The sequence below is a fragment of the Phocoena phocoena genome, chromosome 11, assembly GCF_963924675.1.
Source record: "Phocoena phocoena chromosome 11, mPhoPho1.1, whole genome shotgun sequence".
NCBI classification, from domain to species: Eukaryota; Metazoa; Chordata; class Mammalia; order Artiodactyla; family Phocoenidae; genus Phocoena; species Phocoena phocoena.
Window position 1 is genome coordinate 18,901,650 of NC_089229.1, and position 144,179 is coordinate 19,045,828.

Consider the following 144,179-nt stretch of genomic DNA (forward strand, 5'->3'; position numbering starts at 1 on the left):
AAAAATGATTATTCTGTGCCACTAAATGGTATAGATGTACCAACACAGACTAGATTTTTAACTCTGGAAGACGTGCTGGCTCCCTGCTCTTTGTTGGGTTTTGTAAGATGCATTTTGCGCTCGGCTTTCCGCTTGGCTGGAGACACGCTCACTGAATCTGCAAGCAACGCAAGCGGCGAGCGCGGAGCCGGCGAGGGGCGGCGTAGGATTCTGATCACGTCCTTGCTAACTGACAAGAAGCAAGCCAGCCAAAAACCCACCAATTTCTTTTTGAATCTTGGTAATTGGGTACTTTTACACGCAGCTCACGCCATTCGGATAGAGTCACAAGCTTAGATAGGCCAGTGTCTCAAAGCGACCACACATTTCTAAGGCTTTTATTTAAATCTAACTCCGGTAAGAAATTTACATCATACGTGCCCTTTACTTAAAACCAATCTGGAAAGTGTGTGCTGTAGGGAAGAGGAGTGGAAAATGCATGCCTGGCAGTGAAGGAAGAACACACCTACCACTGGGAGCGTGGACAGGGCTACCTCCCCCAAGCCTAGCCTCAGACACCACCATCCTTTCTCTCACCCCTAGTGTTCGTTATCTCATCCAGCCCTTCCACAGTTTCACGATGAGAAACTCGGAATGGGGGTAAGGGTTAGAAACTGGGCTGAGGACCTTCTCTTTCCAGTTCACTTTTGGAGGTATTTTTTCAGTGTAAAGTCATGTTATCAAAAGGTGATGTAGCCATTAATCACCACCCATTCTCTAGGTGTCTGTGTACATTTGCAACATGAACGTGGAGAAAAACCATATACGTGTGTGTGTATATATATATATATATATATATATATGTACATTCATCATAGAATCATCTTGAATAGGACTGGTCATTGCACTTATCTTTGTCATTTCTGCCACTTAGCATGTTTCTTACCACCTTCTTCTCCCCCGGTCTTTCCCTTTGGCATTTTCATAATAACTTGGGCAGGGCAGTAGCATCAAAGAAGACTCAGAGGCAGCTGATTATTTTCATTTGTAAAAAAAGAAAAAGTTTTATTATGAAACTAGTTTGTATAAAACAGGGTTATACATGGGGTTTTTTTTGTAAGTTTGTAATAAAACAGTAAGAAAAAAAAAAAGGCAGTGATAGAAATTTCCCAAAAGGCAACCCATCAAAACCAACTGGCTGCCACTTTGCGTTTGGACAGTAGCTGCATAAACTTTGTTCTTCTTCAACAGTATTTAATAACATCATTAATACATTAACAAAGTTTCTATAAAGTAAGACACATTGGTGCTGAAGTACATCTGGTGGCCTTTTGATCTCACCTATGAGGACAGTTCTTTACAAAACCACATAGGGAAAATGGCAGTTGTAAGGTGAACTACACATCTAAAATATGCAGAGGTAATAGCATTACATGTTAAAGTATCAAGATATACACATTTTAAACCATTTGTACAAAACTCTATAAATTTTTTCTCTCTCTCTTATGTACAAAAATATCTTAATATATCCCCAAACTGGTTAGGATAGATACAAATAGATTTTTCTTATAATAAAAAAAATTCACAAAAGATTGGAAGCATTCTATGATGAAAAAAGTAGAAAAGACGGTGTGAGGGAGTGGAGCTTGGGGAGGGAGCCCCCCCTCCTGCAGAGGATTGGGGTTTCAAAGAGCATACTTTCACTGCAGACAAATGTCCACAGCTTATCGGGATGGAGGATACAGAGACGAAAGACACCAACCCATTTCTAGAGGGCTAAGAACTGCGCTTTCAGAGGGGGCGGGGAGGTCAGCTCTGCCTGTTAGTGGTGGGTGGGAGTTTCTACAGGGCGTGTGCTGCTCCCTTCCACCAGGAGCCCGCTGTTTTTGCGCACAAGCTGCATTTTGTGCATTGACTCGGGTCCTAGTCACTCTTTCTATCTCCGTGAATGACTGGAGTGCACAGATACTGTTCTGAGCGCATTCCTGTTTTGCGAGAGCCTTGCTTCTCAGGCACGCGGCGCTCAGTTGGCGTAGGGGTTGGTTGCCTGGATTTGTTTGTTTTCTTCTTCTCTTCTTCTTTTCTCTCCCTTTCAACATCGCTGACAAGAAAGCACTAAAGATGCAGGTTGCGCGGCGGCCCTGTAACATAAAAACGGGAGAGGTTAGTGTGCACTTGGAGGCCAGTAGTGGGAGCAAAAGGAGGTTTGGGGAGAGATCTGTCAGGTAGAGCGCCTCTTTTGACAGGTCTTAGTACTCTGTTCCCCGCCTCGGCTCTACCCTCCAGTTTTGGAGACCTGGACAAAGCCACTCTCAGAAGCCAAGGCTGAAACTAACATACCAGGATTTGAAATCGACGAACTTTAACAAATCATTTAAATCAACCCCCCTCCCTCATCTCCGTGGAGACAGTCCCCCTCCTACAGAAGAAAAAGGATGAATGCAAGAAAATCTCCCCCCATTCCCTCCATAGTGCAACCTACCTGCTTCCGAAGTCCATTCGCACCAGGGCCTGAGCAGGCCGAGCCCCTCAGAACCAGTTGGTGAAGTCGAGCAGTTCTTGCTCCTCGGGGCTGAGAGGGTCGTAGGAGCCCTCGTCCGACGAGTAGGATGAGACCGGCGACCCGGCCATGGAGTTCATGTCGTTGGAGTAGTTGGGGGAGATGGTGGGCGACAGGACGCCCGCCTGGAAGGCGGCGCTCACCGCGTCGTGCTCGTCCAGCAGCTGCTGCAGCGCGCGGATGTACTCGACGGCGGAGCGCAGCGTCTCCACCTTGCTCATCTTCTTGTTGGCCGCGCCGTTGGGGACGTGCTCCCGAAGGGTGGCGAAGCCCAGGTTGACCAGCTTGACGCGGTTGCGCTCGCGCTCGTTGCGGCGCGCCACGGCGGCCGGCTGCTGCTGCGGCAGGCTGTAGCCGAAGCCGCTGAAGTTCAGCCGGCGTTTGCAGCGCATCAGTTCGGGCGAGGACGAGCGCTGTCGCTTGACTTGCTTGGGCGCTGACTTGTGACCGCCCCCTGAGGGCTGGCCGTCGGCCGCGGGGCTCAGCTGAGGCGCCTGCGGCGGCGGCGGCGGCGGCTGCTGCTGCGCGCCCTGCGCCGCCGCTGCCGCCGCAGCCGCCGCCGCGGCCGTGGCAAAGAAGCAGGCTGCGGGCGGCAGGAAGGGCTGCGGGCCTGCGCCGCCGCTCTCCATCTTGGCAGAGCTCTCCATGCGCAGCGGCCGGCGAGGAGTCGCGGGATCGGAGCGATCCGGGGACGCGAGGTGCGGGGCGCGCGCTGGGGGGACACAGACAGGACCGGAGGGCCACGAACAGAGAGGGAGAGAAGGGGAGAGATGAAGAGGGAGCCCGGGGAGAAGTTACAAAAATACAAAATCCCCGGGAGACTTCTTAGGGTGGGGAGCAAGGAAGGTGTAACTGCTTCTCCTCCTCCCCCCTCCCCTCCTCCCTTCGCAGGTTGGCTTCGGGAGCCTCGCGTGGCGCTCGCGTGTGAGGCTGCCGCTAGCGCCTTCTTGTTTAAAAAAAAAAAAAAAAAAAAACAGCAGAAGAAGCAAAAGTCGGTGGTGAGCGCGCTCTGCTGAGTCTTCTGTTTCTCTCCCCTTAGGGCTGCGCTCACTTGCGCCGGGTCTCGGTCTCTCCAGCCGCGGCTCGGGCTGTTTGTATTATTTTGTTAACCCCCTTTCTTTCTTATTTCCTTCTTTCACTCGCCCTCCTTGGCCGGCTCCCCGTCGCTGCGCCTTCCACGTTCCCTGGCCAGAAGTGAGAGAGTGCTGGGCGGCTGGAGTGCGGCCGCCTTTTCAATGGGACACCCAGCCCCACGCGCAGCCCTGGCCCCGCCTTGCCCCCCACTCCCCGCTGCTGCAGCGAGCGGCTGCAGCCCCCCCGCCCCCCTCCTCTTACCTCCTCCTCCCACCCGCTCCCTAAACTCCCCCGCCTCCCCTCCCCTCCCCCCGCCCGTCCCCCGAGCCCGTTCCTTGCAAACTCTCCATTCAGCCGGGTTTGTTGTTGCAGTGCGTGCGCCTGGCGCGTGCCGGACTCCCGGCTGAATAAACAGGCGGCGCGCTCAGGGCGGGCGGCAGCCGGGGGTGGTTCTAGAAGGGGGGGTGGGGAGGGGGAGGGCAACGTCGCCGACGGGCCAATATCTCTGGAAATTGGGGGTGTATGGGTGGAAAGGTTTGGGGTGAAGTGTCCCGGGATTCTCCTGAGAACTTGGGGAAAATCACAAGGAAGGGTTTGGGCAGAAAATGTGACACGGGGCGGTGTGGAAGTTGGGGGCAGTGAGGCTCCATTTTTTCCTGTTTTCTTCTCCTACCCCACTGTCACTCTCTCGGGGGTTTTCGATGCTCTTGGGAGCGGAAGGAAATTTGCTACTGAAGTTCAGAGAGATGGGGAGGACTCCGTGGGACTGTTAAAGTACTGTTAAGACTTAGGTTCTGGTCCCAATGCATCCTCTCACTAGCTCCGTGACCCTTAGTAAGTGACATCCACTCTGAGCCTCAGTTTGCTCGTCTGTAACAACAGAAGGTTGGATTAGATGGTCTCTAACGTCCCATCCAGTTGTGAAATCTAGGATATGCCCCCTACAACTGAACAAGTGTGGAGGAGGCCAAGAAGAAGGGAGGTGATCGCTTTGAGGGGTGGTGGTAACCAGAGCTGTAGGGAGACAGGTGTGTATGTACCCGGGATACTCTTCCAGGATGACGTAGCTGCCTGTAGCATCACCGCCGCGCCCCGTTCCCCCCCCAAAAAAAGGATTATTTCCGGACCGGCTAAGGGGGTGTATACAGAGAGGAGCTCTTTGGGGTATTCCCAGGGTGGATCTGAGAAAGGAGATGGGGGGAGGTGATGGAGCTTGGGGGTGGGGGCGGAGCAGCTTCGCTGGTTGTTCGGCGCTGCTGCAGGCATCTCGGCGGCCTTGGCTCAGCCTCCATCCCGCCCCAGGCGTGTGCCCGGCGGGCCGGTGGCAGGCGACTGGGAGCGGAGCCCGGCCGGGCCGCGTGCTGGCGCCGCGAGGGAGGAGGAGGCGCTTGCAGCCGCCGCTCGGCCGCTTGGACGGCGCCCACCCAGGCGCCCTTCCTGGGCCCTCGGCCCTGGCCCTGTCTGGCCAGAGCCTGGTCCAGCTTCGGGGCTCCTTGGGACGCGGCGCTGCGGAGAAAGCGGACGGAGCAAACTGTACCGCTCTGGTGGACGGAGAAGGAGGAGACTGGGGCGCGTCTCAGGTGGCGTCTACACAGCCGGGAAAAAGCAGAGTGTCACCATCCGGTTGATTTGTCCACTAGAAATAGGCAGTTTGGGTTAGAGACCTGGGTACAGGGATGCTCGTTTTGACTTATCCCAATAATTGCTTCTCATTGAACTTCCCTTTGTGGAGATGGGTCTCTCTCTAAAACATCGTGTGGGTGACCGGGGAACCTCCTCTGGTATGGGCGAGTGGCTATGAGTGCTGTCGGAACAATAGTGGTGGTGAGGGCAGTGGTGTCGGGGTCCCGAGGTGAATCACATCTCAGCCTCAGTTTCTTCTTGTAAAACAGATGTGTTTAGGAAGCACAGGACTGAATGGGGCCAACAGAGATCAGTCCTGTAAACTTCCCACCCACACAGCCCCCTCCCCTACAGTAGCCTATGGCCTGCTGACCATAGGACCGGGGTGAACTCCGTGGGATTTACACCTCTGGCCTCTCCCCCCGCCACTCCCCCACCCCAGGAAAGGAGATGAGAGGGCTCCAGATTACATGTGTCTCCTCTTCCAGGAAGTATAGGAGGCCATGAAACCTAAAGCAGAGTCGCATTACCCGCTTTCCAACAGGAGGAAGCCTCAGACCACCTGGCAGGATACCGCTATCAGGCACATTCCGCAACCCGTTTGCCCCAGCTGTGCGCCCCGGGTGCGGGCCGCTAGGTGGCATCCACCCTCCTGAGCAGAATAGGGGCTGGGGGGGCGGGGCGTGCGTGGCGTACGGGGCGGGTCGTCAATATCAACGCATCTAAAGGGCACTTTCCTTCACATTAAGCTGTATTCCTTCCAATTCAGACTCTATCCTTCCACACTTTACAAAGGCCCATAATCCTGGCTCTACCACCATTTCGCGTTGTAACCTTAAACAACCGCTAAGGCCCTCGGTTTCCCCATCTGTGCCAGGGCGGCGTCCGCCAGCTCATTTCGAACCGTATCTGCGAGCGGGGGAAATTTGCTGATGGTCAGAACGTGTTCTCGGTATCCTTATAGGGTGCGGGCTCCACGGGTGCACAGAGATGCTCCTTATCAGGGACTTCAAGGCCAGAGCCTACTCCCAACCACACACACACACACACACACACACACACACACACACACACACAGACGCGCGCCATGTAATGGGCGTTCAAAGAGAAGGGCCAACTAGTGAAGCCGCGCATTGTAGCGGCCCTACGCTTTGGCCTCCGCCCAGGAGAAAAGACAGCGGGCGCTGGGATCCTTCCGGCCAAAGCCACGGAACATTTGTCCTTATTCTTCCCGCCCCAGCCCCGAGCCAAAATCCCGTCCTCACCCTCCCCACTCCCACATCCTCAGCCTATTTCCTTACATGCTTTGCAGAACCTCCAGGAACCCAGGCTTTCTCTTCCTCCCACTCAACACAAAGAGTGCTCCCAGCCGGACGCTGTCCTCTCCACCTTCTCCAACCCTAAGGTAGAGCAGTCTAGAATCTTTTCTTAGGGGCTTAGCCTCGGCCCTTGGGGACTGTGCACTATCAAGGGTAGTTTTTTTTTTGTTTTGTTTGTTTGTTTTGTGGTACGCGGGCCTCTCACTGCTGTGGCCTCTCCCGTTGCGGAGCACAGGCTCCGGACGTGCAGGCTCAGCGGCCATGGCTCACGGGCCCAGCCGCTCCGCGGCACGTGGGATCCTCCCGGACCGGGGCACGAACCCGCGTCCCCAGCATCGGCAGGCGGACTCTCAACCACTGCGCCACCAGGGAGGCCCTCAGGGGTAGTTTAACATGTTCTTCCACTGAAATTGGCCTTCTGGTGGCTTCACCAGTTTGGAGCAAAGGACTGAGGCTCAAGGGCCAATCAGAATCCTGCCTCTGATTCTGTGACCTACATTTGACCTCCCCAACACACACACTCACACACCTAAGAGAGCTGCCACATACTCTCCCAGGCCCAGGGAACTCCGGACCTTATACTGGGGGATAAAGCAGAGGCTAATTTGGTATCCAGGCTCTGTTCCTTCAGAGCTGGGAGTTTGAGCAAAGAGCTGACACTCTGAGTTTCGGTTTCCTCATCCTTACGTGCCCGTGGTTATAGCACCTACCTCCAATAGCTGTGAGATTTCAACGAGAGGTACGTGGAGCTCTCAGAACTAGGTCAAATGGAAAGGGATTAACAGGAATGGCCTTTTCCAAAACGAGGAGGAAGGCCCTGCTCACACAACCCACCCAGGAAGGGTTTTGTGGGAAGAGGACACCTGGCTGTCAGCTTCCTGGAACCACACTGTGCTAATTGCTCCAGCCATTGGAGGTCAAACGCCACCCTGTCCCACTGTCCCAGAACCTGGGAATGGGTCATTCCTGTCCTTTTTGAGGAATGGTGGTGATGCTTGCTGGCAAACCGGGGTGATAGAGATAGAAACCAAGTGTGTGTTTGTTTTAAATACAAACAGTAACAAGTCAGATGGAATACAGACAAGCTTCATGGCTGGCAGAGGGAAAGGGCTTCAGCAGAGCCAGTGGCCCTGCCCTCCAGCTGTCTGTGGCTCCTTTGACACCCAGTGGACCTGACTGAGCAAATTTCCAGGCTTTTCTTGACCAGGACACTCAAGGTCCCATTTATCTAGAAGTGGAGGGAGAAGAAAACAACTCACAAAAGGAGGGTTCCATGCTTTCATTCATAAATGGAGTAGTGGCACTCCCTTTGCTTATCTGTCAAGGCCTGCAGGAGAATTAAATCTGTTGTTTTTTGTGAATTCATTTTGCAAATTCTTCCACGCATATCAGGGGTTACCATTCTTGTGATGGGGAGGCAGGACACTCACCCTCTTTGGTGTGTATTACCCATAATATAGATATCCCAGAAAAATGGGGAGGTTCCTCTTTCTCCTCCAGTACAATAAAGGCCTCAGTTTCTGCACCTTCAGACCCCTCTTCTATGTTAGGGAACCCTGAAGCTGGACCATACCTTAGATTAAAACTGCATTCAACACCAGGATCTATATGGGGAGATGACTTTCCTAGCGATGCATAGCAATCGGCTGCCCGGGAGACCTGAGGTGCTGAGGCCCCAAATCTCCCGCCACTTTCTTTCCACCCGCAGCTGAAGGCCAGGCCACCTTTGCTCACAGGCTACCCTCAGGCTCCGTAATTGTGCACCTTCTCTCTGTGGAAAGGAGACAGGCCTCCTTTCTAAAAGTGCCTTTGGTGCTTTTCCTCTGGAGGGAGGGGAGTTCATATTGAAAGTGAAACTAGGTTTCCCATTGAATGAATCATTTAATACAATTATATTTATAGTGGATCCTGAATAAAAGGCAAAGGGAGTCCAAAGATGAACGCAGGCCTCAGAGCCTTGATTTGAACGGGAGATTTTTGGTGCAGCCTTCAATGTTGGTGAGTGTTAAGCCCCATAAACCCGGGGTTCTTTGAGAAAAGTGCACGTGCAAGGAATTCAGAGCAGACACCCACCTCCAGTAGCTGTAACACAGGGCCTCTGTCCTGGGATGTATACGGCTCCAAGCTTGTGCTTGACACTGTCTTACCCAGGGGAAATGAGAAGTTCATTACTGTGAAGTCTGCTGTCTCCAATACCCCCTTCCCAAGGTAAGTTCGGAAGCGGCGCTGCCCAGCCTGGGTTGAGTCTGACCAGCCTGGGATGGGCTGTTGCAGTCGGGGGCAGAAGTACACAAACCAGAGACCTGGCTGAGCTTCTTGGTCACAGCAGCCAGGCCTGCACCTGCATTAAGGAATCCATGCTCCAAACCAATCTATTTGCTTTTTCCATATGCCTTACAAAGGGGCGGGGGGAAAAACCTGGAAAAACAAAACAAAAAAAGCACAAACTATTATTTTCTCGTGGCTTTTTGGTGAAGGAGGGGAGGTCGGGAGGGGGAGGGGTAATTTGCAGCCAACCTCACAAATCCTTTTGAAGTTCTTCAAATAAGGAGAAATAACGCTGCTAAGTCTTTATTTTTTCTAAAGCCCCATTTACATTATGATTAAATACCTTCCTCGGATAAGCATAAAGAAAGTCGTTAATCTATATGGCTCTCCAAAGAACCAATACATTCGAAACTTTTGTAGGATTTGTTCCACCCTATTTCGTTACAGTAGACCAGCTCCTCTCTGTCTAGGCACATGGCTCTCCTCCCCTCCCCCCTGCTTCCCCACCTCCTCCAAGAAAGGAAATAAAGTAAAGGTCTTTCACGGTAAACAAAACCAGCTGATTCTTCACAGAGAACCCATGAATAGCTGGAGAAGAAAAAAAAAAAAACTTACAATAAATGGTGCATTTTTTCTCTGCTGGGTATAGTATTCAAGGATCAGGGCAGTATTCAAACAGAGGTCCATTTTTTGCTCAGCAAGAGAGTTTAGAAAAGGAGCGTGGGGTCCATTCAGCGCTTTCCCCCCTTCACAATCGCCGGGTTCTATGAAACCTATCTTCCATGCCTTGTCGGAGTGTTTCTGGGGACCAATTAGTGCTTTGTTGCACGGCTTCTTTGCTGAATCTTTGAGCAGCAAGAAAAAGCGCTCTCGACTCTCCCCTTATTTTGACCATTTCAGTCATTACTCAGTGTAATAATTAATATGACAACTGGACGCTCCAGTTTGTATAGAAACACCTCAGCTACAGGAGTGAGCGTGCAGTGGGTGGTAACGAGCCCTCACATCAGCCGGGGAAGCCACACACACAAAAAAGGAATGAATGGCCAGAGAGAAAGAGAAGGAATAAAGATAAAATAGTTGGCAGAGCGCAGAGGAACATAAAACAGATGAGAACGGAGAGACGGAGGGGGAAGGGGGGACAATTAGAAAGGGAGGGGGGAAAAAACACCCGATGGAGGTTAACTTATTTTGAAACTGTTTTCTGAATAGGACCCTGGACGTGAGTGGGCCGGCTGTCAGCCCAGCGCATTCCCCACCCCCCACCCCCGCCCACCCGCGACTTCCTGAACTCTCTTGGAACTCGGTGGGGAGGAGGGTTGGAAGGAGGACTCCTAAAGCCTTTGGGCTCTCCCCGAGGTCCTTCTAAAGAGTGCACCCAACACACCACCCAGCTCCTAGTTTGCCTTCCAGTTTTGCAAAAATCCTGTTCCCCGTCGCTCCAGCTTCGGGTGGCAATAGAGAAGATCGGGCGCGAGTGTAGACGAGAGTTGAGTGCCGCATCAGCTCCCCGCGGGTGAGTTTTGGGGAGAGGGCACTTCTGATACACCCCAACAACTCTGCAAAGCTGTCTCGTGGGGCAGCGCCCCGCGGGGCCCTGGCGGGGAGGTCTTTCCCGGTAGCGCACAGCCAGACTGAGCGCTGCGCCCCGGGTCCCCGCAAGTGCGCCCCGGGGTGGCGATGCGCCCCGGGCTGACGACCCGCTCCGTGACGGCATGATAAATAATTAGAGGGTTTAAGCGCGTTAGCCACAGCTCATGCTAATGAGCCAGATAAAGGCTCAGTCTAACCCGAAGTGACAGTTTGCATATAGCAGGGAAGAAAAAAAAATCCGTTTATTTTTTCCGTATCTCGATTGCTTCTTCTCAAATGCAGGCGTCCCCAACCCCCTATTCACTCCCCTGATTCCCTCTCCTCACAGCCCCCTACCTCCTGCCACACACACAACACGCCCACTCCACCCCCTTTTGACCCTTCCTCTGTCACCCAGGCCCTGCCCGGCCGCCTGGTGACATCGCAAAATACCCGGGTTGTCCCTATCTGACCAGCCGGGAAAGTTCAGTCCCAGCGCGCCCTGGCCAGTCTCAGCCCCCAAGCGGAGATGGTTCGTGTGCCTTTCTTTACAAAATATGGAACGCACCAAGGCTCGCATGCTGAGGGAAGGACTTTGGGGCTGAGGGTCAGAGGCCTCTGAGAGCTCCGGGGGCCCAGCAGGCCCTTGGGCGCCCTCTGCGCTCACCGGGGCGGGCGAGGGGCGCTGCCTGCTGGGGAGAGGAGCGCAGGCGCCGCCCGGGGCCCTAGAGCTGGAGCTCCTGAAACGCTCCTGCCGCCTCCTGAAAACAGGGGCAGTTTGCCGAAGTGACTGAGGTCAGTCGTGTGTCCCCATTGTGTGGCCACGTGTCCTGTGTCCATCATCACCTCCCCAAAGTCCGAGCTCAGCCCGACTCCTTGCGGCGCGGCCGGGGAATGCTCTGGCCTATAAATCAGCCAGCGGCTGCGAGCTGTCTGCACCTCGGTGCAGACCTGGACGCTGGCCCCAGCCGGCCAAGGGGAAAGTTTGCCCGTACCAGGTTAGCAAGAAAGAGGCCGCTGCCAGGGCCCGGGGTCTACTTGGGTAACTGTGGGCCCCCAAAGTGGGGCAGTTGAACTCTTTCCTCCCCGCTCCCCCTTCCCTAGACCTAGCATTTGCAGAGTCTTTTGGGGTAGGAGGTGGAGGGAGAGGAAGAGGGTAATTTCTGATACATGGTTATTCGTTGTCGTGGAACCTTAAATAAACAGCAACAAAAACAAAATTAAATGAGTTAATATTTGTAAAATGCTGAGAACCGTGCTGGGCACCGAGTGAACACTGTATATGCATTTCTCAAGTAAACATAAGCATACTGAAATACATCACAGGAGGTATGTGCTATTCATCTCAGATGTTAGAAAATATTGCTTTGATCCCCAAATGATCAAGGTTGACATGCTCACCGATTCGTCAAATAACTATTGAATGTAATCAGAGATAAATAAGACAATCTGCCTTCAGTCAGCTTCTAGTTTAGTAGACAGAAAAGGAGGAGTATAAGACAAGAAGGTCCATTAAAACACAGTTTAAAAACAATGGAGAGCCCTCTGCCCTCTCCCCTCATGCTGTTAGTGTGTACTCTCACCCTCCCTCATCCTCCAGGTTACCCCCCCAAGTAAATACACGATCTAAGTAAAAAGTGGACTTGTTGATGCAAACGCATCCAACCCCTCTTCCCCAACCAGATGGTCACCCCCAGCTTCTCCTGTATGGCAATAATTCATGAGCAGACACGAATGAAGTAAACACACACACGCACACACCCGTTAACACCTGTAGTATCAAGTGCAGTGAAAAGGCAAGCCACTTGAAGTCAGACAGACTCCAGGTTCTGGAACTTTCTATCTCTATGCCCTTGGGCAAATGGCTTACTCTCTCCTAGACAATTCTCCATCTAAAAAATAAGGGGACTGAGTAAAATGCTTCCCCTTCAGCTCTGACTACACAGACAATACAGGCACGACCGCATGACCCTCTATTGGCAACAGCTTCCCTCTTTGAGCAGACAAACATCTTTTGCTGATCTTTACTGCAAGGACCTTCAGAAGGCACATGACCTCATACCACTTCATGACGGAGACCAGTCCTTGCTCGTGCCAGGATTATGGCTCCTAGGGGCCAGAGGCTGCATTATGGGGTCAGCATAACTTCAGCCCTGGGGGCCAGAGTAAGAGATGGGCCATTGGCTCATCAGGATTCACATGCAAAGAGAAGAAACTCACCACTCTGGCTAAAGGCGGCTTTGCTTGGGTCACAGGATTCCCTTTGACTGCCTGGGCAGTTTTTGGTTTGGGATTTGGCGGCCATGGAAGCTCCAAGTCCTCCTAGGTGGGTTGTGTGAGTCTCTCGCCACCTGCCGGTTATTTCTTGAACTGCAGCGAGGACTGCGTGAAAATCTTGTAATTCCATTCATTGCAAGTTGATTTTACTAGTTCTCTCCCATACAATTCAGTTCAAGCACAGAGCACCGTGCTGTGTGTATCACGTCCACACAATACCTACATTAGAAATGCATGACGTGCTGTTAATGTTCAGATTATGAAGCTTCAGCCCAGACCCACCAAGTCATAATCTGGCCAGTTGGCCTTTTTAACAAGCTATGGAGTAGTCCTTTCGTACACTGAAGATGGAGAACTAGTACTCTAGAGGCATTTCAGGTGATAAGACACAGTCTCCATTATTCAGAGCTATGAAGAATTAATCTCTTCTGATAAAGAAGTTACACTAGTCCCATGAATATACTTTCTTTGGGTTAAGTGGTGTCCTGCTGACTTCTGAAGGGGGTAGAGAGGACTGGTAAGTTATTAAGGGATGGTCTTTGATGCTGGCCCTGAAGAATTGGCAAAAATTTTCAGTGGGAAGAAAAGGGCCGTTGGAACAACATACCGAGCACAGAGCCTCTCGTTTCCTCGACTTTTGAGACTCCAACAAACTTAACCTCCACTCCTCTTTGGCTATGCTCTTTTGAGGCTATATCTTGGGTGTTGTCTGCACTCAGAGAAGCTCCACCTTGGAAATCTTAACTTTCCATCGATTCCTTCTCATCCTCATGCTTTATTATCAAGTATATTCCTAACAAGGAAAGAAATTCGATTTTTTTTTTAAATTGGGGGGTTAGGGGGAGTTGCCCAAGCATATGATATTTCTCCCAACTTTATTGAGGTATAACCAATTGACAAATTAAAATTGCATATATTTAAGGTGTACAACTTGATGTTTTGCTGTTCATATCGCCACAATCAAGTTAATTAACATACTTATCACCTCACATAATTACCATTTTCTTTTTCTTCTTTCCTCTGTGTGTGTGTGTGTGCGTGCACACGTGCGTGTGGTGAGCACACATAAGATCCACCTGCTTAGTAAATTCCACGTATACGATACAGTATCGTTAACTATAGTCACTTTGTTGTGCATTAGATCTCCGGAAAGGAAACTGTTTTGACCAGGGGCTGAAGAAAACTGGACACTTAGACCACACTCTCAAGGCTTCTGGCCTCGAACCTTAAGACTCAGTGACCCAGGGCAGTGAACAGTAGGCGTGTTCCTGAAACACTTCTTACAGGTAGACAAGCAGCGAGAGCTATCCATGAAAATGACCGCAGATGACATAAATGCATCCACTAAATGCAAACTATTCAATAAATGTAACTTCATCTTAACTTCTCCTTAGCTTGATCTCAATGATGTCTGGGCCACTGGGCATGAAAAGTGTGATGAAGAGGACATCAGAGTGGAAAGAGACAGCAGTCTTACCTGATTGTGGTTTAACTCTCTTTGGAAAATTTTACAGAAATATATGTCTATATATGAACCATTGCTAGAGTCCCTCCAGGAGCCATGAAGGAGTCTATGTACGTGCAGGACCCTAATGCTTTAGCTTCATAAGCTCCATAATAAATCTGCCTCCAGTGCCTGTGAGTAAATGGTAGACACATATTGAATGAATGAATGAATGAATGAATGATTGAATGGCTGAAGTTAAGGAACAAGAGCATGGAATTTGGACTCAAGATAGCCTGTGTGACTTTGGACAAATCACTTAATTTTTTCCTCATTTTCAAAATGGAAAGAATAATTTGTATCTTACAGATAATGTATGTGAAAATACTCTCTAAATCAAAAAATAAAATACAAAATAGAAAACTTGTTTTTAGAAACACCACACCTAAAGGGAGGTCTAGGTTCTCCACCTTTAACTTAATATCCCAATGAGTTTCAGTTCCACAGGCATCTTCTCAATGGTTAGCCTGGAGAGCCCAACTCAATGGATCTCTCTGGTCTGTCAAGAGCAAACATGGAGCCATCTCTGCGAATGGCACCCTCCCTATGGACTCAGCAGCCTAGGAATCATCTTTGACTTGTTTTTCACCCTCACCCACCATATCTAAATGGATACCTTCTAAGTCTTTCTCAAATGCATCCTGCTTTCTTCGTCTCTACCATCAGTACCGTTCTAGTCCAAGGAATCATGGCCATTTCTCACCAGGACAAATGTAATCACGTCTTAACTGCTCTTGCCCTGCCCCCAACCCCACCTCCACTCTCCACACTTCAGCCAGAGTGATCTCGTGATAATGCAAATCTCAGAAGAACACCCTCTCATTACATACTTCAATGGCTTTGCAACTCTTTCGGCCTAAAGATTAAAAAAAAAAAAAATCTTAAAATGGTCTACAAAGCTCTGCATGGTCTGGCTTTCTCTAGCTCTCCAGCTGCATCTTCAACCATGTTCTCCACTGTTTCCACCACATACTTTTGCATATGCTGCTCCTTCTGCGTGGAAATTTCCAGACAGTTCCAGGTTCCTCCCTTCCTCTTTCATCTAGGTATGTTCTACTTCATATTCTGAGATCAAGAAAACCCCCTGGGGAAAGGCTCTTTCAGTATCACGTACATCTCCTTCATGTCCTCTGTTACAGCTGTAAATTTGAATTTATTCCTGTAATTTTATTAAGGTCCACATCCTAAAAAGAACAGAAACTCAGGGAGGCAGTTACATCCTTGAATCTAAAACAGTGCCAGTACTGCAGCAAGAGCTTAACATATATTTTTAGGTTGTATGGATGAATCTCACTCACTTCTAGTCCCCCAAGTGTCTCCTCAACCCTAGAGTTCAGCCAGCTTCCCCCTGGTGAGACAGATGCAGAAGAATTAGAAAAAGAATCTATGTCTAAGATCATGCATGTGTTTTACCAAGAAACTGAGCATCCCATTGGTCTGGTAGGCTGTGGGCCTCAGTAGATGTGTTTCCCAAATTTATCACTCAATGAATAATGACAGCAGTCACCAAGACCCTAGCTTTCAAATGGTCAAACCTACCAAGGCTCTACAGGGAAGAGGGGTCTCTGAGTGGACAGGGGTGTTTATACCACCCTCACCTTCCACAGAGAGCTCTTCTGTCACTCAAGAGTAAACAGGAAAGGATGACGAGTATTTTTCTCAAGACTAACATCACCACCCCAGGTCTTTTGCCTCCTCTCCTACAAGACCACAATATCTCAGATTCCTCATCCATACAACGGGAATATTCAAAATCTCTCTCACTGGCTTATACAATAGAATGAATTAAGTAAGACAACCTTTGCAATATGCCTGATACTGAATAAATATTTAAATGCAGAATAAATATTTGTCCCTTTCTCTTTCTGGAGAGGATGAGATGGAAAGAATAAAGCTGAAGGATAGCTCATTTACGTCTAATTAGAAATCCAACATGGCTTTGGGCAAGTTTTCTAGGCAAGCTACCTTCTTTCTTTGCAAATTTCCTTCCTCATAGACATTTTTTTTTTTTTTAATTAATTAATTTATTTATGGCTGTGTTGGGTCTTTGTTTCTGTGCGAGGGCTTTCTCTAGTTGTGGCAAGCAGGGGCCACTCTTCATCGCGGTGCGCGGACCTCTCACTATCGCAGCCTCTCTTGTTGCGGAGCACAGGCTCCAGACGCGCAGGCTCAGTAATTGTGGCTCACGGGCCCAGTTGCTCCGCGGCATGTGGGATCTTCCCAGACCAGGGCTCGAACCCACATCCCCTGCATTGGCAGGCAGATTCCCAACCACTGCGCCACCAGGGAAGCCCCCCTCATAGACATTTAAATGGAAGAGATAACAACAAAGACAACAACAAAAAAAAACCTCTCTCCCAATCCCACAGTCTAAAGAAAACGCCTCTTTCTCATTCTTTTTTGTTGTTTTTGTATTCTTCCTGGCATATTTACACAATGGGGAATACAAAACTTTATATTTTACTTTTATTTGTCATGGGTTGAATTGTGTGCATTTTAAGTATGATAAATGTTTATGATTTAAAAAATAATTTGTATGGCTACTATGTGAATGAAATGTAATTTGATTATTTCCCCTGTTGATGAAGTTTTCACTAACCCCCCCCCCCGCAAAGTTTTCTGACCTGAACATTTTTGTACATATTTTTCTATGTTTCTGATTAAACTAATATGAATTGAGTACTCAGTATTATGCACCAGACACCGTGCTTAGTCCTGGAATTTAGAAAGACTAAGATTTGGTCTCTAGTCTGAAAGTTCTTAATCTAGAAGGAGGAGACAGAATAGTGAAAACAAGACAACGAGAGAATTTATGTGTTTAGTTACAGAAGAAAAGTCAAGATGCTAGCTGAGTCAAGGAGGGGTGATGGCTCCCACCTGGAGGAAGTGCTTTTTGGAAGAGGCAGTACTTGTGTTGACCAGCTGAGCACCAGCCCTTGCCAAGCCCCACTATTGCGGCAGCTTCCCCTGGCTTTGACCTTGGATTATTCTTAAACCGAATCTTACCCTTATCTGCTTGGATTTGATGCCATAGCTCTACTGACCAGTAGCTGAGCCCACTCTGCCCCAACGTGTCTTCAACCCCTGACTGACATTGCTGTCCTGCCTCTGAGGCATCTGACTTCGGTCCAGTCCTACTTGTGGCTTTGCTGCTGTCACTATTGTTGGTGGGATGGTGGTAAATGTTTAACAACCCACTGACTTCACCCCTGACTTGTAGTGTTTGCTGATTTCCATGAGTAAACATTCCCACTTTGGCAGATTTCAAGCTATCAATGTACGTATGATGTTGAGAAGAGAGGTGTGGTAGCATATTATTATGTAGTATTTCTACCACCCAGATAAAATGGGCGTAAATAACCTTAAGAGCATGGAGGATAAAATTGAGTAAAGTAATTATGAAATAATTAAATCTTGAGGATTTATAACCTTTGTCTTAAATGTAATTTATTTAATTTTAAGTTGATATGATTTAGTTTATAATCAGGGATGTGTTTAGCAACAGGCTCACAGAACTGAAGAATCAGCTCTCTCACAACTGGCTTTAGTGCACCACTGGTTATAAATACAGGAACTGGTCCTGCCCACCTCTCCAGACTCAGCTCTTCCCTCTCTCCCCTTCCCTCTCTACTTCAGCCACAACTGGCCTCTGTCTGTTCCTCAAAATATTCCCCTGTTCATTGTATTAGAGATTTTGTGCAGATGTTTCCTCCAGTGGGACCCTTCTCCCCTCATATCTTTGCATCTGGAGTGGTGCCGTCTCATAATTCGGTTCTCATTTCAAATATTACCTTGTTGAATAGGTCTTCCTTGTGCATCCGACTTAAATCAGCCTCTTCAAAACAGTTTATCTCTTTTATAATACCTCTTTTTAAGACTTGATCTCTTCTTGGCCATATCAGTAGTGAGTGTATCTTGGTTTTTTTTGTTGTTGTTGTTCTTTTCCTGTTTACTGGTCATGTCCCCTAATAGAATGTGAAATCAATGAGAGAGTGTATCTTGGTTTTTTTGTTGTTGTTGTTCTTTTCCTGTTTACTGGTCATGTCCCCTAATAGAATGTGAAATCAATGAGAGAGTGTATCTTGGTTTTTTTTTTGTTGTTGTTCTTTTCCTGTTTACTGGTCATGTCCCCTAATGGAATGTGAAATCAATGAGAGCATGGAATGTCCTGCTCATCACTGTCTAGAACAGTGACCATCATATAGAATATACTCAGCAAATATTTATTTAATGAATGTGTATGAATGACAACACAGTGACTTCAATCTGATCGCCAAGAAGGATGCTAAAGTAATGGCTCCAGAGTCTTAAGATTTTATATATGTACATTTAATAAATTTGATCAAGTGCATTTGGTTTACCAACTGATTTTATTATACCCCAAGGAAATGTCTAAGTTCTGCTGAGAATTCCTAGAATAGCCTGCCTTCATTTTTATTTTGATGAAAACTTCTTCATACATTAGTTGTTAGTTTGTGTGGGCATTGACTGATAGCAATCTTCAGATTTCTGGGTTGTCTGTGTGGGAAAAGTTAGACTAAAAAGAAGCAGACCATAGAAGTGAGGTTCTGAGGAAGCTCACAGCCAGCTGCCTGTGCAGGGTGCGGGGTGGAAGGGTGGGATTCCTACATTTTTCCAGTGAGACATTGCATTGTTCTTTAAATTCTGATAAGGAAGGAGTAGTGCTTGGACAGATAAATCCATCTTAAAGAACATCCCCACAACTCTTCTATTGCTGGAAGTAGATTCGGTTGTGAGTGGCAGAAATTTCAAAATTATACATGGGTATAAACAAAATAGAAATAGAAGTTAATTTTTCTCTTATGTCAATGTCTAAGTCAGCAGTCCAAGGCTGCTGGAGTGATGGTCCATGGCTTCAAGAACCAGGCTCCTTCTATCTTGATCCTTCTCTATTTTTGCTCTGAAACGCATGGCTCCTATTCCTACTTTTACCTCATAATCCAATATGGCTCCTCGAACTCCAGTCAGCATTTCTACATTCTGACCCACAAAAAGGAGGAAATAGAAGGAGAAGGGCAGCTTCCTTTAGGAACAATTCTTAGATGTGGCACAGACCACTTCTCTTTGCATTTCCTTGGTCAAATGTTAGACCTGTAATTACATCTAGCTGCAAGGAAGCCTGGGAAATGCTTTTGGTCTGGGAGGACTTGGGCCTGGCTAGCTAACATTCAGAGCTTCTATTTCCTGAGAGAGAAGGAAAGAAAATGGGGCAGCTCGCCACATATGCCACGTCTTTGTTTCTTCTGCATCAAGTGGGTTGAGCAGTTCCCAAATATCAGTGTAACTACTAGACCATGCCAAACTTCCAGAAATTGGCCAGTAAGGAAACAACAAGCCCAAATGAATTTAGGCAGTAAATTGCTCGGAGCAAAATAGGCAACATGTTTCAGGCTTACATTGGCTCCCCTTGTCCCTCAAGTCCATGGGCGTCAAAGCAGAGTGAATCTGGGTGGGTGCTGAGCACACACTGGATCTGTGTCACAGCTGAGGAATACTGAGCTTAGGAAACTCTGGTCTTATTTAAGGGTTGATGGCAACTTTCCCATCCTCCTCTCCAAAGAGAGGCATTCTCTTTACCCTGGAACAACAGAAATCTTCTCTGGGGAGAGGAGAAAGATTTTATTATGATAGAATTTATTCAGGGATGGAGAGGTTCTCTATCTATTATGCTGATCGGGAAACAAATCTGCCCTTTGACCCAGAGGGAGATACTATCTCCCACTTCCAAGTCTGTTTGTTGTGCAAATACCCTTGGAAAGGTAGTCCAAGACATGTAGAAATGCCGGGGAAATTACCTCCCAACGTTCCACTTTTCAAAATTCTACATAAATGCATGGCCCTAGTTACACACTTGAAGGAACATCTGAATTTGTTTGAGACCCATAGGCTCTGCTGCTACTCTAATGGTATGTTAAATGTCATTGTTTTGTGGTTGTTGCTTTGGAGTCTGAGACTCTTACGGGAAACTCTAAGAGATGGTGAGGCCCATTTTGTAACCTTCAACTCATCACTCACTTTAAGGATTTGTAAGAGGAGTCTAAGAGACCAACACAAACGATCGGAATAGAGAATTTCATTAGAGAGAGATTTGTTAGTGTGCTGTGAAACTTCTTCTTTCCATTGGTAAGTGTGCTGTCACATTTCTCCTTTCTTTCCAGACATCTTTCCTCTTCACCTTATACCAAGTTAGGGTGATTAAAAAGAACCTAACAGAGAGCTTGGCCTTTGTTCTCTGGAATTTGGGGCATGTAGGGACTATGCCTAACTCATGTATAAAGGCAAGAAACTCTGTAGCTTATTTGAATATTGAACATGGATGGATGGCCACAGTGAGAGCAAGCTAGACTCCACCATTGGCAGGACAAGGGTATGTTTTACTTGAACTTGACTGCGTGGTGAGATGACCCCAAAGAGACAATTTATTGTGGGCTGAACCTCTCTAAGTCAGAAGCTATCACCCAGACCACAGAACCATGTTTAAAATCCCCCAACTGGAAATCTTCATGCTAAATACAAAACTCCCCATTAAAGAAATAATCATAATTTGGACATCTTTTGTGTGTGTGTGCCAGAGAACAACAGTACCAGATTATAACTATAGATGCTTCCGTGGAGAACAGGTTTTGGGATAAAGCCCAAGCCTCTGTGCTGCCTGATGATTTAAAATGTAAAGCGCAGGGGTATAACTCAAGGTATAAATAGTTCACAGAAAAGTAAATAGAAACCTTGCTCAAAATAAAAGATATTCTAATTAAACCATAATGAGTTTCTTTTTCCTCCAGATTGTCAAGGAGTTTAAAATTTGTTAAGTGCAGAAGAGGCCTCATGGCTGGGTATCTAACATTTGTTCTGCTCCCACAGCAATAAATTCATAAATATTCTTGGCTTAAGCGGTTTATATTAGCATGAAGAGATTGATAAGTGGGAAGTTGGTTCTAGGTTTTGTGCTGTAGCGTTTTCATAAGCTTATGCAATGTATGGATGAGGTTAATGAGTTCTGTTTTTTTTCTCTTTTTAAAAGTTTTTATTATGGAAATTGACAAAAAATACAATAAAAGTGAGATAATAAAATAATTACCTATCACCTAGCTTCAGTAATTATCAATATTTTGTCATTCAATGAGTTCTGTTTGATCCAGGCAAGGCTCTGTCCAGACGTGTTTTAGTCTCATGGTCATCAGGTTGGTGTGAAGGCGAGTGCCAAGCTTCCAGGAAGTCTGATATGTCTCTCATTCACTCAGATATTACCATCCATGTGTGTGTACTCACTTGTGAGGGCTATAGTCCTGCTTCTCCCTAGATAATGTTAATAATCTTTTTGCTGTGAATCCTGACTCAGCTGATTTATTTGATTTACTCAAGTGACGTCTGGTCTTTCTGTGTATCTGAACCTACTTGTCAAGATTTGTCAATACTGAGGTAAGCAACCTCATATTAGGTTGGAAAATTATAGGAAATAGACACTCTCACATTTTTCTGGTAGTGTATAAATTGGTAGAACCCATATGGATTGGGAAACTACACATAATGATTTGCCTGGGATAGTTCCAATTTATATCTGCTGTGTCAGTGTAATTATCACTAGCACTCCTTTCACTATCAAAAAATTCCAGTTTGGATGATAAATTATATGGTCACCCTCTGGAGGATAATTAATAATTTTTAATATCTATTGAAATGATAAATGTCCCACTCCTTTGACCCAGAAATTCTACCTAGGGTCTTTTTTTCATACAGACATATTCTAACTTATGTGTAAAATGATGCATATACAAAGTTATTCACCACAGCATTATTTGTAATGGCAAAAGATTGGAAACTACAATAATGTTAAATAACAGAGTACCAATTAAATTATGATAATTTATAGAAAGAAGTACAATGGAGCTATTAAAAAAGAATGAGGAAGGTATACATAGTAAACAGGGTAATTTCAAGACATATTATTAAGTTAAAATTTCAAAATAACAAGATACCATGTATATTGTGCTACTATTTGAAAGGAGGAGAAAGAATACATGTACACACACAAATACAAACACATATTTGCTTAAAAGTCTCTGGAAGAAAATAATAACATTGGCTGTCTTTGGGGAAGAGAATCAGGTGCCTGAAGGATATGGGAGTGTGACAGAATTTTCACTATTTATGCTTTTACTTTTGGATTTTTGATCCACATGAGTGTTTAACTCTTCAAACACAAAAAATGAAATTAAAAATCATATCCCAATGGAAAAAATAAATAACAGAGATAAGTATCTCTGTTAAGATAAGTATCTCTAAGACCAGTATCTTAGTCAGTTTTGGTCTGCTATAATAAATATACCATACATAGACTGGGTGGATAAAACAGCAAATTTTTTTTTTCCTTACTGTTTTGGAGGCTGGGAAGTCCAAGATCAAGCTGTCGGCAGATCTACTGTTTGGTGAGAGCCCCCTTCCTGGTTTTCAGATAGCCATCTTCTCATTATATTACACATAGTGAAGAACAGAGAGAGAAGAAACAAACTCTCTCATGTCTTTTCTTATAAGGGCACTAATCCCACTCATGAGGGCTCTACCTTTATGACCTAATTATCTCCCAAAGTCTTCAGTTCCAAATACCATCACATTGAGGATTAAGCTTCAACATATAAATTTTGGGGGGACACAAATGTTTCAGGTCATAACAATCAGCAAAGAAAAACAAATAGAAAGGATAACTTCTTAATCATAAGAAGAAAATTTGATCTATTCTTCTATAGAAAGGTTAGAAAGGTTTAAAAGGAGGAAATGAAATAAAAAGTGCAGGAAATAGAAAATATGAAATAAAATAGCAGAAGTAGGTCTTACCATAAAAGTTGTTATAATAAATGTAAATGGGTTAAACTTTCTAATAAAAAGATGAAATTATCAGATTAGATTAAAACACAAGATATGTATGTATACATACATACTTATAAACTATGTGTAAACGTTTGAATGTATTGTTTGTGTTCTACATCATTTTTGTCTGATTTATTAACTTCTGAAATGAGTATGTTAAAATATCTATATCTATCTATCTACCTATATCCGAGAAATAAAGAATACCTATTCTTTGCTAGCATGCCCGAACATTTACAAAAATTGACCACATGTGCTTGGCCACCAAGAAAGCTTCAATAAACTCCAAAAAATCATAATCATAAAGACTGGGCTCTTTAACCATGATGTAATTCAATTAAAAATTAAAAAATGAAAGTTAAAAATATGTCAAGTACCTTGAATAAAATAGTAGATTACTAATAACCCTTGGATTATTGAGAAAATTATATTCAAAATTTAGAACCAAACAATAGTAAAAAACACTGACTGTATCAAATTAATGAGACACAGCCAAAGCAGTACTTAGAAACATTTCATTTTAAATGCATTTATCAGGAAAAAAAGAAGATTGAAAACAAATAAGTGTTCAACTCAAGAAGTTGGGAAAAGAACAACAAAACAAGCTCAAACAAAGGCATAATAAAGAAAAGTGGGGAGAAACAATGAAATAAATGACAACACAAAAAATAAAGAGGAGCAGTCTTATGTAATGCTGACTCACACTGGACAAACATCTGGCAGGATAAGAGAAGATTCAAATAAACAAAATACAAAATGAAACAGGAAAAATAAATGTAGACACAATAGAACTTCACCAAATAAGAAAAGAATGTTTTGAACAATAATATGTTAGTTTTGTTGAGACCTTGCAGACTGAATTAATTTCTGAAAAAAATATAAAATGAGAAGAAACAGAAAACATAAATATGCCAATAATAGTTAAATAAGTTGAACTATAATCTATTACTTTTCCTGCCTCCCAAACTTTCAGGTCCAGTATATTTACAAGAGGTCCTACCCTACCAAATCTTCACGAAACAAATAATTTCTATCTTATAGGTTGTTCCAGAAATTATAAAAACAGGGAAAGTTTACAAGTCCTCCTGTAGGGCTACTGTAATCTTGATGTCAAAATAGGATGATGATGGTACAAGTAATAAAACTGCAGTTCCATTTCACTAATAAACAGAGATGGGAAAATCTTACATAAAACATAAGATAACCATATCTAATAGTGTAATAAAAATTAATATATCATAATTAAGGAAGGTTTATCCTAGTTTGTAAGAAGAGTTTAACATCTAAAAAAGTCTACCAATGTGATTCATCACATTAATAGACTAAAAGGAATACGTCACATAATTTTCTCAGTAGATGCAGAAAAAACATTTGCTAAATTCATTGCTTTATGATAAAAATAAGCCTCAGCACACAGGGGGAAGAGAGGGTTTCATAAATCTGATGATAGTTACAACATCAAAAACATACATTTAGCATAATATTGACGGAGAAACTTTGGTTGCATTCATAACAAATTGGGACCTAGCATGTATGTCTACTCTTGACTACTCCTGTTTAACACAAGTGTCCCTAGATTAGCCAATACATTCAGAGTTAAAGCAATTAATGTCTCAGCTGAAATATGGAAGAATAAGTGTGCATTAATAGACAAATAAACTTTGGGAAAAAATACAGTCAAGAAGGGAGAATTGACAACCAGATATTAAGATATACTACCAAACCATATTGTAATAATAAATGCAGTATGATATGGACGCAAGAGGAGACATAATGCGATAAACCAATGGAATAAAATTAAGCTTTAGAGAAAGACTCAGGTATAAATGGCAATTTCATCTCAACTCAGAAAATTCTGACCTAAAAATTGGGGAAAAGTCTTTGCCCATGTTATTGAAAAACTGGCTCATGATATGGAGGGAGAAGAAAAAACAACTGGGTGATTACCATATCCCATATACAAGAGATACAGAAAGATTAAAGATCTGAATGTGAAAGAGAAAACTCTAAGGATGACAGAAGGAAGAAGAGAATATCTTAGCAATTTAGGAATGAGGAAGGACTTCTTCAAAAAGACCCCAATAGCACAAACCACAGCATTATTTTAAGATGGATTTTTATTACATCTGAATTATATTTTTTCTCAAGGAAAGACATCAGCTGACAGTTAACTGAGAGTGATAGATTGGGAGATGGTATCTTTGTGACTTGAGAAAGGCACGAGGGTAATATCTAGACCATACAAATTATTCCTCCAAATCAAGACAAAAACCAGGAAACCCAGCAGAAAAATAGGCAAAGTATTTGATAATGAACTATTGAAAGTATGGGAAATCTTATGTAGCATGGTGTAGAAAGAGGTACTCAAACTCATTCGTTAGAGGAGGGATGCAAATTAAAAACAGCAAGAACATACCTTTTCACACTGAGTAGACTGGCAAAGAATCAGACACTTGGAAAAAGCCAAATACTGAGGATACCCAGCAACAGGAACTCTTTTGCCCTACTTGTGGGAGTGTGGACTGAGTACAAGCTGTTCAAAGGGGCAGTCTGGCAGCACTTTGTGAAATTACGAACGCACGTTCCCCATGATTCAGGAACCTACCCTTCTATCCCAGAAAAATTCTCACACAGGTATATAAGTGGACAAGGATGAGGATGCTTCCTGCAGTATTGTTTGGGGTGGTGGAAAATTAGAGATAGCCTAGGTGTCCATCACTGCGGAATGGAGAAATCAAATGTGGTGGATACACACGGTGGAATGCTCTACTCCAGTTAAAAGTACAGAGAACCAGTACATTCAGCAGCATGGCTACATCCTAAGAACATAGCTGAAAGAAAAAGTTAGAAACCATGAAATCTATAGTACATGTATATACCATAGTAAATCTATACTACGACATCACTCATATCCATGAAAAATACATACACACTCCAATATTTCCCTGCATTTAACAAATCCATGGCTAAATATTAAAACATGTTAAGGATGTGGCCTCTGGGGTAAGGGAATGGGAGTGGGGAATGAAGATAAAAGAGAATGAATAAATAAAAAAAGAGAGGAGCCTTGGAAGCTTTGATTTTTGGCCATGAACTCAGAGGTTATGATTAACTTACTTCTCTACCTGTGAGGTTAAATGAAAAGCGATTGATAACATGCAGTGATTGGGAAATCTTCAACTTCCAAATCAATGAAGGTCAGCCCTAAGTTTACCAGGTACACAACTGCACATCTTGCGACATGGTGCCCACCCCTTTCTGGCCATTCGCAATATCTCAGTGGTCTATAGGCTGAATTCTTGAATGTTCCCTTCTACATCAATTTTCTTAGGACTCAGCACTGCCCTTGTTCATAACAGCAACACATTATATTCCATCCCAATTAAAATGATAGTTTGAAAATCATCTACAAAATTCATGTCACCATCAATCTCATCCCAAGTGAGTTTTTATCTTATTTCATGGATACATTTTCCCTTTTTGCCAGAATAATTTTAAAAGAAGCTGTTAAGTGATTTTCTGTGAAGTAGCAGACAACTAGTTGCGCTCTCCTCCCAACACAGATCCGGGGCATTTTTATGTGAGAGGAAATTAAGAATTCCATTTTTAGTAGGTGTGAAAAGAAAAGAGAAGTGTGCTATTATTTTGTTGTCCTAAAAGTCAGTGTTGGTCTTATTTTAAAAAGGGAAGGAAGAGTATTTATGAGCCAGTGTCTTGGAATTGGGTGAAATGTAGTTTGACTTTGAACTACTTATCTAAACTTTGTGTCTCAGTTTCCTTATTTATAAAGTAGGGGTGCACATTTCAAGTTTATGAGGGAAGAAATGAAATCATGCATGGGGAGAGCTTGGCAGTGTCTAACATACAATGTGCATGTAAGTAAGTAGCTGTTACTGCTGTTTTCATTCATTGCATGCCTGTTATATGGCAATACAACAGGCGCCGTCACATTCATTGCTCTCCTTAGTATGCCAGCAACATCAAGGGTTGACGTGATGTTTGCAAGGCAATCCTAGGGTGCAGTAAAACTCTTCATTTCATGTCTACCACACTAGAAAACCACTGGAGTCAGATAAAGGATACCGATTCTCCTGAGGGTGGAAGTCAAGGTCTTGCCCTTCCATGTTCAAAAACACTGATCTTCCAACTTACCACAGAGAATATTAATCACACACCCAAGGACTTCTTTTGGACAGAAATTACACTTAATGTATATCTGTCTTCTTAGCAGCCAGTAGAAAGCCTGGCACATCATACAGGCTCAAAGAATCCTAAACAGCAACCCTTAAAGCCCCATTTTAAAGACAAAGAAACTGAGGCATGGACTTGACCAAAGTTAATCAGTGGTGGAATCAGGAGTTCATCTGTTTGTTTTGAATCCTGAGTCTGAGATTTTTTTTTCTCTTTTGGAAGGTGCTTGGTCATTCCGTCAAAGGATTATGGGAGGGGAGGGGGCGGATTTCTAGCAACCTCTATTATTGGCTTGTTTTCTCTTAGCCCATTGCCCTCTCCTGGCTAAATATTAGGCAGGCACTCAAGGTCTTGATGCCCTTGATTTTTTCACATCCTTTCAGAACTTCTGACTCCGCAGTGCTCTTCTATATTTTGTTTTGCCTGGTGGCAATGAATGCCTCGTCTCGGTTCCTGGGTCTGAAAAAACTGAGGTGAATGACATTTTCCTGCCTACTAGCCCATCTCCCTATTTTATTTTCTTCAGAAGGCTTAGCTCTGCCTAAACTTATTTGTTTGTTTTCTGTCTCCCTCCCAGAATGGCAGCACGGGTGTGAGCAGGAGGCAGGGTCCTCCACTTAATTCACTGCTGTATCGCCAGGACCACCTGGCATGCAACAGAGGGGTCCGCAGTAAGCATTTGCTGTTGCATACTTTTAAGCAATACCTTCTAGTTATGGAGTGTTTAACTATATGGCATGAACTGTATTAAGTGCTAAATGCATCACCTCATTCTTTCTCTTATCCACATTCTTAAAACATCCTGGCAAGACTGAGCTTGCGTCCTCTTCTGGGTGCTCCCAGCAGTGATGTAAACAGCTCCGGGACACATGGCTGCATTTCAACCCAGGTCGTTTATCTTATTATTCTCTTTGCTCCTTAGCCACTGTGCCCAGCGTTCACAACATCACCTATATGTAATGTTCTGAAGTCAGAGCACAAAAAAAGGCAGTTTCCTTAGTGGTAACATAGAAAGGAATCCCCCCTCCCCCATCTCGGTTAAGATCTTGGCTCTGTTTCTTATAAAGGTTATCATCCGGCTGTCACAGGTTTTCACCAATCGCAGAGAACCCGTGCCCAGGCTTCTGAGAGTCCCAGAAGTGCCAAACCTGTCTAATCGCCACGGCACGTGTGGCCCTGCGTTCTCTCGTTGGCCTTCCTCCATCCAAGGCGGGCAAGCCAAGTCCGTACTCCCGTCACCAGCCACACCCTCCCCGGCCCGCTCCCCCTGCCCCTCCCCTCCGAGCGGTCCAGGCGGGGGTGACCCGGAGCTCGCCGCGTCAGGACAACGCCCACCGGGGGCGTGACTGTGGCGGGTAAGCGCGGCAGGAGACACCTTGGAATCTCTCCTCCCTAACGCCAGGTTAAAAACCTCAGCACCACGTGCTATTTGCACTGTTTGCAAACCCGCCTGCGACTGACGCCCCAGAGCTCCGGAGACCGCACGCGCCGGGAGCTAGCATGTCAGCCGTGGTCCTGGAGAACGGAGGCTCGGTCAGGAAACTCAGCGACTTTGGACAGGTGAGCCAGGGCGGGCCTTAGCTGCGCAGGGAGGGGAGTTTGGCCCCCGGTGGAAAGAGGTCTGAGGAGTGTTGGGTTTTCCTACTCCCGTGAGCTCACCAGGAAGGCTGAATTCGCTTGAAGATGATGAAAATGTCTAGGAAGTTGACAGATAACACGTGCTCAACAAATGTTTCCCAGTGAGAGGACATCTGTCCCGTGTGGCTTTCAGGGAAAGAGCACGGCTTGAGGAGTCAGGGAGCTGGCTTCCAGAGCTGCCACCAACTAGTTGCCTGTCTTTGGACAAATCACTGCCTGTATCTTCTGTAAACTGGTCCTTGACATTCTGGAGTGGCAGTTGGGGTCCACGCAGATCTGCTCTTCTTTGATGTTTATAAGTGTTCTCAGCCAGGTATCAAAATGGCAAAATTATGAGAAATTGTAGCTTTTTTTCACCTTTGGGAGAAAATGGGGTATGAAGACGTCTCACACTTACTCAGACCTGAGGAAGAAGAAAATTAAAAAGAGAGGAAAATGCACAAGAGTTAGCCTTGGACTTGGAATGTAAGAGAGCCCTAAACGTGGCAGGGATAATGTCCAGGGTGTATTCCGTTCGCTAGAACTTTTGCCTTTCCCTTGAGGTGAACGACTGCAGAATATACTCTTTAATCGACTGATCACACTCTCGGATTCTGGGGTTCAGACTTAAAGCCCAGCCCTGGGAGATAACGTGGGTCTAAGGCATCTGTCAACTGTAGGATTAGTGAGAACAATCTAGAGAACAGGGAGCCTGGACAGGAGAGGATGATTGATGTTTTAGTATAACTAGAGACTGCAGAACTTTGGACTAACTTTTTTTGAGTCCTGAAAGAAAGACTTCCTTTGAAAATGGTACGTAGGGCTTGGGAGACAGAACTTGGTGTTGAAGAGGGACGTCATGGGCGTCAGATCCCAGAACAGATGCCAGCTTTGCCATCATTTAGCTTCTGTGCTGCTGGCCGTGGGGCCCCCGTGACTATGGCGGGAGGTTAGGGGCAGCGATCTGGTTAGGGAGCTCTGGGGACTAAAGTTTTATTTGTAGAGCACTTAGAAGATGGAGAACCACAAATTGTCACTGTCGGTGACTGGGGGTAAAGAGGAGGGTTTAGAGAGTGCTCTGTAACACCCGTGTGTTGAAAGGGATTTAACTTTGCAGATCCTCAGGTCTATTCATATGAAACATTGGAATAAAAAAATGCACATTCTAGAGTTAGTATGAGAATCAAGTGAAATAATGTCTATAAAGGTCTTAGCACACTTCCTGGAGCACAGGAAAGTGCCAGGGGTGTCTAGCCAGAAATGATTTGTTTGTTCAACAAAATGCATCAGAACATTGACAGAAGGAACACACACTGGGTCAAGCACAGTGGCTGGTGGAGCCTTGCAGTGGAAAGATGCCGGACCCGGAATTAGGAGTTGTGGGCTCTCGTGTTTGGTTTACTGAAGCTATGTACTGGAAAGTCACCTAATCGGGCTGGAGAGGCTCAGTCTGGTATCTGTAAAATTGGGGGTGGTGGTGCGGATTTTGAACCAGAATAGTCTTCAGGACTCCTTCCAGCTCTGACGATCTGCAAAAAAGACACATTTATGAACAGAACACACTAGATGTAATCCTGACATAAGGCTGGTCTCCACCTGCGAGCCAACAGTCCTGCGAAAGATGTTCAGCTCATTCATCCACTCAGCAAAGACTTACTGAGCACCTACTCTGAGCCAGGCACAGCAGAACCTCTGCCCTGATGAAAATTACATTCTTGTGGAGGAGACAGACAGTAAAATAAATTCACCAAATGAACATATACTTTCATGTAGAGGTAAGTGCTGTAAAGAACATAGAACAGGGTGATGGATTAAAAGATTAAGGGAACTCAGCAATCACAGCTCTGAATGGCACAAAGCCAGGTTTCAAACCCAGATGTGACTCCCAACACCCTGTGTACTCCTCCACCACACTGCTTCCTCCTGTAGATAAATTCTGGAATACAGAGGCAGAGTATGTCCAAGGCAGGATGTCTGCATCTTGTTTTTGGGTGTCTTACACTGTAGATGTGCGTATGTATAATCACACATGTGAATACACACCTCCTCCCATGACCCCAAAAAGCACTGCAATTGAAAGTCAGTGCCGCTGGAATATCCTTGCTACAGATAAATTGCTGGTAATTGTGAAAACTGCTCTTTTCCAAAGAGAACAGAATGTATTTATTAGACACAACCAAAGAGAATGTATTTCTATTGTTAAGGGCATTGCTCAGTGATCAAAATCCTTTCCTTCTTGGTTGCTAGTAAAGTTTTTGCTCCCTGCTCTTCCTTCTTTTCTAGTTTCGGAGCTACTTTTCTCTACCTTTGTGCGTCCTGAGTGTACATGTCTTTCTAAGTCAACTCATATGTCTATTGGAAACAAATAAAGTAGAGATTATGAGCCATTATAAACATGTTCTGGAAGAGGTTTGTCCAAGATCTCAGGCTGATCCGCATAACAATGCTGGAATCAGAATCCACTCAAGGCCACACCATTTCACAAAATTCCATGGGCTTCCTTTCATTTCAAGTCCCTCAAGCTTTGAAAAGGGAAGCTCTTGTCCCAGTTGGGTCACTGGGGGGTGGATTAAGGATTTTGGAGTTGTTGGACCTGGGTTCACATGCAGACTCTGCCACTCGTTAGCTGAGTGTCCTTGGACAAGCCACTTAGTCTCGCTGAGTCTATTCCTTCATTTTCAAAATAACAGCACCCATCTCATGGGGCAATCGTGAGGACTGAATAAGCTATTATATGTAAACTCTTCTCTTCTGCCAGTGCTAGTTTCTACCAATGGTGATGTTTATTAACTGTAAAAAGTACCAGATATGGCTCCGGGCACATGGTGGGTACTCAGTCATGGCCGGCTCTACTTTCAATATTAATAACAATAAAGAGTAGTGCCTTATGGTAAATGTGAATTTGCAGACACAGATGAGAAAAGTCATAATTAAAAAAAATAGGCTATATATTTATCAGTGGTTTCAAAATCTTCCATGGTTAAGAGACCTCTGCGATGCTTTTGAAAATGCAGATTCTAAGATCCTACACCAAATATTCTGATTTGGTAGGTTTGGGTGGGGCCCAAGAATCTGCATTCAAACAAGGAATCACGAGGTAATTTTGGAGTGGAGACCCAAGGAACACCCACTTAGAAACCCTGATCTAGAAAGTATATGGGGAGAATGACGAAAGTGAAAGGGGACAGACGTGGGAAGGTATAGGCTGTTAGGAGTGGTATTGAGTAACCTTCTGGTGATTGGACCAGAGTACAGCCCTTACTATGCAAGAAACAGAGCCTTTAATGTGGACATTGTGTCCATAGCAGAGGGAATTGTATAGAATGAATGACATTTAGGAGCCTGAGTTCTTTTTTTGTTAATTAATTAATTTTATTGAAGTATAGTTGATTCAGAACGCTGTGCTAGTTCCTGCTGTACAGCCAGGTGATTCAGCCAGACATATACAGACATATTCTTTTCCGTTATGGTTTATCGCAGGATACTGAGTATAGTTCCCTGTGCTGTACAGTGAGACATTGTTTATCCGTTCCATATATAATAGTCTGCATCTGCCGATCCCAAACTCTCAATCCGTCCCTCCCCCACCCCCTCTCCCCCTTGGCAACCACAGGTCTGTTCTCTACGTCTGTGAGTCTATTTCTTGGAAGTCCATTTATGTCATATTTTAGATTCCACATATAAGTGATATCATATGGTATTTGTCTTTTTCTGTCTGGCTTACTTCACTTAGTATGATAATCTCTAGATCCATCCATGTTGCTGCAAATGGCATTATTTCATTCTTTTCATGGCTGAGTAGTATTCCATTTTATATATATATATATATATATATATATATATATATATATATATACCACATCTTCTTTTTTTTTTCTCCGTCATAACACTTCTTTTTTATTTCACTTTTTATCTTACATGGGAATATAGTTGATTTACAGTGTTGTGTTAGTTTCAGCAAAGTGATTCAGTTATACATATACAAGTATCTATTCTTTTTCAAATTCTTTTCCTAATTAGGTTGTTACAGAGTATTGAGCAGAGTTCCCTGTGCTATACTGTAGGTCCTTGCTGGTTATCCATTTTAAATACAGCAGTGTGTACACGTCAATCCCAAACTCCCTAACTATCCCTTCCCCTCACCCTTCCCCCACTGGCAACCATAAGTTCATTCTCTAAGTCTGTGAGTCTGAAATAAGTTCATTTTTTTTTAGATTCCACATATAAGCGATATCATACAATATTTCTCTTTCTCTGTCTGAATTTCTTCACTTAATATGACACTCTCTAGCTCCCATCCATGTTGCTGCAAATGGCATTATTTCATTCTTTTTAATGGCTGAGTAATATTCCATTGTATATATGTACCACATCTTCATTATCCATTCATCTGTTGATACACATTTAGGTTGCTTCCATGTCTTGGCTGTTGTAAATAGTGCTGCTATGAACATTGGGGTGCGTGTATCTTTTCGAATTAGAGTTTTGTCTGGATGTATGCCCAGGAGTGGGATTGCTGGATCATATGGCAATTCTATTTTCAGTTCTTTGAGGAAACTCCATACTGTTTTCCATAGCAGGAGCCTGAGTTCTTAATCTGCCACCCACTGCCTGTGTGATGATCTCAGGTGGCCCATAGTCTCCCCATATGAAAAATGAGAGTGTGGAACTAGACGAACTCTTAAGACAAGTCCACCTCTTTGAGTCAGTTATCAAGTCCCACGTGGGTATCAGAGGCCAAATGGAACAAACAGATCAAGGAGGGATTGTTCACCTTGGCTGAGGAGTACATAGGTTTTCTGAGAGAAGTGAGACCCAAGAGGGCTTTTGAGGAAAGATGATGTATTTGAAAGGGGGAGAGGGAGGGGTGCAGTGCATTTACTCTAATGAGGAGTTGAAAGGGCAAGGAGGAACCAGTTTTCTGGAGGGGAGGTTCCTGTGGGTGAAGCTCAGGAGGTGGGGTACTAAGGGGACTTTTGAATATCACAAAGAGGTCTCGTATCCTGTTGGCCATGGGGAGCCCCTAAAGAATACTGAGTAGAACAAGGATGTGAGCAAAGTTCTGCTAGCAGGGCTCAATCACTACAGATCACTAAGAGCTGGATCACTGTGGTGGCAGTGGGAACCAAAGAACGACCTAACCCCGAGAATCATTTCTGGAGAAGGTCAGACCGGACTTGGTGATTGGCTGGACACACACAGGACTGGGAAAGTGGTGGATGACAGAGTTTCGAGCACGGTGCGTTCACATCGGAATTGCCCCAGTCATAGGTGACATCCATTGAGGTGTGTCAGAAATATGCTCCCTTTCTTGGAGGCCAACAGGAGAGGAGAATGTTGCCAAGTGAACTAGAAATGGAAATCTTTTGTCATTTCAAGGAAACTGGAAAGAACTGAGGGCTCAGTGTCCTCTCCTAGGAAGAAGACTGACATCAGAGACTGCTCTGCGTGTCTCTGGCAGAGTTTACTAGAAACAGAAGGTAGAGCAGAGCCTGCAGGAAGCTGTGATTCATGGACAGCATGCTGGGATCCAGTGGCATGGGTTCCACTGCTAACCATGCAACTCTGGACAAGTTACTTAACTTCTCTAAACCTTCATTTTGTCATCAATAAAAGGGGCACTTGAAAAGTAGTAAAACCTACTTTCTAGATTGTTATCAAAATTAAATGAGATAGGGCTTCCCTGGTGGCGCAGTGGTTGAGAGTCCGCCTGCCGATGCAGGGGACGTGGGTTCGTGCCCCGGTCCGGGAAGATCCCACGTGCCGCAGAGCGGCTGGGCCCGTGAGCCATGGCCGCTGAGCCTGCGCGTCCGGAGCCTGTGCTCCACAACGGGAGAGGCCACAACAGTGAGAGGCCCGCGTACCGCAAAAAAAAAATAATAATAAATGAGATAATCCAAATCAAGTGCTTATTATAATATCTGGGACATTATAGGGGCTTTTAATGTACGGTAGATTAAAAAAATTTTTAGAAAGATAATATCATGGTCCATATAAGGATATATAGCAGTTCAGTTTTGCAATTCATTTAAGGCTTCCTCTAATCACACTTGCTGATAATTCTGGTTCTTCCTCTGCACCTCTGTTTCAGGTAAGGTTCTGGGAAAATCTGAATTAAAAGAATTTCATCCTGAGGGTCATCCATGTTCATACAGGGCTTATGATGCTAAGTCACTGAGACCCTGCCCAGCACAGCCTTCTCATGGAGATGATGTAACAGCCATTCCACTAATTTCGTTAACTTGCTTACAAGGGAGTAATTGTTCTGCATGGGGTTTTTTCCCCCCCAGTTTTAGGTATATGCTGTTTATTTGAAAGCACACATGGAACTCTATGTATTATTGTAAAACTTAATTTAACACTTAACTTTAAAATTTTAAAAGATTTTGGCAAACCCTTTCTGGAATGGCAACCCTAGTCCCACCTTAATCTGCTGTCACATGCATGTAGAAAGTTGCTAGATCCTTGACATTCTTTGCTGTTTTAAGGCATCCATCTTCCAATAAGTTATATATGTGCTCTTATGTACTTAGTGACTCTTTTTCAACAATTGGTGTCTCAGACCCCAGCATCTGGGAACAAGTTTAATGTTCCCATGACATCTTTGCCGAAGACCAAGAAATCATTCGTGGGTATTCTTAGTATTTCCATCATTTTTACATATTTCTCTTAATATTATATTTAAACTATTTTATCTTTTTCATCATCTGAATACTGTTTTGACAGGGCTTGTCATGATTACAGATCAGCCTGCTTTCACACACGAGGAAGTTAAGAAGCCTAAGCTATCCCAAAGTGTTCTGGTTGGTAAATGGAAGAGAGAGGATTCCAAACCATGTCTTTGGACTCAAAAGCCTGTGTGTGTTCTGTTTTTAGTATTTTCCACCCTGTATTTCTCAATGTTTTCTTGGGACAATTATTGTACCATATTATACCACCTCTAAGATCTTTTTTAATTTATCTCATTTGCTGTGTATGTGTCTACTAAGTCAGAATTTGAACTTCTGATGAATGGGGCATCCTCTCATTCATCTTTGTTTCTCTCAGAGCCCTAATTGTACCTAGCACTTGGTAGGTGCTCATTAAAAAGGCAGTGAATCTGTAGTGTAACTGGTGACATTTGTGAACAATTAGAGCTTTCTAAAGTTGAAGTCTGATCTAAGAGCACCACTGAACATTTTACTTCCCTTGATTTCTTATTTTCCACCACACATATACTTCTGTAGGGAATATATGTAGCTCATTGTATTCCAAGACTTAACCAGAAGAGGAAGTTCATGCTCGCCTCTTCCTTGGAGGCTTCACAGGGATGAATTGTTGAACTGTGAAAAACATTTTACCCAAATGCATTTAATCCTGTAGGAAACAAGCTATATTGAAGACAACTCCAATCAAAATGGTGCCATATCCCTGATCTTCTCACTCAAAGAAGAAGTTGGTGCGCTGGCCAAAGTCTTACGTTTATTTGAGGTAAGTGCTTTATTCATTTCCGCCTTGAATAATGGCATAGCGGACTTCTGTGTTATCTTCTAGTTTGATGTAGCTAAAAGGACGTAGGATCTGGAATTGGAAGACTTGATTTTCAGCTTAGGCTCATACATGACCCAACTGTGTGAACTTAGTTAAGTCTTTCATTCTCTCTGAGCCAAGGCTTCTCCATTTCATAATTAGGATCATTCGCAATCACTGGCTGCACACCAGGAAGCCAGTGTTGGACTCACTCTTCTTTCATCAACATTTCCGTGAATTAATTACAGTCAAGCCTTCATGTTTGCGAGTCCTACATCCCTCGGATTCAACCAAAATTTCGATCTGGGTTTGGCTGAATCCGCAGGTATGCAGCCCATTGGTAGGGAGGGCAGACTGCATTCATTGTACCACTATCACCATCTTCTATAAGGGTCTTGAGCATCTGAGGATTTTGGTAGCCATGGGGTCCTGGAACTGTTTCTGTGTGGATACAGAAGGACACCTGTGCTATCCTCTCAGTGTTCCCGAGGCACTCTTTAACTTTTAACTGCAGCACTTATTTGCCTTGTGAAATGTATACATTTCTGTTTGACCCCGAGGGTAGTTTCTTCAGGCAAGGAGCCTTGTGTGAGTCATCTTTGTGTCAGACTCAGTTTTTTGTTTGTTTGTTTTTCTTTTAACATCTTTATTAGAGTATAATTGCTTTACAGTGTTGTGTTAGTTTCTGCTGTATAACAAAGTGAATCAGATATATGCATACGTATATCCCCATATCCCCTCCCTCTTGAGCCTCCCTCCCACCCTCTTTATCCCACCCACCAGGTGGTCTCAAAGCACTGAGCTGATCTCTCTGTGCCATGCGGCTGCTTCCCACTAGCTATCTGTTTTACATTTGGTAGTGCATATGTGTCCATGCCACTCTCTCACTTCATCCCAGCTTACCCTTCCCCCTCCCTGTGTCCCCAAGTCCATTCTCTACATCTGCATCTTTATTCCTGTCCTGCCCCTAGGTTCATCAGAACCTTTTCTTTTTTTTTTTTAGATTCCATATATATGTGTTAGCATACGGTATTTGTTTTTCTCTTTCTGACTTACTTCACTCTGTATGACAGACTCTAGGTCCATCCACCTCACTACAAATAACTCAGTTTCGTTTCTTTGTACGGCTGAGTAACATTCCGTTGTATATATGTGCCACATCTTCTTTATCCATTCATCTGTTGATGGACACTTAGGTTGCTTCCACGCCCTGACTATTGTAAATAGTGCTGAAATGAACATTGTGGTACATGACTCTTTTTGAATTATGGTTTTCTCAGGGTATATGCCCAGTAGTGGGATTGCTGGCAGACTCAGTTTCAATATATATATTAAATGTTCAACTAAGAGTGAAATTTAATTTAAATATGAGCAAAGGAAATTAGACTTTTCAAAAACACTTTCGGGGGCTTCCATGGTGGCGCAGTGGTTAAGAATTCGTCCGCCAATGCAGGGGACATGGGTTCGAGCCCTGGTCCGGGAAGTTCCCACATGCCGCAGAGCAACTAAACCCATGTGCCACAACTGCTGAGCCTGCGCTCTAGAGCCCACGAGCCACAACTACTGAAGCCCGCACACCTAGAGCCCGTGCTCCGCAGCAAGAGAAGCCACCGCAATGAGAAGTCCGTGCACCGCAACGAAGAGTAGCCCCTGCTCGCCGCAACTAGAGAAAGCCTGCGTGCAGCAATAAAGATCCAATGCAGCCAAAATTAATTTTAACAAGAAGGTCTTTAAAAACAAACAAACAAAAAACAACACTTTTGCCCTGGATTTTAAGAAGGAATATTTTTGAAGCAAGTAATTTTTTACCCCTAGTACTTTAATTAAATTCTACCTGGTGACTGCAATACATAAATAGATGGAGAAGAGACCAATCTCCCAGGCAGAGGAATGCCAAATAATTTAAGTAGATCCTCTGGAGTCAGAGACGGAGAGCATAGCTCCCTACTCCTTAGGTCTGGGCCATGGAGAGTGACTTGATGAAATGGCCTTTTACCTCTGTGGCCTTCCTCCCCCAAACCCATAACCCCAGTCTAACCATGAGGAAAACATCAGGCAAACTCCAGTTAAGGGACAGACTACAAAATACTTGACCAGTACTCTTCAAAACTGTCAAGGTCATCAAAAACAAGAAGTGTCTGAGAAGATGTCACAGTGAAAAGGAACCTAAAGGAATATGACAGCTAAACATAATATAGTGTCCTGAGTGGGATTGTAGAGCAGAAAAAGGACATGAGATATAAACTGAAGAAATTCAAATAAAGTATGGTCTTTAGTTTGTGATAAGGTATCAACATTGGTTCATTAATTGTAACATTTGTTCCATACTAATGCAAGACATTAATATTAGGGGAAACCGGATATAGAGTATATGGGACTTCTCTGTACTATCCTCTCAATTTTTTCTGTAAATATAAAATTGATCTAAAAAATAGTCTATTTTAAAGAAATTAAACTTGGATATCCATAAGGAGGAAGAAAATGTCTGCCTGAATGAGAGCAAGAAATGAGTAGATGAGTAGAAAAGAGAGACAGAGTGCTGTCTGAATGACAAGCTGGTTGTAAGAAAGAATATATCCGTAAAATATAGGAATGTCACATTCTAGTCTTCGTGTTATACGGTTCATTAGCATTTTCCTCTTAAGAGGTCAGGCCTTAGTCAGGGTTAATAAATTAAATAATGGTAAATTAACAAGATGTTTTCAACCTAATAAATAAGCCACAAGTAGCTAAATTACTAGGGTGAATGCACCCAAGGAGCATGGACTGTATGTGGGAGGGTTGAATCCCAGAGTTCATTGACCTTGACAGGTTGTTTAACATGTGCGCCTTTGTTTACTCATCTATAAAATAGGGCTAATGATCCACACCTCCCTGGGGCCGTGAGATTTTATGTGCTATGTGAAATGCATGGTATGACTGAGGCCACATATGACGCTCATACGATATCTATTCCTTTCCTCTTTTCACATGTGTTCTATGAAACCTACCAGAAATCTTTGAGAACATGTGAAGAGGAGAAAGATGACTAGAGACAGTCAAAAGCCTTGATTAAAATTTTTTTTTTCCCAAAAAAGTAAAAAAAAAAAACCCCAAACTTAGAATGAATTACTTAGTATATTTATAGCAAATGGCAACGGCCAAGAGTCAGGGCAGCGCCATTAAAGAAAAGCAGAGTAGCTTAGTAGAACCGAGGGATTATGGTGGCCACAGTGTATTTGTGTACTTCATGTCTTTCGTGGTACCTGAACGAGATGGAGATGTAAGTGTTAGATAAAATTACAGACAAACCCTTTAAACTGTGTAGTTGACACTAAACTTCTAGACCATATAAAATGAAATCAAAGGTAATAAATGGCAAAAAAAGAAAGAAAAAGAAACAGGAAAAATCTAAACTACACTTTTGGGCAGTGTTTTCTAAGCAATATTCTGTTGAATGCCACAAGTTAGTAGATGTTTTCTAGAGAGTTACAAGGGTAAATATGGCTGGAAAATTCTGTGTCTAGATTTTGGAGAGCCATCATGCCTGTGAAAAAATTAAAGACCATGGAAAGCCCTGCAGAGTGGAAACCTATTCAATGCTATCTTACTCAGAATTTCCCAAACATTTTTGGTCATGGAACCTTGTTCAAGAAAGACCTTTTACCATTTTGCGGGCACTAGTGTTCCACTGAACTTATGCTATTTTAGAGTTAGGAGCTCCAGACTATCAGTTATAACCTAAGTTTGGGACCCTGAGGAGTAGAACAGCATTAGGATTAAGACTATATTGTCTGGAACAAAACTGTTTCAGTTGAAAAACCAGTTGTGCCACCTGTGAGCTGGGTCACCTTAGGAAAGTTATTTATCCTCTTGGTGGCTTAGTTTCCTCATTTTTCAAATGAAGGTAATAATAAGCTTGCTTTATAGGGCTGTTGTGAAAATTAAATGAATTAATACATGCAAAGTACTTATTAAAGTATCTGGCACATAGTAAGAGCTAAATAAATGTCTGCTCTCATTATTTCTATGCACCATAATTTTGGAGAGTCATGGAGCATCAGAGACTCTTAAATTCTTAGCTCTATGAGAAATAGTTAAAGGATTAACGGGGGCTTCCCTGGTGGTGCAGTGGTTGAGAGTCCGCCTGCCGATGCAGGGGACACGGGTTCGTGCCCCGGTCTGGGAAGATCCCACATGCCGCGGAGCGGCTGGGCCTGTGAGCCATGGCCGCTGAGCCTGCATGTCCGGAGCCTGTGCTCCGCAACGGGAGAGGCCACAACAGTGAGAGGCCCGCGTACCACAAAAAAAAAAAAAAAAAGGATTAACAGGACTTCCCTGGTTGTCCGGTGGGTAAGACGCCGCACTCCCAATGCAGGGGGCCCAAGTTTGATCCCTGGTCAGGGAACGAGATCCTGCATGCATGCCGCAACTAAGAAGCCCACATGTCTCAAGTAAGACCTGGCGCAGACAAAATAAATAAATAATAAATAAATTATTTAATTAACAATTTTTTTTTTAAAAAAAGGATTAAGTTTAATTGGCTTGAAGAGGGAAGATGGAGTGAGGAAACAATAGGTTCATTCAAATATTTGAAGGGCCATTGTGGAAGAAGAATATTAGTTATTTTTTATTACTTCAGTGGCAAAAGGGCAAAGCATAGAAATTATAGGAAGCATATTTCAAATCACTTGAAGGAAACGTCTCTACTGTAGAAGGGTGCTGGAAGCCATTGATTTCAAGCATTATTACTATCAAAACAGCTGATAAAAGGCAGGGCAGAATCAAAGCAAAAATTATGGTATAAGTAAACTTACCTTTCCTTAATAAAGACAGAAGATAAAAATCTATTCCAAGGATGGATTCCCTGGTTGTCTAGTGGTTAGGATTTTGGGCTTTCACTGCCTTGGCCCAGGTTCAATCCCTGGTGGGGGAACTGAGATCCCGCAAGCTACACAGCATGGCCAAGATTAAAAAAAAATACATTCCAGCTCCTCCAAGATTGGCAATGGAGGAGCAACATTCCATGTGGGAGAATCACCTGCTCCCTGTGAGTCCCTTGCTAAGTACTCCTGCAGTCACCTCCATGCTTAATGAGCACTGCCGTCTTTTCCCTAGATGATTAACACCAAAGTCGTCATCCCATTAAGGGATGATGTTGCCTGCCAATGGGCTTGTAGTCTACTAGACTTCAGCTAGTAACAACATCAGAATGCAACACAATAGGCTCGATTATTATAATGAAAATACAGATGTATAGTGTTTACATGTATTGGGTGGGTGGTAGGGACAGTGAAGCAGATGGTTTAGTGAATTGGGGCCAAATGATGAGAAACATACCCAGCCCTCTATCTGCCAACCCACAAACATCCCACTGTCCTCAGCAGATTCATCTCTCAATTCTCTGCATTTTCCATACCTCTCTATATTTTTAGCCTCTACGTGCTCACATCCCGCGCCTTCTTAGTCTCCTGAGAGCCTTTACTGCGAGTGGCTTAGTAATGGGCTATAAAATTAGAAGCAGGCTCCTGGGGGAAGCTGCAAAGAAGAGGTCTCCCTTCCTCTGCCAGCACTCTGCTAATCGTTTTACCGTGAATTCGCCAGGGGAAGGAACAAGCAAACAGGCAGATATACAGAGACCTAAAGTATCAATACATGGGTGTGTTCAGTTGTCATCATTTAATTGATGGAGACACACAGGTTCAGACTAAGCAAGCTGCCCAAGACTGGACACTTAGAGGTAAAAACTGCTTCCAAGTTCACCTTCCATTTTCATGGCAGATTGGTCTTTTGAAAACAAATCTATGTATTTGTTTATAGTCTAAATGTGATATATACAGTCTATGTTTGTCGCATTCACTTTCTACGTGTGACCTCTGCCCAGATGACCCACGCCTTCCCCTCATCGGATAGTCAATGAGCTCTTATTTTCTCATTTATGCATTCAATTAATGTACTTTGAGTATCGGCGGGGTTTTGTTTGTTTGTTTATTTGTTTTTATTGGAGTAGAGCTGCTTTACAGTGTTGTGTTTCCACTGTACAGCAGTGAATCAGCTATGCATATACATATAATCCCCTCTTTTTTGGATTTCCTTCCCACTTAGGTCAGCACAGAGCATCGAGTAGAGTTCCCTGTGCTATACAGTAGGTTCTCGTTAGTTATCTCTTTTATACATAGTATCAATAGTGTATATATGTCAGTCCCAATCTCCCAATTCATCCCACCCCTGTTTCCCCCCGGGTGGCCATACATTTGTTCTCTACTCTGTGTCTCTATCTCTGCCTTGCAAATAAGACCATCTATACCGTTTTTCTAGGTTCCACATATATGCGTTAATATACAGTATTTGTCTTCCTCTTTCTGACTTACTTCACTCTGTATGACAGTCTCTAGGTATCGGCTGTTGTCAGACCGTATATAAGTGCTGAGGAGACTGCGAAGAGCCAGGCAGTCAGTCTCTGCCCCTTTAGAACGTGGAAGAGCTCAAGTTTCCATGAGCTTTCTTAACCCAGGCTTAGGGAAAAATTGGCCAGGGGAGGTTTCTTGCAGATACAATGTTTAAGCTGAAACCTAGAGGGTTGGCTACGGGAGAGGAAGGGGGGACGTACATTCCGGAATGAAGAAACAGATGACTTGAGTTGAGAGAATAAACAAGTGTCTAGGTCACAGAATCCTCAAATCCCCTCACCATCTACCAACCTCAGTGTTCCTGGAGATAGAGGTGGGATCGCAGAGGGGACATTCGGTCAGATACGAGATGTTTATTACTTTAAAGTTTGGACTTTAAGGTCCTGCCTATGACCCCTGGGTCTTGTGAGCAGGACAGAATCAAGAGTGAATCACAAGGGTTGCTTTTGCCCCTTTGGCCTTAGGTCCAGAGCAGTTATGGCAGTAAAATGTTTACAGGGAATGTTCCATCTTTAATCAAAGTAAGAAGAGCCTTGAGTTCCACTGGAGGGAAGAAAGTTCTGACAACCCAGATGACTTTTTCATCTTATTTGACCCCCCCTAATATAGATAATGATATAAAGAACGCCCATGTAACTCACTCCCTGCTTAAGAAATACATCATTACAGAAATGACTACAGTCCCTGCGTATCTCTTCCCCATGCACGTCCCTCCTCAGAGGTAGCTGTTAATCTGAATTTGATACATACTATTCCCATGCATCTTTTTTTTTTTTGCGTTACGCGGGCCTCTCACTGTTGTGGCCTCTCCCGTTGTGGAGCACAGGCTCCGGACGTGCTGGCTCAGCGGCCATGGCTCACGGGCCCAGCCGCTCCGCGGCACGTGGGATCTTCCCGGACCAGGGCACGAACCCATGTCCCCTGCATCGGCAGGTGGACCCTCAACCACTGCGCCACCAGGGAAGCCCCCCATGCATCTTTTTAGACTTTTGTTATACAGACATATCCATTAAGATATATGGCATGGTTTGGCAAGTTTTGTTTTATTTTTTTGAGGTATAGTTGATTTACAATGTGTTAATTTCTGGTGTACAGCAAAGTGATTCATTTATATATATAAAAGAATATACAAATGAATAAATATATAAAAAATATATATATTTCTTATTCTTTTCCATTATGGTTTATCACAGGATATTGTATATAGTTCCCTGTGCTATACGGTAGGACCTTGTTGTTTATCCTGCAAGCTTTTAATCTTCATAAAATTGGAATCATATTGTAACCATCCCTCTGCAGTTTTCTTTTTGGGGAGAAGGTGGGGAACATTATTTTGATATTTGCACATATATTCTTGCTCATTTTCCCATATCTTCCATCGTGTGACCGTATTTCCTGTTGGTGGACGTTTAGCTTGCTCCCATTATTTGTCCATGCAAATCATGCTACCCTAAACATTTTGTGTAGGTTTGATGATCTAGCTATTGAATAGAAGAACCTCAGATGGAAAACTGGCACTGTTTTCAGCTGCTGACCTGTTCAAAGCTGGGCATATTTGAGAAACAGCAACACGGAGCTGACTTTCTAAACTTTCATCATGAAGTTAGATCCCACGCTGTGAAAATGTAGACAGAGTGCCGTGGTCCATTGATGGCACATGACTTGTGATTGTGCATCAGTAGCCTGGACTGAAACAGGCCCCAGGGCCATTTTGATTTTCTCTCTCCAGTGGCAAGAAAAGGGAGAAAGGGGAACTTGGGACAAGAAATCTCTTTTCTCTAAAGCCTTGAAAAGAGCCTGGATTAAGCTGCTAGCCCGGCTCTTCTCCAGGAAGGGGTTCCCTCCGAGTTGGACACAATCCCGACCACATGGAAGGGAGGGTGGGGGAAGAAATAACCTAACAAAGAGGGACAAGACTGAGGGAAGAAAAGACCAAGAGATTACAACAGAGACCCTTCCAGGAGAAGCAAGAGTGGGATCCCAAAAGATGGTCTCCAGGGCGTGAATCCTTCTGAAAGTTCAGCTGGAACCTGCCCAAGAACTCTCCCCCACAGTAGAGTGGGAGATGATCTTGAGCTCCCTCTAGAATTTAATTGTGCTTCTTCTGCTTTCCTGTTCAGCCCAGTGGGTTTAATTTTCAGACTCCTGGTCAGCTAGGGCTGTTGCTGGCCCTCTCGTGAGCAGAGATCAGTAAAAAATATACAGGAAGTCCTGCCTGTACTTCTGTGAGACTTATCTTTGTAGTTACCATTTCTCACCCCAAATGTTGACGTAGTCCCCACACTGTTTCTGCCTTTGTCCCACAACAGTCCGTTCTTCTTCTTCTTCTTTTTTTTTTTTGACTGCGCCATGCGGCTTCTGGGATCTTAGTTCTCCGACCAGGGATCGAACCCATGACCCCTGCAGTGGAAGCGCAGAGTCCTAACCACTGGACCGCCAGGGAAGTCCCCAGTCTATTCTTAAAATAGCTGCCAGACTGCTCCTTTGAAAACATGAGTCAAAGGATGTCTCTCTCTCTCTCTGCCCTATTACCCCTCATAGTTTCTTAATATCACTCCAAGTGAAAATTAAAGTTAAGATAACGGCCGATAGGTCATTCTTGGTTACTTCTCTGCCTCGTGTCCTATTGCCTCCTGCCCCGTGCTCACTCTGCCCCTGTCATGCTGGCCTCGTTGATGGTCCTCAGTCATATTGCACAATGTCTGACCCCAGGACCGTTGCACTTGCTGTTCCCTCATGTCCTACTCCCTCACTGACCTCAGGTCTATGCTTACATGTCACCTGTTTATTGTTTGAGGACTTCCTGACCCCATTGTTTAAATGGCACTTGCATTGAACCCCTGGAATATTCTGTCCCTCTTTCCTGCCTATTTCTGTCTGTTCCATCTGAAGGCAGTATATTTTATTTATTTATCATAGTCATTGTTTGTCTCTTCCTTCAAGAATGTAAGCTCCAGGAGGGCGGGGATTTTTCCTGCTTTTCTGTTTTTGTTTTGTTTGTTCTTCTTTTTCTTTGTTTTTGCCATGCCATGCATCATGTGGGATCTTAGTTCCCCGACCAGGGATCGAACTCTCACCCCCTGCATTGGGAGCATGGAGTCTTAACCACTGGGCCACCAGGGAAGTCCCCAGGTTTTTCCGGGTTTGTTTGCTGTTGTAGCCCAGCACCTAGGACAGTGTTTGGCAAAAGGAAGGTGTTGGATCGGCTGAGTTATGAAAGCCTCCTGTCCGTTTGCTCGAGACCAATGACGTGGGACACCGTTTGTGACTGTCTTTGATGTTGCCCCCAGAAAGCTCTGAAACAGGCCAGGACATAACTTCATTTGCACTTATGCCAAGGCAACAGCACGTAGGGGGTCCAAGAAGCTCCCCCTTTCCAGTCTAGTCTCATCTAACAATATGATCAGCACTTCCTTCTCCTTTCTAAAACATGCTCTCAGGGAAAAAGCTGAGAAAAGTTTAAGGTAAAGCAAATATGAAAGGGTAAAATGACTCATTAGCTTAATGTGTTTCAATTCCCCGGGAAATGTGTCTCTATACCAGGTTGAGAAAGGTAGTGTATAATGAGTTCTTACTGAGTATCTGTGAGTGAAGCCACAATTGTGCTAGGTACTTTCCCTCTTTTTAATTCTTATTAAGCTGCCAGGTAATGTTATGATTTTTATTTTAAACACAGACAAACAAAAGTTGAGAATGGCCAACTAAAGTATCCAAAGGTAGTGAGGAGCAGAACAGAATCTGAACTCAGACTAGTTCCAAAGCTCACATGCTTTTCGCTGTACCATTCTTCTTTCCTCGAGGAATGAAACGGAGGAGGAGAGGAAGGGGCCCTAAGCTGGAGGTCAAGAAAAGGTCCAGAAGCATGAACCTGTTTCCCACAATTCATCATATTCATTCTGTGTATCTATAGCTTTATCCACTTGTGACGAATCCCCTTTTAGGAAGATTTCCTCATGGATGGGAGCAAAAACGGGTTTCTGGTCAATCCTTGTTCAAATAGACTGTTCATTCCACTTTGCTTTTCTCTGGTCCCCACACCGTCTGTTCAAGAGTCCTGAGTAATCAAGTTGTTACTCAGCCATCTTGTATGCAGAAATTAAGTACTGGACAAATTGTGAAATTGTCTTTGGAATGTCTAACTCTAAACCTTTCTTGCCTCTGCTAAGATGTCCACGTGTATTAACACAAAGAATTCTTTCATTATCCCTCCCCCAAGGTGTGGTGAGTGTGTAGGGGTCAACTTTTAACCTGCATAGAGCCCTTGTTTAAAAATAAAAATTCATTTACTAAAAGGTAACTAAGATCATAATCAAGTTTGGAGGTTCATTTCTAAAGCCTCTCTTAGCAACCGAAGTTATTGGTGTCTATCTAACAATCCACACTATTAAACTGGAAAAACTCCACTAAGGAAATTTCATGCCAAGCTAAAGAGTTAATTGTTAACACATTGATTCAAATGGGAAAGGAGTCGTTTAAAAAATTTGGCTGGATATTCTTAGCCAGAAATTTCACTCACATTTAAAAGATATAATTTAATTTTCATTATATGCGTAATATTATAAGACATTTGGCAGATAACTAGAAGATACACATAATCTCGTCATAACTCATCATGACGCATTTCCTTCTAGTCTTTTTTTCCTTGGCCTGGGCATACTTTTTAAAAACATATTTTAATGATCACATATCTATATCCACTGTATTTTCCCAAGTGGCTGTCATTATAACCACTTAAGACAGAAAGTTAAATTTTCATTATAAAAGTAATAAGTGTTGTTTTCAGAAAAGTTGAACTGTGATAAAAAAGAAAATAGAAAGGAGACAAAAATCACCCCTAGGCCCATCACCTAGAGACTGTCACTCCCATCCCGGAGTGCTTACGGGAGCTGTGTTTTGTGCATGTGGCTGTTGGTTCCTTTCTAATAGTTGCATAACCTCCACTGAATGATTACACTGCAGTCCACCTAACCATTCCCCCATTATGGGAATTTAGTCAGCTTACACATTGAGGTAAGAATTTTTCCCATAAGTTAGGTCTCCAGGATTATAAAGACCGAGTCACGGGGCACACGTTGTCTTATGGCTATTCCCAAAGTGCGAGTCTTCTCTCTGGAAGTGCTGTCACGTCGGGAGCGGTGGGGTATGGGTGGGGAACATTATCAGCCTGTAGTCTGCCTCGCCGGCCTTTTTTTCACTCTACACCCTTTCTCACCTCCTACGCCACCCGCCCTCCCACACTGTCTCGCAAATAACCACGCCGAAGGTGTGTGCACTCCTGGCTCTTGGCTTTGCTGTTTTCTCTGCTCTACACAAGGCAGAAATTGGTTATCTCTTCATTTGAAGTTTCAACTTAGGTAAATAGCGGGCGGAGCTTAACCATTCTCTATCATGATGAGCCAAGAAGGATGACACTGCTCTTGGCTGCGTTTAGGAGGTCACCTCTGTTTGCGTAAAAAGCTTTGGAGCAACCGCTATCTCTCTGGCCTTCTCTCCTCCACATACTCCGTCTCTAGTCGGGACTCCCACATTGGGATACCTGGTCAGGAGGTGTGTTCTCTGCAGCTGGTGCCCATAAATAATAGCTCCATCATGTACGCCTGAAAATCATGAGGAAGAAAGAGCAGGAAGGGTGCCTGCGTAGGAACGCTTTTTACTGTGTTTACCATACCCAGAGGTTTCATTTGGGGGGGGGGGTGTTGGCATAATAGCAATAACAACGATAAAAGCTGATATTTGAGGGATGCTCACCGTTCTCTCTGGCAGGAAAGGCTGTGTGGTTAGAAGACCAATGTCTGAGATTAGAGGAAAAGGGTCTCCCTCTCCAGCCACTTTTAACAAAGCACCTTTATCTCTGATTTCATTTTTTACATGTTCCTTAACCTCTTCAGAGGTTTGTTGGGAAGGTCACAGAAAATAATTCTAAACTGTAAAGTGATATTCAAATGCGAAAAGGTACAGTTATTGTAATCACCCCTGTGCCCTTCAACCGTATGCCACTAACCATCAAGAAAAAAGATACACTTCTTGAACTACAAGGTCGATGAATTTCATTTCTTTGAAATTATAGAGTTATTCAAGTTAAACATTTTTTTCTGGGTACATTTTGTCCATTTCAATGTTTGGAGCAACCCCCCCTTTTTTTTATTTTAATAAAGTAAAGAGGCTTGGTTTTCTTCACAAAGAACAGTACTGTCAATGAAATCAGACTTTTGAATAAGTAGCAGATGAGTACCACACATTCAAATTTGAGGACCAATTTAAGTAAATAGTTCTTCTTAAATGACAAACCCCATAATAACTGAAGTACCACCAGCTAAAGACATTGAAGTTGAGACATTTTATTAAGTGAGTATTATTTTTGTGGTATTTAATGAATGCCTGTACATGAGCCTTCCCTTCTCAATGAGGCCTCGTGTGTCCGCTCTATTAAATACTGTAATCTCCCTCATTCCATCCCAGGACTGCCTGTTCCCTTCATCCTGCTCTGCTTTGTATTTTTTCCTTAGCCTTTATCATTATAATCATTATAAAATAATACACAAATCGGTTATCTTTTATGTTTGTCGTTTGTCTCTTCACAACTTGAATGGAAGCTTTATAAAGGAAAATATCTTTGTCTGTTTTGTTCACTGATATATCCCAACCACCTTGCAGAGTGATCAGTACCTAGTAGGTGCTACATATACATTTGTGGCATAACTTGAATGAAAAGTAATTATATAAAAATATGAATGATATTATACTGGATAATTTTAACTGAGCATTTACTAAGTACCTGGCAATGTGTTTGTATCATCTTATCCAATGTTTCCAACAAATTTATGAAGTGGGTACCATAGTACCACCAAATTGCAGGTGGAGAAATTGACGGTTAGAAATGTGAGAGTACATTTTATAAGGTCTCGTAGCCAATATAATTAAGAACTTTGATTTAAACCCAAGAAGCCTGACTCCTGTGGACTCTATTCAAGCAGAACAGTGTTGCTTGTATTTATTGATTTATTTATTGAGGTACTATTACTGAGATTCTGTGAGATGTCAGTCAGGAAAGGAGGTTTTCCTGTGTAAATATTTTTGGCAACCACTGACCCAATGAAATCTTATGTTTGCAACTCTAAGCCCTGAGCAGATTTCCACGTGATTAGATTCTGTGGCATTTGAACTATCTCCCCCACCTCTTGTGATTAGTTATTTGGTTTTGCAGAAGAAAAGGTAAACAACTTTTGCAGTGTTGAAGACTTTCTTCTATTCTTATATTTAAAAAACAAAAGACAAAAAAAAAAAAAGAACTACTCTTCCTCATCTCTTCTCCTTTCGTTGTATTTTGCTCTGGTTTTGAGTGTTTGGTCTGTGTCAGTTCCAGTGACTGCCACCTTCACATACTCCCTTACACCTGTTTTCTAGGAGAATGATATAAACCTGACCCACATTGAATCAAGACCTTCACATTTAAAGAAAGATGAGTATGAATTTTTCACCTATCTGGATAAACGCAGCATGCCCGCTCTGGCAAACATCATCAGAATCTTGAGGCATGAAATTGGGGCCACTGTGCACGAGCTTTCCCGGGATAAGAAGAAAGACACAGGTAAGAGACAGCAATGTTGCAACACAGATGACCCTACGTTCTCATCATAAAATAATGGCAAAAATAATCTCTACCGGGCTTGCCTGGTGGCGCAGTGGTTGAGAGTCCGCCTGCTGATGCAGGGGACACGGGTTCGTGCCCCGGTCCGGGAAGATCCCACAGGCCACGGAGCGGCTGGGCCCGTGAGCCATGGCCGCTGAGCCTGCGCATTCGGACCCTGTGCTCCGCAATGGGAGAGGCCACAGCAGTGAGAGGCCCGCGTACTACACACACAAAAAAAAATAATAATAATCCCTACCCTGGAAGACCAGGATTAAGTGAGAGGATATAGGTTAGGGACTCAGACAAGTACCTGGCATATTTAGACATTTAATAAATGTTGTTTTTCCCCTTCCTCAAGATAGCTGTTTCTTATATTAGTTGTCTTCTGCTGCAATTTTCATATATTTTTCATTCGTGGATTATTTTGCTGTCAATTTCATAATTTCTAGAGGTAGGATGATTAGGGTATCCAGGGTGCTTTCTATATAAATATAATTTCGAGACAAATTCTTTAGTTACCTCCATTTCATCTCATAGCCTCTCCCCAAGTCCTTCTCATGACATGTCAATTCTGGAGCTGGAGCTCCTTGGCTCTGTTCTTAGGTCTTTCACTGTCTCTCTGTCTCTTCCACTAGATTACAAGCTCCTTGTGGGCAGGGAGAGTCTCTTGCCTATGTTAATATCCTCAGAGTTTAGTACAGTGTTTAATATACAGCCCTCAGCAAATGCTTGTGAGCGATGGCTAAACAGAGCAGTTGTCATGACTTGTTCTGCCCCCTTATTTACTTACTGAAATTGCTACTGAGTCCAAACTTGTCCTGCTCGGGTCATGTCAGGCCAATAAATCAGGAGACCAGTTGTTAGGGCAAGGAGTAACAACTTTATTCAGAAAGCCCTCAGACCGAGATGATAGCAGCCTAGTGTCTCAAAGAACCATCTTACCTTATCGAAGAATTCAGGCCTTCTTTGAAACTAAAAAGGCGAAAGAGTTCGTTGCAAACTTCTTGGTGCAGGAATCCTTTGTTCTTGCAGGTGTCCACATAGGTCAGGTCATGATATTCCTATAAACCTCCAACAAAACAAATACTGTTCTGCAACTAGTTATCCCTGTATGTATGAACTCTTAAAGGTCAGAGCCCTGAGAATAGGCTATCCTGTATATTTCAGGCTATAGGCAACATTCTTTCACAAAACGTGCAAAGCCGTCCTGACCAAGCAGAAGCGACAGAGTACAAAGGTTAAAGTAAAAGAAACAGCTCTAATATGGAGTCAGATTGGTTCTTCCCTATTACAGAATGTAATTGATGTGCCCTGGAGGGGAGTAGGGCAGTGGAGCGAAGGAATTAGGAGTATGGGCTTGGGGTTGGACAGGCTTCAGTTCAAGTCCTACTTTTTCCACTTATTGGCTTTGAGACCCTTGACAAGTCTCTTTAACTGCTCTGACCTCAATTTTTCATAGGGCTTTTGTGAGGACTAAATGAGATCTTCCATAGTCGGTGCTTAGAACAGTGCCCAGCTGCATAAATGAGAGTATGTGATGGTTGTTAAATCGATGAGCCACGCTAATACGTTATTATTAACTAAAGGCTCTACATTAGGGATCATGCTTTGTATTGTGTAGTTCTGTTGGTTTTGGTAAATGCATAATGTCATGTATCCACCATTACACCTCATGCAGAATGGCTGCAATGCCCTAAAAATGCCCCGTTCTCCCCCTGTTCATCCCTCCCTCCTTATCCCCTCCCCCTGGCAACCACTCGTCTTTTTATTGTCTCCATGATTTTGACTTTTCCAGAATGTCATGCATTATGAATATGGAATCATAGAGAAGATATCCTTTTTAGGCTGTTTTATTTTTACATTTAGCAAGGTTCCTCCATGCCTTTCTGTGACTCGATAGCTCATTCTTTGTAATGTTCCATCGTATAGAGGCGTCACATCTTGTTTATCCATGGGTAAGGCTGTTAAACACTCACGTGCAGGTGTTTCTGTGGACGTAAGTTTTCGACTCATTTAAGTTAAATACTTAGAAGTGTGATTGCTGAGATGAACTACTTTTTTCCCATATAATCAAAAATTTTTTTCTACCGTAAAATCAAAAGCTTTTTTTCTCGCCAAAACATTGACGACTAGCTCAAGAGGATTTCAGGCTCTGTACCTGAAAATAGTATGTTAATAGGCAGAGGTGCTTTAAAATGAGACAAGACCCACCTCTTTGCATAGACCATTGAAACATTTTCCAAAAGACACCTCCGAGGCCATCCTAGGAGACCTCCTCTCTTCCTGCTCGTGTCCTCCTGTGGCTGTAATCAAGGCAAGGAAGTCCATCCTGGGCTTCTGCCTTGGCCAGGGGTGCTCAGCGATGCACGCGGTCTCTGGTCACTGGGGGCGCGTACTTGGAATTCCTCCTCAGATTAACCCTATCTGCCTTCCTTCCTCTTCCACCTCCCAAGTGAGCTGCTGCCCTGATGACGATGGCCTTCTCTCGCTTTTCCGGCCACCTGCTCCCAACAGGAGCCACAGGCCCTCAGGGCAAAGGGTCTGCCGAATCGTGGGTCAAGCTCTGTCTCTGCTCAGAGCAGGTAGAGGGCAGGCCAGCTGGGGCCCTGGGGTAGGAAGTCAAAGCAACTGACAGGCAGGCAGGCAGCCCCCTGGAGAGGCAGGGAAGATGCACAGAGATCAGCTGAAGGGCTGGCAGCCTGAACGGGAGGCTCAGAAATAGGATGTGGAAGAACAGTTAGGAGCCCAGACTCCGGAACCAGGATACACACTTGGTGTGACTTTGGGCAAATTACTGATCACCACAGTCTATCGCTGTATCATTTGGGAGTACGAGTCTCTGCCTCACGGGATTAATGAAATAACAGCAGTGGAGCATCGAGAACAGCACTGAGCGTGTTTAAGGGCTTAACAGAAGTTCTCTATTAGCATTATCATCCTCATTATTATAAATTATGACCTGAGCACGGGAGCCATGAAGAGCCAGCCTGTATGCAGCTACGTTTTCGGAGATTCTGGGACCTAGAAAATAACCTCACGGGTCAGGTGGCCCAACAGACTCCTTAATTTTTCATCATAAAAAATGGAAGCCGTGACTTGCCTTAAGGCACAGAGTGAGTTCTGTGCAGCTGTGGGCAAGCGGATGTCTCACACTGCTCCGTTCCTGGCACCGTGCTTGGAGCTGGAAGGAGAGAGCGTCAGCACGGCCCGTCCCTCGTGAGCTCACAGGCTGGCAAGGATGACAGGACAGCCAGGTGAATACAGAAGAGGGGCGGGTGCTGTGATGGAGACACGTCTGGTGGAACTGGCCCTCTTCTCCACTTTTGACTCTGAGGACCCAGCAAGCGTGAAAGTGAAGAAGCCAACGTTCTGACACGGAGGCACCACGTCATTGGTGTTGGGCTCGTCAGAGGTGGCACGTGACACAGGTTTGATTCCCTGGTGGGGCTCAAAACGGCAGGGCGTTGATGTTTAACGTTGGATTGATACTTTACCTCGTGAGGAAAACACTGCTCAGACTAACCCTTTAAAACAACACGTGTTTCTCGACCCTTATTTCTTTGGATGGCTGTGCACTCTGTCCCACATTGGCTGCCACTCCCTGACACGGTTTCCTGACCTTCACGTCCACGTAACGGACCGGCTGATCTCCATGCAGTGACGCTGAAACAGCCCAGTTTGGCACCTGCTGAGAGACACGGGCCCTTCGGGTTTCTGGGGTAGTTTTTGTGAACTGGAATCTGGGCCCAGGAACAGACCTTTTCAGGGGAAGCAACCATCCTTTTGCAGAGTTGTTCTTTCCGTTGAACCCCACGGGAGGTTGATTGGAAGAAGGAAGGCATCATCATAGATCCGAACCTTTGATTCTTTCACTTGACAAAATGCCCTTTCTATCGAGGGGCTCAGATCTCAGGGGCGAGTCTGACAGCAGGTTGAAGGGGAGAGATCTGAACCCCTCAAATCAATTAGGCTAAACCACTTTCCATTCTGGTTTTCAAACCGTTCAAAAGGCCGTGTGGGCGCTAGAAAATGAAAGTTTTCAGTTTCTTAATTGCTAAAGTTCCCCACCCAAAACAGCTTAAGGGAAGGCTAATTATGGTGACATGTTAAAGAAACCCCAACCTTCTAAAATGCGTCCTAGAGAAGCTGATGGGAGTTTAATAGGATTTTAATCCAGAGAGTCTTTTGAATACTTGAGGTCTATTCTCCGGCTACCCTCTCTCCTGATGACCTCAAATCCTTCTTCAACCCAACATGAAAGAGCATTAATATCTTCCATCGATCAATCTGCTAATCCTTTTACCTTTCCCTTTGAGTCTTCTGCATGACATTACATTGAGCGGGGGGAGTGGAAAATTCCTACATGGAGCCACATTGCAGCCAGGAGAAGCAGATGGACAAAATGACTTGGCTAGACAGAGGTGTAGGATCATCACCTTTTGAGAAATTTATCCGTTTGGCGTTTTTTCCAAGAGCAGTTGGCCATTGAGTAGATTTCGTTCACGCTGTGGTGGTGATTGTAAGGGTCTTGCTGTGGAAACAAAGGGAGTCCAGACTGCCAGGACAACTGCGATTTTCTGTGGGGAGTAGAAAGGCTATCTATCTATTTATTCATCTCTCTATCTACTACCTATATCTAGCCTAGGGGCTCTTACGATTTTATTTGTCTTCTTATTTGGATGAATTCCTGAAGCAATGATTTAAGTGGAGAAGACAAAGATTTAATTGTGAGACGACAAAGTAGCATCACTATATTTATTCCTTCCCTCGTATATGCCCCCCTCCCCTCCCAGCCCTCTTGAGTTTTTCCCTTTTCTGCTTCAACATTGCTGCCGTGAAAGGCAGTGCCATGATAAGTCTGCAGTTTCAGATCCGTCGTGGGAGGAGGAAGGGTAGGGTTCCTCGGAGGAGTCTGAAAAGCCCCTGGGATTTTGGGCAAAGTGGTACATGTGCACCTGCATGCATATTTTTTAGGAGAGAAGATTTTCAAAAGGGTCATTGTTCCCAAAGAGTTGAGACCCTGTGGAGAGAAGCTGCTTAGGGCAGGAGGGGGTCCAGATGGTCGGGGGTTTTCCCCATTTCCGTCACCTGTGCCTGCTTTTCCTCTCTCTCTCCCTCTGCTCCTCTGTTCTGTTTCCATCATCTTTCCTTTGTCCCCCTCCTCACTTCCAAACCTCCTCCCATGCATTTCACTCAGCCCCAAGTGTGCCTCAGGGCTGTAGATGTTCGTGGCCCTGGGCCTGCAGGAGACCCAGGGTCGGCATGTTTGTAAAGACACACAGGAATGACTGACAGCCTTTTCCAGTCTACCGGGATGCTTGCTGCCTGTGTCGATGTTGCCGGAAGTCCTCTGGCAGCTGGGGACGGGACTTCCGTTTGCACTCTGCCTCATCGAGACAAGCAGACTCGCCGCTGAGAGGATAAGCCCATTGAGGGGAGGGTGGCATCAACCCTGCAACTGGAAGCCGGTCCAGGGCTTGCTGCTTCGCAATCTGTTAGAAGCAGCTCCGTTCACTGGCAAGGGAAGATCCCGAGTAAATGCTGTGCTTGTAGCCAGTCTGTTTGCCAGGTCGCAGGGCTTCAAGCTGAGGAAGATCATAAGATTATAAGCAGGCTTTCATTCTAACAGGAATTCCTTATTTGCATGCCAAATCCAAACGATTTTCCCCTTAGGTTGTCTCGTGGAAGCTTCGCCACAGTCAACTCAGATAGCCAGGGCAACAGATAACGTGATTCTCACTCTCAGCATTAGGGAGTGAGACAGTGGTACACTTGAACCGTGGTGTGGATTTTGGAGTCTTCACTTTTCCAGTTCAGTTCCAGGGCTGTAGTTGTTTTGGCCAAGTTACTCGCCCTCTGTAGGCCTAGCTTTTCTCGTCTGTAAGATGAAGATATATCTGTGTGCCATTGCGGTTGTGTGGATTCTGTGATACACTTTGCACAATGTGCCTGGCATAAAGGATCCATGCAAAATGGTCAGTAAACTTGTCCCTGAGTCTTTTCTAAGGACACCCGGTGAATCTTACGGTTGAGGCAAAGCCAGAATCCCCAAACTCCTGTTCTTTGGTAAAGATAGGCCACCGTGATGTGCTTTTGGGATTGTGAAAATTACAAATAATTACACTGAGAACCCCTTTTCTGTCTGTGACAGGTGTGTTCCCTCGACTGAAGGGGTAATAAAGGAATATGAAATGATTTTAACTGAATGTCAAGTTGCCATTCATGCTGGATTGAGGGAGTATCACAGGAAGTCAAAAAGAGCAATTAGTTTAGAGTCGAGAGGCGGGATTTGGAGTCCTGTTCTGTACACTGCCAGCTAGGTTTGAATCCCATCTGACTCCCTGCCATCTGGGAGACCTCTTTACCTCTCCTTCCTCACCTGTGAAGTTGACCTAAGACCCACTTGGCCACCTTCTAGGGCTCATGGGGTCTTCGTGCAAGGCACTCTGCGTGTTAGGGTGTTTGATGGGTTGAGTTGAACAGGCCCTTGATATTATTCCTCCTTAAGCCTCAATAAGGGAGGAGCTTTACGATCTATAACCTCAGCTTAATGTCAGACTATTTGCCACCACCAGCTCCATCGGGTGGACACACTGACCAGGCTAATAACACAGAGGGAGTTGGTGGCAGTCACCCCCTCACTGGGGCCAGCCTCACCTCGCAGCCAGGGAGATAACTTCCTCTTTGGGAGGATGTGGGGGGCCCTGGGAATGGTATCTCATTCCCAAAGCTGACTTCCTGTGAACATGGTTTGGACGCTTGACATTATCCACTTGGCCATGTGTTATATTGGAAATAGCCCTGGTCTAGGAAACAGCTTCACATTCAGATTTCCCGCTTTTTTCCCTCCCTCCTTCCCTTTTCCCCCCTCCCTTTTTTCCTTCTCTTCTTCCTTACCACCCTGACAACATCCATTACCAAAAGCAGTAACCTCTTTCTTGCTTTCATCCTCTTTGAAATATTTGTAGCCTTTGACGCCATTTTCCCCCTAGAATTCTCTTTTTCCTTAGTATTTTATGAATTACGTGGCTCTTACCTATTAAAATCCTGACGATTGGGGTTTTCTTCCTTTTTCTCTTACTACTCCTTCTCAGAAACCGGAGTCTGCTTTACCACCTTCTTCTCTTTCATTCCCATTTATGCCCTAGTTCGGTTGATCATTCATTCAACTCATTTATTGAGCATCCATTCAGTGGCAGCCACACGGAGGGATGCAGTACGGAAAACAACACACGTGGTGCCTTGACTCACATGTCCTGTGGTGTAGGAGGTAGTTGCTGTTTGGCCATGTCTATGCAGGAACAGGGAAGTGGGCATGTGTCAGGAGCACCTAGGAGATACACTGAAGTCATTCTTGGGCATGGTGGGGAGAGGGGGAGCAGGGCCAAGGAGGGGCTCCTGGAGGGGGACAGACATATGGAAAAGGCTTTAGATGCATTCTGTTTGATCCAATGGAGGTTGACTGTAACTCCAGCTGTAAGTAGCCAGTAGTCAGATCTCAGGGCAATGTGAGCGCTCAGAAAACAGAATTCAGTATTTGGGAATATGGTGGACAACCTGCCAATAGGTAAGTTTATAAGATAAGTGACATCTTAAAAAGGCTATCAGGAGGATAGCTCCAGGTTAGATTGGTGATTGGAATAAATGCCCTTTTCTTTATTCATTATTTCCCTTGTATCTTTCACTCATTCCATCCATTTATTCATTTCCACACCATTTCACTCTTTACTTCCTGCTAGGTTCCTTTTATTCATCTGGTTCTCATTCTCATTTTGACATGTGGAAGGAGAGATCAAAGGCTTTGCCTGGGCTGTCAGTGATAAAAGTGGGCCCTGCCCTACCACGCCTGCACTCCATCCAGGAGGCAGGGACCAGCTTGGCTCCATCGGCCAGCGTTTGGGTCACCCGTTCTCGCCAAGACCTTCCTGAAGGGCGTTCCTTCTTCAAAAAAGAAAATAGAAGCTCCTTAAAAGGGAAAACTAACCCCCTCAGAAGTCTTCATCTGTTGTGATCAGCACAGCAAAGGCTTCTCTGCCCAGCTGGAGGCCATAGGAGGCTTCGGAGGGGACATCCAGGAGCCTGGGAAGAAGGGGTGCAAAACACCCTTCTATTTTGGGCCTAGGAAGCCGAGGATTTATGGCTCTCCCCGAGACAGCCTGGAGACAGAAGTCTGGGGCAAGCCTGGGTGCCTTGTTGGCGACACCCTGGGGCTGGTGGAGGGAGGGGGTTAGATAGGACCCAGGCTGCACCTTGAACTGCTATAAATTTAATGGGCCAGTTCTGACCCGCTGGGAAGCAGGCTCCAGCCAGGCCTGGGGGCTGCGGAAGGCTTTTGCTCAGGAACACCCCTGAGCCAGCCGCCCCTCGGCGCCCAGGCTGAGCAGTTGACCCCGACTTAATGAGACCACGACGTGGGTGTCCAGGGCCAGCTCTCCCTCGGGCTGCTTCCCTTGGAGCCAAATCAATATTTATTAATGATCCGCACCCCGCCCCCACCCCGGATGTCTCTTTCTTCACAGAGGGCCTCTGTTGCACCAGCCTGCCCAAGCCATTCATTAACTGCGGAGCCCCGCAGCCCGTGAGCCCGTGGAGGGGCTCACAGGGGCCAGCCCACCGCGGATGTATTTGCAAAGGTCATTAATGAGCTAATCTGATTTAACTTTTCAAAACAGAGGCCTGGGTCGCTGGGGTCAGTCTGGATTCCCGGCTTTGTGAGTGAGACTGGGTGGGAGGGGAAGGGCCTGTGAGTGTCACTGAAGAAGAGAAAGGAAATGTGAAGGTGTCTTTGAGGAACCGAGGACTTAGGTGTTAAATAGTCACCTCCCCTAAAGCCAGGGGGGCTCGGGATGGAAGGTGGTGAGGACCCGAGGCTGTCCTAGGGATTTTCTTCAAGCCCCTCTGAATTCCTGTGTTAGTTTGTCATCTCCTTCCCCTCTGCAGGCAGGAGAACAGAAATCTAAAGTCAAGGGCCGCTCACCTGCACCTTATTCTAAACCAGCCTAGCACCTCTCAGCGCACAAGTTCAGCGCACAAGCTACAGGGTTCGGATTCCCTCCCAGCCGGTGCTGTGATCTTGAACAAGTCGTTTCCTCTCTCTGAGCCTCAGTTTGCCCATCAGTGAAGCGGAAATAATCGTGTCTACCCCCCTAGGGTTACTCTGAGAATTAAAACAGACAATGGAAGTAAAGTGCCTAGTGCAGCATCTGATGTATGGGAAGCTCACAAAAAGTGTAACTTGAAAAATAGGTAACTGTAACTTTGGGGCTGGGGAAATTAGAAGAGCCCAGGTGTCGAGGATGGAGACACAAGTATGAGCCCTGCCCCTGCCACCAGTGGCCTGCGGAACCTTACTTAACCGGACAAGTGTCCCTGGGACTTTTTTGTGAGAGGTTCAAGTGTAATGATGACACACAGGTCTACCTACTGGGGGTCAGTGGCTTCTCATCCTAACCGAAGAGTAGGTGAGCGCTTGGCTGCCGCACCTGTTTCACAGATGAGAAGCCAGAAACTCAGGAATCAAGGAACTTTGTCTGTGGGAGGGATGGGTAGGAAAGCTGAAACTTGAACGCAGACCTACCGGCTTCCAATCGGTTCTCTGCAGTCTCCTGCCTTTAGCACTTGCGGTCCGCACCCTGTTTTGCTTCCCAGCCGTGCTCAGCTGGGCCTCTTCCCCAGGCAGTGAGCCATGGCAATGGCAGGACCTTGGTCCCCCCTGACCCCCCAACACCCAGAACTTGCCTCTCCTGGGTCTCATTTCCTTAATCCCTGCTCGTCCCTGCTCCCCAGGCTGACAGGTGGTGAACTACTTCTCTTAATCGTCAAGCCCAGCCTGGGTCCTCTTTTCTACCACAGAGGCTGTACCCAAGGGCCTCCGGGAGACGACACCTTAACCTCACGTGAGGTCTGGGGAGGGGATGGGGGAACCGATTCAAAGGTAGCACTGGGCTGCTGCCTGGAGAAAGTGTGTAGCAGGCCCCTCCCCCTTATTACCTGGCTTTCTCTAATGATAATAATGATCACGATAGTGATAATAATACCAGATACTCATAACGCATCTGTGCCAAGCGCTGTCCTAGTCCTGCCTTAGCTCATTTAACCCTCACACACTCGGAAGTACATACTCTTATTATAGCCGTTTTACAGATAGGAACCTGGGGAACGAAGGGGTTAAGTAATTTGCACAAAGTCTCAACGTCTCAAAGTAGCAGTGGTGAGATTTGGACCCAGGCAGTCTGGCTCCAGAGTCTGTGTGACTATAGCCACAAAGCTTTGCCACTTCTCTAGCCTTCTCTGTTCTGGGCCTTTTCCGCATGATGAGGGGGCCCAGAAGCCACTGAAGGCCCCTGGACTTGGGTGAGCACCCCATGGCCTCGCAGTGCCCCCTCCCCTGGGGGTCCCTGACAGTCTCCCTGACTAGGTCCTGGGGCTTGCTAAGCTGCTTCGACCTTTGCCTTCTCTTTGTCAAGACTTGAATCCTTTTGAGTCTTTGCAGCACTCTCAAGTTCTCTGATATTCTTTTCCACCAAGAGGTCTGAACCAAGCCATGTGGCCCAACTACAAAGTGTTTTCCCTTTGGAGGAGAGAAGGAAAAAAAAAAAAAAAAAAAAAAGGTCAGCCAAAGCTGAAAATATGCTGCTCTGCTGCCCTCTGGCGTTCAGTTGGGAGCCGGCCAGCACACCCAGCTGTGAACCGAGGCGGGGACAACAAAGCTTCTCTCCGGAGTAGAGCCCTGTTTCTTGGGTGAGAGAAAGGGAAATGGTGGGGGCCATGCATTTTGGATGCTGAAGAAGTGCAGTGGCTCTACTTCCAGAAACAAGCGAGGCCGACACATTAACTGACTGGAAGTATCAATATATTTTCATGTGTCCCCTGGCCAGCCTCAGCCCTCCACAGTTGGAATATGAAACCCAAAAGGGACTACAGCGGCTAGTGAATCCCCCAGCTCGAATTTTATACAGGGGGAAACTGAGGCCCAAGCTCAGGAACGCTGGTAACATCAGAGCCAGATTGAAAAGGAGCTTCTAACTCCAGTCTCCCTTCTTTCCTCCTCTTCCCCTCCTCCTTTTTCTTCTTCATCATCATCATTAAACTTTTTCCCATCCTAATTGTAAACACCGATTGAGCACTTACTGTGTGGGCCAGTCACTCTGCTAAGATGTGTCCCATTTCCTATAGCATTTAATGTATGCAATGATGGCAATAATAGGGAATGACAGTTTTAATCCATTTCGTGGCTAAAGAAACTAAGGCTCTGAGCGATAAAATAGGCACTCAGTTACACAACAGAATAAGTGGTTGACTTCCTGGCCTCGCGGAAAGACTTTCTATTCTGCTCCCTGCACTATATTAACGGCAGAGTAAAAAGAAAAAAAAAAATCCCTGGAACTTGCAGCTGAATAATACTAGTACAGACGTACCTCTTCTGTTGTGCTTTGCTTTACTGTGCTTCACAGATTCTGTGTTTCTTACAAATGGAAGGTTTGTGGCTGCCCTGTGTCAGGCAAGTCTACTGGTGCCATTTTCCCAACAGCATTGGCTCACTTCCTGTCTCTGCGTCCCAATTTGGTAATTCGCATAATAGTTCAAACTTTTTCATGATTATATTTGTTATGGTGTTCTGAGATCAGTGATCTTTGCTATCACTACTATGACTCATTGAAAGCTCAGGTGACGCTTAGCATTTTTTAGCAATAACGTATTTTTAATTTAAGGTATGTACATTGTTTTTTCATACATAATACTATTGCACACTGAATAGACTACAGTATAATGTAAACATAACTCTTATATGTACTGGGAAGCCACAAAATTCACGTGACTCACTTTACTGTGCTATTCTCTTTACTGCGGTGGTCTGGAGCCGGACCCACAATATTTCCAACATGAGTCTGTATTTACTATGTACCAGACACTGTTCTCAACAAATCACACATATTAACTCTTTTAAACTTCTGTTGTTTCTATAAAGTATACTTTATTATCCCCACTTTACTTATGGGAAGACTGAGGCGCAAAGAGGAAGAATTTGTCCTGGATGCCACAGAGGGTAAATATAGAGACAGCATTCAAGCCTAAGCCTGTGTGGCTCTGTTATCCAGGTCCTTAACCATGACCAGTCTGTGTCTCCCTGAGGCAAATAGGGAACCGGATCTGGGACAGATCTAGGAACAGACTCTGGCTATTACAGTCCCCTTGAGCCATGGCAAGGTCGTGTCATGTCTCTAGGACCCTCACCCTGGGGTCTGGAGCCACAGGATCTTATATAAAATAGTATCCCCATCTCTTTGCACTACTTTGTTCTTCTTCAGGAGCTACCCGGCATTGTTATATATTTAAATTTATTTATTGTTTATTCCTTGTCACCCTCACTAGAATATAAGCACCACAGGCATGAAGACTCCACTGTATTCACCTCTCAATATCCAGTGCCTGGTAGTAGTGGATGCTCAGTACATAATCATGGAAACACCTTTGGCAGGGCTAACGGCCACGCCGCCCCCCCCAAGTCAGAAAGGGGTGCAGCAGGAAAGGGCTGGGGGCAGCTGTTATTGCCAGAATTATGGATAATTATTAGGCAAAAGAGAGACTATGAACGAGTGGGGATGGGCTGCCTTGGAAGTGAGGTAACAGGACGACAACATGCTAGAGAACCAGGAAGGGTCTTGGAGGAAATCCCGAGTCCTGGCTGACTGCAATAGGATGTCCTTCCTCAAGCCCTTCCAAACTCGGGTAGGGAATAGACCCCATTTTCAGTGCTGATAACAGAGGTCCATTGTGCAAGGGAAGGCACTGGATTCAGGGAGAAAGAGAAGCTTGAGGAGAATTCAGGTGACAAAGTGGGAAGTCAGGTCCCATGCTAAGTGAACAGAACATGGCGCTGAGTCATCCCAGACTCCAAAGTCTAGCCTTTGGGACCGCAGAGGTCCTTGAAGAGGTAAAGTGTTTAGGACACTGCCTAGCACGCAGCAAGATCTATATAAGCATTAGCTGGAATTACTACGTCTGTTCCCATTATTACTACCATAGGGAGCTCACCTTGAGAAGTGGGCTGGTTTTAGGGGCATGGAAGCCTTCAGGTGGGAAACTGTAAAGACAATCAGGCCGTCAGGCTCCAGCCCTCACAACCACTGTGCGCCCCACCCCCATACCTGGCAGGACAGATTTTGCGGTCCAGACCTGAGACCACAGTCATCCAAGCCCGAGTTCCAATCCTGAATCCACTGTTTCCTAGCAGTGTGTGTATTTGGGTTTGTCACTTAACCTCTCTGTATCTCACTTTTCTCATTTATAATATGGGGAGACCCGCAGTACCCACCAATAGTACAAATACTAAGTAAAGTATTTAGAATGATACTCAGTGTTAGTTTTTATTACTAACATAGGAAGTAGAAAGCTTAGCATCTCAGCTCTATGGAAACGAGGCTCTAAATGGACCGTTATTACCGCTATTCAGATAAGCATCTTCTTTTGGTGGAATGCAGCTGTTTCCCGTCTGATGCCGTTATTATAGACCATGGAAGACAGTTCCTCACTCTGGCCACTAGGTGGCATGCATGTTCTTTCCTGCCCCACCCGAGCAGGGCCAGAATCAGAAATAACGTGCAAGAGATGGAAAGCTACCTTTTTGTGGGCCACTCGGCTACACCCTTTGCCTGCATTCTCATTTACACCCCGCAACAATCCCCAGATTAAAGGAGATATTTCACCAAAGATGCTAAGCATAGAGCCTGGCACATGGTAAGGTCTCAAAAAATGTTTGGGATGCTTTCTATCGCTCTTGCTGCTATTCTCCGTTTTACGGAGTTGGGACTGAGACACAGAGAAGATAAATAGGCAGCTAGGGCCTAGATTCGAAGCCAGACCTAACTGGCTGTAGGTTCAGCATCTTCTCCCCTAACCTTTCCTCCCTCCTTTCCCTCCATGCACCTAGAACTACAGTACACTCCTGCCTGGTTCCTGACTGCTTGGAACTTACAGTTCAAAATGTCCTGGTCTGTTCATTCTTAGGATGGCTCCACTCCCAGTGTGTCTTCTTTCTTGAAGGCCACATCCATTTAGGAGCTACCATCTGCGCTTTGCCCCGGGGTCCCTCTGCAGGACCCAGTCACTGTGGGTCACACAACGCAGACCCCATCTTCTCTCCCGCTATGCCACTGCTTCAGAATGAGCCCACAGATGTTTAGGTGCTGCAAGCCATCATCAAACTGCCGGACTGCATTCATTCTACGTCACCAGTGGCTTTCAAATTGACTTTGGCATCAAACGGTTTTGCTGGGGTCCCTGGGGGGCCCTTTTGGGAGGGAGACTCATGATAGGAAGATGGGGTCAGGAGAAGAGAGCTCACAGGCTCATCTGTGCTTACAATAGAACAGCTCTGTTTTACCTAATTTATATTCCGGAATATGCCTGAAACACATATTACATGAAATATTCTGCTGCTACAGTAAACCTTCAAAAACCACTCCACTATGCTACGATAGGCGGAGAGGAGATGAATTTTGAGACAATTCAGAGAAAATTTCCAGGAAAGAGAGTATGTTTAGGAATGTGTTTTCAAGTTAGTTTCCAAGGTGCTAAGTGAAATAAGTCAGACAGAAAAAAAAAAAAGTTAAATACCGCATGGTATCACATCTAGGTGGAATCTTCAAAAAGAAAAAAGGTAAACTCATAGAAACAGAGAGTAGATAACTGGTTGCCAGGGGCTTAAAGGTCGGGAAATAGGGAGAGGTTGGTAAAAGGGTACAAACTTTGAGCTATAAGATGACTGAGGTCTGAGGATCTAATGTAAAACATAATGACTATAGTCGATAACACTGTATTGCATCAATGAAATTTGCAAAGAGAGTAGAATCCTCCCCCCACAAAAGATACATATGTGAGGTGATGCATGTGAATGGGGAGAATCCTTTCACCATGTATATGTCTATCAAATCCCCATGGTAGATGCTTAAAATACCTTAAAGTTTTGTTGATTATACTTCAGTAAAGTTGAATAAGTAAATAAAATTAGTTTCCAAGGAAAATAAGATTTGACTTTTGGGGGTTATCTGGGACCCCACTTGCCACCACCATGGACTTTAACTGGAGCTGGTCCCAAGCTTCTGATCTCGGTGAGGCCTTTGGCCGTGTCCTGCCAATCAGCTGCTCAGGACTTTGCCCTTTCTGTGTTGCAGTGCCCTGGTTCCCAAGAACCATTCAAGAGCTCGACAAATTTGCCAATCAGATTCTCAGCTATGGAGCGGAACTGGATGCAGACCACCCCGTGAGTCCATGGCCCCTCTGATGAGATTCTATTGGTACCTCCCCTGCCGTACCAGACTCCTCGCCCTTCCTTTGGAGCAATGTGTCTTTGTTTGCTTGTACCACAAACATTTATTGAGTGCCTACTTAGACATCTTCAGTAACATCGTTACCATGGTTACTATTGTTGAAGCAAATACAGATTATTATCTACATCCAGAAACTATTGTTTATGTACCATATATGTATGTAAGTGATGTGTACACACACACACACACACACACACACGTAAATTATCTTTATTTCTGACTTGGTCCAACTCCAGAGGTTTAAATCAAGCGTTTGGGAGACACTAAACTACTAACAACTCTGCCAGGTACAGTGGAGCTATAGGGAGTGGTGACACTGGAACTGGATTTCAAAGTCTAGTCCAATAAGGAACTGAGAGGTTTTATGAGCTGAGGGTACAGCATATGCAAAGGCTCAGCGTTCTGAAAGTATCCGGAATATTTGGGGAATGGCTGGCTGGCGTGTTAGGTGTGAGCATTTGAGAGTGTCAGATTATGAGCCTGGGTGGTGGGTTGTAGTCAGAATTTAAAAGATCTGATGTATCTGACAGAGAACTAGGACTGTGTCCCGTGTCCTTTAATATTTCTAAGTGAGGGACTGGGGTCAGGGACCTTAATCATTCCCCTTTTCTAGGGCGGAGGGTTCCAGGGAGGAGCAGCCCGTAGGTGAGAAATGCCACCATCATGTTGATGGTCTTTTATTCTCTGCCCAGGCAAATGGTCCCTCAATCTTTAAATGACGTGGAGCTGTTTTCCTTCACAAAAGCGATGGTTACTGTAACTTACTGGGAGCCTCTGCATTTCATCAGGACTCTGTTTTCTTCTTCCATTTATGTGGTCTTTACAGTTGAGCAGGTTGTGAACTTGCTCTTCACAAGGGCTCTTTTCAGTAAGCAAAACTGACGTTCCCATTTTACAGACAGATTCATTAAGGCCCAACATGAGTAAATAACTTTTCTAAGGTCCCATGCTGAACTTTGGATCCTTTGACTCTTACCTCAGTGCTCATGGTGCCTGAGGACAAACATTTAGCCAGTGGCAGAAATTCAGACCCCTTCACAGAGACAAAGAGCAAGCTATTTCGGGGGTAGGCTGGCCTTTTAAAATATGAACAGTTGTTGTTCCCATTCAAATCGTAAACCCCTTAGAATGGACTCGAAAGTACAGAAAAGCATGAGGAAGAGAATGAAGATCATCCAGAATCTCTTTTTTTATCTTATTTATTTCTCTTGGTACTATTCTGCATTTTTTTACACTGAGAAAGTGTTTTATAAACAGAAGCAAAGGTGAATTCCCCCCCTGCTCCTAGGCTTCAGAACAGAAAAAACAAAAATCACCTATTACACTGTCCAAAAATAATCAATATTTTATTTCTTTATTTAGACAGACATGAATATATATGTGTTAAATGTAGTGCCATAACTTACTAACCAGCCCCCAACAGCAAGCTTGTAGGAGGTTTTCAGTCTTTCACTGTTATGATAATTTGGCAGTGAATCTTCCACCTGTGTGTGAACTCCCAGAGCTTCTTTGATTCTTACTTGTGAAGTTACTTAATCTAAGGATAGAAATTGGATTTCAGGCTCCTCACCTTTATTTTATTTATTATTGGAGTATAATTGCTTTACAATTGTTTCTTAGTTTCTGCTGTATAACAAAGTGAATCAATTATACATACACATATATTCCCATATCTCCTCCCTCTTGCATCTCCCTCCCTCCCACCCTCCCTATCCCACCCCTCTAGGTGGTCACAAAGCACGGAGCTGATCTCCCTGTGCTATGCGGCTGCTTCCCACTAGCTATCTATTTTACGTTTGGTAGTGTATATATGTCCATGCCACTCTCTCACTTTGTCCCAGCTTACCCTTCCCCCTCCCCATATCCTCAAGTCCATTCTCTAGTAGGTCTGTGTCTTTATTCCTGTCTTACCCCTAGGTTCTTCATGACATTTTTTTTTCTTAAATTCCATATATATGTGTTAGCATACGATATTTGTCTTTCCCTTTCTGACTTACTTCACTCTGTATGACAGACTCTAGGTCTATCCACCTCATTACAAATAGCTCAATTTCGTTTCCTTTTATGGCTGAGTAATATTCCATTGTATATATGTGCCACATCTTCTTTATCCATTCATCCGATGATGGACACTTAGGTTGTTTCCATCTCCTGGCTATTGTAAATAGAGCTGCAATGAACATTTTGGTACATGACTCTTTTTGAATTATGGTTTTCTCAGGGTATATGCCCAGTAGTGGGATTGCTGGGTCATATGGTAGTTCTATTTGTAGTGTTTTAAGGAACCTCCATACTGTTCTCCATAGTGGCTGTATCAATTTACATTCCCACCAACAGTGCAAGAGGGTTCCCTTTTCTCCACACCCTCTCCAGCATTTATTGTTTCTAGATTTTTCCATGATGGCCATTCTGAATGGTGTGAGATGATATCTCATTGTAGTTTTGATTTGCATTTCTCTAATGATTAATGATGTTGAGCATCCTTTCATGTGTTCGTTGGCAATCTGTATATCTTCTTTGGAGAAACGTCTGTTTAGGTCTTCTGCCCATTTTTGGATTGGGTTGTTTGTTTTTTTGTTATTGAACTGCATGAGCTGCTTGTAAATTTTGGAGATAAATCCTTTGTCAGTTGCTTCATTTGCAAATATTTTCTCCCATTCTGAGGGCTGTCTTTTCGTCTTGTTTATGGTTTCCTTTGCTGTGCAAAAGCTTTGAAGTTTCATTAGGTCCCATTTGTTTATTTTTGTTTTTATTTCCATTTCTCTAGGAGGTGGGTCAAAAAGGATCTGGCTGTGATTTATGTCATAGAGTGTTCTGCCTATGTTTTCCTCTAAGAGTTTGACAGTTTCCTCTCCCTGCAAAAACTAGAGGTAAAGTCGAAGCATTTGGATGCTGGGCCCATCTTCCTGGGTAGGATGCAACCCAGTCCCATGGAGCCCTGGGGATGGCCAATGCCGTACAAGGAGAAGCTTTACATCTCCTTTGACGAGTCGGTGTCGGGCCTCTCTGCCCTGGGAGCAAAGCATCTCCAAAAATACTGTTTCTAAGAAAAGCTAGCCACTCTTGACCCCGTACCTGGTATGGGCCTGTCGGGGTGTTTTCTCCTCTTCCCCAGCTGCCTCCTCCTTCCCTGTCTCGTGTCCCATCTGTTGGCCACGTGCCTGGCTCACGTGGCACAGTGGGGGAAGAGGCCAGTCCTCAGATATGGCCTGTTCCATCTCTTTATCCTCATGTCTCCTCAGAGGCAGTCAGGGCTGGGCTTAAAACTACCCTGGAATTCATTGTCTTTACAGATCCAGCCCATATCTTTGGGTCCCTGGCCTCTCCATGTCATGCATTTTATCATAAAACTATAATTTATGAGGTACACAGTCCCCCTGACGAGGAGGCCAGGCTCTCTCTGTTCCTTCCTGTGGCTTCTCATCAGATCCCGGGAACTCACGGGCCAATGTCAAGAGTAAACCCTCCAGGGTGCTTCCCTGCAGCCTCTGGGCCTCACAGGGCCTGGCCTCGCCGTGAGGAGTGGCTGGGATGTCCTCCCCCGAAAGAACCCTCCGTTCCTTGTGGTTCCCTGGTGTTCAGGACGATCTCCCCCTGACCCCCTGCCCTGGCAGCATGGGCTGGCATTGGACCCAGCAACTCACTTCAGGGCCTCCAAAAGAGCCACTTGGAGAAACGAGGCCAAGGGAGATTGTTCCTGAAATGCAGGGTAAAGGGCATTTGCCTTTCAGCTCGCTAGTGAAGTGGGGCCATGAAATGGGGTAGCTGACCTTCTTTCTTCTGCCAGCAGTCTCCCGCCTTCCCTCCTTCCCTCCTTCCTTCCACAAACATTTATTAAGCAAATGACATTCACAGCTAGCATTTCTTACGCGTGGACTGTATGTCAGGCACTGTGCTAAATGTTTTATCCACATTTTCAAAATTTAAACGTTATAACCATCCTGGGAGGATTGTATTTTCTCATTTTCAGAGGGGAAATCTCAGACGAAGAGGGCTGTGTGGCCTCACGTGTATGTGAACTGTGTCCCAAACCGCGTAGAGGGAAGGGGGCTGAAATGATTCATAAGACATGGTTCCTGCCCTCCAGCGGAGTAGAGCAGGGAGGGGTGCCCACTCTTCCCAAGGGATGCCGGAGGGGACTGGGATACAGCTTGGCAGGCGGAATTCAAGTGGGTCTGCGGGATTCCCATTTCTAAAACGGACTCTCCTTTCTCTGACCATCTCCCAGCCTCTGTGCTCCTGTTCATGTCATTTCCTTTCTCCGGGACACTCTTCCTTATCCTCTCACTTCTTTCCCTGCTGGCAAACCTCTCTTCATCTTTTAAGGCCCAACTCATATATCCAGGTTTCCTAAAGCCTTCCCCCTACTTCTTTCCCCAGGCCAAGCTTTTCACACTGATGCTGCAGAACTCTGTGCGCTGTGTTTTATACTTTGAACACAGAGTATCAGATCAAACTAAATTCACTGCCTCATAGGACTTCTACAAGGGTCATGAGCCTGATTCTCAAACTGTAGTCTTTGAAAAGAAATTCATGATCAAAGGGAGAAAGGCTGTATCCTAGAACCTCATTTTAAGAATTTACAAGTCCCATTATCTCACTAGAGGCTTTGGAAAATCCTGTAAAAATGAAACCCATTCAACCAATGCCCCTTAAGTTTATTTACCCATGGAACCCCTTTTTCACGGAATACCATGCAGTATTATCTTAAGTGGTAAGTGTTCCATGAAACACAGCTTGGGTGATATTTGGTTAAATCATGACACACAAAGTACATGATTAAACACCAGGTTTAATGAGTCAGATAGCATACAGTATCAGTTCTAAGTTCACTATCAGTTCTAAGGTTCGGTCCAGTTTGGGGACTGGAATGGTTAGGGAGGACTTTGGGAAAGAGGGAGGTCTGAGGAGAGCCCTCTAGTAACAAGGTCAATAGGGCCAACTGTTTATCGAACAACCCCCAAATCTCTATGGATTAACCCAATAAAAGTTCATTTCCAGTGTTGGTCAATAGGGAAATTGCTTCCTGCAGTCTTGGCAGAGACCAAGTCTCCTTCCATCTAATGGCAGAACCCTCATCCGGGTCCTGGCAGCTGTCTCCATTCTCCCAGGCATGGGAGAAGAAAGTAAAAATTACGCCCGGGAGGTTTCTATGATCCAGGATTCAAGGTGACTCACTTACCTTCACTCGAATTCCACTGACTGCAGCTCAGTCACAGGGCTGCTACTTCCTGCAAAGGAGGCTGGGAACAGTGGTTTAGCAATGTTCTCTGAAAGTAAGGGGGCTCAGATCTTGGGGAGCACAAGGAACCTCTGCCACACAGGCCCAAACCCCAGAGCTCCCTCCTCCAGTTTCCCTGGCACCTGCACCTGTGTCTAAACTGAAGATCTGCACAAGGGGCGGCTTTCTGGTGGAGAAAATATTAGCTAATACAACTGCTTTTCTGTGTCTCTTTCTACTTCTTGATCTAAATCTCTCAAACTGCTTTTCAATCTTTCAAGGCGTGGATATTGATTTTCCCCGCTCTCCAAAAAGAGCCTCGCTCATCCCCAAGAGCAGGGAAGTCTTTCCAGTACTTCTCTCCTTCCCTCTTCCTTTGCCCATCCATCCTTCTCCACCCGAGAGCCCTGTCAAAGTCTGTTCTAAGGATTAGTCAGCTAGCTGAGTCATCAAAGACTTCCTTTAAAAAAAAAAATTATTTATTTATTTGGCTGCTCTGAGTCTTAGCTGTGGCACAAGGGCTCTTAGTTGAGGCATGCATGCGGGATCTAGTTCCCTGACCAGGGATCGAACCCAGGCCCCCTGCATTGGGAGCATGGAGTCTTAACCGCTGGACCAGCGGGGAAGTCCCTCATCAAAGACTTCTTGCACTTCTACTAAGCTGCTCTGTCAAAGCATAATTTTTAAAGAGATACAGGTAGATAGTGAACATCTGTCAAAAATCCATTGACTCGGTTAGTAAGGGAAACAACAAGATGACAAGGATGGTGCAAAGGAAGATACAAGAGACCAAAGCCTATATATGGTCGTTGAAAAGTAGGATGCCAGAATGAGACTGAAAAGGTGAATACACATGGTTAACGTCCTATAAAACAATAAGCCATCACCATGAGTGTTTTCTATTGGAAAGAAGTCATTTGCAACTTGATCATAAAATAAATGTTTTGCAACTTACCAATCTTCTATAAGTCAACGTCTAAGTTTGAAGAGTTCGGGCCTTACTAGGTAGTCGATTGCACATCAAACAAATATACCTGCCCCAGAGCGTACAGTGAGCTTGTTAGCCAGTGATCTAATAGGACTTTGAAAAGGCACACAGTAATTTTTTTTGCCTAAGTTTTGCGTAATTTTTCTTAACAGCTCCTACTCAGGAGTATGCTAAGTACACTTTGCCCTGAAAATCCAGTGATAAGTAAAATAAACAGATTCCTGAGTTTAGTAATTATTAACAAATATAATGACTGAAAGGAGAAACACTGAATTCGCCGAGGGAACCTATTGTAGAGGGAAACCAATAAACTTCAGGACAATCAAGGTAGGTTCCTAAAAGCTGAAACCAAGTTGGAAAGACCAAGTAGTAGCTTGTTAGTCTGAGAGAGCATGGAAGAGTGTTCCAGTCAGAGGGAACAGCATGTGTGAAGGCCTGAACATGGGAAAAAGCATAGTGTGTTCAAAGAATTCAAATAAGACTGATTTGGATGAATTTGGAGACGTAGTATACAGGCAATTGTAGTTGGAAACATAGGCAGGGCCAGATCACGTACAACCTTGTGCACAAAGTTAAGGATTTTGGACTTTATCCTAAAAGTGGTAAGAAGCCATTGAAAGTTTGTAGAGCAGAGAGAGACCCTACCAGGTTTGTATGTTGTAAGTCTCCTTGGGCCGAAGTGAGGGAGGGGGTTATGAGGAACAGACAAAGAAAGGCCACTTGGAAAGTATTTGTAGTAGTCCAGGAGAGAAATGATGGGGGCCTGAATCAAAGTGTAGCAGTGAGATTAAAGTAAAAAGGATAAACTCAAGATATTTGGAAGGAAAAATGGACAAAATTTATCAAATGTGAAGAGGAGAGAGGTAAAACAATTCCCAGATTACTGACTTGGGAAGTCAGGTATCCGAATCTTTTCCAAGACAGTCTTCTTGGCCTTATTGGTGGTGACCATGGCCGGCAATGCAGAGTGGGCAAGAGGAGGGGTTGTGGTCAGCACTGTCCTTGTCTATTGACTTGCAAGTCTTTGGTGAGTGTCTACGGCATGGCGATGGCAGGTACTTAAAAAATACGACTTTGAACTTCTTGTCTCCTGTGTACCATCCTTCCTCCAGTTGGTGTGGGACTGATAGAATGCGGAAAGCCTCTCACTATTGCCCCAGATGCAAAATAAATCGCAAGGTAAGAATTCGGCAGATGCTCTTTTAAAAGCCCAGGGATGGGTGACGGGACTGAGTGAGTACATCCTTTTCATATTCTGAGCCAGACTTCTCAGCTTGTGGATTTCCCACCATTGTGGACAAATGCATCATTTTTTCACTGTCTCCTTTGTACTCAGAATTTTACTTGATACCCTGCTTACATTACCTAATCTAATCCACCCGACACTGTGAGGTAACTACCGTTACTAGTTTCATTTTACTGATGAAGAAACTAGGGCTCTGAGAGGTGAACTAACCATCCGGCCATGCTCCTAGGGATTGAATGAGTGAGTAATCCAATCCAGCGTGTTCAACTTCAGTAGTCTAAAGATGGCATTTCTGAGGTTTAATCTCCGCCATGATATCAAGAAATGATAAAGATCTCAGCCTAGAAGAATACTCACTCGGAAGACTTTTCCATATGGTTACAGTCTCACCAAAATCCCCGCTGAAGCAAACAGACTTCAACACCACAAGTAACAAAAATGCTGAGATGAAAGAAAGTGATTGCTTGTGGACCGCAGGTGATGTTACCACTTCGCACCCTGTAGAATTCTCTCCCCTTTCTCCCATCCATTTCTCCTCTCTTCCCCCTCCCCCTCCCCACTCCTTCACCAGCAATATATTTTCCTGTCAAAACGTACTTGGTTACATGCAGTGCGACCAAAATTGCTGCTATTAGCTTAATTGAGACAGGGTGATTAGTCATCACCAACTGTAGCTTAATTCAGAGTGTATTCCACATGTCTGCGGAGGCCCGTGGTCACCTGGCAGCCCAGAGGATGCAAGACCAAGTCCCCAAGATGCAGGCGGAGATTTTCGCTGCTAACTGAGAGAACAAAAGTCTGTGCTGCCTAGTTGGCAGGGTCCCTTCGCAGGCTTATAATGAACTTCTTAGAAACTTGAGCTGGTAAAGGACCATGGTTAGAAACCTTCCCATATAGAAAATCTTTGTATTATATTATATTTGGATGTGTTGATGTAGCTCAATGTATGAATCTGCTGTCACCTCCCATAATCATCTGAGATGGATTTTTAATATTATTTTACTTTTCTTCTAATTATAAAAGGAGTAAGGATAAATTAGGAGGTTGGGATTAACATCTACACACTACTATATATTGAATAGATAACCAACAAGGACCTACTGTATAGCACAGGGAACTATAATCAATACTTTGTAATAACCTATAAGGGAAAAGACTGAAAAAGATATATATGTATATGTATGTATAACAACCACTGTGCTGTATACCTGAAACTAACATGATATTATAAATCAGTTATACTTCAAATAAATAAATAAAAGTGAAACAATAAAATAAACTCAAACTGTAAAAAGGAAAAAGAAATCCACACTCACAGTAGAAAAATTCAAAAGCCTAAACAGTACAGAAGAATAAAACAGTTCCCATTTTCATACCTTTTGTTGGATTTGGTTGTATTTATTCCATCATTTAATTTTTATACTATTTATATAATCCCTCTGACACAGTTGATACCTACTGGATATATAATTTTATATTAAGATTTTTTTTTCACTGATGGAAAAGTCTTTAAACTGCCTAGACAAAGTACATTGAAGATTAAAGATAAATGGGAAGAGAAATTGCCATGGGCATCCCATTCTGGAGACAGTATAATGAAGTGGAAATCCACTGGGTAAGGGAATTCTTCGCTTGTCTCCCTGGTTACCTGTCTCAGCCCTCAAACCTCAACTTACCACCTGGCTAGGACCAGAAAACCCAAGTGGAGGTACAGCTTCTGCAGTTCAGGGCCCCTGGGCAATTGGCTCTACGGGCTTCACTTTCTTCATGTCTAGATCAAAACACAAATATAGATATTCTCCAAGGCACCCCACAAGCGCAAAAGTCTATGCTTTGTACTTAGGGGCTAGAGAAGGCCAAGACTTGTAGGTGAGGATGACTGTAAAGGTCAAGCATTAATGATTGACAAACATTAACATTATATTTTGAGTCCTAAGTATGGAGATGTGTTCTTCATTTAGCCCAGTAGACAGGTTCCTAAAAGGGTGTGTTAGAGCTGCTTGGAAATCAAATGATAGTGCCCAATCTTCTTACTATATCATCCCACAGCAACTTACCTTCATCCAGTAGAACTGGGCCCAGCATAGTTTTAAGTTTTCAGATTCCTAAACTTTCCTGTTTATTCAAAACCATTCAGTGCTTAAGAGAAAACACTATAGTTATACTTTGTAATGACCATGTCCTGGAATCTTTTCTAAATTGAATAATCACTTAATTTTTCTGGGATTTAGTTTTAGAACAAAAAAACTAAAACTAAACAGTATGGTAATTTTACTTTACTTTTCCAGTGTGAAACATTTAGATTTCTCTGTTTCTCAAGATATATCCTGGGAAACAAAATAGGGAACTCCTTTCTTCTCTCCCTCCCTCCCTTTGTTTATCCCTCCCTCCCCCTTATGCTTTTATTCCTTTCCTCTTTCAGCAAGTGTTTGTAGTTCTTTCTGTATGCCAGACTCTATGCCATGGATTATCAGGTGAAATTACATTATATCCATGAACACCTAGGTTTTTGGAATTATTGGTAGAGCTGGATTTTAAAAAAACAAAAAAATAACCAACCAACCAATCAAACAAACCAAAAAAACAATATCTGAAAGTCAGGGAGTATTTATGCTTTTAAAAAAGTCTTTACATATTACTCTCTGCGACATTAGCCTTTGTTTTTGATTCACTAATGTCTTGGTTTGGAGGAATGGTGGGACAGAGAAGTTTCAAGCTAAAGTGATGGACGGCATGGTTTATCGGTAAATGCTTGGAGGGAACAAAGCAAAGTTCTACAGTGGTGACACCACTGTCTTGTCTTACTAAAACTCAGATCACAATCAATTTTGGGGGGAAAATGACCTTTTTTCTAGCTTTATTGAAATATAATTGACACAACATCGTGTAAGCTTGATGCTGATTTAATACATGTATATATTGTGAAATGATTACCATAATAAGGTCAGTTAACAACTCTATCACTTCTCATAATTACCGTTTTTTTGCTGTGGTGAAAACATTTAAGATTTACTCTCTTAGCAATTTTCAGGTATATAAAACACTATTGCTAACTATAATTGTCGTGCTGTACATTAGATCCAGAACTTATTCATCTTATAACTGGAGGTTTGACCCCTTAACCAAAAAGGGGTCTCCCTGTTTATCCCACTCTCCATCCTCTGGCAACTACCAATCTACTCTCTGTCTATGAATTTGGCTTTTTTGGATTCCACATATAAGTGAGATCATACAGTATTTGTCTTCCTCTGTCTGACTTATTTCACTTAGTAAAATGTCCTCAAGTTCCATTCGTGTTGTCAGAAGGTTTCCCTTCTTTTTTATGGATGAATAATATCCCATTATTTGTATATACCACGTTTTCTTTATCTATTTATCTGTCAGTGAACACTTAGATTGTTTATTATGTCTTGACTATTTGAATGAGGCTTCAATGAACATAGATGTGCAGATATCTCTCCAAGGAAGTGATTTTATTTCCTTTGGATATATACCTAGAAGTGATATTGCCGGATCATATGGTAGTTCTATTTTCAATTTTTTGAGGAACCTCCATATTGTTTCCCAAAGTAGCTGTACCAGTTTACATACCCACCAATAGTGCACAAAGGTTTCCTTTTCTCCACATTCTTGCCAACACTTATCTCTTGTCGTTTTGATAATAGGTATTCTAACAAGTATGAGATGATAGCTCATTGTGATTTTGATTTGCATTTTACTGATGATTAGTGATGTTGAGCATCTTTTCATGTACCTGTTGGCCATTTGTATGTCTCCTCTGCCTATTTCTAAATCAGATTATTTGATTTTTTTTCCATTGAGTTGTATGAGTTCCTTATATACTTTGGATATTAACTCCTTATCTGATGTATGGTTTGCAAATATTTTCTCCCATTTTATAGGTTGCCTTTTCATTTTGTTAGTTGTTTCTTTTGTTGTGCAGAAACTTTTTTGTTTGCTGTAGTCCCACTTATTTACTTTTGCTTTTGTTGCTTGTGCTTTTGGTGTCATATCCAAAAATTCTTTCCCTAGACCAATGTCAAGGAGCAATCCAGAGAAAGAAGAACAAAGCTGGAGGAATCACATGTCCTGATTTCAAACTATATTACAAAGCTATAGTAATCAAAACAGCATGGTACTGGCATAAAAGCAGACAGACTAATGGAACACGATCAAGAGCCTAGATATGAACTCATGCAGATACAGTCAACTAATATTTGACAAGGGAGCCAAGAATACTCAATGGGGAAAAGAATAGTCTCTTCAGTAAATGATGTTGGGAAAACTGGATATTAACATGCAAAAGAATAAAATTAATCCCCTATCTTACACCACTCACAAGAAATGAATTTGAAATGCATTAAAGACTTAAATGTAAGACCTGAAACAATAAAACTCTAAGAAGAAAATATAAGGAAAATGTCCTTTTAACCAATGGGGATCATGTCCATCTCAGGGATGTGACCTCCCCCTACACCCCCAACACTGAAAGACACACTTGGCCTCTTTTCACTCAGAAGTGTGGTGCTTGCAAATTGCTGAGGAAAGGCTGCCTGCAGGTCAGCCTCAGAGGAGAAATTATTATCATCCTTTCTATGTACTAAGGCAGGATCTCAGTGAGTTGAGCCCCTGCCAAGTTGTAAACGTTGACACTTACTGAAGTGAAGTGAAAAGAGCAAGAACTGGGTGATTCAAATCCTGGCTTCAACTTCACCGGACTGCACTTCTCTGAGCCAGTGTTTATTCTGGAAAGAAAGGGATAATCATACTGGCCTACCTTACACATTTGTTGTGAGAGTTATAAATAAAATAAGTTCGTAGCACGCGTAGACTAGTACATAATAGACACTCAATAAATGGCATTTTTTTCTAAATTGCAATAGCAGTAAGCATGTACCTGGTTGTCTCTCAAGAAGTTAGGAGGCAGTGCTAGACACATACCATTGGTCAGGAATTTAGCGGCTATTGTATATCTTCTTCATAGGCATTCATCCTACTAACTCTGCCGAGTTTAGCAAGTTTACAAGTTAGAATGCTGTAGATGAAATATCTTTAAAACCTGGACACTGTTTGCACTTTGGAATCCCGAGGCAGAGGCTCACACTGAGTTGAAAGCATTGCTAGTAATGCGTCACTCACGATACTTAGTGGGAGAGCTTACCCTCAGTTTAACTGAGACTTTATTTTCAGAGTATAATCAGGGGAAGGAGAGATGCACTGTCAGAGCTCAAGGACCCCCATTCAAAACGTGCATAGATACGCCAGGTCTCTTCCACAAAAGCCTGGAGAAATCAACTATCTCCTTTCTTCCTAGGGCTTTAAAGATCCTGTGTACCGAGCAAGACGGAAGGAATTTGCTGACATTGCCTACAGCTATCGACAGTAAGTCTGCTCTTCAGGGTGGGAGGTGGAGCAGGGGGTGGGGGGCGTGAGAAGAACAACTCCTAGCCTGCCTCTCCCTCGCCCAAAGGGAAACTACCGGTGTAGAGAATCCTCCCCTGTGTGTGTGTGTGTGTGTGTGTGTGTGTGTGTGTGTGTTTAAACCCTCCCTTGAATAACACACATTTTAAAAAATCGAACGCAACACAAAACAAAATTACCCTCTGTGCCAGGGCCCAGCTCTCTCCCAGGCTTTGTTGTGTAATTACGCGGAACGTCTGAAGTAATTATAAAAGGCCTCAGTCCTGAATAAAATAGCCTCTGGTATTCTCCACATTCCACCAGAAGCTGGCAAAAGAGAATTATTTACATTCAAGAGGGAGTTGGCTGCTTTACTGAAATAGTGAAGCATTGGAGGTTTCAGGAGAGCCAAGCCTCAGGGTTCTACTTTCATCTGATCTGACCCAGATGTGAAGGGCAATTTTAGGATGAGTTTTTTTTTTTCTATCTGGGGTTCTGTGCTCCTCCTCTACCAGATTTCAGTCAAAGGAAAATGCAAATGTCAAATATGTTATTTGGGAAGAGAACCACTTTGCTATTTTGAGTCCTCAGAAACGCTCCCGTGAGAAACTCAGTGTTTTGGGACCTGAGCTCCATTCCTGAGTTAACAGTGTGAGAAAAGACATGCCCAAGAAGAAAGGAACACTGAGGTGATGGTATTTTAACAGCTTTGCTAGAATATGAGGGAGATAAAGGAGATGCTAGGGCTCTGTATACTGAATAAAAGCCTACCTTCCAAAGGGAAAGACTTCCAGAGAAAATGAGAAAATTCCTTTCTCTGAAAGAGTCCTGGTAGTAGAAAGATCCAGAATAGTGCAGACCTTGGTCATATCTAGACCCAGCTGGGCCTTGGCTTGTGGCAAGCAGGAATCACAGAACATGGTGACCTCTCTCCCCTGTCCCTACCGTGGCCCCAGCATGGACAGGTAGACACCATCAAATCAGCTACAGACAAGAGTCCTTCTTGAGATAGTCAGTAATAATAGGTCATATTTATCATCTCCTTGCTATGTCTGGGGCTTTGCTAAATGCTTAGTTTACATTATTTCATTTAGTTTTAATAATAACTCCCCATTTTTCAGGTGGAAAAACTAAAGCTTAAAAAAGATTAAGTAACTTGCCAAAGTTATAGAACTAGTAGGTGGCATAGTCTGGTTTTGAACGCAGGCTTGTTTAACTACAAAGTTGTTCTCAACCACTTCCCTGAGTGTCTGCGGATCTCTGAGTCAGGAGACCACACTTCTCCACATAATCCAGGAGCTGCTTATGAGATACATTCACTCCTTCTTGGCTGCTGGGATTTGAAGGGAAAAACTCAAACCCACCTCCTTTCCACAAAAATGTTACACCTGACGAAGAAGTATGGAATTGGTTGAATGCCTCCTGATTCTGGATGGTCATCAGATAAGTTAAACTGGTTTTTGAAAACTATTCATAGATGGCTGGTACTCAGAGGAATACCAGAGATCTTCCAGTCAATTTTCTACCTTGTATAGATGAATCCCAAATGGTTAAGTGATGTACTCAATGTCATATATCTCATTAGGGACTGAACTTGTCCTCTAATTCAAAGCCTATTTCCAGCCTCATCTCAGCTCATCTCTTTTGAACTTTTGATGCTATTTACTACCCCTTCCTTCTTTGCAATTGTCTTTTATCTCGGTATCTGGTACAATGGATTCTCATTCTTTGAAGATTACTTGCTTAAATTTATTTGAGACCCCCAAACTTGGGGCACTTTCACATTCATTCCCAGACATGCACAGAGCAGGGAAAAATGTGTCCCCTGCCACATTTGTTGAATTTTTGTTCTTTTTGTCGGTAATTTTGCTGTTTAAAATGGCCCTCCAGCGTAGTGCTGAAGTGCTGGCTAGTGTTCCTAAGTCAGGACGGCTCTGACGTGCTTAATGGGGAGAATGTGTTAGATACGCTTCCTTCAGGCCTGAGTTGTTGTAGTGCTGTTGGCTGTGAGTTCAGTGTGAATCTATCAACAAATACGTTAACCAAGGTGTCTTTAACCAGAAGCACACACAAGACAAGGAAGGGATTATCAGTTGTGTCCTGCATTTCCCGCAGGAGCTATGGTTCAGTACTCACTCAGAGTTCATGGTGACTTTATGGAACAGAACTGCCGCCAAAAAGGAGAATCAGCTCTACTCTGCTCGCTGCTGGTTTCCCTCCTTCCTCTTTGAGGCTTCTTCTCAGTCTCCTCTGGCCTCCTCCTCCCACCCCAGAAATTGTCATGCCTTTCAGGACTCAGCTTTGACCCTCTTCCTTGGGCTCTGCCACCCTCCATGCCAACAGCCCCGCATTCTGGTCTCTAGCGCCTTCCCAGTCATCCTACCACATGGGGCTCAAACTCCTGCCCCTTGAGTCCTAGAATCACAGGATCAGTTGATACAATGTGTTTACTGTGTTCCAGGATCCATGCCAAGAGCAAGACAAACAGACTCTGTGTCTTCTGGGGGATCATTGAGAAAGACAGACAATAACAAAAAGAACAATAAACGCAATAGGTATGACTAAAGTCAAAACACAAGTGTCATGAGGCCACATAATTAGGAACTTTAATGTAGACCGGGGGAATTGGTTAGAGGAAGTGATATTTAGACTGAGAATTGAAGATTGAGTAGGAGTTTATCAGCTGAAGAGAATGAGGATAGTGGATGAGAGGGCAGGTCTGGTTAGAAACAGGGCTTTTGTTTTATTAGTAGATGTATCAGTATATACTTGGGTCCAGAGCTGAATTAGACAGTAAGGAAGCAGCTAAACCCTGCTCCTGTTTGCCACCCTCTTCTAGGCCCATCTACCATGTGATGCTTTGACTCTCCTCCAGAAGAATATTTAACAAAAGTCTTAAAACATCACTTTGAAGAGGCACCGATTACTGTTGTGTATTGTGGGCACCAAATTCTTTGTCCTGGTAATAATTCCATGTGTGGGGACTTGGTGTAAAATAAGACTGAGTGAGGAAGTCTATGCCAGGTGCTGGAGTACCTTGAATGCCATCTTTGGTTGGTGGAATAATTCAAAAGCAGTGTCTTCTCCTTAAAACATGTTTTTTTTTTTTTTTTTTGGAAGAGGGATACTAATTGGCTTAACTAGAAATCCTTTTATTTCAAGCCAAATTGATACTCTTCCCAAAATATCTTAGTTTATTTTAGTTAATGAGATCATAGTTTTAAAAAATTAATTGATGATATATTCAAAGACTGAGGATCTTGTAGAACCTCAGGTCTCTTGATAGAAGGAGAAGATGGAAAAAAGGTGTTGAGTTCAATTCCTAAGTAGACCATGGAAGCTGGTGTGTGTGTGTGTGTGTGTGTGTGTATAAAACTAAATTCTGAAATATTTACTATATCCAGGCAGCATTTCACACATTGCTTACTTGATTATCACTACAGTGTTACTAGGTAGGTTTGATTATCCTTATTTTGAAAAAAAAATACAGATACAGATACAGGTACAGATACAGATATAGATATCAGAGAGTGGCAATAACTTGCCCAAGGTCTGACACAGCTGGGAAGCTGCAGAGTTACAGCTCAGATTCTCCTGCCTCTTCCCAGGAAAGCAGGGACCCCTGGGCCACTCACGTCTAGGTTGGGATGAGCTGCCCCAGGAGGCATGTAAAGAGCACAGAGCTGTCACTGCCCCAGACTGTAAGGATGGGGGCTGTCAGGCTGAATCTGCAGGAAGTCTGAGTCAGAACCTCAGACAGGCAAGTGCAGGTGAAAGGAGGGCTCCAGAGTGAACCCTCACCTCCTTGGGTCTTTATACAAATGGCACCTTCTCAGCCAGGTCTTCTCCAATGTCCCATGTAAGACTGAAACCCCTCCCTGACACTCCCCATAGGGACCTTTGCTCTTCTTTTTCTCCCTTACACTTTTCACCATCTAACAGAATTGTGTGGATTTTCTGTCTCCCCCCCCACTAGAAATGTGGGCTCCACAGGGCAGGGATGTTTCCTTTTTGTTGCGGTAAAAATATTTAACAGGAGATCTAGTTTCTTAACAAAAATTTAAGCATACAATACAATAATATTAAGTATAGACAATATTGTACAGCAAATCTCTAGAAATTAATCATCTTGCATAACTGAAATTTAATACCCGTTGAACCACAGCCTTCTGTTTTTCCCTCCCCACAGCCTCTGGCAACCTCCATTCAACTCTCTGCCTCTGTGTGTTTGACTCTTTTATGTACCTCATGTAAGTGGAATCATGCAGTATTTGTCCTTTAGTGACTGGCTAGATTCACTTAGCATGATATCCTCAAAGTTCATCCATGTGTTTGCATGCGGCAGGATTTCCTTCTTTTCTAGTGCTGAGTAACATTCCATGGTAAGTGGTAGGGATTTTTGACTGTTTTGTTCACTGCTGTATTCCCAGAGCATCATGAGTGTTCAATAAATATTTGTTGAATGAATAAATGAATGCATGAACCTAAGAGACCATACGATAGTAAAGATTCAAAGCGGTGAGTCAGAGATGGAGCTGGGAATTGTGCCGAGAATCACCTAGAAGGCAGCTGCAGCAGGTTTGGATTATGTCACTGGGGTGGGGGTTAGGCTTTAAAATTTTATGTAAGAATACGCTAAATGGACTATAGGGATTTATATCTTTCAGCTGCAAGTCAACTCAAACAAAAAGGAGGCTTTTCTTGGCTCCTATAAGTGAAAAGTTTAAGGGAAGTAATTGAGGCACAGGTGGGTCTGGGACTCAGCGTCTCATTCTCTCTCCCTCCCCCTGACTCTGGTGTCCTCTGTAGTGGCCTTGCTCAGAGGCACTGGCCTCATGTCTCTTGGGGGTGGACCCCAGCACCGCCAGGCTGACACCACAGCCCAACCAGAGATTCTGTCTCTTTTCAACACAATCAACAAAAGTTCTCTCATTGAGTCTCATTGGCTCTCATCGGGACATGGGCCCATCTCTCAGCCAGTCACTGTGGCCAGGGAAATGAGACAGTCTAATTGACTGGGCCTGGTCACATGCCCACCTCTGAAGGTAGGAGTGGTGGAGTCTCCTCTTACCTGAACCTGCAGACTGAGATGGGAGAAGGGTGCTTTACTGGAAGAATGGGAATGGATATTGAACCCCTGGCACGGTAAATGTCAACCAGGGGGACAGCTCGGTGCCTAGGACGTTACTAACTCTTGAAAATTTGTTGCAGAAATAGCAGATACCTTTCTTTCTAAATGAGAATCCATTATCATGATAATTACCAACTATCCAATGGTATTATTGTCAGCACCAGTGTTACATACTTTACACATAGCATTTCTTTATTTTTAATTAAAAATTTTTTTTTAATTTTTTAACATCTTTATTGTATACATAGCATTTCAGTTAACTCTCTTCCATACCCTCCAAAGAGTTAGTTGGCATTAGCCCACCTAACGGCTATGCAGACTAGGCTCAAAGAGGTTTACTAAATGGCTTGAGGCCATTCAGCTAGGCAATGGCGGAGCGAAGCAGTGAACCCACCTCTGTCAGTTTCCAAAGCCTGTTCTTTCCCTGCATCGGCACTTAGCCCTGAAACAATGGTGCATCCATAGGCAGGGGCTTTCCTGATGTCCTTTTCAGTCCCTACGCCATTATAGAACCCTCTGGGCTTGTCTTGCTTTCAATTCTGAAGCAACAGTCTGTCTTTTTCCCCTAATCTCTGCCCATCTTTCCGTGGAACATAATGATGACTTTGCTTTAATGTCCTTGGAAGAGCGACAGCTCTGAAAGGGCAGGAGGGACCTAGTTTGGAGCCTGAAGATGATCCATAATTCTAAGGTAAACAGTCTCGCCTTGTCCCAGACACCGTGTACCCTGTTAGGAAACAGGCCTGTAGCCCAGAGAAGAGTCACGGGTCTTTGAAGTCAGGCTTTGTTTGGTTTTCATTTGTTTTCGCTGTTCAGAACACAGCTCACTCTTAGATGGTTTTCAGAAGGACCTATCGAACTAATGATAGGAGCTTATTGGAATCCAGATGCCCGGGCCCTCCCCTTCCCCACAGGTTCCGGATCTGAGGGGCACGTCCAACATACATACTTTAATAAGCTCCCCGTACTTTTGTTATGTCATAGCGGAAGATGCCAGGTAAGCAGATCTTGCACCTAGCATGCATTTAAGTACCTTTATAACTTCCTAGGGGCAGAAATATCAAATCCAGCAAGTACATGCCCATTAAACAAGGGATCTCAAACTCATGGTACACATATTAAATCCACTTTAGCCAACAGGTAGAATTGCTTTAGTTTGCTTGAACTTGGATGCCTTTGTTTAGAAAGAGGATGTATTCTTCACTTGACTCAGCCTCCGCCCTCCTATTATCTATACCTGCTACTTCACACATTTATATTACAGGCTCCCGAAGGTAAGTGAATTTCCATACTGGGTAAAGAATATGAGATAGGAGAGCAGAAAAGCCAAGTGGTTTCCCAAAGTGAGAGGAGATCCTTGGTGCAGTAGTCCAGGTGAGAGCTTGTATCTTTGCTTAAAGTCACATGAATGTTTGCTATATCAAGAAATGGAATTTTCCTCTTTCAAATCACTTATAAAATATGAAATCCGCTGTGGTCGGGGGCGGCAGCTCACAGACTCTGAACCCGTCTCCCTCTGCTATGGCTCCTTCATCCTCTACTCTTGCACCTGCCCTGCAGCAGACAAATATTTCATGTCTGTATCCTAGTGGGCAGCCCATCCCTCGAGTGGAATACACGGAGGAAGAAAAGAAAACATGGGGGATAGTGTTCAGGACCCTGAAGTCCTTGTACAAAACCCATGCTTGCTACGAGCACAACCACATTTTCCCACTTCTGGAAAAGTACTGTGGCTTCCGCGAAGATAACATCCCCCAGCTCGAAGAGGTTTCTCAGTTTCTGCAGAGTAAGTCCACATCAGGGTCAAAAGGTCGGTGTGGGGAGGATGGGGAGGGGAAGAAAAGTAAATGGAGGTGAGTGTGTTCATGCTGATGCAGGCAGGTTGCTTGTCCCAGGAAAACCGGGATTGCACAGGCTCCGGATGCGCAGGCTCAGCGGCCATGGCTCACGGGCCCAGCCGCTCTGCAGCATGTGGGATCTTCCCGGACCGGGGCACGAACCTGTGTCCCCTGCATTGGCAGGCAGACTCTCAACCACTGCGCCACCAGGGAAGCCCCCTGAAAGGATTTTTTAATACTCAAAGCCCAAGGTGCCTCGTCCGGGTTCTTCCTGCAGCTCCTGCTACTTTACGAGCTGGCTGCAGTGTGCGTTTGTGTAAGAAAATGAGATTTGTGCCGAGATACCTGAGCTCTAAGTCTATGCATCTGGTATCTGGAATCTTGCTTTGATCCTCTCTAGTTGGGAAAAACTACCTCAGTTTAGTCATCTGTCAAATGGAGACTGTCAACCTTTTAGCCTTTCTCCTAGGGAAATTGTGAGAATGAAATAAGATATTGAATGTGAAAGCATAGTGTTACCTAGTGTTACGGCAGGTGCTCATTGAATCTGGGCTTCGTTGGAATCTGAGTAACTCAGTGGGTAAATTCGTGATCGGGTTGACCTGCCCATCATTTCCAGGGGAGATAAGTGTTTTCCTTTCTGCCAGGTGGTGTTGACCTAGCAAAATCAAAATAAACAGACAAAACATATTAAACGCCTATTACATGCCAGGTAAAATGAGGGAAAGTGGGGATACAGATCACAGGGTTATAGAAAGAGTTTTCTGTGTCTCTGAACTATGCAGAGATGCAATGGCCAGCTCTGGGGCAAAAAGCCAGGGAAGCTACGTGGCAGGGAGGGAAGTGGTAACTAGGATAGATTGGGAGAGGGGGTGGCTAGAGGACCTTTTGAATCCCTTCCATTTAGAGTCTTTACTTCTCAGATAAAGAGAGGAGCGGGGGCCCAAGCAGAATGAACTTCAGCCTGAATCGGAGGGACAAAGGGGTCTTAAAGACATTCTTTGACTAATTACACACGTTGCTATGGCCAATAACAAGAAGAACATAGCAGTAATACCAGCAGTTGGGGAGGTATAGAGTAGCAATTAAGGAAACAGACTCTGAAGCCAGACTGCCGGTAGCTGTGACCTTGGGCAGGAGCCTTAACCCCTGTCTGCCTCAGCTTCCCCATCTATAAAGTGGAGATAATAAGAGCATCTACCTCCTAGAGTTAGGATGAGGATGAATTCGTATATCTAAAGTGCTTAGAACTGTGTCTGACATGTGGTAGGTATTATATAGTGTTAGCTATTATTACCATGATCACTGTCATTACTATTCTCCTTCCAGGTTTGGAACAAATTGAGAGACAGATATAGGAACCAGAGAGATGGGTGATCAAAATGACAGCTGTATTACTGATAGAAGCTTCTTAGAGAATGTGGTATAGAGATGCAGCCAAGGTGGATTTCCTAATATTTCACCCCTGGATTAGGTAACTTACTCGCCAATTCATTGGTGCAGTGTGTAGTCCATTGCCTGGCCAAGAGCAGTCCAGAATGAGCTCCTGTGTGGATCGTGACGAGAGAAAGGGCAGAGAGGGTTAAATTGAGAACATTCATTTCCTCTTCTCAGATCCTTCAATCAGAGAAGTCACTGTTCCTCCAGGGGTGTCCTGTGTGAAGCACATATAGAAAAGCTAGAAGTGTTCCTTTCATATTCTTCCGTCTTGGGAAGTAGAGTGAAAATTCCCTCCCCACTCTGGAAACATGAGAAGTAGGGAATAAGCATTCCACCCTAACAAACAATAATGAAAGCTAAATTTATTGGATGTTTCCGATGTGCTAGGCTCTAAGTATTTTATATTTATTAGCTCTTCTGATTCTCAGACTAACCCTAAGAAAAGTATCTACCCCCATTTTGCAGATGAGAAAACTGAGGCTCAGAGAAGTGAAACTCCTTGACTCAAATCACCCAGCTAGAAAGTACTGGGGCATAGATTTGAAGCCAAGTCTGCTTGGCATCGACACCCATGCTCCTGGACAGTTGAGTGTACTGGTTCCCTCCCTAAAGGTCTTTAGGCCCTTTTGGCTCCCTGTGATGGGCTTTCAGTTTTCTTTCTCCTTTGCTTCCCAGCTTGTACTGGTTTCCGCCTCCGACCTGTGGCTGGCCTGCTTTCCTCTCGGGATTTCTTGGGTGGCCTGGCCTTTCGAGTCTTCCACTGCACTCAGTACATCAGACATGGGTCCAAACCCATGTATACGCCTGAACCGTGAGTATCGTCCTTCTGCTATCAGTTGCCAGCCACAGTGAGTGCCATCTCTCCCTGCTCCAGGCACACTGTGGGCTGGTCCATGGGACCAGTTGCCTGGATGACGACAGTACGACAAGGGAAACTCATCTCTTCTGGGGATTTTCTCTGTCCGAATAGATTGTACTGATTGGAGATTTAGGTATGTTGTGACTCAAAGGTTCAGATCTCCTCCGAATGAGAGAATGAGAGCTCACATTCAAATTCCAAAGAGACGGTAGAAGTCAGAGCTGTGAAGTGCCCAAGGGGAACAGGAACGAGTGACAGCCAGGCTGTCTCAACACCTCCTCATTCCTGAATCACACCTAGATGATTCTAATCTCTCTTTGCCTAGACTGTGTCTCGGCTGGAGGTAGTGAAGGACTGGCCACCATGCTTTTAGCCATCTTCTTAGTCAGATAGAACTTAAGCAATTGATATGAAAAGTCAGCAGGGTGCCCCAAATGATCTTTCCCAGCCTGCAAAGTTCATTACTGTAAACCAGAAAAGACCGGTTCCTAATAAACCTGGTGCCGAAAGTGTTAAATAAATGTTAAGTTTTCTTCTCTGACCAACGGCTGCCCTCTCCAGAATAAGAGAGGACTCTGTCATTATTATTACTATTATTATTTAGTTCCCATGAGGAAAAACTAACTGAGCATATTGTATCTGCCCAGGGATGTCAATACCAACGAGAAGACTTGGGGTGGGAAGTGTTTGTGATCCACAGCTCGCACAGGCGTATGGGAGGATGCTCATAGGAATATTGCCTCTTTTGTTCTGCATCCCACCGGGCGTACACCTAAGACCCCCTGGCTGCCATGCCCTGCCCTGTCCCTTACTTTTCTTTCCCCTTCTCCCTTTTCTCTTGTACCTTGTCTCAACTGATAGCAAGCCTTACACACCACTTATTCTTAGGAATGAGTTTGTAAGACTGAATGAGTTGCTTCCTTTCTTCCACCCATTCCTCACGTAGAAAGACTGAGTCTGTCATGGCTTATAACCCTCTTCCCCTCCAAGCTCTGTGCTTTCTGTTTTTCAGTGACATCTGCCATGAGCTGTTGGGACATGTACCCTTGTTTTCAGATCGCAGCTTTGCCCAGTTTTCGCAGGTGAGGAACTGATCTCTCTAGCCTTCTACTTACAGGGGTGAGACCTGGACTGCTCAAGATAAATTGAATCCATGGAGGGGCCTTCGTGTCCTCTGCAAGGGTAGAAACCAGGTACAGTTATGTGCTCCCATCACAGATGGGTGTGTGGTCCCATGGAGCTGGCCAATTGCCAATCCCAGGGACCACAGCATGGAATTGGTGACTCAGTCATCCTCTGAATTGTGTGTTATTGACTTAGCTAATCTCACTTGTCCTACCAGGTGTAGTTTAAGAGCCTTTTCATCAGTGAAAACCTTCCTGATCCCCATGCAGAAGTAACCTTACCATCTTCCAAGTTCTCCAGGCATTTTTTTTCCCCATCCTCTTTAGGGCCTTTGCCACTCTCTCCCCTGTCAGGCAGTCAGTTTTGTATATGCTTTAATTAAGTAAGATGGCATTTGACAAGAATCCAATGCCAATAGCCTGACTCATAGCTGACAAAAATAAAGAGCCAGTCGCCTCGTCACCATCATCAAAGCAGCAGGCCAGGCTTTGATTCATCTAGCACAGTGGTGAGCAGGCTCGAAAATGCGTTTTGGATGAGTGAAAGGATCCTAGCAAGTCTCTCCTGGCACTGAGAGGCAGCCCTAAACCGTGACTGGGTAACTGCGATCGTGGGAGAGTTGAATGGTGCTTCTGGGGGGCGCGTTGCCAGGCCACCCTGTGCCTGGGTCACAGAGACATGGATCAATAAAAGCCCTCCCTGACAGTTTTCTTCCTCACAAGGAAGAATGCAGATCAAATGGAATGACCCATGAGCAAAGCCTGGACCACGTGTGTGTGAATTTCACAAGCAATTCCCCTCAGCAGAAAGAAATAACTATTTGCACTCTTGAATGAAGAGGCTACCACTGAGTAGCTGAAACAAACTAACAAACAGCAAGCAGAATTAACTGCTTGCTAACCAAGGGAAAACTGCACTTGTTAGACACTGCCTCTCTAAACAAAGACAAGGATTGCTTTTATGTGGGTTTGGGGGGATTGTGAAGTTCAGAGGTTGTTGGACTTTTAGAAGTGGGAGTGTTTAGAAATTAGGTGAACTTTAACCGTGGAAGCGTCACCATGGGACTGAGGCTATTTGCCGACCAGCTGACTTTCAGAAGTGCGGTTCCTGCTGCTAGGATGTCATTGATTGCTTGGGATAGCTTTCAAACCAGGATTTGTTAATATGGCCAAAGGAAGATCAGTTTTTTCCTCGGGGAATAGGAACTTTTAATTCTCATCACCAGAGGTTATTCTGCCCAACCAGAGGCCAAATGGCCATTCTCCCCAGGCCGGTTCCATTTTGGGGACTCCCCACAGAAGACAGGGCAATTACCTGAGTCAGCAGACAGAAGCTACTGGGTCATCAGTGTTCACGGTTCCAACTTTCACCTGGACAGTTCCAAGGCAGGGAGTCGTTTTGAGTTCCCTGAGCGTATTCCTTTGTGATCTAAAAGCAGGACACTGGAGTGCAGGATGGAGTGGGGATGAAGCACTTTGGGCCCCTTGTTTTAGGCAAGATCTGGGCTCACAAAGAATGGTGACTATGAGAACAGGGCACTCTTTCAACCTTGCATTTGTCTATGACTTCTGTTCGATTCAGGACCGTGGCATGTCTGAGCCGGGTGGATGGAACATAGATGGGGAAGGGGCAGGAGAGTGGAGCCAGGCTAAGTCAGTGTCTGAATTTGATTTACTCTAAATCAGACAGCATTTTCTTTACATGTAATGGGCTTGGCCAGGGAGGGATACAGAGATGAAGACCATGTAGCCTCTTGCTTCCAAGTGGGCCCAGTCCTTGGTCCTTCTCTCTGTCTGCTTTAAGTACCATCCAATCTCATGGCTTTAGGTACCATCTCCACTCTGATGATGAGCACATTTATATATCTAGCCCAGACTTCAGTCCCAAAACTGAGACTTACATATCCAACCATCTACTCAATATCTCTGCTTGGATGTCCGATGGACATCTCTATTCATCCTGTCCAAAATGGAATTCCTGATCTTACCACTGAAACTTTCTCCACCCACAGCTCTTCCTGTATTAGTTCATGGCAACTCCATCCTTCCAGTCGCTCAAACCTAAAGCATTATTGACTCCTCTCGGACATACCCCACAATCAATCTTGCATAAAATTCTGTGTTTTACCTCCAAAATATGTAGAATCTGACCATTGCCCATCACGTCCACTGCTACCAATTTCATCTCAGCCCTATCGCTTCTCATGCTGGTGACTGCAGTAGCCTCCTAACTGGTCTTTATGCCTCTACACTTGACCCCCTACGGTCAACTCTCACACAGCAGTCAGAGTGAATCTTTGATGGCACAAATCAGATCTTGCCACCCTTCTGTTCAAAACCCTGCCTTGGCTCCCCGTGTTGTAGAGAGGAGAATCTTAAGCCCTAAAACAACCAAGGAATTCCTACATGATTGAGCTTCAGATCCCTCTTTGCTGTCACCTGCCACCCCTAATAACCCTTACTCTGCTCTAGCCACAGTGGTCCTTCCCCGTTGTTTGAACCAACCGGCATTGCCCCTCCTTCACGAGCTTTTCCACGGGCTGTACACTTGGCCTGCACAATTCTCTTCCCTCAAATATCAGCAATGCCAACAACCTCTCTTCCATCATGTCTTTGCTCAATGATGCTTACCCTGGAAGCTTATTTAAAATCCCAGCCTCCCCACCCCACCCCCGCTTTCCTGGTGCTCTGGGTCCCCCCTTGTCCCTTCCTCCTTTTGTTTCTTCTTTCCAAAGAACTTACCACCTTGTAACATACCTATGTATAGGATTATTATTTCTGTCTTTTGCTATCCACTTAGACACTATTTACAAGGTCAAGGATCTTTATCATTTGGTACACTGCCTGCCACACAGAAGGCATTTGACAAATATTTTTGGAATGAATAAATGCATATAGTAGGAAAGAAGCATATATATTTGTATATATATGGTATGTCTGATACAAGGTAGGCTGGAGCAAATGCTGTGAAAGAGGCAGAGACCACTAGGGGATCCTGGATTTGGAGCTGTGATGAGAGGTGATGCATGACATCTCAGACTCTCCAGCTATGTATATACCTGGACAGATGTCAAGCACTTCTCTGCAAGTCTCCTGTGGTGTCTTCAGGGTACATGATTAAGTCTCATCTAGTGCTCCAGGAATGTTCCACTTGAACTATGGAATAATAATCAGGACATGAAACTTCAGATGCCACTTATCGCGTGACCTTGAGCAGGTCGTCTCCCTTCTCTGTGCCTCCGTTTTCTCTTTTGCAAAGTGAATACAAAGGACCAAGTGATGGATAAAGGCTTCCCCCATTCTAGAGATCTGTGATTTTATGAAATGTGGTCAAGGAAGATTTGACAGAACAATGAGAGTCTATGTGGGCCCTTCTGAAGGCATCTAGCCACCCATCCCTTTCCTGTGGTCAAGTATGAGGTCGGACCCGAGGGTAAAGGTTGAAGATAGGCAGACCCCAGCCATGCCAGTGACTTTGTTTCTCCACAATTACAGGAAATTGGCCTCGCCTCTCTGGGTGCCCCCGACGAGTACATTGAGAAACTCGCAACAGTAAGTTCTCTCTCTTCCTGGTGGATGGTGTCAGGGCCTCAGGTCTTTGAAGCTTTGCTCCTTCCCTGAAAGCCAGGTCATTTGCGGAAAAAAATCAGAATGCCCTGGGTTACGTTTGCACGAGTGACATTTCACATTTTGACCTCTTAATGGTTCGATTGTGAAATCAACTGTATGTAGACATTGAATTTTAAATAGTGTCTTGAAAACACCAACAGCCTATAATGATAGTCCTTGAGAACCCCCTTAAGTGGGTGGGAGGTTGTCTGGATTCACAGCTTTGAAGAGGGAATATTTACTCTCTACCTTTACACTGGAGCCAGCATTAAGATCTTTCCTTTCTCAGACACCAGGTAGAAAAGGGGGTGGGCTTTCCCCTTCTAACTGAACACTTCCTTCCCCAGTGGATGTGACGGCTCATCCATTGAAGCCATGGAGGCAGTGACTCTGCACAGACTCTGCACAGGGCTTTCCTTCCTACAGACCCCTTTCCAGCTTGCGTGCATCCCTCCCCAGCCTCTAAGCCACATTTCTTATAATGTGCTCAGCTGGGAAGATGAGAAATAAAACTTTATAATGGAATTAGGGACCGCAGATGAATGCAAATATATCATGAAGATGTATCAGTTTAGAAGTTTATGAATTCAGTTTATCAGAAGGCCCCAAACTCCGATCCTTTCTCACTGACCAGCTGCTCTGAGACCCTGGGCAAGTGGCTTTTGCTTCCTCATCTCTAAAAATAGATACAATCGTTTATATTCTGCCCGTTTCAAAAGTATATCATGGTCATCTTGAGGGTCTGAAGAGTTAAACTTGTGTGAATGTGAGTTTTTAAATGCCAGAAACTGCTGCGATACAAAAAGCAACTTTCAAAGAAAACTGCAGAGCTTGATAGAATCTCTCACTTGTAAGAAAAAAAGAAACTCAAATGCAGAGCGTCATGTTACTTGCTGTAACAATGATAAAAGTACTCATTACCAACATAGCTTCTCAAAAAAAAATCTTATTATTGATATACTGAGCTGGAAACAGTCTTGGGCTCCTTGCTCTGCCCTTGAGATGCTGTGCCACTGTATGCATGTAGCTTGACCTCTCTGGGCTAAAGACTTCTCATCTGTATGTGCGGAGGTCAGACTAAGTTCTGACAGCCTTCGCAGGTTTAGCATTCTCTAGTGCAATCAACGGACTTAACTAGAAACCCACAGCTAATCCTCCAAGACTGTGACAATCTCTAGCACTAACTGGGCCTTGGCTTTCTCTTGGCTCTATTCGGTAAGGTGGTGCCAGACTTCCAGGACCTTATTGCCCAGGCCATTTATCTAGGGCACGTTGCGCTGGGAGCTATTGAAAGAAAAGGATTTGGTTTTTGGGGAGGATAAGTGCAGTGACTGACAGGGTTTTAACACAGATTGTTGGATGGTGGGGATATTAAATAATAACCTCCGAACTGAGAAGGAAGTTTGAGGCCAAAAAAGGAAGCAGGAAACTCCATAAAATGCAACGATGAAGTTTATTGTGGGTAACTTACACACAGGCAGGGCCAGGAGGACAACAGCCCAAAGGCATCTGCAGCCTCACTTTGTGCCAGGAGAAGGGTACAGGGGGATTTAAAGGGACCAAAACTAAAGATAGAATCTGACTACTAAGGGAGAAGCATGTCCGCTCTGTCAGGAGCCAGGGTTTTTTCATCCCCTCAGGGGGTCTCATGACCATTATTCCTCATGAGCCATTAACCGTCTGCGTCAGCAAAATTTTTCATATCAGGTGAAGTTTTTATAACAGGCAAGGGTAAAAGTAGATGAGGAACTTGCCTGGTGCATTCCTTGTGAATAGGCTAAAGCTCAGTCTTGCAGAAAGGGGAGGGGTTAGGACTGCAGGCTTAGATGGAGCTGACAAAATGGAGTCAGTGTGGTTCAGCCACACAGACGATAAGATGCCCCCTCGCTGATTCTATCATGACCCAATCCCGTACCTCCCCCTGTGGAGCCTTATGGGATTGTCTGGTAACTCCCACCAACTTAGGGGAGAATCTCACTCTAGTTGATGCCATGGAGAAGGCAAAAGGGGTGGAGGAGTTCCTGTCACAGAGAGAGTTGCTTGCTGGGAGTATCCTCTGGGGGCTTCCTCAGTGCTCCTCCACTGCGTCCCATCACATCTTGCATTCAGCCAACCCTTGATTCAACAGGTGACTGGATAGGGTAAGACATAGGACACAAAACCATGACCCCAGGTCATGCTGATTCAGAGAACAGACCTGCACAAACTCCCAGCTGGGCAGTCCTGTCCTTGGCCCTGGGTCATCTGCGGCCTTTCCCTTCCTCGAGGTATGCTCTCAACTTGACGTTCCATTTCAGATTTACTGGTTTACTGTGGAGTTTGGGCTCTGCAAGCAAGGAGACTCCATAAAGGCATATGGTGCTGGGCTCCTGTCATCCTTTGGTGAATTACAGGTATGACCCTAATAGAAACCAAGGATGGATCTGGAAGTGGTGGGTTCAGCAGACCATCCCTTTTCTCTTTGCGCTGTTGAGACCCATTTGTATTCACTTTGGTATTCAACCTGGGGGCTTCTCAAGTGACTGATCTCTTAGCGGCTATGATTTGGTCACGACTGTGGGTGTTAGAGGTAGTACACAGGTCTCCAGTGCAGAGGGGCCTCCTGAGCCCGAGGTTGAACTGTACGTTGGGATATATGCAAACACATGCCGGAAAATGTGGTTGGCCCCCACGTTGTCTATTGATCACCTTACTTGAAAATGGTTGGGGTAAAATACTCCTTTCTATCTTGACTGCTGGCTTTAGATGAGCTATAAAGGTTATCTAGTATATGCCTAATAATTCAGTTTACTGCATTTGGGCTGGGGTATGGAAGGAATCAGGATGGGATGGGAGGGGATGCACCAATGGCGTCTGGGATGCGGCAGGGACCACCAGCCCTGATTTAACCATGAAAACTTTCCATCTGGGACCTGCAGTATTGCTTGTCAGGCAAGCCGAAGCTCCTTCCTCTGGAACTGGAGAAGACGGCTCTCCAGCAGTACACAATCACAGAGTTCCAGCCCCTGTATTACGTGGCTGAGAGCTTTAATGATGCCAAGGAGAAAGTGAGGTGAGGTGATGACCAAGGTGGGTCAACGGCTCTTGGGACCCTCCGGATTTGCCCTAGTGCCCCTGATCAGTGGGTGGCCTGGAGAGTGGACTCCAATGACTACAGCAAGGGCAGGCATCAGACCGCGTTATCTCCCAGCCTCCCCACCTTTGTGTCTTTCCACTCTCTGTTGAGAGAAGTTCTTTCCTTCACGGGACCCTATTTCATAGCTTATTGGCTGAACTGTGCCGAGCCCTGCAGACAAGCCTGCCAGCCGATCCTTGCTCATTGCCACCCCCCAGTCCACACCTGAACTCTCCTATGTACAGGGCGGCCACAGAGGTACCCACACTGAGCAGCGCTAGAAGTCTTCTAACGTGGGGAAGTCCCTGTCGCTTTATTCTCCCAGATACTTGCATAACTCGCCCCCTCCCCTCCTTCCAATCTTCACCGGCATTTAACCTTCTCTGTGTATCTCTCTCTAACCAGCTTATTTACAGTCACGACCCAGCCTTTTCCCGCCAGCACTCCTTATCCCCTTCTGTGGTTTATTTTTCTCCTTAGCACTTTTTTTTTGCAGTACACGGGCCTCTCACTGCTCTGGCCTCTCCCGTTGAGGAGCACAGTATCCGGACGCACAGGCCCAGCGGCCATGGCTCACGGGCCCAGCCGCTCCACGGCATGTGGGATCCCCCTGGACCGGGGCACGAACCCGTGTCCCCTGCATCGGCCACTGCGCCACCTGGGAAGCCCCCTCCTTAGCACTTATTAATGTCTAAACTCTTGTATGATTTAAGGTCCACGAGGATAGGGACTTTGGTCTTCTCTGTTTCCTGCTCTTTCCCTGACCCTAGCACAGCGCCTGACACATAGCAGGCCCTCAGTAAGGAATTAGCGAATGTGCCAGTCTCAGAGGCAGTTCAGCAAGAGGCTGATGGAGTGGTACCAGGGCTCTAAGACTCTCAGCCCTCCGCGATGATGGCCTTGCCATCAACCTGCTTGAGCCACTCTGCTCCCAGCAGGAGGCAGGCCAGGCAGAGGGTCTACCAGCACAGGACAACCATGATGCCATTTTTTTACCACTTGTTTTATACCTTATCAGTGATGGATAAAAAGCATGAGACGTATAAGCCTCTGGGATCCTGTGGAGCTGGGCATGTCAGCTTTCAATGCACTGGGCTTAGGTGAGCAAAGGCAAAGTGCTAGCCCACAAACGCACTGGCTTCCCAAGAGGACCTCACTAAAGTTCCATTTCACTTCTCAGCCTGGTTCTAAAGCCCCTGTTCTAGTGAGGTTTCAGTGCTACCAAGAGCCAAGTGAAATGCAACGGAAAAACCTTTTAAAATTATTTTTCCCCAGATGGTACCCTTCACTTAGATCTATGGGTTTGGTTTCAGGAACTTTGCTGCTATAATCCCACGGCCCTTCTCAGTTCGTTATGACCCATACGCCCAGAGGATTGAGGTCTTGGACAATACCCAGCAACTTACGATTTTGGCTGACTCCATCAATAGTAAGTAATTTACACACTTTGAGGCCATTCTCCCATAACTAGAGGATTGTGTCTTCTTACCTTCACCATAGGAACGATAAGAGATGTATTAAATCTTTAATTAAGAAGAAAAGCATCTCCAGGGAAGCCACTGATTTACTGAAAGAGAAAAACTTGGCAAAAAGGCCAGCATTGCCTTGCGTGTCCTTTCTCCTTTGACCTTCCTAGATTTCACCCCACCTCCTACCATCACACCACTTTTCCACTCTGGCTTGTCGCTGCCACATCGTTCTTTCTCCTTTGCATCTTCACCCCTTTCTCTCTAAGTGTCCACTGGATCTTGCTCTGCCTGGAATACCAACCCCTAAGGAATAGGTTCTATCTACTTTATCAACCCCAGAGTAGCTCATCTATTGACTTTCACTCTTCCTGGATAATGAGGATGTTATCATAGTTGATCTTAAAAAATCACAGTGTTATTTGTTCATCGCCAGATTTTTTTCTAGCCTTCAGACTCCCCTCCAGCAACACCCACCATGCTTTCCCCTGGGCCCTGGCCTTCGCCCATACAGTTCTTGTTTAAAATAGTCTCCTTACCACTCTCATTTAGTGGTCCCAACCCCAGTTCATCTTTTAATCGTTCATAGATATCTCTTCTGATAGGAAGACTGGTTTGGGTGTCCCTCCTACATCTTGGCATTCCCACAGATCCCTCTCTCAGAGCATTTATCATTACATTTTTTTATAATTTGGTAATTGTTTACTTGTCTCCCCAACTAGACCTGAACAGAGGGCCATGTCAGATTTGCTGTCAACCCCCTAGCAGTTAGCCCTATTCCTAAAAATCATATTAGGTACTCAAGAGCTATTGAATAAATGGCTAAAACCACAAAAGGATCGAGCCTAAAGGGAGGAGCTCTAGGCCAAGTGGAGGTTTCTATCTCAAACAATGCTAACGAAGGCCAAAAGGGCAGGTGGGCTTGAACTATCCCTCTCATACCCCTCTTATGTTGCCTGAGGCCACTTCTAAGACGTAGAGCTAGCCCATCATAGTCATTCCTCCTTAGGTATGGCCCCCTGCAATCAGCCATCTTGAAAAAGCCCAAGGCTGATTCTCCCCCATAGACACCGTTTGGACACTCGGCTGGAGCAGATCTGCTCACCAAAGAGGCCAGCCAAGGGCTCTGGAGGCTGGGGTGTGAGATGGAAGGGTCAGGCCGTAGCTGTTTGCTCTCTCTCTCTCTCATTTCCCCCAAGGAAGCAAAAGTAACTCCATAGACTATTGTTTATAAGGAAATTTTTTAAATCACAGAACAACAAATTTCGGAACTGAAGGGTCCTTAGAGCCGTGTGACCTAATATAAGGCCCCATCACCACTCTGTACTTTCCTCAGGATCTAGGAAGGAGGGAAGCTGATGTGTCTCCAAGGTCCCTTCCACTTCTATGAAGAGTCTGTGTCCCTGTGGCCCCCTGGCATGTGAGAACATGTCACGAATGGAAGCAGCTCCATCGTACCCTCCTTAGTCCAGTGGTCTGGCAATCTAGGCTGACTTACCTGCTTGGACCATGCCTTTTCAAACCTCGTGTCCCTTAGAATCACTTGGAGAGCTAGAAATCATTTGGAGAGCTAGTTAGAAATGAATAGTCCTGTGTCATATCCCCAGACTAAATTCACTGAATGCGTGATATGACTCAGGAGTTTGTATTTGTAATAAGGCCCCAGGTGATTCTGACACAGCGGGTTTGTGTGGCTTAGGTTCTGTGGCTTGGCTCCTTGCAAGCATCTGTGGTTGGTCACGTAAAAGAGAAACAGAACAGCTAGTGATTTCCCGGGGAGAAAACGATTAACTCCTTCCCTGAGAAACAGCCTATGGAAAAGGGAAACTAATTACATTAATAGCTCTAGTGCCTCCTACAACTTGGAATCGCCTGTGACAACCCAAATCCTAGGATGCCAGCTCCTTGAAGGTTGCGGTGGTACCTAGTATATCCACACACCCCACCGATCCCCTAGTGTTTTACACACTGTGGACACTTGAAGGGTGTTTGTTCATGGTATGAGTGGCTCCTTTGTTTTTCTTTGTAGGTGAAGTTGGAATCCTTTGCAGTGCCCTCCAGAAATTAAAGTGAAGCCATGCACTGAATCTGATCTGTCAACTTGAGAATCTGTTGATGGAAATCCAACTACTTCTTTCATTTCATCTGAAAAAGTCTGAAAAGCAAACCTTAATTCAAAATAACAGCCTTGAATCCTTTCTAGAGCAAGATGGAGTGTCAACAAATAAATCAAAATAATCTGAAATGATAGCATGTTAATACATACCCAAAAGCATAATGGTAGATCTTTTGGGGTCATCTTTGATTTAGAGATGATAATCCCATACTCTCGGTTGAGTTAAAAATCAATAACCTGTCACATTTCGTCAGAGTTAATGAAAATTCAGGACCTGCTTCATTCAACCTTCCTAAATACTTTTGTTATTTGCTCTAGAGAATTCCTAAAGGAGTATATATCACTCGTTGTGAAACACAAGTCTGTCAGAATTGAATTAACGCCTTTATTGGAGCATAATTGCTTTACAATGTTGTGCTAGTTGCTGCTGTATGACAAAGTGAATCAGCTATACGTATACTTATATCCCCATATCCCCTCCCTCTGGTGCCTCCCTCCCACCCTCCCTATCCCACCCCTCTAGGTGGTCACAAAGCACCGAGCTGATCTCCCTGTGCTATGCAGCTGCTTCCCACTAGCTATCTACTTTACGTTTGGTAGTGTATATACGTCCATGCCACTCTCTCACTTCGTCCCAGCTTACCGTTCCCCTTCCCCATATCCTCAAGTCCATTCTCTGCATCTGCGTCTTTATTCCTGTTGCAAAGGTCATCTTCTATTTCAGGGAATTATGATTCTAATTACTGCTTTGTTATTTTGCCTGTGGAGATTTTCTTTAATTCAGGAGCCTATTAAAATAGTTATAAATATTAAAGTTCAAAGTGTAAAATCAAAAGATTTCTGTATGCTTTATTGTAATCATAACTGCTACTGTGGAGGGTAGTAGAGCCCCCCATCTAACTTCTGCAACGTGCAGTGTCATTCTCCAGTTGATTGTCAAGTCTGCTTTTGGAGACATTTTGAAGACCCTTAAGATGCAATAGATGTTAATTAAAAGCCTGGCTGGTAGATATTCAGTAAATATTCATCGAATGAATAGAGGAATGCATTATTAAACATCAAATCTTCAACAGATGTGAGAATTTTAATTATGTTTAAAAAAACTTTAGGGGTTACACAATTTTGTAGTTTCAAATATTTCCTGGAATGAAATAGTCCTCTCATTGCCCTTAGAAATATATTATCTGGATAAACTTGTGCTGAAAGAATGATCAGATTCCCAGATTTCCAACCCATCGCAGGGGCTCATTGTGATAATCCAAGTCAGGTCAACAGATCTTTACTTTTATTGGTTGTGCATTTTACACGAATATGAGAAACAGTGGGGAGAGTAACAATGCCTTAAAAGCTTTGCTTTAAATTTTCACACCACTCTACCGTATTATTTTGGAAATAGTTAAAGGATTTTTGTAGAACTTCTTCAAGTGTGATTCTCAGACCAGTTGTATCATCATCAACAGTAAATCCTAGGTGCCATCCCAGCTTACCCAAATAGAATATCTGGGGATGGGACACAGAGACCTGTGTTTTTAAGTACCCCAAGCGATTCTTTTATGCTCAGTCAAATCTACTGGGTACATCAAGTTTGAGAAAACCTGACTTCTGGTGGTCAGTTCTGCCACTTGCCAATTAGGTCACCTTGCATAAGTCACTTCCCCTCTTTGGACCTCAGTTTAACTCTAACAATGAGGCGTTAAACTGGATGACTCAAGATCCCTTCCAGCCTTGAAATACATTTCACATGCTAACATGTGTCTTTAAACAACTGTCCCTAATGTATTAATAGGGTGTAACAATACCTGCCTAAGTATGCCAGCAGGGTGGAAAGAGCAATTTGGTCTGAATGTGTCTGAGGTTTCATTGCTTTGAAGCTGGGATTTTCTTGTCTGTATGTATTTCCTCATGCCTTTGAAGAACCCACTGACAAGCACTGATTCTAAAAGTGGAAGCGGGCTTTTTCTCTGGTGTTCCTTTAGTGCCCAAACACTCTGCAAAGGGACTATTTTGATAAATGTTTCTTTACATTAAATGCAAATTAGAACATTTCTTGACTCTGGAACTGAAATATTGTACAGTATTTTAGACTGGAAATTTTATTTTATAGTGATTTTTAGTCCTACTGAAGATAATTTAGTGTGTTCTAAGTCAAAGCTTAGGTTTAGGTTATAATTTTGGCAGGAAGAAATTACACACTGAATGGAAGATATAGTCTCTGAAATTTTCACGTGTTACTCAGTACTTTTTATCTGGATATAAAAGCTATAGCGATGGAATTCAATATATTTCCATGTGCTAGTATTACTATCTATTTAATATATAATAAGCGAGCAGTTTTGAAAGAAACAATATTAATGTTTTACTGACAGCTAACCTTGGTGTGTCCAAACAAAAGAAATATATGGAAGAATATTAAAACTGTGTGACATTAGTGTTCAATGAGTTTTTGAAAGGAGGAAACTAGATTTTAATTCTAGATTTCTAAGTTATATCGTTTAGTTGTGCTTCAAAGAATCTACCACTAAAGTATCAGCTTCATAAAAACAACAGCGTTGATTATCTTCTTCACCTCTGAAAGCCTCAGCATGTAGCACATGGTAGGTGCTCAAAATCTTTTTAAAATTTTTCTGAGTTGAATCACAGGGGGTGTAGTGAAGACTGTCTCTCACAAACTATTTTGCAAGAAAAAATGGATAAACAACTAAACTTGCAATTTTCCCTTTTAAAAGCTATTGAAAATTTTGCATCTTAGTCTAAGCTATGATTTTTTTTTAAAAGAAAGATATTATCCCTTGTATAGGCTAGGTTATGGCTAGATAGTTTGTATTTATACTGCTTCAACAACTGACATACGGCAGTGCTTAAAAAATGTCAATTAATAAAAGGGACAAAATTGCATCAGTGAAACTTCTTAGTTATCCACAGTGGGGCTGAAATGGTCAGAAAGCCATGAGCGACTTTCCTAATGATTGCAAAAAAGCACAGAGGAGACAAAAGAAGAAAGCTTAGTAAAAAATGGACTTTTCAATAGAAAAAGAAAGAAATGTGATCAAACCTTTCTCTTCTCAACGGAGTCTGCACCTACACACACAGTCACTGCTTTTTAATAGCTTTCCCGTTCAGTTTCAAAAACCATAAACAGTAGTAGGCTTGATACATGCTATAAGTGAACCTAGTAGTTTCCGTGCCTTGAATTTTCTCCTCATTTGTAATCTTGCAACTTCGCTAGCTTCAAGGCACAATTTACCTTCTCACATGTAGTAAGCACAATTCCTTTAAAGCAGGGGTCCCCAACCCCGGGCACAGGACCAATACTCGGCCTGTTAGGAACCGGGCCGCACAGCAGGAGGTGAGTGGCAGGCGAGCCAGCGAAGCTTCACCTGCCGCCCCCCCCGCATCGCTCTCCATCACTTACATTACCGCCTGAACCCTCCTCCCTCCCCACCCCGCTCCCCGCCCCCATCCGTGGAAAAACTGTCTTCCACGAAACCGGTCCCGGTGCCAAAAAGTTTGGGGACCGCTGCTTTAAAGAATAAGCTCAGAGTGATAAGCATTTGTGGAGAAGATGGATTCTAGCCCTCCAGGGTATATACAACTCTCCTCTATAACGTTATTCATAATTGTTCAGGGTACTCTTTAACAATATTTGTTTTGTATATTTCTTGCACATTGTTTCTTTTATGACAACAGTCTCTAAATAATAGAACATTTATGAAAAATAAAGAGACAAGAAGATGTGCTTCTCTGAGAGATGGACTTAAGTCTTCCAGAAGAAGGAGATGATACTGCAGGAAGCATAATACCTGCTCATTTTCAGGTTTGTCAAAATGGATGAAAGGTGAATGGTGATTCGCTTGACCTGCAGTCTGTATTTTTCCTCAGATTATTCTTAGGAGGTGGGTGATACCCGATGAGAGTAAGTGGATCAGTCTCTTTCATGGAGGTTATTAAAATTAGTGCATACTTTGGATGTCTATGGTTTATTCTTCCCAGAAGCAAATTAGGGAATATCTATTAAAGAAGAAATAAACTTAGTCTTCCCTGAGGCCTCTTTATTCCTAAAGGTTCTCAAAGAAATGTCAGCTGCATCCTGTCCTTTTCTGCAATGACACTTCAAATGGAGAGAGTGCTGGCAAAAGGCTGATTTCCACTATTCCTTGTGAGTTGTCAGGGGAGAGTGGAGTTTGGACTTCGAAAGAAGTGATCAGGAATGTATATTCCTTTGTGTTTTTGAGTTTCTCCCTTACGTCTCTGTTTTCAAAATTGCAGCCCTTGGGTTTCTTTGAAAAGTCACTCATCCTATCACACACACACACACACACACACACACACACACACCATTCCTTTGACCTCTAAGAGATTTTAAAAAAGACGAGCTGGGGCTGAGTTGAGGTCTCTGCCAACGAAGGCACAGAGAACATATTTGAAGGAGAACATGTTTTAAATCTGTTTCTTAGAGAGCCTCCAGCCATTGGCACCACCCAGAAGTAGAGAATCAGCCTGGAACAACAGCATTACTTGCAAAGGGTAACTGTTGGCCTAGGAAGGCTTTCAGTCTCCTCCAGTGTCCAAATACCCCTCACGCCGCCAGCCCCTAAAGCTGTGGAGCCCAATGAGCTCTGTTTCTTTGGCCTAACAAAAAATCAAATTTCCAGCAGAAATGAACACACCATTGTAAAGCAATTATACTCCAGTAAAGATGTTTTTAAAAAAAGAAATAGATGATCTTTGCAGAACTATATTTATGGAAAAGAATTTTGCCCCTTAAACAGAATAAAAAATAACTATCTAAAACTGGCCAAAAAAAAAAAAAAAAATCAAATTTTCGAGTGAGGAAGGAGGAAACAGAACCTTTCCCAAACTTTCCATTCCCAGAATGTCCTGGCGACAGGGAGAAAAAAATCGCTTTCCAGCGCAAAGGGCAGGCTGGGATTATAAAAGAGCGGTTTTATGACAGTGAAGTGCCAGGTAAGAGAGCTAGAACGTGCCTGAGGCTGGAGAGGAGGGAGAGGAACAGACTAACCGCGCCTCCCTAAGCCGCGTTTCTCAGCACCGCGGACAGTACCCACACCCAGCATGGAAATTACTGGCCTGGAAGAGGATGGAAAAGCCCGAAGTCTATCCTTTTACTGAGCAAAAGTAAGGAGGGGTAAAGAGTCTAGAAGGAGTAAGTACAAAGATCAAGAGGCATGACTCTGATGGTAGTCTTCCTCATTACAGACTCTGAATAAATTTTGGCTGAATATTGGAAAGGCAAAGTGGACAAGTGTGATGCGGTCCCCTTGGTGACAACGTCCAGTGTTTTGCACTTTATACAAATGAAACTTGGGTATCGTGTTTTCGTTAGTGGTGCACTCCCACATGATACTATTTGAGATCGGAAGATGTAGCATCTTTCAGTAGCACTGCTCTGGCGACCCCAATTCAAGTGCCAGTTTTTCCATCAAGTTGAACCTACTTGGACAGACTCTTAATCTCCCTGAGTCTCAATTTCCTCCTCTGTAAAATGGGGAAGAGAAATGCCTACCTTATAAGATTGTCACAAAAATCAAACAACACATTTTGTTTATAGATGCCTCTCAACCACTTTCAGTAACATTCTAACAATTTTAAATGTTTATTATGCTGGCATAAGGCACAAATGAACTCCCATAAGAACTGGTTGCTATTATTATGGTTGTTTGGGTCCAGCAAAATGATCCCAATTGACCCCATCATTCCAAAGAGATGGATGATTGTGGAGGTGCCCCACATAAAGACTCTTTGGCTTACACTTGAGAAAGGAGTTTGACTAAAGCAGAATTTAAACCTTTCAACACAATCCAGCTGTACATACTATATACATTAAAGCTGTGAGCAATAAAATAATGAAATGTGCATCAACTTGAAGCTAAAACTATATCTTGAAAAAGATAACTTTGGAGATTGAGATGGAAATTTCCTGTTTAAAGCTCGCAATAGACCTTCACTCCTTTAATCCCATTTCTGACATTCCCACACCTTTGTGTGTTCTCTTTTTCCTTCTGGACCTATGGCATTACCAGCACTCTTTTAAACCATAACCTCCAAAAGGCCAGCATTCACTGCTGCTAATGCCACTCTTTTCTGCTGGGAAATCATGTTGTACTCATTCTGTGACATGGCTAACATAAACGAAATTGTCTTGAAAATCATTATTCTCTAGATATGTTGTTTTACTGAGGAACCAACACAAGAAAACCTACCTTCACTTTGCTGCCCAATTTTAAGGTCGCCTTGGGACATGGGAGTTGGCAGGCTTTTTGTCTTTCCAGGGGCAGGAAGTAGAGACCAATTTTTAAAATAATAGTAGTTGGTACTACGGTCAAGCCATCTCCCGCTCTGAACATTTTGCTCCAAAGCCGACCCAAGAAACAGCCAATGTAGAGGGCCAAATGGAAGTAACAATTCTTGCAAAATAGAAGAGAATGAATTAGTCCCTCAAAGATGCGGACGATGTAAGAAAACATCCTCATAAAAGATGAGAATAAATGTCTCCAAAATCTGCCATCGGCTGTATACTTTGACAGAGGGAAGAGAGAATCAACCAATATACAAAGCTTTAAAACGCAAGTTATTACACTTTTCGGGTTTTATTCAACAAGTATTTATTTGCCTGTCTACTTCCTGCTCAGCCCGGGACCTGGCGCCTTAAAATGATTACTGCGAGGACAACGCGGAAGTTGGTTTAGCTGGTATGTTTCCACCTTTGCACCACCCCATTTCCAAACCTCCTTTTCTCTTCCCTCCCAGGAGCTCGCCGAACTAAAAGGGAGCACTTCCCGTGTTTTAGTCCTGGCTCAGATTCAGCTCGGACGGAACCGAAACACATGCTCCATTTTTAAGGGGTTCAAACCTCACCGATCCAAAGATCTAGTTTCTATTTGGTGAAATTAAAGTTGCATCCCCCGACACACAGACCAGGGCCGTGGATTTTAAGCCAGTCCCAGACTCATTCCACCCTGCAGCTTCCAGGACCAGGTTGGCGGCTTGGGGATCGCGAGTAAAGCAGGAAACGATCACGTGGCTACGCAGCCCTCACCTTCCGCTTTTCCGCCTGCACCGAGAGGCAGGGCAGGTAGGGTGCCCGAGGCGGAATTGCTTCGAGGAGGAAGCAGGGTGAGAGGGTGGGAAGCGTCCACATCGTTTTAGTTCACAAGGGGAGATAGCACTGAGGGGGGAAGTGAAAAGAAACTTTCAGATCCGCCCTGGCAATTGACACACGGTTGGGAGGGTGCGGAAACGCGGCACGCAGACTTCAATTAGCCCGCCTAAAGCGGGTTAATTAAAACCATTTCCGGTACCACAGCCCCGGACTCCATCCGTTTTAGCGGAAGATGGGTGGGATGCTGTTGGTCTTGAGTATCCGCGCGTTGAAGTCGGGCAGGACCACGGAGAGCTGCCGCCTCCAGGTCCCTCTGTCCTCCCAGCCCGGGGCAGTCTCCAGTTCCACCCGGGAGGACTGTGGCTCCGAATCGACCCTCTCTTGCTCTGCTCTCCCCACCACCGCCGGTGACTTCTGGGAGCCTGGAGTCCCGCCTTGAGCTAAGTGCCCTATGAAGGGTCAGAACCAGAGAGCCAAGAAGGGGCGCCCCATGAGTACCGAGGTCTGCAGCGCTGGGAGCTCAGCTTCCGCGCCCGAGGGGCAGCACCCAGGGAGATGACAGAGGGGAAAAGGCGGCCGCAGGACCCAGGAGACGACAGGGTGAAAGTGACCTTGCTTCCCCGCCCCCCGCCCCACCGAGGGCTGCTGCCTTGTCAAAGGCTGCCCAAGTCATCAAGGTACCCCTTCCCTTCAAAGTGAGGGAAGGGAGAGAGATGTTCTGGAAGCCTCTCTGTGCAGTGGAGCTGAGATTTCCCAGGACGCTGAGCTTTCCCAGGTAAGCTCAGTCCCTCCGTTTTCCCCTCCACACCCCATCCCTCTTAACATGGCTCTTTGTGGTGAGGGGTGGCCAGGTGTGGAATTCCCTCACCCGTATTAGTCTTTTGTCCCAGGGTCCGCATTTCGCCAACCACTGGGTGATTGCCTCACGCCCACCTCCTCTCTTTCCAGATCCCAGGATCCCCAGGCCCTGTAGAAAGAACTGAGAGGGAGACCTGGTTACCAGGGCCCAGCTGGGGGTTGAGGTCTGGGGGTGCTTGCCTTTTGTTGGAAGGTGGGAAGAGAACGTGAGATCCTTCTGCTTCAGATTGGCCTTCTCTACTGGTTTCCATTCTAAGTGTAGAGGCAGAGCTCAAGGAGAAAAAGGCTTCCTGTTCATACAAGTCTGAAGAAGCTTTCCACAGATATAACCTTTGTTCAAGGAGCTGGAGCTTTCTTTGTGTATGTGGGGTCGGTGGGTGGCAGGAAGCACGGGAAGCGTATTTCAGTTCAACTGAGCAGCATCTTCTAAGGTTTTGATCTCTGAGAACCCCAAAAGTACTCAGGGCTGGCCCAGGAGACAGTGGTCAGGGTGGAAGGCTGGACCTATGACCAGGTTGAGCGGGGCGGGGAGAGCCAAAGGAGGAGGGAAGAGGGAAGATGCCCACTGGATTTTCTTCCCGGTTGGGTGTCAGAATGGGAATGCAGACACACTCTTGCTTTTAGGGATTTATAATTTAAATTATTGCTACTGGTTGTGGGCATCTAAACTAGGATCAGAAGCAGGAAGTATTTGTGGAAGGGAGTCTAGGACTCTGAAAAGAAAATATTCAGTTAAGCTTTATCTGGGTGGTTCAAGGGGGGGTGGAAATCCCAATCATCTGACACCTTCAGGCAAGTGCTAAATGCTCTAAAAAAAACATGAATTGGGCAATGTAAAAAAATACACCAAGGTGATTTCTGTAGCACTTTTTGTATTAATAAATATTTTGAAACAAGCCAAATGTCCATCGATAACAGATTGTTTAGATAAACTATAATCTATATACTGGAGCATTGTGCAGGGGCTCAAAATAAAATGAGGTAAATCTGTAAATACTGACTATCAGGGAAGTCTAGGAGATATGGTTAAGTGAAAAAAAAAAGCATGATCACATTTTCATTTTTTTTAAAAAAGGCTATCAATGGTGTACACGTGTGTACTTAGTTTATAGGTATATTTTTACGATCACAGAGGAAGAAACAGACTCGTGAACACCAGAATGTTGACAGTGGTTACTTCTGAGGCTGGGATAGGGGGTCAGAGACTGCTCTCATTCTTCACCTTATATAGTGGTTTTAAGAAAAGAAAAAAGATGGTGCAATTAAAGACAAAATTTCAACTTTTTTGGTTGATTTTATTTTCTTTATTTCAATATTTTCTGTAGAAACAAATACCACTGAAATGAGAAAAAACAAGTACATGAAGATGTCAATTACTGATACATCTCTCCCTTCTAGTCCTTGGAAACAAGGATCCGCTGTCTAGAATCCAAACCTGCTCCCAAGGCTAAGGGTGCTTTGTCCCAGCTGGAAATTTACACGAATATGACATTTCTAAGTTCAGTGTCAGCCTATCTATTTTTTTTTTTTTTTTTTTTTTTGCAGCACGCGGGCCTCTCACTGTTGTGGCCTCTCCCGTCGCAGAGCACGGGCTCCGGACACGCAGGCCCAGCGGCCGTGGCTTACGGGCCCAGCCGCTCCGTGGCACGTGGGATCCTCCCGGACCGGGGCACGAACCCGCGCCCCCCGCATCGGCAGGCGGACCCTCAACCACTGCGCCACCACGGAAGCCCCCAGCCTATCTATTGATGCCTTAAAACAAGAGCTCAGAAATACACAAGTTCGCCCAGAGGCATATCATTGTATTTCCTTGTTCATACTTTCTGAATCAAAACTGAGTAGAGATACCGTTTCCTTGGATTGGCTATACTCACTAACTTTGTCTCTTTTTAAAGGTAGTTCCTGGAATTGCCAAGTGCCGCAGCCTACTCAAAACTTCGTTCTTGTAAATCTTTCTAAGAAGACAGCAGAACATAGGGACTAAGCTAGGGAGTCAAGTCAGTTTGCAACTTGGGTTTTCCCATCCACTGAATATATGGCCTCGAGCAAATTATTACCACCTTGCGCTTCTGTTTCCTCATCAGTAAGATGGGAATACAACAGGAAATGCCTCATGGGTAAACCTCTAAAGAGTTTAGGAGAGTGCTAAGTGGCAGCATTAATTATCAGTGGCGCTGCCTAGAAAAATGCTAATCAAGGGGCAATAGAAAACTGTTGGCAGCAACTTGGATTTTTTTTTTTTCTGGATAAAAATACCCAGCATAACCAAGAGGGATGGAGCTAGAGAAATGGGAATTGATTAAGGAGCCTGAAGCTACAGTCTGCCTACTTAGATGCAATAAGGTAATGGGTTTTAGAGTCAGACCCACTGGATTCGACTCCTGGCTTTACCATTTACCAGCTATTTACATACGAGCAATTATGTTACCTCTCTGTACCTTTCGTTAATTACAAAACAATACTAACAATAATAGTGCCCACTTTATACAGTGGCTGTGATAATTGAGGCTAATCATTAAGAAGTGTTAGCTACTATGTTTCTCTGGCCCTCTAAAAGCAAAACTGCTTAGACACTGTCAGTGATCCACCCATATCCCTGTGCCCGATCCACTTCAGTGCAGGAAGGCTGACTCCCAGCTGCCAGCTCCTGCATTTCTTTTCCTGAAAGTTTTAACTGGATTCTAAGGCACTTTGCCTGCCCTATGGTAGAACAAAAATGCCTAGAAATTAATAACCCTCCATCAGTCTTCTACCAATGACCAATAAGAGTTGGTAGAGGATTTTTTTAAATGTATATATACACTGGCTCTCAGAGTTTCTTCAGTGAGGTTAAGCTCAGTCGCCCACAGTAAGAGCTGCTCGATAACACTCCCTTTAATGATTGCCTTTCCTTCCCCGTCTCTCTTTCCTAATTTTCTATCTTCAGTTCCTAAATAAACTATTTGCACTAGAATCCTTTTCTTGGGTTCTTCTTCTGGGAGAACCCAAAGTAAGAGAGGAATATAGTGTTTCAATGATGACTATGGTGGTGCCATGTGAGGCTCATATGAGCTTCTATATTTTCTTCCACAATCACCATCCTTAAACCGTATTCTATGATGTAATTGCTCTCGCTTTACTCAGATGTCTTCATTTCTCTTTCTTAAATTTGCTTGGATTCCAAGGAAAATATAAGCTCTCGACAACCGCCACCATCTGGCAACCAAGCATGGACACAGTTTGGACCACTATCACCCTGTTTGTCTGAAATTCATTCCAGAGCTTACAATTTACACTCTCCAAAGTTCTAAAATGGGACTCCAGGCAGGCTTCTCATCTGCACTGAGAATAAATACAATTATTGTCCCTGGCATGCCGGAATCTGTCATGTAGGCAGACCCCTATCTTTCCTAATAATAAGGCTGGAAATGTGAACGTGGATTTAGGCCAATGTATATGTACTGCACAAACTCTAACCCCAGACGTACAGATAAAGGGAAATTGAACTCTCTTGTTCATGAGTTCCTGGGAAGGAAAAATTCCACATAGTAGAGTTGGTAGCCTGTAGTCAGACAGGCTGAGATTTCATCCTGGCTCTTGCACAACCAGCTGTGTAACCTTGAGAAATGTATTTAATCTTGCTAAACTTTGGTTTTCCTCATTTGCAAATTGAGGATAATCATACATACATACATAGCTCACAGGGTTTTTTTTAGCAATTAAATATGCTAATACCTATTAAGTACTTAACACAATGGCATATGGTGTCTAAGAAATGTTAGCCCTCGTTTTAACTATTAATAATAATAACAACATCTTGTAGAGGAACCATAAAGGACCGTATAGTATACAATACATTTACAGAATCTGGACACGGGAAGGAGACCATAGACATCCTGCAGTACAGCATTCCTCTGAGATAAAGGGAGGTAACACTCTACAGCACACATATTTGGCTTCAGCAAGCAAATGTAGTCATTTGTTCAGCACGTGTTAGATATGATTGTTGGCGCTGGTGTTGCTGTTGGAACTACAAGCGAAAGGTAGAGCTAGTTGATGGAAGGTATTAAGGCTACAGGCCAGTGCAGAGCCTATTCATCTTCACCCAGCAAGTAGCCGTAGGTAACACCTAGCACCAGCTGAAAAAAGGAGACCATCTCTCTTCTCCAGGCCAAGAATGTGGGCAGGGACCTAGCTACCTTGGAAGGGGAGGCAGGGCTCTCTGGGTGCAGTTTGCCAGAGGGAAGAGTGGGTTTCATTAGTGTGGCACTGAGTTGGAAGTACGTAGGAACAGAGAAGGAGCATGGCTTCTGCCTCGACACTCTTACCGGGTAGAAATCTTGATTGGCCGGTTGATCATTTCCCAGGATAGAATGAGTATCCATAATACGCAGGTCCCATTGCTGCTGGTGGAACACACACTGGCATCTGCCCTAGTAATTTCTGCCCCTTATCTCCAAAGGCCCACATTTGAGGCCCTATTCAGAGTGAACTGCTGGAGTTCTTTCAGAAATTTTAACCCAAATAGAGCTGCACTGCCTTATGGCCTATCTTATCACAGTATTGCTTTCTAAAGAAACATCATACTGGCGGTAAAGAAGCACTGTTGAGCAATTTCATTCCTTACTGGAATCTTTGGAAAGGGCATCTAAAGGAAACTATTTCTTTCCTTACAACAAAATACCCTGATACTCCACAAACTTCTCTCCTTTCTCTCTCTTGTACTTAATATCTCTCAAACACACACCCCGTGAAACTTTTCTTTCTCTCTCTCGTGTTTACCCTCCTATCTCCTTCCAAATTTCTGGCTCTAAAGATAACATAGTATCATGGTTCAAAGCATAATCTCTGGAATCAGACTGACTAGCTTTGAACCCTAGCTGCCATTGTTTGTTTTTGGCCTTGGACAAGTTGCCTAATAACATTATTTGACATGTATTGACTTTTACCTTGTGCCAGGCAGGTTTTAAGTAACTTGCCCAAGGTGAGTTAACTAGTTAGTGACAAAGACAGGACTTGAGCTCAGCTGGCTTGACTCCAAAGCCCACACGATTTGAGGCTATACTACCCTTCTATGCTATGCCTCAGTTTTTCATCTTTAAAATGGGGGTAGGGCTTCCCTGGTGGCACAGTGGTTGAGAGTCCTCCTGCCGATGCAAGGGACATGGGTTTGTGCCCCGGTCCGGGAAGATCCCACATGCCGCGGAGTGACTGGGCCCGTGAGCCATGGCCGCTGAGCCTGCGCGTCTGGAGCCTGTGCTCCGCAACGGGAGAGGCCACAACAGTGAGAGGCCCGCGTACCGCATGGCAGGGAAGGCAACGTACTTGTGAGTGGTAAAGCTGTAAATACATTAATTTCCTCAACTGAAGTTCAGAGAAGCTAAGTTACTTTCCTAGTACTGTAGTCCCATTAGTAAATTGCTAAAGCGGACTAGATTTAAATTGAACTCTATACTGCTTCTAGACTAGGCGTTCAAACCCATACTCAGCCATCTTCTAATGATGTGATATTGAGCATGTTTCTCCACCTCCCTGGGCTTCAGTTTCCTCATCTTTAAATTAAGGATGATAAAACCAGTCCTGTCCACCTCACAAAGCCAGGGTAAGAATAAAACTCAGATATGACAATGCAACTTGTAGACCTTCAAACGGCAAGGGAATGTAAGTTAAGGTACCAGTGGTGCCTTCTAGAAGCTGTGGCACACAGTAGGGAAAGGAACAAAGTTTGGTGGGCATACCAGACACCCTAAAATTACCCAAGGACACCATAGATGGCCATTCAGTCTACTGGGAGATCTATCAAGAAGACCTACTGAGGAGCGGACAGGGGAGGGCTGCCAAGGTACCTGAGGCCAGAGCTATAGGAGAACCAGAGAGCTGCCCCTGCTTCACATTTGAGGATGGGAAAAGAATCTCTGTTTTACTGAAACAACAGTGTACTTCAAAGAGGTTACTTACGGAGAAGAAAGAAGTTGCAATAGTTGAGCTCATGGAGAACCCAGTCACCTATACATCCAATCTTCCCTCATCCCCTGTCCTAACAGAATCACTAGGATTGCCTCCCCTTAGGGACCAGGTTGCCTCAGTCAGTTGTTCAAAAAATATTTGTTAACTACCTATTATGTGCCAGGACATTATTCTAAACAATGCAAACAGCTTTCCTGCTTTTGTGACGTCTGCATCCTGATATATGGGTAAGGAGGCAGGAGGGGAGACATAAAATAAAGAATGCAATTGTTGGGTTGGCCAAAAAATTCGTTCAAGGTTTTCCGTACCGTCTCATGGAAAAAACCTGAACGAACCTTTTGGCCAACCCAATATTTTGTGTGATAAGGGCTATGAAGAAAATAAACATCTGATTGTTCATTAAAATAATTTCTGATGATAGATCACTCTATACTTTTGGCAAATAATCTGAAGGTGTTCAGATAATTGAGGGACATTACTATCATAAACCTCATATTCTCATTTGCTTACTTACATCAATAAGGTTTCTCAGTACCTACAACTATAAAATTTTTTAAAACACACAAATAGAATCAATACTGGTTCCTGACTCATTCTAGCAATAAGTAAACTAGCTCTATATGAACTAATGGAGGTAGAAAAAAAACCCCTCATTTATCTAATTAATAAATGCATTTCCAATTAAAGTGAACTTTTGTAGATTTTAACAATTTATAAATTGTGTATTAATAATATTTGTACATTTTACTCAATCCAAAAGAAATATTTTAACCCTTAGGATCTTATAGTTGCCGGAACTTTTTTAAAAAACATACTTACTTTTAATTTATATTCATATTTTTGTTGCAAAGATCAATAAAATGCTTTAAGAAATGAAGTATACTGCATTAGGATAAAATTCTGCATGCAATATGGAGTGGAAATACGACTTTTTAAAAAGAACAGAAAGATATAGATTTTCTAACTATGAGCAAAGTGTTTATTCACATATTTTGAATGGATTATGATGAGTACCATATTGCAGTGGAATTCAGATTTCATTAGATACCTATAGAAGTATGGTCTACAGTTTTATTTTAAATATCAATATTTTAATACACCAGGAATTATATTCTTTGCAACATATGATAAAATAATAACTTCAAAATATATAAGGGGGGGCTTCCCTGGTGGCACAGTGGTTGAGAGTCCGCCTACCGATGCAGGGGACGCGGGTTCGTGCCCCGGTCTGGGAAGATCCCACATGCCGCGGAGCGGCTGGGCCCGTGAGCCATGGCTGCTGAGCCTGCGCGTCCGGAGCCTGTGCTCCGCAACGGGAGAGGACACAACAATGAGAGGCCCGCGTACCGGAAAAAAAAAAAAAAAAAAAAAAAAAAAAAAAAATATATATATATATATATATATATATATATATATATATATATGGGGTATATGGTTTTAAAGAATTCTTTTAGGGATTGTGTGAGATAAAAGTTTGAATAAAGACTGTGTGTGTTATCTGTAGGCTGCCTTATATTTAGTGGCCCCTAGAGGGAGTCCCTTCCCAGTTCCACTTGAGGACAGCTTAGAAGGGTAGAGAACTCTTACTTGCATTCATTGTTCCATAAATTATTAGAAAGACCTTGGATGGAAAGTTCACTGGGAGGGAAAAGCCTCATCGTGGAAATAGCACTAGTTCTAATATGAGTCTTGAGTCTTCTCGTAACTAGCTCTTTGGTTCTCTGAACCATAGTTTCCCCGTTTGAAATATGGGCATAAAACCTACTGTCCCTAATCCACAGTGTGCTGGAATATAGTGATAAAGGACACAGACCCCAGGGTCTGACTGCCTGAGTTCAAATCCAGCTTTGCCGCTTACCAGCTGGGTGACTTGAAGTATGTATTTTATACCTCTGTGCCTTCTGTCTGTCATTTAAAAGCATAATCCTGAAAAGGATAATAGGATCAACAATAGTACCTACCAAATAGAGTTACTGTGATGATTAACCAAATTAATATTTATAGATAGAGTGTTCTGAATAAGCCTGGCGCGTAGCTATTATTAGTACATATTACCTTAGTTATTACTGCTATTATAATCATTCACATGTTTACTGACATGTAAAATCAAATGGGCCCTGTGGCTGCTAGACAAATAAAAGAAATACTTAATAAACTATATTGGTTGTGATGCTTTCAGCAGCAAATTACAAAGCAAAACTGACTAAAACTGGCTTAACCTATAAGAGGATTTATAATTTCCCATAACAGTAAGTCCACAGATGTGACAATTGGGGCCTCAGTGACATTACTTTGGCTTTGCCCTATGCGTGTTCTTTGTCTTCACAATGACATCCCTCATGCTCACGGGATGGTTACTGAAAGAAGCTGAAGACCTTGTTCTTCCCTTCCGCCATGGTCTGAATGTTTGTGTCCACCCAGAATTCATATGTTGAAACCCTCACCCCCAGAGATGATAGTGTGAGGAGATGGGGCCCTTGGGAGGTGCTTGGGTCATGAGGGTGGAGCCCTCATGAATGGGACTAGTGTCCCTATGAAAGAGACCCCACAGAGATCCACCTCGCCTTCCACTATGTGAGGAAACAGCTAGAAAATGCCAGCTATGCCCCAGAAAGAGGGCTTGCACAGAACCCTCTCACTAGAACTCTGGCGCCTTGATCTCAGACTTCCCAGCCTCCAGAACTGTGAAAAATACACTTCTCTTGTTTATAAGCTACCCAATCTGTGGTGTTTTCTTACAGCAGCCTGGACAGAATAAGAAACACCTTCCATCTGATTGGCCTACGTAAGATAGGTGCCCATCTCTGGATCAGAAACATTTGTTAAGGGAGTACCATGCACTGACTTCCTCAATCCTGGTTGTCTGAACCGATTGCTGGCAAATGGGATACTGTGACTACATTAGACTAATCAGGATCCAGCCCCTGAAACTGGAGATGTGAGTCACGTGATGTCTTAGTCAGGGTCCCAGCAGGAAGCAGATGACATATTAAAACTAGGTAAATGAGGAAAATTTAATAAAGGGACTGTTTATGAAGTTGTGGGCAAAGTTGAAGGAACTCAGCAAGGGATGGTGCAGTGCCCAGGGGCTAGCAACTACAAAGAGCCACTACTGCCCCAGCCTGAGGAGTAGGGAGCTCTTATTAGAGCATACACACAGAGAATGGGATGGAGAGGGCTGACCAAGAGGATCTTTGTCTGCTTATGAAGGAATGCTGTCTACCTGCAACTACTTAGCCACGGATGAAGCCAACAGAATAAATACCCCAACCTTACTCGTCTTCCAGTTGCTGAAAGCCACAGTGCCAGGAGCCATTAATGCCACCAACGCATGCCCATCACCAGGTCAGGCACCCAGGCCCTAGGTCAGAGCGAAGAAGGATAAAATGCGGTTGGAGGAGCAATTGGAATAGTGAGCACTCAGACTGCTCAAGGGAGGGGAATGATACCCAAACAAAACCATGTCCTGGTAGGAAAGAAGAAAGGAAATGCTGGATAGAGAACTAACAGGATTCACCAGAAGTACCCTTGTTCAGAATAACATTGTTCTGGGGACTTCCCTGGCGGTCCAGAGGTTAAGACTTCGCCTTTCAATGCAGGGGGTGCAGGTTCAATCCCTGGTAGGGGAGCTAAGATTCCACATGCCTCATGGCCAAAAAAACCAAAACAGAAAACAGAAGCAGTATTGTAACAAATTCAATAAAGACGTTAAAAATGGTCCACATCAAAAAACAAAATCTTAAAAGAATAATGTTGTTTTCTTTCTTTTTCAAATATAGATTATCTAAAATTGCAAACATCCCTTATTTGTAAGTAAAATGCATCCCCAAGGGAGCTGCACAAGAAGATAACAAAAGACTGAGCTGCCACTACTTGATGAGGGATACAGGAAAGAGGGATGTACTGACCTTTCAAAGAAAAGTGAAGAAATCCATTCCCATCAGGGATTGCAAAGAGAAGTGGCTGTTCCCTTGATAAAGCCAAAGAGGGCAAGCCTAATGAGGCCTAAGCCAGTTACATGGTGTAATTTACTGAATGGGGTTGGCCGCCTTGCAATGTTTCAAAGCAATTTTTTTTGTAATACATGATTAGTAGGAAAGGATTTGGATGTTGCCATTTTCCAAAGAAAACTTGACTACACTTAGTAATACAGAAAAATATTCTCCTTGGAAATTCTCATGTTTCTAGGCAAAGCGGTATCGTAAGTCAGAATTTACACAATGTATTATTGCCTAATGTATGAGGAGTAATTCGGAACTAAATGTCAAGACAGACCATCCCTAAGGGACTCCAAGAGTAAGTGGCAACATCAAGCGCCCATCAAGGGCAAGGAGAGTCTACACCAGTGGTTCTCAACACTAGCTGCACATTAAAACAACTTGGGGAGCTTCAATTGTATTCTACACCCGGACGCCTCCCTAGAGCAATTAAATAAGAATCTTTCAGTGAGGTCCAGGAATTGGTACTTTTGGAAACGCTCTCTGAGTGATTATACTTATATCTCTGGTAGAGGCAGCATGCCCAAATCAATCAGATCACTTGCTTTGCTGGTTAATTCATCAGTTCAATCCAAATAGCTATCCTGGAATGTGGTTGTGCCATGCTGTGTCTTGCAGCCAGGTATTAAGGCCTTACAATATAAGGGTTGGGAGCGGGGGCTCTGAGATCAGCCTGCCTGGGTCAAATTCTGAGTCCACTCATGGGCTTATGTGACTTTGGGAAAGTCATTTAACACTTTTGAACCTTAGTTTCATAATCTGTGAAATAGGGGAGAGGCAATGGTAGGAATTACAACATAGACTGTTTTGAGGATTAACTTAGAAATAACTTCATGTTTATGAAGGTTTTAGTGCAGTGCCAGACACAGAGTGACTCTTCATTAAATGCAAACTATTATTAATGTGTCTAGATTTAAGTCAACTGGATGTCTCAGAAGTATCCCCACATTCTGCCCAATTGGCTTTCTGGAGTTCTCTATGGAATGGGCTTGGGAAGGTGGGGATGTTAAAGTAGTTGACCCTTCCAACTCAAAGTCTAAGGGTCTATGAGTTGCTTTGGGGGGTCACTTTGCATGAAAGGCAAGGACGTTAACAATTAACAAGTAGAAAACGACTATTATCCCAGCCAACGGTAGTCACTATTTATTTAATGTGCCAGGCACCATGTTAGGCACTTTACATCTTTTCTCACTTAATCCTCACAAGAATCCTACAAAAGTAGAAAGTATCCCCCATTTTGCTGATGAGGATCCTTTGGCCCAGAGAGGGTGAGTAACTTTCCCAAGATTATCCAGCTACGAATCGACTGAATTAGGATTTGAACTCAGGTCTTTCTGGCTTTGTAGCTCATCCTTTGTCAACTGGGCCATGCTGCCTCTCTTGAATGACACTCCTCAACACTAGGACTGCTGTAACTTCTTCTTCTAGAATGAATGGAACCATGTCCCAAGGATGGAGCTTTCTCAGCTAGTCTCTTCCTTTGTAGGATAACACAGATCTGGAGTACAGAAGCTAAGAGCATACATTAAGGCTTTGGGCTACAGAGAGTAAGCAAACCACCCAGGCAATGTTCCTGGGTCCAGAGCTTTTCCTGGAAAGAGAATTATTTTCCTCACAGAAATATTTTTTATCTTGTAGGATGAGCCAGCACGTAGTGGTGCTCCATGGAGAAGAAGGGGCAGTGTCTGCTAGTGGTGTTCTGCTGAAGACCCACTCTCATGGCATTCAGCACTGGAGGGTGATTAGTGGGTGGATTAGCTGCTTGCAGCCCGTCTCTAAGATATGAATATGAATCAATGCATAACTGCTGAGAACCTGCTACTTACCTACCGCTGGGCAGGGCTCCAAGCCATTGTGATCCCACTTTCCCCTGCCCCAAGTATAGACACTTGGCAACACATACATTTTTCCTAATTTTGAAAAGTGCTTGTGTGAAAGTTCCCAAAAAGGTAACATTTTTAATCACGTTTACATATTTTTAAATAACCTCACTGCAAAGACAAAATAATAGCCTAGTTTTATTGAGAGTTTTTATGTGCCAAGCTTTACATGTATTATTAACCCATTGAAGGGTTAATAATTATCGGGTTAATTAACCCAATGCCCTGTGAGGTACTGATCCAGTCTTTCAGGCGATGAGACTGTAGCCCAGAGAGGTTAAGTAATTGCCTGGTGGATTCTGTGGTAGGTCTCTGGTATCTATCAGGTCCCAGCAGGAAACAGAAGAGATACTCAAACTGGGTAAATGGGGAAGAGTTTAATATTGGGACTAGATACACTAGATAGTACGGGCAAGGTATAAGAAAATTGAAAAAGGTTAGGCAGTACCTTGGCCCTAGGCATAAAAGGAAAGACATCTGCCAGGAGCTATGACCTTGAATGGGGAGAGGTAGCCAGGCCTCATGGCCCAGCATGGAGGGAGCTGGGAGAACAAATACCCCCAATTACTCTCCTCCCGCCTACCTCCCTCCAGTCTCCTGCAGTGCTTTCCATCAGCTGAACCCAGATGGAAGTCAGAAGACAAGAGATCCTTGATTCAGTCCATCCAGGTTGACTTCCCTGGGGCACAAGACAGGATGGAGAAGATTAGAGAATGGATCTGGAGGAGAAAACAGAAAATACTGAGTGCACATGTGATCTCAGTTTGGATAATTAACTCTTCTCTTTCTAGAATTTGAGATTGGAAACAGACACAGAAACTGTCCTTAAAAAGGAATACTGTTAATGGTTCATGACAGAATGTCCGTGAATTTCTGCTGCTGAAGAATCTTGAGCTTTTCTGCTTCCATTCCTTCTACACATTGGCTCTCGGCAATCCAGGATGTTTCTGACAAGTCTCTTATTTCTGCCTAACCCAGTCAGAGTCATTTAGTGTGGCTTGTAACAAAAGGTCCCTAATGAAACAATGCCCAAGTTTTCTCCCAGTCATCCTAGCCCTCTCTAGTGTTGGCATTTAGATCACTGCATTTATGTCTATATTCCCACCTGTGCTCAAGAGAAGAACTTATGTAGGGGGCTTCCCTGGTGGCGCAGTGGTTGAGAGTCCGCCTGCCGATGCAGGGGACGCGGGTCCATGTCCCGGTCTTCCCGGGAAGATCCCACATGCCGCGGAGCGGCTGGGCCCGTGAGCCATGGCCGCTGAGCCTGCGCGTCCGGAGCCTGTGCTCTGTAACAGGAGAGGCCACAACAGTGAGAGGCCCGCGTACCACAAAAAAAAAAAAAAAAGAAAGAAAAAAGAACTTATGTGGAAGAAGAGGAGGAGGGGGGAGAAGGGGGAAAAGGAGGAGAAAGAGAACAAGAATGATTTTAAGAACTTGGAAAGTAGGAACTTCTTCGATGTGCTCCTGTTGAGAACCACTGGTCCCATCATCCACTTTCTCATATAGCTCTTTCAGGAAAAACTTAATCACAGGGTTGTAAGTTTTTAGAGCTCGCTCTTCTGGTTAGCTGAATTTGCTAGTTAACTGTTCAGCACCTATGAATTTTAATTCTAGTTGATACCTTTGTTTAAATGCTATTAGCTTACTTCCCTTCATTAGTGTGTAGTGACTCATCCCAGGGAAAAGGATTCCAAGCCATATTATCTGACATTTTCTATAGATCCGCAGCCGTTGCTTAAGATCCCTACAGAGCAGATTGGAGAGACACAACTCAGTTGGATTTTCTGCCCCTCGTTGAGAGAAATCAACCAGGCAATCATTTATTCTGCAAACATTTGTTGATCACCTGTGTTGCGCCTGCCTGGAGTGGTCCAATCAGGGCATATAAAAATGAAAACAATATCTTTTCATGGGAGGTGTCTTACAGCCTTAGCCGTTTAGTGTTCCCTCTGCCTGGTAATATCTATTTTACTCTGTATTTTAACAAAGAACTCTTTTTCAAATTATTTTAAGATATGTCTTATTAAAAAAACATTTGTTGGTGTGTTTCCCTTTCTCTTAATTGCACCCGTGGAGAGCTTGGCTCTTTTCAACTCCAAGTTTCCGGCCAAGACCTTTCTGTCCACCTGGGGGCAGCATATCCTTACATAGAAAAGCACCTTGAAGGAAACGACTGGCTTTCTGAGCTCCTGACTTTCAAACACAAGCCTTTGAAGAAGTGTTTCCCAAATGACTGACCCAATAAATATTCAGTCTGAAGAATTATCCTTGAAGAAAGCGTTCCATAGTCAAATAAGTTTAGGTAACTCTGGTTTAAGTAACGTTAAAAGGTGTCTTCCCTGCAAGACCTCTCAGAAACTTTAAAATACTTTTGTGGTACAAAGTCACAGTGCCTGGCACTGTGCGAAGTGCTTTACTTACATTGATATATTTAATCCTCGCAGCCATCCTGTGAGCAGGCACTAATACAATTCTCCATTTTACAAATGAAGAAACAGAGGGACAGAGCTCCTACGTGGTAGCTGAGTTTCAAACACAGGCCATCTAGCTACAGAACTTGCATATTTGACCATTACACTATAGTGTTTGCAATGTGAGACTCCAAGAGGAAGAATTTAATAGTCACTGTTTCCTACATGTATTTGGCTTTGGAACTCTTGTCTTCCTGCTGGTCAACACAGAGGACTGGTGTTTAACAGAATACGCTATGAGAAATGCTTCCATAATGTGATGACAAATGCCATCCCTCTTTAAAATTTAACCTAAATATAAATCCACGGGCCCAGTATGTAACTGAATGGTTAACATTCAGCTGAATTCTGATTTGATGGGAAAGCTCCTGTCATGTTAATCTCTATTCTCAAAGCTAATGTCACTAAACCAAGACTAAAGTATGTATTTAAAGTATATCAAATACCAGTCAGAATTGAATTTTCTTGGGAAGAAAAATACAAAGTAGAGAGGTGAAACTAGAAAGCCACAGGCACAGAAGCTAAACAGAGTGTGGAATGTTCTGGGAAAATAAGGAAATGCTCACCTCTTCATGGGAATCCAAAACTAAGACTGAGATTCTAAATAATGTTGGAGAATTAGAACTGGAATACGAATGGCACCTCTGACCAACACAGGCCATTTTAGAACAAAGTTAAAACATCTGTAAAACAAAAAATGTCGCTCGCCAGTTAGCCACTGCAGTCGTTGACCAATAGTTCACCCTGAAAGGAATTCAGGACAAAAAACAGGATGAGGCACTCTGTGCTTTGGAAAAACAGGCCCCTTAGAGAGTTGATGTGTATCTCAGGAAGAATTTTAGTGAACCCAGATTCTTGCATCTTCCATAGAAACATAGAAACACTCTAAAGTCATTAACTGAGATATCTATACCTTGTGACTAGCAGTAATATTTTACCGAGATTCATGCTTTACTACATGTATTCCCTAGTCAAAAATCATATATATACTGACTTCTCCTCTACCTGTTGAGGGCAGTTCCCTCAGAGCTATTGAGAGGCTGCTTTTCAGGCTATAGTTCTCAGTAAGATCCCTAAATAAAACCAAAACCCACAGCTCTTACATTGTGCGTTTTCCTTTCAGTGGACAGCTTTTGATGAGCACGAAGGGACCAGAGCAGACTTCTTTCCTTCTCCTGGACGCTATGAGGATCCAAAGCCATACTACCACTAAGGGCCCCTTATGCCCATCTGCCTCCTTGGCAAGTCCAGACGACTCAGTAAGTCTCTCTTGTTCTCAGATCTCCCGTTTTGGTTGACGATCCTGAGTTTTATTCTGTGGTGGATAAAGAGGTACTTGACGTAGTTGAAGGACACCGAGAAAGTTTTTGGTCATTTATAGGCAGTTATTATTTTAATAAAAATGCCTCTCTTCTAGAAGATTCATAGAAAGGACTTTCTGACAAGTACAGGTTTCTGATAACTTTCAGATCATACCACTGAACTGGATAAGAAATTACAGAGTTATAATGAAAACTCTGATGGCTTCATAAAACTGTTATCAGAAGATCAACAAGAATTAGTTATGTAAGGCTGAACGATAATTTTGTGACTTTTTGTCTAAAATATTACTGACTTTTCATCTTTGTTTTCCAGATATAAGGAAACATTTCCCCTTAAACTAATTATGGCTTACAACAATTTGGTAAATTATACTTTTGTAAACAGAACTGAAACCTTTATCTTTTTCTCGCTACCTGATCCCTCCAGAAGAGCATTCTTATTTTCATGGTAATATAGTTATTTGCATAAGTTCGATAAGAATCTGTTCTTCTTAGACATAATTGGGAACACTGGTTATGTCACCATGGCTTTGATTGGAGTGATATATTTGAGAATATACACAAAATCAAATATGACCAGACAGCTTCCAAGAACTAAGGTGGACTTTATGGAGCCACAAAGCCCCTTGGAAAAATGACCTGATACCTTGCTCACAGGGTTCCCAGCATCCTTACAAGGTGAATAAAGGAAGTTATTTCCTGGCAAATGCGAGAACCTCAAAATATTTGGGGGACCTCAAGAAGAGGGGAATTCACCCAAATCTGTAGGTACTGCAGGCAAAATCTGATGTCAAGTATTTGGCGTGGCTTTCTTTGCCTTGAGAGGCCTTTTAAAGTTCAATCTGAGATTCCTTCTGAAAAGCTCCAGGAAAGCCAATTTAAAAGAGCCTATGATCAATTACACTTATGTAAATAGTCAAACCAAGTTTATTGAAACCAGGCATATTTTGTGGAAAAATTTGTCTTAATTCAGCTCTATTTGATAAAAATGAGGGTTAATTTTAGAGAAAAAAAATGTTTCAGTGGATATTAAGTTCTAGTGTTGTTAATTGACTTTGCATTTTGGTGTTTACTGCCTAAACTCACTTCCTAGGTGGCTCCTTGTAACTATGTTGCATTATTGTAAAGCTTAATTGAATTAGGAAAAACACATTCTAAGCTTGTTTTTGAAGCTTATCTATCTTTTATTTAAGGTAATTTATCTTTGGATGAAGATTAGACGCCCTATGACCTGCAACCAGGAGATTATGTGTATTGGAAAAGACATCATTTAAAGGACTCCCTCCAGCCTAGACGGAAGGGCCCTTATCATGTACTCTTAACTAGCTTATGTGCAGTGGAGGAAAAAAAAAAAAAAACAGAAGGAAATTGGCTCTTGGATTCATATTTCTCACATTAGAGGGCACCCAGCACTGGACTGGTCTATAGAGAGGACTGCTGACCTCAAATTCACCTTAAAATAAAGCTCAAACAGAGGAGAAATGACACCCAGGCCAGGACCAGAAGATGACACCAGAAGTAGACAGCTATCCCAAGGTGCTGGACCTGACCCATATGATTATTTATAGTACTTTCTTGATTTCTTGGACATTTTGCCTATGAATAAAATGCTTTTCTATCATGGGCACGACCCTATGCAGAGCATAAAAATTAATCCGATTGTTGGGTTTATGGTCAATTATCTACATCTATTACTTCTGGTTTACCTTGGTGGATTTCTCCTCTCCAAGGCTCTGATTACATGGTCCTTAGAAAATTAGTTTCGAAGAAAGAAGTTATAGTTCTATTCAGGACACTATTGATATCATTAGATGAGATCCCCTCTTTTGGCCAGTCAATCATACTTGCTATGACTCTGGCCATAAATATGAATTTTCTTTAAAAGTTACTCAAGCTAAATCAGAGCGAAGAGCTAAGTTTCAGTCAAAAATCATAACCACCCATTTATTATGAGGGACTCTCCCTCAGTTATGGGATGGATACATACAGGCTACAGTCATTTAAGTTTAAAGACCCCCCTTATGTTAGGGCAATTAGATCATACTAAGCATAATCAGCCTAATAACACTGGGAAATTGGGCTAGATCCCTTATGAACAATTCCAGTATGTCATTACCCTTAAAAATAGTGGGTACGGAACAGACTGGATCAGACAACCGGGGATATACTTGGCTGCATCTAATGGAAATTCTTGGCTTAAATTCTTACTTCTGACCTAATTTACGCTACTAACGATGTCATATACTGTATTCTGCCTATTCTATAAGATTGTTGTTTCTTGTATTACCTAATGCATAACTGAGTCTCTGACAAAAATAATGATGACTAAGAGACTCAAAATGGTTGGCCAAATATATAGTTCCATATAAGATTAAAATTATTGTAATAGTGTAACTCTAGATGTGGGAAGAAGCAACAAAGGAGAATCATTTCCTGGACCGTAACAGACTGGTAAGGCCGGTAGTCCAGAGACTCTCATGGCTACCATTAACAAGATCCAGTCCGGTCATAGAACATTGAGTGGCCTATCAAAGAAATCCTCACCTGACTTAGGAATTAGCCTTTACAGCACTGTGAGACAAGTTGGTCATGAAATGCTTCCCACACCTTGGTCGAATTTATGACCAAAAGGGAGGACTGTAAAATAAAGAATGTTGCCCATCATCCTGTTCTACAAAGATTAAGTCATTAGCTACTGCAGTTCCAGAACGACAATACACCCTGAAAGGAATTCAGGACAAAAAACAGGGTGAGGCGCTCTGTGATTTGTAAGAATAGGCCCCTTAGATGGATAGACGTATATCTCGTGAAGAATTTTAATGAACTCAGATTCTTGCATCTTCCCACACATACAAACACTCTAAAGTCATTAACTGAAACATCTTTGTGACTAGCAGTAATCTTTTGCCCACATGTGTGCTTGCCTGCATATACTCCCAAGCTAAAGAGCATATATATACTGGTTTCTTCCCCCTACCTCTTGGGGTAGTCTCCTCAGAGCTACTCAGAGATTGTTTCCCAGGCTATAGTCCTCAGTAAGGTTCCTGAATGAAACCCAAACCCACAACCCTTACGTTGTGTGTTTTTCTTTCAGTCAACACATCTAAGGGATAGTCTACCTGATAAGACTGGTAGTTACTTTAAGCAGTATTTTCTAAACCTTAGTCATTTATATACATACTAACTTCATGGTTTTTTTCCTATCAGGATACCACTACTATTATTTATCCAGTATTTTCCATAAATTGTCTTATACTTTTGTATAAATTAATTTTTTAAAAAGCTCATTACCTGAGAATTCATGGTTTTGAAGGAATAATTATCTTTTTCTAATATGTAAATTTAAAACTGAAGAAATAATTGTGTTCCATCGAAAGTGATCTGTGTACCATTATTTCGGAAATGCTTTTCTAAAGGATAAAATCCTTCCACTGCTGTGAAAAAAGAAAAAGGTAGAATTGAGACTGAGTTTTAAAAGGTTAAAATATATTTGAAGAATAAGACTGTTGGTGAGAGATGAAATATATATATATATACCTACTTTGAGGTACAATTTAAAACTCCTTTCTAAGGTTGTTCTAAAAATATTATCTATTCTTTTGTTGTATTTTAATACTGTGTTTGAATAAACAGATTACCTACTTTCATAAACAGATTATCTTTTTCTTAGTTCTAATCACAGCAATGAAAATATCAAATATACTTGAAATAAACTGTCAAACCAAAAGAATGTTTATTATATGGGATATTTTATTTATGAAAACCTATACCGCAGCTTTGTGTTAATATTCAATATCAGCTTCATGGCAATTTTGAATTTTTGAAAACTCATCTTTTGCTTCTAACAAGTACAATATATATTAATATACTACAAAGTTCACTTTACCAAACAGCATTTCATCTATCCATAGATTAATCATGGCACCAAACACTTTTCCATACTGTATTTGACACAGAAATTGAGATACAGGTAATTAAATCTGTTCCAACAACATGAACCAGAAGATTATTTGATAAAAACAAGAGACGGGGACTTCCCTGGTGGTCCAGTGGTTAAGACTTCACCTTCCAATGCAGGGAGTGAGGGCTCAATCCCTGGTCATGGAGCTAAGATCCCACATGCCTTGCCACCAAAGAACCAAAACATAAAACAGAAGCAATATTGTAACAAATTCAAAAAAGACTTAAAAAAAAAAAAGAGACAGGGCTTCCCTGGTGGCGCAGTGGTTGAGAGTCCGGCTGCCGATGCAGGGGACACGGGTTCATGCCCCGGTCCGGGAATATCCTACATGCCACTGAGCGGCTGGGCCCAAGAGCCGTGGCCGCTGAGCCTGCACGTCCAGAGCCTGTGCTCTGCAATGGGAGAGGCCACAACAGTGAGGGGCCCGCGTATCACAAAAAAAAAAAAAAAAAGAGAGACATTTCCTTATAGCAATACTATACAATAGAACTTTCTAGGATGATGGGGAAAGTTTGACATCTGCATGTGTAACAAGTAGCTACTGAACTGGAATTGGCATAATGTGATGTAGCCCATGCCCAAGGCATGAGCAATGATAGTCATATACAATCATTGCTCATGATGACCAAAATTAACCTGAATAACCAATAAATGTTTCATTATTTCTGTCCAGACCCCAGATTTATAGAACCAATGCTAACTTGATTTAGCCAGAGTCACATACCTGTCTCTTGTGGTAATGTTATTTTCAGACTTTCTAGGAGGCATAAATTCTATTTATTTTCTTTATTGCCACTTGGTAGTACTATAAAAATTGTAAAAGCAACTTGAGTTCATTCATTTGATAAATATTTATTGCAAGCTTATTCTTGGCAAGATCCTGGAGATGCAGTACTAAACAAGATAGAAATGGTTCCTGCCTTCATGAAACTTAGACTCTAGCTGGATGAGGCTTGGTGGTATCATTAAGGTTCATCAATGAGAAAACAACCTTGTGAAAGCATTGTCCAGATTGTTCAGAAACTAAGGTGTCCAGAACTGACATGTATGCTTAACTCTGGTACCCTTGTGGGAGGAAACTAATCTAAACCAGAAAGTGAGAATCTATTTACAAAATGTGTTTTATCTTTTTCCCTACTTTTCAAGTGATGATGCCTTTCCAAGAGTTAATTATACACCCCAGAAGATTTCAACCTGGTGAACCCCATTTCTTTCTTTTCTTTTTTCCTCCCTCCCTTCCTTCCTTTCTTTCTTTCTTTTTCTTTCTTTCTTTCTTTCTTTCTTTCTTTCTTTCTTTCTTTCTTTCTTTCTTTCTTCCTCTTTCTTTCCTTCCTTCTTTCTTCATTTATTCATACATATTGACTTTATACTCTGTGAAGAGAATTTCTAAAATTATCATGAATGTATTTTTTGTATAACTTTTTGATGGCTCCACCATGCAGGGTTAGAGAATTTATTGCTCTATATGTCAGTTGCCTTGGCATTTTGAGGCAAGTGAATAGAGAGGTTAAGGCTTGGATCTAGCCAAACATGTACTCTGTATCACAAATGGATAATCTTAAATGATAGAATAGAGCCACCTGTCTACCTCAGATATACTAGTCAATTTGATGTGCAAGACCTATGCTTCATAGGCAGGGAAGTTACAATTTATAAAATAATAAGAGTTGGGGCTGGAAAGCCATCTTAAAATCTTTCTCCTGAAAGATAATATGCAAAAATGCCAGGGCTAAGTAGACAATATGAACACTTGTAAACGGACGGTGGTGCCTAAGACCCCTGAGGCTAAACTGCTTGTATTCCTATCAAGCTAGCTCCTGGCTAGATTTGTTGCCTGTTAAAATCCATTAGCCAAACAAAATTAGGGGTGTTTCATCTAGTAGGTGCTACTAAAGGCATACCTAGGACCTAAGAATTTTTTAGAGCCTATAAACATGTTTGAGACCTAAAAAAAAAGTTTTGACTCCAAAACTTACAAAGTGTAACATACCAACCAATCAACTGCAATTCAACTATTTTGTAGCTAATTTAAATTATATTTAATTTGGGATATGGATTATGGTTGATTTTAACATGCTTGATAGATTTGACGGGCCTAAAAGAGTAAGGATACCTAGAACTCCAGAAAAAATGACAATACCAAACTTTTCTCTTTGTCATCTTGAGTCACCAAGTTGCTAGTTTGCAAGCCCTGAATTATGTGCTGGTTGTCCAGATAAGAATGTCATATCTAGGGAGATCAAGTGAATTGGACAAGTTCCCATAGCTACACAGAGGCATGTCCCCAACTAGAACTTTCATCTCTGAGTCCCGCATGAGGGCTTTTGCACCCAGTGTCATCTACATCCGATTCATCGGGATACATGTTAAAATGCATATTCATAGGCTCTACTGAATTAGAACCTCTAGGGTTCAAACCCAGGAATCTGCATTTTGTCCCACACAAAATGTATCATTTTACATTTCCAGGGACAGAGCTATTTAACTAGTCAGCTCTGGTCAGTTCATTGAGCCAATTTGTTTCCAGTGAGTTGATGAATTGTATTCAGTTAACTTGCTGGTATAACGTGGACACGAAAGTCTAAAAGTTGGGTTTTTTTTTTTCTTTTAAATGGCCCTAAAATGGAGAAACAATAATGCTTAGATTTTTTTCTTCAACTGTGACATTGGATCAAGTATTTCAACGCTCTCTTGGAAGAAGAGCCTTGGACCTGCTGGTAAAAATACCAGGGGACAACTGTCATGGAGGGGAATTGTGGGCCAAGATGAAAATGCTGAAAGGTTCAGGGATAAGCCACTCACCCTTTCGGCCTCTACCTTTTTGATTTTTTTTTCCCTAAATACATTAGTTCAAACTGGTGAATGTACAAATGTATGGAATGTTCCAAATATGTAAGTACCAGGCACTGTCCTAGGTGCTGAGGAATCCATGATGACCAAGACAGACACAGTCCTTGACTTAAATTTGCTTACAGTCTAGCTCAGAACAAGGTAAACAAGAATTTAATCCCATTTCTGCCAGTAAAAAGCTGTGTGACCTTGGGTAGGCTACTTCACCTTTCTGGATTTCCATTTTCTTATTTTAACCTCTAGCTCAGCATAGCCCCTATAGGAAGCACCAGCGGCCTTAGAGAGTGGTGGGCTACCATCTACACTGACATTTCATTGCTGCTTCTGCCTCTCTCTGTCTTCCTACCAGTCAATTTTTGTTTAATTCAGAGCTAGACCATGCCAGACCAGTGAAATGGCTGTCTTCTCCACACGACCCCACCCAGGGACCCCTGGGGCCAGTTACATCAACCTTTTCTCGAAATTTTCTCTCTAAATTAATTCATATGTGCCCTGGCTATGTGAGAGAGTCACGTCCATTACCTCATGGGTGTGATGGCTCCAGCAAAGCCCCCAGGGATCTGTGTAGCCCACTGCAGTCTCCTCCAAGGGCTTGCCCTCTGCTGTGCCACTGGTCCATGAAAAGAAAAAAGATGACCCCAGAGTCCACAGATTCACTTCCAAAACAGCCCCAGGGCTAGAACAAACTGTGGTGGCCGACTGGTGGCAAGAAGGAAGTAGGATGACACCACAGAAAAGAAACAGTGACCTTTGTGGATATTAAGGGAAAATATGCATTCTTCCAATTACAAGGCTAATCAAGTCTGGCAGATTCTGATGGGGGCATTTTTATGAGCATGTAAGGTTAATCTGGGCTTCCCCATTACTGAGTTAGTCCAGAATACACACTCTGGGTTATATACTGGGAGTAATAGTAACACATAATAGCTGTTGATTTAACCAGTATATGTTGAGCAACTGTTATGTGCTTAGTATCGTTGTGGGCATTGGGGATACAACGATGAACAAAGCAGTCTTTGCCTTCACGGTACATACATTCTAGTTCAGGGAGACAGAAAATAAAACCATACTGATTAACAAAAAGCTATATATTGATATGACATAATTTCAGGTAATGATAAGTGCTATGAAGAAAAGGGAAGCAGGGCAGGGGATAGGAAATAAAGGAGAGGTGGTGGGGTGGGGGGGAGGAAAGACTTCTTGACTGAGGCAACATTTGAGCAGAAACTTAAATGAAGGTAGGAGATGATCTAGAGGCAGATATCTGAGGAAAGAACATCTCACACAAAGGAAAGAACATAACAAAATACCTGGCAGAGGCTGCTGTGTATTTTACACACATTATAAATATTTGCTGAATTAGTTCATACAGTATGAGACAGGTATTTCTACCAAACTTTGAGAAAACTGAGGTTCAGAGAGGTTAAGTGATGCATCCCGAGCCACACAGCAAGTTAAGTGACAGAGCTGTAAGGTGGCTCTACCTCAGTGCTGTCCCTTCCTATGTCTAATTGTTCCTGGGATCAGTCATCCCTAAACTTCCCCTGAATCCCCCCACATAAGGCACACCACCCTAAGTTTCTACCAGCTCTGAGTTCTGGAATTTGATGAGAATCCCTAGAGACAGAGCTTGGTATTAATACCTGACTCCCATAAAAGGTTGGATAAAGAGCCCCTGAGAAACCACCTGCAGGCTGTGCCCAAAGATGTTTGGGTCTGAAAGCTTCTGGAGGCATCGATGGAATTTGTCCTCATGGTACTGTGGGAGGTCAGCCTCTCCCAGGCACTTAGTTAGGCTGCTGCTGCCATTTCTTTCTTTCCGGGGAGAAATGGATGTCTGGGGGAGATGTCAGTTACACCCGCCCTGACTAAGGAAATGTGCAGAATGGAAAGACAGCCATTACCCCAGGCTGGTCATTGCACCCTTAGCAACAACAACCATGTACACACTCACACACAAACACTGCACCAAAACAAGCAAAGGTCACTCTCTCTGGTCACTTCCAAGAATGATCTCAATTTTTCATAAAACAATGTTTATAAATTAGATGGAATTCCGGAGCAGTCCGGGAATAGAAATAACCATTTTATGGGGCTTACTGCCATTACATTATTGCTTTTTTTGCCCTGAATGAACAAAATAGTGTGCAGCCCGCCTCTTCCAGAGCCAAGCAAAGACCTTTTACAGAGGATCCAGCCAAGCAAGTCTGAATGGGGAGGTATCCTTGGTTCTAGTAGGGGCTTCCATTTACAGCCTTTTGACCAGAAGCACCTTGAAGTCAGGGGCTGTGCTCTATTCATTTTTCCATTCTAGCACCAAGCACAGTCCCTAGTACAACATAAGTATCTAAGAAATGATGTTGATTGTTGAATGAGTGAATATGTAACTGAATCAATGAATGAAAGAACAAATGAATAATTTGATCCCCGGGGCTAGTACCAAGGAAAATGAAGATACTCAACAAGACTACAAACACTTTTGAGCCCTTGTTACATGTCCAAGCTTTATTTGTGATGACACTGAAGAAGTATCCCATGTTCTTCAACCTGCTTCCTGCTCTCACTGGCTTTTCCTTGGTCCCTCAGGGCTTCCATGCTGCTTGTCGTAACTCTTGACACAGGCTGCTCTTCAATCCTAACTCCAGAATATACTTTCCCTCTCTACCTATAAAAATGTCCACTGTCTCAGTCCCCTGGTTGTAACTGGCTGGCATATTGATGAACTAAATGCCTTAGCTGAGTTCCCTCAGAAGCAGAGCTTGAGGCAAGGATTCAAGTGCATACAGTTTATTTGGGAAGAGAAGCTGGAAGAAAAGACAGCCAATGAAGGGTGCATTATTAAGCCAGTTACCTTTATGGACAAATGGACTTTAGTCCTATGTGAGAACTATGAAAAATGGCACAGGAAATATGTCACCTTACTACAAGTTATTCCACCAGGAAGCAAGAGAGTGTGGTCTCTGTTCACCATCTTGTTGGTTGCTGGCTGAGAGGTGTTAATTCTCTGGCGCTTCCAGGCTTCCTTGCACGTGAGCAGATTGGCCTTCCTTGGCTTTGGAGAAAGCACTCAGACAAAGCAATGCTGATGTCTATAGTTGGAAGTAACTGGAGCACAGTGAAGTGGTAAAGCTGAAGGAATGTGGGTGGGCCACTGACCGCACTGGCCACCCTAACTCTTAAAGGGAGAAATGGCTGATCACATCCACCACAAATACCCTCCTAGAGGCACCCAGTTTTCTAAAGAATAGCTTGAATGGGATAATGTCTTAACACAAATGAATGCCTCTCTTATTCAGGCAGGAAGATGAGAGAGGGAGTCGAGATTTGGTGGTGGAAGGGGGCAAATGAGTCTCCACTTAGATATGGCAGATGCACCAGCTTTTCTTGGAATTCTGGGTAAGGTGAGCTCAACTTTTGTAAAAGAGTTATAATGCAGCCAGTATTCTTTACAGGAGAGAGGTCAACCAGAAATTAAGTAGCTTCTGTCAGACCTATGCATGGAAGCAGTACCTGGATGCCTTTCAGCTACTGGAGAAATTCTGTGGCTACTCAGAGGACCACATCCCTGAGCTGTAGGACGTATCTACGTTCTTAAAAGTCAAGTTTCCCTTCTTTTCTCCTCCTTCCTTGATCACAAACCTATGAGAGAGGACTTACAGTTTCATGGAGTTTTACTGACATTAAAACCAGAAGGAAACTGAGAAGTCATCTCCTCCAAACCTGTCATTTGACGGCCTGGAAGCTCAGGCCCAGAATGTGGAAGTCACTTGCCCAGCATCACACAGTGTTGAGTGATAGGCTCGTTTTACCAGGCAGAGTTCAACCAAGAAATTAAAACCGCTTGATGTTTGTCAAGCAAAAAGGGATTTAACACAGGGCAGTAAATACTTTCAAAACCATTGGAAAGGCTAATGGGGCAAGAGTCAGGAGGAATGTCACTAGCTTTTAAGCTGTGGTTCCAACAGCCATAGAACTTTGGAAGCTGTCCAGAGCTTGGAAACCAGTCCCTTCCACAGACCTGAAGCATATAAATATCAGGAAACCCTAAGCAAACCCTCCCGTGCTTATCATCACATGCTGATCCTTCCAGAAGAAAATGATGGCTTCCATCTCTCTTCCGCCTTCCACATCTGCCAGTCCATCTGGCTGGCAGACTGTAAATCATACGTAGCAGTGTGGTGAGCTCCTGTTTGCAGGTATATGTGCAAACCTAGGTGGTAGAGGGAACATCTGCTCAGTGGTATATACTTTTCTCAAAGAGCAAGTGAGGAAGAGAGGTGGGAAAGAGGGCCACCAATGGCTGGAATTCTGTGCCTGGTCCCACCCTTGGCAGCAGTTCTAGAGACCCTGACACAGGAGTACTTCCAATGTCATTCAGTCCATCAAGTTCATTGTCTTTGTTTTTCTGCCTCCCCCATGTATGTCAGTCTATAATGCTCTATTATGGGTGCGAAGTGACAAATCTTAGGGGAAAACTGGGGTTCCTCAGGACCTGTAGTGGTTACAAGTGGAACAACTTGATCTAGGAATCCAGAAAACCTCCCTTGGTGGAGCCTGCAGGCGTGCATCAGAACTGTTTTTAGCACTTCGTTGGTGTGTAGGAATTTGGAGTGACGTGGCTTGTTGATATTCATAAATTTAGGGTAACTTGGCTGGGGTTATGTCTCTTACACTGATTTGATGCATGGCTTTAGACAAGTTACCTCAGGGTCCTCATCTCTAGGGGGAATGTTGTTGGGCTACATTGTCTGTGTCCCCAGTCCTGACATCCTAGTATCGTGACACCAAAGCATCTTAATTGTAAGGTTGCAACATTGTCCTGAACCCCAAAGTATGGCGGTTTCACAACAATCTGGAGCTTTCTATCTTAAGGGGAAAAGTTCTGTCTAGACAATTCCCACCTGATCCTCTCTCCCTTAACCAGAGTTAGAACTGACTCTGTGAGGCCAATGGGGTCACTACAGTGTTTGGTTCACAAACAAGTGTGTAAATTATAGTACACAGTATAATTGTGAGCTATCCATTAGAAACCACTCCAGGGCTCTGAATCCTGTGTTCAGAGCAGCTCTTGTGACAAACTTTGAGATGAGGCTTTTGGGAGGACGATTCCCACTTCTTTTTAAGCAGCCCATGACTTCCTCTTACCCTGTTTTAAAGTCTTCTGGAGGCATCACATGTTCCTAATCTCTTTCTCACTAATCCACACCTACCAAGTGTCACTTCTTCCAAGGTTCTTGCTCTCTGTTCTGAGATGAAGGTGGCATTATCAGATCACTAAATCCCTGTTAACTGATTACTGCATTAATGTGTGATCTCATCTAATTTATGAAATATCAGAATCAATTTCAAATGTGGTGATCTGGGTGGATTTATTATTAGTACTATTGTTATTATTACCAAACAACGATACTATTATTGAGCAACAGTAATAATTCCTAATGATGATGGTGATAGCACTGAACCTCTGCAGAGGGTTTCGGGGTCTTCAAATTCTTTTATTAGTTATTTTCAAAGGAGGGAACTAAGACTCAGATCAGTTAAGAGATTCGCCCAAGATCACCCAACTGATTGGCTGTAGAGCTGGAAATAAAACCTAAGTCTCTTGGCTTCCAGTTCATGCTCTTTTAACTCCATATATCGCTGCTGGGAAGAAAAGCTTACAGAAGTTCCTGAGTAAGGCTGAATGAGGAAGACGGATGAACTGAGTAAAAGGACTGAGGTCATGGTGGGTGCCTATGTGGCATTAGACAGACTTGCAGTCTTTCATACCAAAATACCCATCCTGGTTCACAGGATGGTCTGATTTCTGAGTTTTAGAGGGAAACACTCATTTCTAAATCCATCAGTCAGGTTTCCTGCTTAGGAAGCAGTCAGGGCCACCATCTCTGTGTGGGTTGGACACTGCACAACCCCAGGGGGTACCATTCCCACGATTAGGCACTGTAGATGTCTGTATTCATCATGAACGCTTTCTGGAAGATGACAGTAAAATGTCTTGTTCTAAAAAATCAGTGCATCCTGACAATTTTCTGAGAGCTGGAAGTGGGGTGTTTTGAGGAAGGGAACTTTTTTTTTTAAAATCTCATTCACTCAGAGCTGGATAGGTGAGTGTTTATCATGTACACAATCTACGGTCCAGAAGGATGGAAGATATGGAAAAGAAATGTGCCTTTCATTCGTGTCCTTATTGATTTACTCATCGTTCATTCATTCATGCATTATGCATTCATTTAAAAACTAGACTTGGGAGGATAGCCTGTGCCGGACACTGTGCCTGACACTGGGATGCTTAAGACCAAGTTCCTGCTCTTGGGGAACTCAGCCTAATGGACACTCAGACAGGTACCCAAAACACCCTATAGTAGTGGAGTGTTTTACGGAAACCCAGAGGCAGGAAATGTAACCTAGCCTCACGTGGGAACAGACAGGGTGGGGAGAGTCAGTGAAAGTCATTTTCCTACCCAGGCGGCCTGAGGGTGTTCCAGGTGGAAGGAACAGCGTGTGTGAGTCCCTGCAGGTAATAGGCTGTGTCCTCAACACCTGACACGTATTAGCTCATATAACCTCAGAACAACCGTAGCAGGCAAGCACTATTATTATTCTCATTTAACAAATAAGGAAAGAAAGGCACAGAGGGATTAAGTAACTTGCTCAGGGTTGCACAGCTGATAAAGAACAGACCTAGCATTTGAACCCAGAGAATTCCGCTACAGAGTTCACACTCGAGAGGGACACCATGGGGGTTTTAGGAGAACCCAGTTTGGCAATTGTTCAGTGCTGGGGTTGAAGGTGGTGAGACACGAGTCTGGAGAAGTCCGTGGATATGAGTTAAGGGGACCCTTCGTGACTCGGGTGGTCTGACTCAGGGCTGGTTGTAAGAACATGAGCCTTATCTTTCTTTAGCTCCAGCTGGTGACTCCACCTTTTCTTGTGGCTGCTTCCCAGAATCCACAGCCCAGTCTCCCAAGGGGCATATACCTAACAAACTGTGAGGACCCCAGGAAATTACTCATCTTCCCATTCTATGTCTGTACTGACTCCAGAGACATTTCCCAGAAGTTGCTTTGTCAATTTTTAAACTAAATTTCCATCTCTTGTTTTGTTGTTATGAAGCTCTTTTTCCCTAAATGTTGAATGATGGGAAAAGGTGACCCAGAAACTAAATTTCAGTTATTTGAGGGCTCTGGTTTAGATTGATTCCAGTTAATTGTGAGTTTACTCTACTGGGTTATTTTATGATTTAAGTTCCAAAAAAGCTGGAAGGAATGCATAAATTTCAAAAAATCTGTTACTTGCTCTCTCAGAACTTTTGGTCTATTTGGTCAGAGTCAAAATTTATCCTTGAGAGATTATTAGAGAAAAATCAAATTAAAATTTAGCTGAAAAACAACTTACTCTGTACCTGTTATAATAGTCCTTTTAAAATCACTATGCAAGTTCTTGCCAGGGTTCATAGGCTTTGATCAAATGAACAGAGAGCACTTTTTTTTGGCTCTATCCCGGGTTCAACAATTGTTCAACCATCAGATACAAATACTCAAATATTAAAACATCAGATCATTGCACAGGTACAATGAGCTACAAAACATATTTTAGCAAACACTAGAGTACTCCCATGCAAAACATAGCAAAAAGATCTTAAGAAAATGTCCCTCTGAAAACCAGTCCAGAGTGGATATTTTGCTGTTGATCATGGAAAGCAAAGAGCTATCCCTTTGGTCCATTTGCTGTTTGGGTTAGCAGCCCATATGGTGAAAAGGGTACCGGCCTGGGAGTCAGGGGAGTGGGGAGAAGAACTCAATACTAAACCCAATTCTACCATTACCCAACCCTGAAGAGTCCCTTTACTTTGGGAACATCAGTTTCTTATCCAAAATGGACTGAACTCTATGATCTCTTGTTTCAATGGGGAAACAAGACCAAAGCTTTGATATTGATATAGATAGGCAAGCCTCAAGTAATCTTACATTAAATTTAATCAGGGCTCCACAAACTTTTTTTGTAAAGGACCAGGTGATAAATATTTTAGGCTTTGCAGATGCAATATTGTGATTTGTAAGAAATATATATATATTTGGTCTTCATCCACAGTCACTGGTTCACAGGTCAGAAAACCGTTGGAATTTCCTAAGCTATAAGAATAATGGGAGCATCTTTTGTTATGATGTTTGGTCTCCTGTCCTCAGCTCCTGAAAATGTTTCAGAGCCATAAAGGTAACACAGGCGTCTTGTTATCCATAACTAGCCCCTTTCCACCACGACTGGGTTTATGTTAATGAAGATGACTTTGGCCAAGTACCTAAAGATGGAGGCTGGTTGCCAAGGGAACCAACCTGAATAAAGGGCTGGACTTTTCAGTCCCACCCCTTGATTTCTGGGGGGAGAAGAGGAACTGGAGGTTAGACCTAAGGCAAATGAATTAATCAATCATGCCTACGTAATGAAGCCTCCATAAAAACCCAAAAAGGAGGGGACTTGGAGAGCTTCCATGTTCTACCATGCGGGGCCCTAAGCTCCACGAGGACAGAAATCCCTTTGTTCGGGATGTTGCCCTATGTATCTCTGCATCTGGCTGTTGACTCATATCTTTTTTTTTTTTTTTTTTTTTTTTTTTTTTTGCGATACGCGGGCCTCTCACTGTTGTGGCCTCTCCCGTTGCGGAGCACAGGCTCCAGATGCGCAGGCTCAGCAGCCATGGCTCACGGGCCTAGCGCTCCGCGGCATGTGGGATCTTCCCAGATTGGGGCACGAACCCGTGTCCCCTGCATCAGCAGGCGGACTCTCAACCACTGCGCCACCAGGGAAGCCCGACTCATATCTTTTAATATCCTTCATAATAAGTTGGTAATCTAGCGAATAAACAGGTTTCCTGAGTTCTGTGAGCCGTTCTAGCAAATTAATCGCACTAAGAAGGGTGTCATGGGAATCTCTGATCTATAGCCTTCGGTCAAAAGGACAGGTAATAACGTGGACTTGCAAGTGGCCTCCTGAGTTGGAGGCGGTTGTTGGAACCTCCACCTTGTAACCTGGGCTCATGTTTGGTGTCTAAAGTGGAGGGCGGTCTTGTGGGGCTGAACCCTTTACCTGTGGAATCTGATTCTATATCCAGGGGGACACTGGCGGACCTGAGTTGAATTCTCAGACGCCCTGCTGGTGTCTGAGAATTGCTTGTTGGTGTGGGGAAGCCTACACGTGCACACACACACACACACACACACACACACACACACACACGTTAGGATTGGGCCCATGAACCTAACTTAGTGGGCCATAATATCTGTATCACAACTACTCAACTCTAATGCTTCAAGAAAGCAAACGTAGACAGTACATAAGCGAATAGGCGTGGCTGTGTCCCAGTAAGACTCTGTTTACTAAAACAGGCAACAGGCAGGACTCCAGTTTACAGCACGATGGAGAGGATGGCTCTAGGGATATGATTGGGATAGGGGAGGCCCAGAACCGTGCTCCAGGCCCAGCGTGCAAAGGCCACCAAAGCTGCCCAGCCCATTCCACCTGCGAGGGACCAGAGAACAGACTTGGGATGCGTCTCCCTCTGGGATGGGGATGAAAGAGTTAAAGAGGCAGGGGCAGACACAATTGTTTCTTTCTAGGGAAACTATTCAGACTTGGGGCTTTGCTCTGTCCCACAGCTGGAAGTCATTACTGCTGAAGTTTTTTAAGGGAAAAAGTTTTATTTAGGCCCTCGTGAAGGTTTACTTAGGCCAAGGGTGAACTCTGTGCTCACGTTGCTGCCGTCCCCAGCCAAGGGCTTTGGTCAGTCCTGCCCTTGAGCCGTATTCTTGAGCCTTCCTTGCCCTCCTGCTGACCCTCTTGCCACCTGGCCTCGTCCCTCTCTCCTCCTTGCCTCTTTCGTAAACTATCAGTCCATATAGATCCTCTCTGGCAAGTGGGACCAGCCTGTGCCAGCAATACGGAAAGTTGCATAACTCAACAATGGGAACGTTCACCTTCTTGTTAGCTGGCGTCCAGAAATGCCAATGTTTTAGATTAACTCAAGAATCTCTCACCTGGAGCCTTGGGTACAGATACAGTGGATAGGGTTCACAGACCATCAAAAGTCAGATCAACACACATAGGGAAAATCAAGTGGAAAAAGTAGACTCTCTTTCCTTCTTTCAGATTGATTTAAATAAAGGAGACAAAGGGGTGGTTTGCCTAGTGTGAATGATGGTAAGCCTCTTAGTGAACTAAAACCCAGCGAGCAAATGCCCTTAGTTAACTAGACACCTTTGGTTCTTTGTCTTTTTTTCTTTACTTTTAGGCTAAAGAAATAAGGGTAAGGAAGCAGCTGGTGGCAGGGCTTGATAAGCAGTGTTTGCAGCTACCCTCCTAGTATCACTGCATCTGGGATCCCGTCTATACACCCAACTTGGCAACAGTTGGGTAGAATGGTTATAGTTTAAGTTCAGAGTAACCCTCTTTGGCACCGCAGGCTCAGAATCATCACAATTCAATGGCATTTTCCATCCTGTGTGTCACCAAAACAAGGTGGGGGGGACCCTCAGACTCCTAATAGGATCATCTGTAAGACTGGCAGAGAGGGCGTCTCTGGTGAACCTCCTAGCTCATCAGAAGATTGCTAAGAGGAGTGGCCCTTTCTCCAACCACTAGGTTCAAGAGCTACTAACTTCAGGTAACGGTGGGTAACCCTTGGCAGGTCAGCTGTCCTTTCAGAAGTTCAGTGGCAGAGCTACGTGTGGCTGGGATAGAAACAGTGCACAGAGGATCGAGAGGCAAAGATTTGGGTCTGAGCCCTCACCCAATAAATTCAGCATTCAGTATGCAAATTTGGAGTAAGCCAACCAAAATATTCCAGAGTCAGGAAGGAGATAATAAGAGCAGTCATGTAAGTGATGACGAACATCTGCTGAGTCCTTACAACGTGCCAGGAACTGTGCTAAGCGCTTTCCAAGCATTAGGTGGAGCAGATGCAGCTGCTCCCATTTTCCAGAGAGAAACTGAGGCTCAGAGAGAAAAAATGGCATACGAAGTGACACATGGTTACCACACAGTACAGTCAGAACGCTGACTAAGGGCTAGCTGGTTGCCAAGCCCATGTCCCTATCTCCATGCTCTGGGTGGACAGGAGAAAGGGCCCCCGAATTAGATGTGGAACCTGGATTCTAGACAGAGCTCTGTCACTCAGTAGCTGGGTAAACACTTCCTCCTCCCCGGGCCTCCAAATCCACCTTTACAGAGGGGCTGTCCCGGTGAATCTGGGAGTGTCCCAGTGGCCTGGGATTCTGTGTCAGAGGGGCAGCTCATTCTCTTCCCTATGTACAGACAAAACAGGCTTTTAGCTGCAACCCACTGAGGACTGCTGTCAGGTCAGGGCTTCCTTGCCAGCCTCACTTTTCGGTCATCAGACACCCCTAGTTCTCAGTACACTCTCTGAACCACAAGTGCCAAGGATGCTCACCCTGCCCCTGCCTGCTGTGTGATGTGCACCCTTTCAGGGCTGAGCCCCCAAGGCTGTTCTGTGAACATTCCTAGGAAGGGCCACCACCTTACAGGGGCACCAGGCAGGGCTGTGATTCAGGATAGAGCCAGGGTGGAGATGGAGGGGTTGACAATATATTTAAATAGTCTGGGCTTCCCTGGTGGCACAGTGGTTGAGAGTCCGCCTGCCGATGCAGGGGACACGGGTTCGTGCCCCGGTCCGGGAAGATCCCACATGCCGCAGAGCGGCTGGGCCCGTGAGCCATGGCCGCTGAGCCTGTGCTCCGCAACGGGAGAGGCCACAACAGTGAGAGGCCCACGTACTGCAAAAAAAAAAAAAAAATTTAAATAGTCTGAACAGCTACTATAAGCTTCCTACATGATCCCTCGTGATCCAACCACTCTCCTGGTGCCCCAGAACATTCTGGAAGCCAGCTAGTGGAGAGTTAATACCTGGCCCAGTGACCTGATCCGGTCTACCACTGATGTCAAAACTAATGGGTGGATGCCACCAGAGCAGTTGTTGCATATTTTGAATATCATCCCTGGCCCCAAGCATGGGCAGAGCAAGGGGTACTCTCTGGGAAACTTTTCCAAGGATATCAGAAAAGCTCCTTTCTCCATCCACTTGCTAATGCTTAAAACCAGACAAAACTTTTACTGCAATTAGAAAAGATTCCTACAATTTATTCATTTATTCCTTCATCATTGCTATTGTCTGAATGTTTGTGTTCCCCCCAAATTCATGTGTTGAAATCCAAACCCTCAAGTTGATGGTTTTAGAGGATGGGCCCTTTGGGAGGTGATTAGGTCACGAAGGCAGAGTCCTCAAGAATAGGATTAGTGCCCTTATTAGAGAAGGTCCTTCTACCTACATGAGAAGATGAGAAGGTGCCACCGATGAACCAGAAAGCAGGGCTTCATCAGACACAGAATCTGCCGGCACCTTGATCTTGAACTTCCCAGCCTCTAGAATTGTAAGAAATAAATTTCTGTTGTTTGTAGGTCACTGAGTCTATGGTATTCTGTTATAGCAGCCTGAACAAACAAAGACAATTCAATATCTGAGACACTCCTATTATGTGCCAGGTACCTGATTAGGCTCTGAACAAATAGCAGAATACAAGGAGGAGAGAGAGAGAATAGAAATAGAGAGAAAGAGAAGGAGAGGGAGAAAAAGAAAGACAGATATAGACAGAGAGACAGAGAGAGGCAGAGAGAGACTGGAACTTGTCACCTATGATTGAACATGCAAGCACTTGAGGAATGTGCAAGATTCATTTATTCAGCAACAGTTATCAGCCCTAACAATGCAGCAGGCTGTGTTCTAGGTGCAGGGAAACCGCGGGGAATGAGACCAGGACCCTCCATGCCTGGAGTTTCCTTTCTCATGGAGAGAGACAAACAATAAACATGGACCACTTGTACTGATAATACAGTAACTGAAGAGAGTGAAGGAAGAACAGCGAGGGGACCTGATGTTCAGGCTGTCCAGGGATGGCTGTTTTATTATGATAAAGATGACTTTGTATCCACCTTCAATATTTCAGCTACTATTTAGTAACAAACTATTAACTGGTAGTACCTATAATGTGACCGTATCAGTCCAGGGAAATGTGTCACAGCAGTTTGTAGCCTGTGAGTAGTAGTACAAACTATCCATAGCCTTCCCAGTTATCTCAAGACACGATGCAAAGGTTTCAATAATAAATTGTGTCTGTTAACTTTCTAAGATTCATGAGGAGTTGGTGAGTGCCTGAATTTCTGATGCCTCTGAATCATCGTTTTGAACCATAGTTGTTATTAATTATATCAATTGCACTGAACACTGAAAGTACAGAAAAGACTGAGCCGAAAGGATGTTTGACCCCAGATACTCTTTGTAAGTAGTCCTTTCTCCTTATGAAATTATTTATGTCACTTGCTTTTCTTATCACTTCATTTTTTTTAAAGTAGGACAAAAAGTGTCTGTCTAATGGAGAGGTCTTGTTACTTTGGTTCTACTTAATCAGTCTTGTTACTTTGGTTCTACTTAACTGCTGTGGCCTCTCTCGTTGCGGAGCACAGGCTCCGGACGCGCAGGCTCAGCGGCCATGGCTCACGGGCCCAGCCGCTCCGCGGCATGTGGGATCTTCCCGGACCGGGGCACGAACCCCCGTCCCCTGCATCGGCAGGCGGACTCTCAACCACTGCGCCACCAGGGAAGCCCTTGCTCCAAAATTTGAGGTGAACCTCCTCTACTTTTCTGATGAAGTCCGGTCAGGACTATTGCTCAAAATCTGGCAAGCCATAGAATGAGCCTGCTTTAAAACTGTTGAAAATCCCGGCGTCAGCTCCAGAAAATGTTGGGCAGAGAATCCCATTGTCATCTTTGAGTTTCAACATTGAGAACGCTCACTTCAGTGCCTCTTAATTTTAGCTTTCATAACATTGGCACTACCAAAGGGTCCCCATCTCAGTTGATAATCCTAGTTTTTTTTGCTTCTCTCTGGTTATCATGCCCTGGCTTGAGAGGGGAGCTTGAGGAAGAGGGGCAGCTTGGTGCTCCTGACTATGAACTTGATCTGATCCATATCCGTTAGAGAGAAACTTTAAGTGTCAGGGCTTCCAAAGCAGATTTCCTGTTCAAACAGCATTGGCTGCCATGTCTTTAGACAGCCCGATGGGTAGAGCACAGAGGAACTCATTAACTGTCTGGGACTGTGCTGGATTCTTCTCTTTCATAAATGTTCCTTGGCTACAGGTAAAGAACTCTACTAAGCAAGGCAAGGTCTATGAGAACTAATTTTAAGCCGACAGACTTCCTGCGTCCCAAAAAACCTTTGATTTTGGCTGTCTGTAGGAAATGGAGATTTCCTTACAAGACCATCACACTTGGGATGGATGTTCTCTTTCTTGACAGCTACGTACTTTGAGCCACTGGGAAAGTGTACTTGCTCACTCCAATGGATACAATATTCTACTTTTGCTTTGTGCAGAGACATGATCTATAACCCAACTGGGAATGTATTTTTAAAAATTACCTGTTTC

The 144,179-nt window shown here is 43.9% G+C and overlaps 2 protein-coding genes across 2 annotated transcripts; one reads left to right on the forward strand and one right to left on the reverse strand.

Annotated features, from left to right (window-relative positions):
- Positions 1-2,508: 2,508 nt before the first annotated feature.
- On the reverse strand, positions 2,509-3,186 carry ASCL1 (achaete-scute family bHLH transcription factor 1). Its single transcript, XM_065888104.1, has one exon. It carries the CDS (start codon positions 3,184-3,186, stop codon positions 2,509-2,511), a length of 678 nt encoding a protein of 225 aa, XP_065744176.1.
- A 25,567-nt stretch (positions 3,187-28,753) lies between these two features.
- Positions 28,754-99,237, forward strand: PAH (phenylalanine hydroxylase). Its single transcript, XM_065886950.1, has 13 exons — positions 28,754-28,813; positions 36,233-36,340; positions 50,173-50,356; positions 65,572-65,660; positions 78,497-78,564; positions 85,303-85,499; positions 87,667-87,802; positions 88,863-88,932; positions 92,470-92,526; positions 94,881-94,976; positions 95,502-95,635; positions 97,012-97,127; positions 99,194-99,237. The coding sequence occupies exons 1-13, from the start codon at positions 28,754-28,756 to the stop codon at positions 99,235-99,237; spliced, it is 1,359 nt and encodes a 452-aa protein (XP_065743022.1).
- The last annotated feature ends 44,942 nt before the right edge of the window (positions 99,238-144,179 follow it).

Coding starts and splice junctions, on each gene's coding strand:
- ASCL1 (XM_065888104.1), bottom strand. CDS start 3,186: ATGGAGAGCTCTGCCAAGATGGAGAGCGGCGGCGCAGGCCCGCAGCCC.
- PAH (XM_065886950.1), top strand. CDS start 28,754: ATGTCAGCCGTGGTCCTGGAGAACGGAGGCTCGGTCAGGAAACTCAGC. Junction 50,357..65,571: donor GGATAAGAAGAAAGACACAG/GTAAGAGACAGC, acceptor TCTGTGTTGCAG/TGCCCTGGTTCCCAAGAACC. Junction 92,527..94,880: donor ACATTGAGAAACTCGCAACA/GTAAGTTCTCTC, acceptor GTTCCATTTCAG/ATTTACTGGTTTACTGTGGA.